Source organism: Meles meles, chromosome 19 (genome assembly GCF_922984935.1).
Source record: "Meles meles chromosome 19, mMelMel3.1 paternal haplotype, whole genome shotgun sequence".
Lineage (NCBI taxonomy): Eukaryota > Metazoa > Chordata > Mammalia > Carnivora > Mustelidae > Meles > Meles meles.
Window position 1 is genome coordinate 26,269,510 of NC_060084.1, and position 121,896 is coordinate 26,391,405.

The 121,896-nt window shown below is 54.3% G+C and overlaps 5 protein-coding genes across 12 annotated transcripts in view; 2 read left to right on the top strand and 3 right to left on the bottom strand.

Moving 5' to 3' along the window:
- MMP15 (matrix metallopeptidase 15) overlaps nucleotides 1-7,643 on the bottom strand; it is a 20,442-nt gene extending 12,799 nt beyond the window's left edge. Inside the window, exon 1 of the mRNA XM_045988078.1 lies at nucleotides 7,475-7,643. Coding sequence (XP_045844034.1) covers nucleotides 7,475-7,636 — 162 coding nt within the window. The 5' untranslated portion in view covers nucleotides 7,637-7,643. The remainder of the gene's footprint in view (nucleotides 1-7,474) is intronic.
- Nucleotides 7,644-20,105: 12,462 nt separating this feature from the next.
- Nucleotides 20,106-34,870, bottom strand: USB1 (U6 snRNA biogenesis phosphodiesterase 1). Of its 4 annotated transcripts, none has more exons than XM_045987692.1 (7): nucleotides 34,690-34,870; nucleotides 33,627-33,793; nucleotides 31,058-31,241; nucleotides 25,084-25,137; nucleotides 23,602-23,707; nucleotides 22,248-22,491; nucleotides 20,106-21,208 (listed from the first exon to the last, which is right to left on the bottom strand). In XM_045987692.1, exons 1-7 carry the CDS (start codon nucleotides 34,797-34,799, stop codon nucleotides 21,195-21,197), a joined length of 879 nt encoding a protein of 292 aa, XP_045843648.1. In that variant the 5' UTR covers nucleotides 34,800-34,870; the 3' UTR covers nucleotides 20,106-21,194. The 4 variants fall into 4 exon arrangements, with proteins under 4 accessions (XP_045843648.1, XP_045843650.1, XP_045843652.1 ...); XM_045987695.1 differs by having other exon boundaries at nucleotides 20,107-21,208; nucleotides 22,248-22,331; nucleotides 34,690-34,868; XM_045987694.1 differs by lacking the exon at nucleotides 25,084-25,137.
- A 78-nt stretch (nucleotides 34,871-34,948) lies between these two features.
- ZNF319 (zinc finger protein 319) lies at nucleotides 34,949-45,755 on the top strand. 4 transcript variants are annotated; one of them, XM_045987691.1, is made up of 3 exons: nucleotides 34,949-35,377; nucleotides 36,673-36,792; nucleotides 38,046-45,755. In XM_045987691.1, exon 3 carries the CDS (start codon nucleotides 38,298-38,300, stop codon nucleotides 40,077-40,079), a length of 1,782 nt encoding a protein of 593 aa, XP_045843647.1. In that variant the 5' UTR covers nucleotides 34,949-35,377; nucleotides 36,673-36,792; nucleotides 38,046-38,297; the 3' UTR covers nucleotides 40,080-45,755. The 4 variants fall into 4 exon arrangements, with proteins under 4 accessions (XP_045843647.1, XP_045843646.1, XP_045843645.1 ...); XM_045987689.1 differs by lacking the exon at nucleotides 34,949-35,377 and adding an exon at nucleotides 35,392-35,875; XM_045987690.1 differs by lacking the exon at nucleotides 36,673-36,792.
- Nucleotides 45,756-48,211: 2,456 nt separating this feature from the next.
- Nucleotides 48,212-55,120, bottom strand: LOC123931042 (testis, prostate and placenta expressed). Of its 2 annotated transcripts, none has more exons than XM_045987698.1 (7): nucleotides 54,898-55,120; nucleotides 51,126-51,187; nucleotides 50,684-50,858; nucleotides 50,228-50,289; nucleotides 49,940-50,004; nucleotides 49,316-49,348; nucleotides 48,212-48,242 (listed from the first exon to the last, which is right to left on the bottom strand). In XM_045987698.1, the coding sequence occupies exons 1-7, from the start codon at nucleotides 55,118-55,120 to the stop codon at nucleotides 48,212-48,214; spliced, it is 651 nt and encodes a 216-aa protein (XP_045843654.1). The 2 variants fall into 2 exon arrangements, with proteins under 2 accessions (XP_045843654.1, XP_045843653.1); XM_045987697.1 differs by having other exon boundaries at nucleotides 49,940-50,077; nucleotides 50,214-50,289.
- Nucleotides 49,886-121,071, top strand: CNGB1 (cyclic nucleotide gated channel subunit beta 1). Its single transcript, XM_045987699.1, has 32 exons — nucleotides 49,886-49,905; nucleotides 60,541-60,713; nucleotides 62,313-62,370; nucleotides 62,666-62,738; nucleotides 63,545-63,665; nucleotides 63,755-63,797; nucleotides 63,996-64,032; nucleotides 65,900-65,975; nucleotides 66,258-66,297; nucleotides 66,666-66,846; nucleotides 67,672-67,747; nucleotides 69,224-69,260; nucleotides 74,727-74,889; nucleotides 81,161-81,248; nucleotides 81,904-81,943; nucleotides 87,296-87,464; nucleotides 90,208-90,315; nucleotides 92,618-92,775; nucleotides 93,836-93,991; nucleotides 95,612-95,820; nucleotides 96,858-96,908; nucleotides 97,174-97,260; nucleotides 98,825-98,889; nucleotides 99,745-99,867; nucleotides 104,348-104,489; nucleotides 105,202-105,361; nucleotides 107,299-107,396; nucleotides 107,496-107,579; nucleotides 111,090-111,208; nucleotides 111,466-111,612; nucleotides 117,953-118,172; nucleotides 120,754-121,071. The coding sequence occupies exons 2-32, from the start codon at nucleotides 60,549-60,551 to the stop codon at nucleotides 121,030-121,032; spliced, it is 3,573 nt and encodes a 1,190-aa protein (XP_045843655.1). The 5' UTR covers nucleotides 49,886-49,905; nucleotides 60,541-60,548; the 3' UTR covers nucleotides 121,033-121,071.
- The last annotated feature ends 825 nt before the right edge of the window (nucleotides 121,072-121,896 follow it).

Consider the following 121,896-nt stretch of genomic DNA (forward strand, 5'->3'; position numbering starts at 1 on the left):
ACAGCCCAGTCAGGAAGCAGCAAAAGTAGGGGGAGCTACTCTCTGAGAGCCACTGTTCCTGGGAGGCAGGGAAGGTTCTGAAGAGATCTCCAGGGACCATGCAGACAGACCCCGCCTACCTGGGTTCTTCTAGCCATTTCTTTCCTGGGCCGCCATCCCATAAGTATGTATAGATGTGGGGCCCCTGGTGGCTCAATAGGTTAAGTGGCTGCCTTCAGCTCAGGTCATGATCTCAGGGGCTCCTTGCTCAATGGGAAGTCTGTTTCCTCCCTCTCCCTCTCCCCCTGCCCCCCATACTTTCTCTCTCTCTCAAATAATAAAATCTTTAAAAAAAAAAGTATGTTAGGGGCACCTGGGTGGCTCAGTGGGTTAAAGCCTCTGCCTTCAGCTCAGGTCATGATCCCAGGGTCCTAGGATGGAGCACCGCATTGGGCTCTCTGCTCGGCAGGGAGCCTGCTTCCCCTCCTCCCCGGCCACTTGTGATCTCTGGCTGTCAAATAAATAAATAAAATCTTAAAAAAAAAAAAAAAAGTATGTAGAGCTTCTTCAGGTGAGCGGCTAGCCCCAGTAAGGGAATGTGGGGCCATCAGGAGTCTGAGGCCAGATTCCTGGCCCCCTTGCCCCTAGGAGAGGCCATAAGCATAGCAGCAGGCTGAGAACCTGCCATGGGCCAGGCAGTTGACTCTAGTCATCCCATTCAATGCTCACAAGGACCCCATTCCCACTGTACAGCTAATGAGGTTCAGAAGGGCGAGTGGCTCACCCAGGGTCACACTGCTGTCTGGCTAGAACTGGAGCCCACAGGCAGTATTACTGGCCCGGGCCGCTTGCGAAGCCGCACCAGCCTCTGGCCCAGCCCTGCACTGGGGGAGGGCAGCTAACCCTCCCCACACGCCACCTCTCCAGCAGGGTCTGGGCGCAGGGCCATGTCGGCAGGGCTGCCCCCCAGAACTGCTGAAGACAATGCCAAGGCAGGCCTACGGGGAGGGTATGTCTGAGAAGGAGCCGCGGATCAATACTGTGCATTAAGTGGGGGTGGGGTGGGGGGAGGGGGAGCGGCCCGAGGCAGCCACAGCCAGCTCCCCGGGCTCCCTGGGCCTCAGATTGCCTGGCCCCGCCCACGGCCTTATCGGACCCTGAGCGATAAGCAGGATCTCCGGGAGGCTCTGCTGCGGTCATCCCAGCTCTCTCTGCAGTCCAAGCAGACCCTGCCAGCCCGGCATAAACGGCATCTTGTCAGGGCTGCGGGTGACGGACCGAACCTTGGGTGGTGTGAGCTCCTCATCGTGCTCATTCCCCTTATTCCGTATCTGGGTCTGTGGGCTCCTGGGAGCAGGCCAATGCCTCGCCTGGCTCTGCACTCCCTGTCTGGGCAGGCACAGAGCCAGCTCGGAGAGAGATTTGTGGTCCTGGGCCGCCACAGTCCCTGCAGACGCCGGGCATGCACCCTGGGCACCCCCCCCCCCCGGGGGGAGCTGAGCCTAGAGCCCAGAGCCCATGCACCAGCTAGGTGACCCAACCCAGCCCTAGACTCATCCAGCCTCAGTCTGGAGAAGACATCAGGGCCTTCGAATCCAGCTCCCTCGCTGAAGCTTCTATGGACCATGGTGGGGCCCAGGACCCTTCCAGCCTGCATCCCTGCAGAGATGGGGTGCCCACTGCCCCCAATGTAGCCCATTCTGACTTTGGGCATCAGTAACTATTGGAAAGCTGCTCCTCAGGCTGAGCGGAAAATCTGCCTCCCGGGGACACCCACCCCTGGGTCCTGACTGCTTGTCCATGTTAACAGGCCTCTGAGCGATGGAGGGGGCTGATTCAGCTTGAGTTCCTTCCTTGCAAAGAAGAGTCAATATTATCACTCCCTTCCCGACAGCAGGGATGATAGCACAGATGACACGGACGCAAGGCCAGTGAGGAGAGGGGGCACCAAGCCAGGCCCCCTGTCCTTGGTGGATCCTTTACCTTTTGGAGGCAGCATGGTCCGTATTTTAGCAGTTCCTGAAGAACACACTTGCTTATTTGGGGCTCAAGCTGCCCTCCCCCACTACCTGAAAGATGCAGCTGGGGAAGGGGCTATGGGTGCGAGGGAGAATAGGAGGGTGGGGGATGCCCAGCCAGGAGAGCAGAAAGAAGGTGGTTGCCTGAATTCCTGGATTTCTTTACCCTGCCCCCTCCCAGCTGGCTCCTGCAGTCCTTAACCTGGAGGGAAGAACAGATGGGTCCTTTGGTCCTTCGGTCTGTCGGCCAGTGGGTGGGGTGAAAGTGTCCTGTTTGCCAGTGGTTTCCAGGGCTGGCTGAGAGCCAGGCCTTGGGGCCTCCAAGAGCCAAGTTAATCTGACAGCTGGACAGACAGATGAAGACCTGGGGGCCAGAAACTCTCCTGTAGGTGTTACTGGTGTCCGTAGGGCTGCTTGTGGGTCAAAGCCTGGGTGGCTAGACGGGCCGGGGGATGGCCCAGGGCAGCTCTGGCCCCACCTCTACAACCTCCTTCCCACCTGGCTCCAGCCCCGCGGGGTCCCCCCAGGACGGCCCCTTGCACCCTTTGCCCAGCACACAACAGCAGATGCCACCTGTGCTCACTGTCACTGTGTTTGGCCACCATTTTGCAAGTGCTTCCTGGGTACCCAGTGCCATGCTCCTAAATGCTCCACGTGAAGCTGGGCTCTCACCCCAGCCCCCGGGGTGGCCACCAGTCCTGGGAGGACAAGGTAGTTCTCAGAGCTAAGGGCCAGCCCTGGAAAGCTGCTTCACACCTGGTCTCCCGGTGCTGGCAGTTCGACCATCAGGGCAGTAGGATGGGAAGCATCTCCACAGGCTGGGTGACGGCTGGCCCCCGGGTCTTCATCTGTCTGTCCAGCTGTCAGACTGACTTTGAGTTTGAGTTCGCTCATTTCCTGCTGTTCCCACGAGGGGCATGGGAGCTGGTAAGAGGCACCCTTCTTTGTGTCTGTGATCCAAGCTCAGCTTGTATGCCTGTGCTCTTCTTGCCGGGGATACAGCAATCTGGGCTACCTCCCCAAAGGGCCCAGTCCACCGCCCCTGGTCTCCAGGCACCCCCTGGAACCGGTGTCCTTCTGGGGAGCAGCCTCATGGGAGCCCTGACTCAGGGGGATCCTCCTGCTAGAAGGCACCTATGGGTGCCACAGGCTCAGAGTTCTATCGCCTGCACAGCCCCAGGTCCTCACACTCATCTGTGGGGTCCTCCCAGGACCCTGTGTGGTGCAGGGCACCCGAGCAGACGGCCCCCGACCCCTCCCTGCTTCTGCGGCCCCAGAGACAACATCCCCAAATCTGAAAGCAGAGCTGGCCACATCAGCCTTGGGATGATACAGAAGATGCCAAATGTCCTAATCTGTCTGGGCTGCAGTGACAAAAATACCATGAACCGGGCAGCTGGTAGCATGCACTGCTCACAGCTCTGGAGGCCTGCTGTCCAAGAGGAGGGCACCAGCCCAGCTGGGTTCTGGGGAGGGCTCTCCCCTGGGGTGTGGACTGCCTACTTCTTGCTGGACCCTCACATGGGAGAAGGGGCAAGGGAGCTTTCTCGGGCAGCTTTTTATAAGGGCACTAATCTCCTTCAAGAGGGCTCCACCCTCATGGCCCAATCGCCTCTCAAAGCCCTCCCTCCTTATACCATCGCTTTGGGAGTCAGGTTTCAACCTGTACACTTGGGGGAGTATGCCAACATTCAGTCTAGAGCACCATCTATAAACCGAGCTGGGGGGCCGTGGTGACCACAGCAACCCGCACAGCTGGCCTCAGGCAGAAGCCAAAATCTCAGCTGGGCAGAGGGGACGATGGCAGGGAGCATCTGGTCAAGGCACAAAGGGGCCAGAACCAAGTGCTGGCCAGGGCGCGTCTCTCCCAGGGTTGCATGTTGCCATTCTGAGTTGGCCTCAGAGAGGACAGGCTGTGAGAGCTGGGGTTCTGGAGAAGGTCTCCTGGGGGGGATCTGGCTGTGTTTCTCGGCTGTTTCTTCTGCTCCGTGGGCTGGGACAAAGGAAGGCATTTTTGTCCAGGGGTCAGAATAAGCAGGTCAGGCAGATACGCTGTTCAGACAAGCACGGGCTGGGCTGTTCTCTGCACAGAGGCAGCAGACCAACTGGACCCCGGGGCGGCCCCAGCACTGGGACCCAGCAGAGGACTGAGGGTGAAGGGCAGGGCCCAGTGGGACACCAGGTCCCTGGCCATGTCAATCAGCCCAATTTTCTCAGGGTTTTGAAAGAGACTGTGGAAAGGAGTGGTCTGTGAGTAGTTAAGAGAAGAGACTGAAAAGTGGAGACAGGAGGGAGAAGACGAAACTTCTGCAGGTTCCTGATGACAGGGCCTTCACCTGAACCCCTTTTACTTGAGGGGGGACACAGGAAACCTCTGCACCTTCTGTTCCACATTTAAGAAAGGGCACTAAAAGGGAAGCACCCATGGGGGCCCCGAGGGGCCAGCATGGAAGTGTGAGCAGAGACTGGAACACAGGAAGCCTGGGGCTTCGGCTTGCCAGTCAGATCTGAAGGTCACAATCAGAATTCAGGTTGGCCTGCGCCCCTCTTTTTGCTCATTCTGCTCAGCCACCACCTAGGGGCAAGGAAGATGTGCAGGAGTCTCAACCTCGGCACACCTGGGTGTGCCCATATTTAGCAGTGGTGGTACCACACCTGTGAACTCTGGCAGCTGAGTCACCTCCACGGGGCAGGGCTAAGAGCCTCGAGCTGTGACTAAAAGGGGCGGGGGGAGACCAGAGACTCTCCAGTGAACACAGAAGGCACATGAGCAGGCTAGGTGCTGCAGCCAGATACAGAAACTCCCAGACGGGGAGCCGAGGGTGGGGGCTGGACTCTGAGGGCAGGGAGACCAGGAGCTGTCGCTGGCCCCTCAGTCCCGCAGGGCATGGGTCTGATATCCCAGGGAGCCAGTGGGGCAGGGCAGAGTAGCTCAGTGGCAGCGCCCCCAAGGAAGATAGCCATCTCCAGGCTGGGGCCTGACAGGTGACAGGTGGCAGGTGGCAGCCAGCTCCTAGCACACGCTGGGTTTCCTGGTTCCTTAGTCTGGTGAAACTGCTGCTGGGAGTGGGAGAGGGAAGGAAGAGGGGCTGGCCTGGGTTCAGTTGTCAGACTGCTCAGAGAAGGTGCCAGCCATGGCCTGACCTAAAGTCTGGAGCTATGAGAGTTCTGGGGTAAGAGCCAGCCCCAGAAGTCTCTGATACTGGTCCTCAGCTAGCATGGGCCTGGGGACAGTTCTCCCATGGCCTCCTGGCAAATGGGCTGGTTGCTGAAGCGGTTTGACTTTTTAGGCCCAAATCTGGACAGACTCGACAGACTTCAAAGAACAGCCTGTACTCCAAAGCCAAGTGTAGTTGCTGGGACAGCCCATCTGTCTCTACCTTGGCTTCCAACATCAAATATCAAGGGTCCTTCTACCATCCAGAGTCTTTTCCAGCAATGCCCCAACCCAGGTTTGCCCCCAGGAGACAGCCTACAGGCCAGTCACAAATTTCTAGCCAGAGCCACCATAGACGTAGGGCTCTGGTCTGTGGGTACTCAGGGCTAACAGTGCAGGCCCTGGGCTATGGGTACTCCCTCAGCTGGGAGAGGAGGGGGCTGATGGAGGAGCAGAAACAAAGGAAAGAGAGTAAAGCCCTTCCAGCCACAGGCCTCAGCACCACAGTTCCTAGCCATCCAGGATGTCAGTTCACAGGCATGGCCACCCAGTTCCAAATTGACCCATAACTCCTTCCTGTGAAAAGATGCCATTCTTTCTTTTTTTAACGATTTTATTTATTTGAGAGAGAGAGGAGAGAGACAGAGAACATGAGAGGAAGAAACGACTCTCTGCTCAGCTAGGAGCCTGATGAGGACTCCATTCTGGGACTCCAGATCATCACCTGAGCCGAAGGCCGTCGCTTAACTAACTGAGTCACCTAGGTGCCCCCAGAGATGCTGTTCTGAAATAGACTGTAAACTCCTCAAGGGTGGTCTCTGACTTGGGTCAGAGACTTGGGTCCTCCACTCCAGAGTAGCTGGTAAGCCCATTAAGCACTCTCTACCCAGTAACTGGATGGGAGCCCCACCAGCAGGAACTCCCTATAAGCCCCTGCCTGACCACCTGTGTGAAATGGGCGGGGGTCGGGGAGCTGGACAGGGCATGGGTTGGGCTTCCTCTACACCTCCAGCTAAGGCTGGGCACCCCCGAAGCTTTCCCTGGTCAGGCCAGGGAGGCAGGGCAAAGCAGGTGGGGAACTGGCTGGGAGGTGTAACTTGAGCCGGGAGGAATTCCCTGCCCTTCCTCCATGCTTTTATTAAAGTAGGGCGGGGAAGGGCAGGCTTCCATCGGAAAGATCTCCCAGGCTGCGGGGGGAGGTGGGGAAGCCGCCAGGGGGCTGGGAGGGAGCACCGGCCTGCTGCAAATAGAAGGCGCTCAGGCCCTCAGCCCGGGCTGTGGGAGGCTCCAGGCGGGCCCAAGGGCACCGAGGCCAGAGCTTACCCGGGTCGGCACAGAGGCGTTTCTCCTCCCACCTCCTCACTCCTGCCCAGTGCACCCCTCTCCTATTCCCTGGCAGGGAGTCGGGTCTTAGAACTCTGGACAGCAGGGACCCAGCTCTTGCTGGGGCGACGGAGCTGGTGTCCTCACTGTCCGTGCTCCGGAGGACGGCGCGGGGCGACCCTGTGGAGCCGACGTGTGGTGGTGGGGATTCTGGCTGGACCCCACTCTATGGCCAGGAGGCCGCGCCTGGTCGCTCGCGGGACCGATCCGGAGACGGGGCTCGGGAGGGACGTCAGGCGGGCTCCAGATAAAAGCACGTTCGGAGTCTGCCCTCTCCAACCCAGGCCTCGGCGTAGAGGCTCTAGTGGAAGGAAGCGCCGGGGGGAGGGAGACAGGGTCTCTCTTGGACCCACCTGGCCATGGGGCGGCTTCCACGCGAGAGCCCAAGGAAGTCGCCCAAGCGCCCCCGCAAGCCGAGACTACTGTCTCGGAGGTTCACACCCCTTCCCCCCTCCCGGCCCGCCGCACTCCCGGCTCGCTGTCACCCAGACCAGAGGCTACTGAGGCGGGAGCGCTGCCCGCTCCGCCCGTGGGCCCCCAGGGCAGCCCCCTCCCCACTCGCAGGGAACGTCACGCGCGCCCGCAGGACTCTCGAGGAATCAGCCGCGCGGGGAGAGGGAAGGAGGGGAGCGAGGGCTGGGGGCAGCAGAAGCGACTCCCGGGACCCGGGCTGGGGCGGATCAGTGCCCGGGGCAGGGCCGTAGAGGTAGAGTAGGTGCGAGTCCTACACTCTCCAGGATTTGGGGTGAGGTGCGCTGCAGCGGGCGAGCTGGGGAGGGGCAGCTAGCTTGGCCCCATTCTTCCCCGCCCCCCCTTCTCTCGGACCCGGGCTCGTCTCCGCGCCCTCCACCCCTCGCCCCAGGTCGCGGGCGTGGCTCCCTCCCGCAAGTCCCCAAGCCCCCAGCCCGCCGCGGAGGGGCCGGGCAGGGGTCCTTACCTCGGCGTTGACTTCTGCGTCCTCCGCCGCCGCGCCGCGGCCCAGGAAGCCCAGAAGCACCAGGAGCAGCGGCAGCAGTCGCGGCCGCGCCGCCGCCTCCCGGCCGCCGAGGACACTGACCGCCCAGCCCGGCCGTCCGGGCGCGCTCCGGTCGCTGCCCATGCTCTCGGCGCCTCGCCTTGCCGGGCGCGCTGCACGCAGGGCTCACCCGCTGGCCGGCGCCGGGGCCCCGCACGCGGCTCGGAAACTTGCGACGCTCCCTGGCTCCCCGCCCGGCGGGCGCGCGGCAGACCTCTCGGTCCTTGTCCCCTCCGGAGACGCTTAGGTCCCCTCAGCAAATTCCCACGCCCGAGGAGAAGCCGGTAGGGCAGGTCCGGGAGCGAGGGGCCGGCCCGCGGGGGAGGTGGCCGGCCGGAGCCGCCGGCCGCGGGGTCCCGCAGCCTCGGCGCCCGGGGCCCGGCTCCCGAAAGCTAGCGCAACTCCTGAGCCTTTGTCTGGCTCAGCGCTCCGGCCGCCCGGTCCCGCGGCGCCCCCTGCGCGCCCAGCTCCTTCTGTCCATGCCCCGGGCCGGGTGCTGCCCAGAGCGCGCGCCTCCCGCCCGGGGACTCTGCTCGCCCCGCGCCCGCCCGGGCCCGGGTCCCGGCGCAGTCCCGGGAGGAGGCGCAGGGAGCCAGTCGGAGCGAGTGAGCGAGCCAGGGAGCCGGCGCCCGACGTCCCCGGCGAGTTCGGCGCAGCTCTGGGCGCTCCCAGCCCTCCTCCTCGCGCGCTGCTCTTAAAGGGCCAGTGCTCACTCTGTGCGCGGGCCCGGGCGGGGGCCGGGGGCGGTACCTCGGCGGGAGGGCTACTCGGTAGCAGGTGCCGGCGGTGGAGTCCGACCGGGCGGCCCTTCACTCTTTCCAGAAGGAGGGAATCCTTCCCAGCCCGCCCCTGTCACTCCCACGGTGCTTGTGGAGAACAGGTTTGACACCCCCCCCCGCCCCGCTTCCTAGCAACCCCCTAGAGAGAGGGAGGGAGCAAGGAGGAAGAAAGACTCTTCATTCTCCCACCTGGCGGGTGTGTAGGGATACTAAGGCAACGGAGGGCAGTAAGGGGGGGGGGGGGGGCGAGGGCAGAGAGACCCAAGTGCCCTGTCGGGGGGGAAAAAAAAGCATAAAAATCTAGCGACTTGTTGGCCCCTGGGGCCTTTTCAAAAGCCTCAGGATGCCACTGGTCCTTGAGTGACCCTCGGTTGCGTTTGCAAGAGCACAGGTTTCAGAGGGAGGCAGTTGGACTTCTCACCTCTTACCTGCCGCCTCCATGTCTTTATGTGGAATGTGGGGCAAAGGGCTGCTGAGGGTTGGGTATGCTTCTGCTGTCTCCACACTTTAGCTGTCCAAGCAGAGCACACTGCTTCATGCAAGTAAAACACGGCACTTCCACAAGGTGATGGGCCAGTGGGCAAAACTTCCACAGAGCTGAGCTGAAAGTGCGAGAGTTAATCCTACTGCAGGAGCAGGCCATTTGTGTGGATGCAGAGGGCCTGGGGTGGCCTGAGGCCTCCGTCCAAAGTCCACAGAGACTGTGAATCCAGACCCAGAGCAGTTCTGGCCAGCACAGACTGGCCCCAGGGTCATGAGGTGAAGACCCCATGGGTGGCGCAGGAGGGTGGAGACCATCCCTCTCCTCTGCTACTTTCCAGTACTGGGAATGGGAATTTTCCTACCTGAGGGTGAGTTTCTCTAGAGTAAACCCTGGGGTTGCCCAGCCTGCCTCACCTGCCGGAAATGGGCAGAGAGCCCGCTGAGCTTGGAAATGGCCTGTTGAGAGACCTGGCAGGTAAGGAGAAAGAGCACTGTGAAAGAAAACAGAAGTTAAATTGCTTACGATAGATTTTATTAAAAAAACTATTGCAGTAGGGGAAGACAGATTCCGGTATAGAACTGGACCCAATTCCAAATATGACCCGAACAGGGGGGATTTATAGCCAATAAGCAAGTGGAGTGGGAGGTTAGAAGGGTGTTGGGGAAGTTTCTGGCTAAAGATATCACCTGGTGTGTGTGTGGGTGGGGGGTTGTTGTAGGGATGCCTAGCGTGATAAGATCTCAGGCTGGGAAATTTTGAATAAACTGATTTAGCAGGATTCTTGCTAAACTGGATTCTAGAAGGAAGTACACAGAAGGGCCTCCTTGGGGAGAAGGTTTTGGGGGATCCTGACTAAAGTTTGGTCAAGCAAAGAATCTTTGTCAGTCTCCCCCCCTTGCTCAAGTGAAGAAAAGAAATTCTTCTTTCCTCTGAACAACATAAGTCCATTTCTTAGGTGGTTGCCTTTTAATCATTTAGAACCTTGGTGACGGTAGATAATGGCTGCTCAGTACGAGACACAGACCTTTAATGAGAGGAAGACCTTGAGACGGAATCAATATGTGTACCCAACTTCACAGACCTTCAGAGATCTACCAAGGAAGGACCTGTTGTCCTTCCTTGGCAGTGTGCGTTAGAATGGCCGTGAAACATTTCTTCCTTCACCTCTTGAACCTTCCTGGTTATGGCAAAGGTGTCCGGTAGACTGTTGGGGTTGAAGATGCACTCGTTACTTCCGACCACTGGGCAAGTGCCCTCCTTCTGTAACCAGGGTCATATGGAGAATGGCTAGCTGGGTTTCTTGTAGTTGGCCAGTCACTGATTCAAGACCCACAGTGGTATTACCCAGGGACAAGGTGAATGGCTTTGGCAATGAATAGATGATTGATTCTGTTGTGGAATCTAACTTTTTGAGCCAGGTGATAAATTCCTAGGGTTGGTACCTAAAAAGGTGGCAAACTCCCCCCCACCCCCCGCAAAGTCAAGAGGTCCTGGATGGAACACAGGCCCAGTTTTGTGGCTGTTTTTCCTACCTCACCTTCCCAGGAACAGAGAACACCTATATGAGGATCTGGGATGTCGTTCTTTTCTTTCTTTCTTTTTTACTTTTTTATTTTTTTAAAGTTAATTTTTTTTTAATTTTTAATTTTTTTATTAACATATAATGTATTATTAGCCCCAGGGGTACAGGTCTGTGAATTGCCAGGTTTACACATTTCACAGCACTCACCTTCCCCAATGTCCATAACCCCACCACCCTCTCCCTACCCGCCTCCCCCCGGCAACCCTCAGTTTTTGTGAAAATAAGAGTCTCTTATGGTTTGTCTCCCTCCCAATCCCATCTTGTTTCATTTATTCTTTTCCTACTCCCCAAGCCCCCCACGTTGCCTCTTAACTTCCTCATAACAGGGAGATCATATGATAATTGTCTTTCTCTGACTGATTTATTTCGCTAAGCATAATACCCTTTAGTTCCATCCACATCTTCGCAAGTGGCAAGATTTCATTTCTTTTGGTGGCTGCATAGTATTCCATTGTATATATATACCACAACTTCTTTATCCATTCATCTGTTGATGGACATCTAGGTTCTTTCATAGTTTGGCTATTGTGGACATTGCCGCTATAAACATTCGGGTGCACGTGCCCCTTTGGATCACTACGTTTGTGTCTTTAGGGTAAATGCCCATTAGTGCAATTGCTGGGTGGTAGGGTAGCTCTATTTTCAACTTTTTGAGGAACCTCCATGCTGTTTTCCAGAGTGTTTGCACCAGCTTGCATTCCCACCAACAGTGTAGGAGGGTTCCCCTTTCTCCGCATCCTCGCCAGCATCTGTCATTTCCTGACTTGTTAATTTTAGCCATTCTGACTGGTGTGAGGTGATATCTCATTGTGGTTTTGATTTGATACCTCTTGTTCTTATAGCGAGAGCGAGGTGACCCTGAGGGAGGGCATGGTTGTTTTAGAGAGAAATTTATGAATGCAAGAAGATTATAGGAAATAGAGTAAGATAAAGAGATTTGGGGGGCACCTGTGTGGCTCAGTGGGTTAAGCCTCTGCCTTCGGCTCAGGTCATGATCTCAGGGTCCTGGGATCGAGGCCCACATCGGGATTTCTGCTCACAGGAAGCCTGCTTTCCCCTCTCTCTCTGCCTGCCTCTCTGCCTACTTGTGATCTCTCTCTGTCAAATAAATAAATAAAACCTTAAAAAAAAAAAAAAGGAATTCTTCAAAAAAAAGAGAGAGATTTGGTAAGTTTGATAGGTAGCAAGGTCCAGTTGGCAAGGAACAGCCAAGAAGCATGGGTTCCCCAAAGTCAGAACCATCAGGAATTAGCCAGGGGTCATAGAAATAACCATCTGGTGGCTGAGGATAAGCAGAGAATGCTAATTTTGAGGAGAGGGGAAAGCTGTGTCTGGAGGTGGTTTCTGTTTGGTTGGGCTGGGTCTGAGAAAGGAGCTAGGAGGTGCGGTGAGGACATTTCCATTCCCATGAGAGATCTCCAGGGAACCCTGTAGTGGCCTGGGGCTTTTATGCTGGATTTAGTGCTAGTTAGGGAAGTGTAACGATAAATGTTCATTCTCAGAAGAGGGCCTGTGGTAAAATCACAAAGGAAAAGACGAGACCCTTGTGAGGATGGACCGGAATGGGTGCAGGGTTTTCTTTTTAAATTTTTTTTTTCTTTTTTACAGAGAGAGAGAGAGAGAGATCACAAGTAGGCAGAGCAGCAGCCAGAGAGGGGAGGAAGCAGGCTCCCCGCCAAGCAGAGAGCCCGATACGGGGCTCGATCCCAGGACCCCGAGATCATGACCTGAGCTGAAGGCAGAGGCTTAACCCACTGAGCCATCCAGGTGCCCCGGGTGCAGGGTTTTCTTGCAGGCCTAATCACCTGGGTTAAAACGGTGGAGGGCAAGCTGCTTCCCTTCCTTGCTGTACCTTTATGGTTTTTCCAGGCTTGTGTTTCTGGCCATCGAGGCCAGGGGCAACCAACCGTTTGGTCCAAGTAAAAGCGGAAATGACTGTTCGTGTACTATACCCTGCATTTTGTCCTTTTCCGTGTGAGCCGGAAAATAAACCACACAAGGTGACTCAAGAGATGAACTTGGGGACTGTGGAGCCGCCATCTCGGTGTTTCCAAAGTCCATCCAAGTGGCTTAAATACACAGCTTTCCCTATCCAGTTCTTTCTAAGTCTGAAGCTACCGTTTGGGCCGTGTGGATTTCTTTTATGATTGCCTGAGGAGCCGTCCTAAAATAGTGCTCTCTCAAGGAAAGTGAATAATCCCGCTGGGGGTCTAGGCCTTGAAAGCAGGATGCAAGGGCACAGTCCCAAGGCTTGGAACCTGCTTGGATTTTTTGGGGTGGGCAGGGAGCAGCCTGCTGATGCAGCGTACTTATCAGTCCATCTGTTTCTTTAGGTCGCGTCTGAATTTTTCGTGCCGTGTCCCTTTTTTTTTTTTAATGTTTATTTATTTATTTGACAGAGAGAGAGATCACAAGTAGGCAGAGAGGCAGGCAGAGAGAGAGGAGGAAGCAGGCTCCCCGCTGATCAGAGAGCCTGATGTGGGGCTCGATCCCAGGACCCTGGGATCATGACCTGAGCCAAAGGCAGAGGCTTTAACCCACTGAGCCACCCAGGCGCCCCTCCCTTGGTTTTTACCATAGTCATCTACTGGGATAATACAGGTGCCTCTAGGGGTCTATTTTTAACTGGGGGACACGGGCCGCTGTCGAGAATCCTCTCTGTTTTACGTACCCAAATCACGTTCTACCCCAAAGGCATAGCAGCTATCAGTATATATGTTAACCTTTATTCCTTCTGCTCTTAATGCAAGCCCAAGTAAAAGCAATTAACTCAGCAATGGGGGCTGATTTGACATTTGACAGGGCTCAGTATTCTAGAGGTTTACATTGATCAGTGATGGCATTTCCAGCCTGGAAAGGTCCATCCTCCTTAAGGAGGTAGAAGCCATTGAAATGAAGAGTGAGGTCAGTGTGTGTGGGGGAGGGGTGGAGGGATGGGGGCTTCTGAGGAATCTAGCCTAGGACAGGGTCATGGTCTAGTGTTAAGGACACAGTCGTGGGGCATCCCATTAGTGGCTGAGGGAAGTTAGGTGGCAGGGTTTGGACAGTGATGCAAGGCGATGTGAGAGGGAGAGAGTAAGATTTCATGAGCGATAAGTCAGGAGGCAGAAAAGTACTATGTGTTTCCATCAAGCAGGAGGAACATGTATGTCGAGCAGATGACCTAATGCTAAATCAAAGGCCGCTGGGACAAGTTTGGTGGTTCTAGCCCTTAAGGTTTTCAAAGCATCTTGGATAGGCGTCCCCAGACTCCTGAGTGTGGGACTGCCTCCTCAGTCATGACACTAAGGGGTGAGGCAGTCGGAGAGAATGTAGGTTTAGCTACATCCTGCAGATCCTCCAAGATCCCAAATGCCTATTGGTTGTTACCTTCTTTCAGGGAGAGGAAAATGTCAAATAGGGGAGCCTTGGTCTGTGAAGACAGTTTTATGTACAAGCCAGAGTACCATGACCCAGATATCAGACTCACGGGGGCTTAGCTGAATTTTGTCCCTGGGCGCTTGGTGGCCCTTTCTTGCTAAAGCCTTAGGAAGGTAGTTGGTGTCCAAGAGAGGTTGTCATGACTGTCAGAACACAGAAGGAGGTCATCTACGTATTGGATTAACGCAGAGTCTCCTGGGAATTTTAAGTCCCTCAAACTGGCATTTAGGGTGTGCGGGGAGTGCGTTGTAGGAGCCTGCTGATGGATCTCCCAGGGGAGGAGAACGCATACAGGGACTCCTTAGGAAGGGGAATTCTGCACAAGATGGAACACAAATCGGGGACTGGGAAGTACTGGGGGGTTGGAAGAAGTGGCAGAGGGAATAGCATTAGGATTAGGTGCCAAGGCCAATCTGGATTTAACAATTTGATTGACAGCTTCTCAGATCTGGGGCTGATGTTTTTGCCCACTTGGTATTTTTAATGGCCAAAATGGGAGTATTGCATGGATTATAAGTGGGGATTAGAAGTTTTTTGTCTAATAAGCCTTGAATTATTGGGTGGGGACCCCTACAGAGCTTCTGGCTTTAATGATCCTGAGGAATCCTGGGGAGGGGCATGGAGATTTATTCCTATCTTTAGGGGTTCTGTATCTATTTATATCCATAAAGAAGAGGCAATCTTGTCTCATAGTTGATTTAAATATTCAGGGAGGAACTTGTTAGGTGAAGTGGGCAGAGGACCCCAAGGAAGTCAGACGGAGCCTTAGGGGCGGTAGACATGGAGGGGAGGCGTCAGGGACCGATAGAAGGAGATTTACTAGGGCAAAATGAACTTTTATCTCTTACTCATGAGAAGATGCCTTCCGAACAGGCTTCGGGGTTGGCAGAACTGGCAAGGAAGTGATGCCAAGCTTCAGGAGGTCCCATGGAAATGTTAAGGGGTGGAGACAGAGGCAGGCAGATAAGAGGTAAATTATGAAAACTCCCCTTGGGTAAAGTTCGGTGACTCGAGGAAGCAGGGCAGGAAACAAGCTGTGGCTAAGGGTAGGACACATTGCCCCGGAGTCAGTGAGAAACGTGGTGGGGTGCCCTTGAACGTGTAGGGTTATTTCCCCTTGTGAGTTTGGTGGCCGTTGAGAGCACTGGACATCTACTTCTTAGGGGGAGAGTCAAGAATTTTCTGGTGAGGACGGGACTCAGGTTTTTTCCGTCCTCTGGAGGCCTGGCATTCCCAGGCCCAACATCCTTCTTTTTTACAATTTCAGCAAGTGTCTTGATCAATGGAAGATGGTGATTTTGGAATTTGCCGTAGATGAAAACTCTCAGGTTCTCCTAGTTGTTTTAATTGCCGTGTCGTCAGCTAGCATTCTGTATTCCCAGTGGTTCTGAAATACCATCTTCCCAACGCTGGGCTAATGGCTGGTGCTTACACATGTCTGCATTTTGCCAGAAATATTATTTCTCTGGAATGTGTCAGGGACCTCTGGTCTGAGACCAGAGCTTGGGGCCAAAGCTTGTGGCCAGAGCTGCGGCTGTTTGCAAGGCCAGTTCCAGCCCAGAGAGTTTCTGCCTATTGTTAATTGATGGTGATCGTTAGGCACATTTCATCTTCGTTTATAATTTTGAGTACATGACCAATCAATTTTGGTGAGAGAGACCTAAAGAATGGCTTCTAGTCTTTCTTTTTCTTTTCTTTTTTCTTCCCTCATTTTCTAATGGGAGTTAGAGGTAGTCTGATACCCTTGATGACCTTCAGGTATGGTGCTTTGACCTTTCCAAACCGAACAGAGGCACCCCCAAGGCCAAACCATAGGTGGAGAAATTGATCTAAATCAGGGAATCTGGAGAGCATGCTCCCAGAACAAGCCTAAAGTAGCCAATAAACCTTTTCCATTTCTTCCAGGAGTCAGGAAAGTCCTCAATGGTGGCATGTTAATTCTGACCGAGACCAAGGTTTGAATGGCGTCTCTTCTGTCAAGCATGGCTTAAGAATGGGTAGGGGTCACACCCTGAGCTTCATCTGCAGGAAACGGGGGTCTGGTGCACCTTCCAGGTGCAGGAAGTGGAGGGGCTGGGCGTGTGTTGGTGAAGGACATTTTGGGAGAGAGGGATGGGTATGAGGAAAACTGGGAGGCTGTGAAGGGTTCTAGAGGGTTTACTGAATCAGAACAGATACTCAGAAGACATTGTTTAAGTACTTCTATAGTTTGAATGAGGTTTGAATCATTTAGTTACTTTTTGGCTTCTTCAGACCAAGTGAACAAAGCAGAGCATTGTGCATCAGAGAATTTTGTTTCTTTTGCCCTAAGGCTCCCCTTAGGTGGACTAATTTGGGCATCTCCAAAGAGTCCCCCAGAGGGCCCACTGTAAAGAGTTTCTGGTGAAGTTTTGCTAATGAGAAAGAAAGTGGACAGCATTTGGCTCTAGAAGGATAGAGTCAGCAGGAGTTTTGAGGGGATCTTTCAGTAGGTTGAAAAGCTCCCGTGTTCTTGACTAACGGCACCATTACTCTTAGGAGCAGAAATATCTGGGACTCTAACCCAGCCTCTGTTCCTTACAGAGACGGGCCTCCTAGGATCAAAAAAGCCTAGGACTCATCTGGCCTCTGTTGACCCAGGATCTAACACAGCTTCTTACAAACAGCTGCTTGCTTGGGACTCTGACCCAGCTTCCAGAGAATACTCAGAATCCTAAGAATCCAAATCCTCTCCCTGTTTCAGGGGACATTTATTCAAAGCAATGGGCTCCGGAGTCAGATTCATCTTAGGATACCCAAGCTAGCAAACAGAGTGGAGACAGAGGGTCTGTCTAGGTGCACACCGTGAAGCCTGGTTGTCACGTCTCTGAGTCTGGGGGTGGTTCTGGTTCACATCTGGGTCACCGCACTAAAAACTGTTAAGGAGAAACAGAGTCAGAAGTTAAAGCAGAGAGGATAGATTTTACTGGAAAAAACTCTCCCAATAGGGAAAGAGACTCCCTTTTGGGCCATTAAAAATACCAAGTGGGCAGGTGAAGACCTGGGCTCAATTCCCGAAACAACCAGAACAAGGACGAGTTTATAGCCAAGGGGCCGGGTTGGGGGTGGGGGGTGGGGGGCATTGGTGGATGGGAGATCACTACAAGGAGCCGGTGAGTCTGGAGTGGGCTCTGGCTGAGGCAGGCGGTATCACCTGGGGATAGTGGGGATGGGGAGTATGATCGGATTATCAGGGATGGGGATTTCTTGCTAAACTGATTTAGCTGGTTTCTTGCCAAACTGGATTCTGTAGCAGCAAGTACACAGATGGGCCTTATTTCTTCAGGGAAAAGGTTGGGACAATTTTATCCATTTCCACTACCTTTTCTGTGGGACCCCTCATTTGGGAAATGGATTTCTAAATGTTTTTAAAAATGAAAGTATAGTTGGCAACAAGGCGTTCTATTACCTTCCAGTGTACAACATGGCGATCGAACAATTCTATACCTACACTGTGCTCACCGTGATCAGTGGGGTGGGCTTCTAAATTTTTCACTCTGAAATGTATAGTGGGTGTCAGAAATGGACAGCAGGCTTTTCTTGGTTTAACGGAACGCATTGCAATCTTTCACGATATTTATCGCCAATTGGTCAATTTACAAAGAAGGATTTGAGGGGCGTCTGCCTGGCTTAGTCAGTAGAGCTTGGGACTCAGGGTTGATAGTTCAAGCTCCACTCTATAGAGATTACTTAAAAAGAAAGAAAAATCTTGAAAAAATAAAAAAATAAATTAAAAAAACGTTTGAGTTTAAGAGGTTTTTAGTTGGGGCGCCTGGGTGGCTCAGTGGGTTAAGCCGCTGCCTTCGGCTCAGGTCATGATCTCAGGGTCCTGGGATCGAGCCCCGCATCAGACTCTCTGCTCTGCAGGGAGCCTGCTTCCTCCTCTCTCTCTCTCTGCCTGCCTCTCTGCCTACTTGTGATCTCTCTCTGTGTGTCAAATAAATAAATAAAATCTTTAAAAAAAAAAAAAAAAAAGAGGTTTTTAGTTAAGAGAGGGACCCAGGAACAGTGAGTAATACTCTTACAGGCCTGTGGTCAGCATGGTAATTATTTTCTCTCTGTTGGAGGTTCCTCTCCTGGGGTAAATCCTACTTAAAGAGGAGGCATCCCTTGTGACCCGACCTTGAAGCCCCCAGTGTTTGGGTTCTGGCCCCTGCAGGGTCTAAGGTGGGTTTGTACACCCGTCTGTCATGCGGGCCTGTGGCTCTGCAGGGTCTGGCCAATACCCAAGGCCTGAGGGGACTGGCAGGACAGCCACCGTGGGCCTAGCCTTCTGTTACCCAGCGTTAAACCTTCCCCACATTTCACTAATACCCTTTCATCTAGAGCCTCCCCCCACCCCGCCCCTCTTGTTTTCTTGGAGCCTTTTTGGATCAAAGCGCCCAGCTTCACTGTGAGCCCCTGAGGGGTAGTGAGGGGTTGTGCAAACAGGTGGGGATTAGAAGCCAGGCCTGGGGTGGGGGCGGGGGTCTGCCTCAGCACTGATTTACTGGGCGATCTGGAGCAAGTTGTTTCCCCTCTTTGGGTTTGTCTCTTCACTGGTAGAAGGAGGGTTCTGGTTCAGGTGGTGGCTGAGGTCCCCGTAAAAGCCACATGCTGTGGGTCAGAACCAGGCCCTGGACCCCCACCCCCATTCTTGGCTGCCACCACTCCTCCCCCCACTTGGCCTCTCAAGCTCCCGGTACCAAGACAAGGCATAAACAAACAAGCCAAGGTAATTTCCCTCTTCCTTGGAAACAAAGCTGGGGTGGTCTGGAGAGGCCTGTGGAGAGAGCCAAGAGTGCCAAGTGGAAAGGGGCCAAGGCGGCCTCGAAGATCACTTCCCTGCCCTGCAGGGAACATCTGAGGACACCCAGGCCAGATGTGTTGATTTTGCGCTCTCTTTGGTGTGAGAAAATCCCCATCAGGAGCATCTCCCTCTTCCGAGCCAAGCCTGCCAAGGGGTGGACCCCAGGCTGTGCTGGTCTCATCGTCTGCCTTGGGATCACATCTCCTCTTATGGAAGAGCCCCAGCTGCTTCTGCACTGTCAGCCGAGAGGCTGGGGAGCCGACGGCTGGGCTCTGCGGCACACTCAGTGTTTGGGCTCCTGCCAAGCCCCTGCCGCCCAGCCTCCTGCAGCCCGCCTGCCCTCCTCCCCCCTCAGCGACTCTCTGGCTTCCTTCCTCTATCGCCACCTGCCATTCCCCACTGAAGAGCCCTTTCTCGATCTTGGCCCATTTCTTCAAGTTGCCGCTCTGTAATTCCATCTGGGCCACATCCTCCCCTGGGACTGGCATGGCCAGCCCTCCTGGGTTTGTTCATGGTGGGGCTGCCCTCCTGGGGAGAGCCAGTGGTCCTGATGAGGAAAATCTGGGCCTACAGAGGCTGGCTTCCACGCTGAGGTTAGAACCTGCCGGAAATCGGAAATCAGGATGTTGCTTGCACTTCCCAGTGTGAGAGGTGCAGAGCTGGGGATGGGAATTCTTCTCCCAGTGCTCTGGCTGCCCCCTGGCTGTGAGCATCAGACACAGAGCTGGTGGCCCTGTAAGTGCCCGCTGCACAGGACATTTGCTGTATTCCTTGCAGGCCCGGAAGGAGGCCGGGCTTCCTCTCCCTTTCCAGCGTGACCTCAAAATCCATAAGAACCGACTGCCCGGTTGGAGTTGAATCAGCAGATCAGTGCAGTGGAGTTGGGGAACCAGGCACAGAAAGTGAGTTTCCATATCTTTGGGCCGGGATTGGAGCTTGCCTCAAAGAGCCCAGAGGTGCGGTAGGCAGTGAGAGCTGGCGTGGCAGATCCCCTTTCCCCAGGCGTGGGGTGAGGAGGGGAGAACAGGCTTGACTGGGAGCCCCGGGGCAGGATTGAGGTCAGAGCAGAACAGAGATAAGGGATTTCAGCTGTTCTTCTGCACAAGTGGAATACCCATTCCTCCCCCCTTTACTTTTTGGGGCGGGTTATCAGGAGGACAGAGGAGATGGTTCTAGAAAGGGCTCTGAACGTGTTGTAGCAGTACATGTTGTAGCAGCGTCAGGTCTGAATGTCTGTGCTTACACTGATGAGGAGTTGGGGATCCCCCCCCCCAGCCACAGGCCCTGCCCTGGCCACATGTGGTCTGTGCCACTTGTCTGGGGTGCAGGCCTGGCAGGTTGGGTGACCCCCTGTGACTATCAATTTACTGAGGCATCATCAGTGCCTCCTCTCACGGCCACTCCGAAGCCATAACGGGGACTCCCAAGAGTACCCCTGACACTGAGTGGCATGCTGGAGAAGGTGCAGGCAGAGGACAGTCATCTTGTCACCTAGGTGAACAACAGAAGCAGTCCCAAACAAAACCCAAAATTGAAACTGTAATTTTTATTGGAACATAATTGAAAACCATAACATAAAAATATCTCTCATCACCAGAGATACAGATGACAACTGGAGAGGGCTGGTCTTTTGCTCTGGTGAACGCCTGATGGAAAATAAAAGGCCTGGACAACCCCTGGCCTTTCCTTGGAGCCCCCCTCAGAATGCCCATGGCAGGCGGCTGGAGGCAGTGGAGAGAGAACTGGGGGAAGGCCTTGCCCCTCCGCCTCTTTGGGAAAGCTGAGGAGAAGCCAGAGGTCACAGAGCGTTGGAGGGCTGGCTTACAGCCGCCATAGCCAGGCCAAAATGAAACATCTGGCACCTGGCTGGGGGCGAGTGGGAGGTAGGAGGTGGGGGGTGGGGAACTGAGGCAGAAGCACAAATCAGTGCTCTGCACCTTGGCCCTGAGATGGCCTCCGCTGGCACCGGACGGGGAGACCAAAAATAAATAAAACCGACGTACTTCAGGGAGGGAGGGTGATGGACCCATTAAAACACGGTATGTCCAGCGTGAGTGGAGAAGAGCCGGGGGAACACTCATGAAGGCCAGTGGCCTCCAAATGCAAACAGCCGATGGGGGCAGGGTGTGGGGTAGGGGCCATTTATTGGAGGGGCTACAATGGGGTTGCTGGCTGAGTCTGGGTGGGCTCGCCATGACCCTGACTTTCTTTTTTGTCTGGCAAGTCTACAGGCCACAGATCTAGAACTAGGAAGCCCAGGCTGCCCTCTACTGGTGATTCCTGACAATGACCACACATAGCAGGGCCGGACGGGCACCCATACCAGCTGGGAGCAAACAAGACCCCAGGAACCACCAGCAGTGACTGCGCTCCAGACCAGGCCTCCCTCTGGGAGGCTGGGAGCCTCTCCAAGTCTTGGAGCAGGCTTCTCCATCTCTGCCTGGCCCGCAGAGGGGCCTGGGATGAGGGTCTCTGGTGCTCACTTCAAAGGCATGGAGAAGAACTTGTTCCCAGACTTGCAGCGGACCTGCTCGGTATGCACACGCAGCACCATCTCGGGGTCTTCAAACTCATCCACAATGTTCTTCCACCGGGAGACGAGAAAGGACAGTCGCATTAGGGGAATCAGGGACCCAGAGGGCACTGTGAACAAGATCAGCCTACTAAAATCCTTAAGGGGGTAGGCACTGCGGAGGAAGGCTGAGGGCCGCACAGTCTCCACGCTTAGGAGTCTTGTCTCATCAGCTCTGCAGTCTGGGGATGTGGGTCCTATCATCCCAACTTTGCAGAGGAGGAAGTGGACGCTCAGAACCCGATAAAGCTGGAAGGGGGATGGGGTCTGCGGGAGCCTGAAATCAGGACTCTTTACCCCATGGCCTGACTAGGCCAAGAGCAGAAGTGGCTCTATCCTCCGGCACACACTTTGTCTGGCTTGCAGCATGTTAAAAAAAATTTCACATTAGTGCCAACATTTGAAAATGAAAGATCGCACGTAAAAGTCTGAATTTCTCGTCTCCCTTGAAAAACAGAAGTGCTAGCGAGACGGTCCACATTCCTGCATGGCAGCATCCCCCACTCTCCTCTCCCAACGGTGGAGGAGTCCCAGCTCCTCCGAGGGCCCTGATGGGAAGGAGAAATGTCTCACCTACTTAGCAGAACAAGAGGGTTACCAGGGTGGGCGCGCCTCACACCTGGCACGGTTCCCTCATTTCCAACACCTGCCGGTCCCTGCTGGGCACCGGAGTCTTAGACCTCTGGGCAAGGGGCTAGGACTTCAGGAGAGGCCTACAACATTCCCTCAGATCAGTGGTGGAGGACAGTGCTTCTCAAATTTTAACGTGCATGCAAGTCCCTAGAGATCTTGTTAAAATGCAATTCTGATTTCTTAGGTCTGCGTTTAGGTCTGCATTGGGGCCAGAGTCTGGATGGCTAATAGGCTCCAGGGGGCTGCAGCCAAGGGACTGCCGTCTGAGTAGCAAGGTGAGGTGATAGGGGTCTCCTCCCCCAGATTCTGGTTTGCACACATAATCCTCAGGGCCTGTCGCCAACCCTCCCACTCCCCAACACAGGGCCCATCACTCCTGGTACTGGGCGCCCTCTGTGCTCCCGCACTGTGAACACACCTGTAGTTCCTGCAGACACCGCCCTTCTAGCTGGAGACGCGCATCCCCCACACACCAGGCCAGACTGACGTGGAATGAAGGGTCCTGTGGAGGAACAGCAGGGAGGCAGGAGGTCGCCTGGATGCCTTGGCAGGTGCAGATGTGACAGGAGCTCTGTGACCATTGTCACGGTATCCTTGCCGGAGTCCTGGCCTGCTCCATGAGGGTCTAGACCCTCAGTGCCGACAGTATTGTTCCCAAGTACCTTCCACAGATGAAAGAGCTCTGGGTTGGCCCCAGCTGTGGACTGAATTGTGTCCGAGACCTCTCCCCGCCCCACCTGCCAGATGCCTATGTTGAAGCCTCGACTTCCAATGCAATGATATTTGGAGATGGGGCTGCTGGGAGACAATTAGGTTCAGAGGAGCTTATCAAAGGGGGTCCGTCGTGATGGGATTTGTGCCTGTATGAGAGATGGGAGGAAGCTGGCTTCCTCTTTTTCTACCATGTGAGGACACAGCAAGAAGACTGCTATCCACAAGTCAGGAAGGGAGTTAGCACCAGAAGCGGACCACGACGGCACCTTGATTTTGGACTTCTAGGCTCCAGAATTGTGAGAAAACAAATTTCTGCTGTTTAAAGCACTCCATCTAGGGTATGTTGTTACGGTGGGCTCAGCTGACTAAGACAGTCCTGCTTCCAGAGGCTTTCCCTTAACAGTCATTAAATCTGGGACATGAACGAGAACGCAGGCTCCAACTCTGTTTTCTGATCTAGAACATTTCAATAGATGACATACTTTCTAAGATGAAGTGAACAAAAACCAAAATGTCTAAAATTATGAGTAATAATCTCCACTGAAATTCATACTTCTATGCCTCAGCAAGATTTTAAAAGAATACATCAAGCAAAACCAAGGGCTCTTGAAGGACCCAATACTCAGTTTGGAGTCAAATACCCCTGGAGGGCATGGGGCACCCTGGGTGAGGTGCAGAAAGGTGGGGGAAGCCACCACTCTTCCTGGGGTGTTAATTTCACTAAAAAAAAAAAATCTGGGAAAACTACTATTTCTTAAAAAAGAAACATGAACACGGATCCATATGGAGCAGAATGGGTAAATCTTGTGTACACCGAAGATGAAACAAGAGATTTCTGTGAAGCGTCGGACTTCCGACGGGCCGCACCTGAGTACGCCCCTGGCTCCTCTACTCCCCGCTGTCCCGGAAGCCTGTGCCCTCTGAAGTCTGGCATTTGGGACGCTTCACGGGGGCAGGTTCTGGAGGGCTGTTCAGTTTGCCTCTAACAAGGGCTCCTTTGAGGATGGTTTGTTTCCACTTTTAGGCGGGCCAGTGGAGAGGAAGAGGCTGTTTATTACCTGGTAGAAAGTGGTGAGGTCAAATTCCTCCATGACTCTGTCTACCTCCGAGACCAGGTCCAGGAACTGGGGGTGCCCAGAGGTGACCTCAAGTCCGACAAAGGTCCTGGGGGAGGGCAAAAGTGGAGATAACGTGGGCATGAGATGCAGCCCCTGAGAACACAAACCATCCACACTGGGGGCAGGGAAGGCGACAGGAAGCAGTCAGGTCAGGGCTGGCGGTTCTCCCTCCTCCCCTTTAGGGTGCCTCGCTTGCCCCTGCTCTGAGCTGGCTCTTTCCTCTGTCCCTAAACCTTCCTTCCCCAGTTCTAACCACAGATCTCTCCTCCTTCCTAGAGGCTCATGACCCTTGAGGAACTCCTTCATCTGCCCCGCCATGTGTCTATAGCCCCTCACATCACTCCCGAGTCTGTACTGTTTCTCAGGGATGAGGTTCCTGGGCACCGGCTCCCCTCCCCTCAGCTCTCAGACATGCTGCCTCATCTTTAAAACCCCATCTTTAAAAACCCTCCCGTGAGCCCACATCTTCAGCCAGACACCCTCCCGGTCTCAGTGAAACTTATTAGATGACTTGCCTACTGTCACTCTCTCTAATCCCTCACCTCCTAGTTTCAACCCACTCCACCACTTCTGGAACATGCTGGGCTCATTGGTGCCTCACAACTGCCCAGTGACGGACGTATCAAGGGCAGGCGTGTGACGGCATGGAAATCAGAGGTCACGGAGGTGACAGTATGAGCTAAACGTTCAACTGGGGATGGAGCTGGGCAGGGGCCCATGTTTTTTTCCAGAGGCAGGCTTTTGTTCACTTCACCAGGATATTTTTCTCTACCTCTGCTCCCCTCCCCTCCACGTTCCTCTGGTTATTTTTCTTTTCTTTTTTTTTTTTTTTAAAGATTTTATTTTATTTATTTGACAGATAGAGATCACAAGTAGGCAGAGAGGCAAGCAGAGGGAGAGAGAGGAGGAAGCAGGCTCCCTGCCGAGCAGAGAGCCTGATGCGGGACTCGATCCCAGGACCCTGAGATCATGACCTGAGCCGAAGGCAGAGGCTTTAACCCACTGAGCCACCCAGGCGCCCCCTCTGGTTATTTTTCTTAATGAAAGGTTCAGATTTAGGAACAGCTGCTTTTGTGGTCATAGAGTTGGTTAAAACACAAACAAAGAGGGTGCCCGGGTGGCTCAGTCATTAAGCGTCTGTCTGCCTTCAGCTCTGGTCATGATCCCAGGGCCCTGGGATCGAGGCCCACATCGGGCTCCCTGTTTGACGAAGCCTGCTTCTCCGTCTCCCACTCCTTCTGCTTCTGTTCCCTCTCTTGCTTTATCTCTCTCTCTGTCAAATAAATAAATAAAATCTTTAAAAGAAAAAAAAACCACAAACAAAGAAAAAACTGGGACAGACAAGGCCAGAAGCAAAGCATCCTTTGAATCTTACTCCGAAGAATCTTGTAGAAAGAACTGGTGGCCGACAGGGAGACCCACCTGGTTTTCTCTTGATTGGTATAAATCTTTACCCGGTTGGCAGTAAAGAAGAATCTGGAATTTAGAAGAGGAAAGACCACGTTTCAGGAAGAATAATAAGAAAAAAAATCCAAAAAGTTTGTATCAAAAAGGAGGACTTTGAAAATACCGTTAACTCACTGTACCCTTCATTTTGTTATCCTATTATACAGGTGGTATAACTGAACCCTAAAATGTTAGAGCTGGACAAGGCCTTACATCATCACCCAGCTGAAGTAACACATAACTTCATTCAGATGCTGGCGAAAGTGTTATTAATAGCAGTTCATCCAAATGAACAATGAGACTATTTCAGTTTTACTGATGGGAACTGAGAAAGTCTTATTCATCAGAGAGGTGATAAGAGATGAACATTTCCCATGTGCCAGGGGCTGAGCTGAGCGCTCTTCAGGCATGAGCTGAGGGAGTCCTCACGCGACTCCGTGACGCAGGCGCTGTAACTCTGCCCGTTCCACAGACGCAGAAACTGCGGTCAGGTAAAGTTGAATTTGGTGAGCCATAATCTTAACCTCAGTCTGTCTGATTCCAAAGCCCTTGCTCTCACCTATAATGTTTTAACGAGGGGAAGTGGGTCTCTGTTGGTGTGCAAATGGGGCAGAAACACCTGCCCACCCACATACCCACCCATCCCTCAGCTCAGTTACACGGGGCCCATCGCGTTCAGCCAGTAAGTCCTTTCATTCTGGCTGGTTCCCTCTGTATCTCTGAGACACTAGATCTTAGGCGGGCCCCCTGTGGACCAACCTGGCAAATCCCACTACAGGAAATGATCACTGACCGCCTCCAGGCCAAGGTTCCATGTGACGGAACACAACAACCCAGCATGCTGGGCAGACTCTCACAACCTGTCCAGGGCTCAGACTCAGTCAACTTTTGGCCTCCCCATCAGCCTTCAGCTTCCTAATGCACCTCTTCTGGGGAAAATGGAAGGGGCGACAGAACCAGCAGGAGCTTGGTTTAAGCATCAGGTTTACCCAGAGCTCAGCAAGGGACTTGACAAACATCCTGAAGTGGACGCTTGAGGTTTGTGCCCAACTGTGAGGGTTAATGTTATGTGTCAAGTTGACTACCCAGAAGGATGACCAAAGGGCTGGTAAAGCATGAAATCTGGGTGTGTCTGTGAGGATGTTTCTGGAAAAGATTACCATTTGAATTGGTGAAAGGAATAAAGCAAATGGCCCTCCCCAGTGTGGGAGGGCATCCCTCAATCCACTGAGGGCCTGGACAGAACAAAAAGCCGGAGGAAGGGCAAACTGGCGCTCCTATGCTCTCTGAGTGGAGACATTCATCTCCCGCCCTCGGACACTGGACATTGATTTTCCTGGTTCTTAGGCTTTTAAGCTCTATCAGGACTTATACCATCAGTCATCTCCTACCCTCAGTGCTTCCCTCACCCCCACGCCTGATTCTCAGGCATTTGGACTCAAGGCTGAATGATACCACTGGCTTTCCTGGTTCCCCAGCTTGCGGATGGCAGACTATAGGATTTCTCGACTTTCCTAACTACGTGAGCCAATTCCTATAATAAATTTCTCTGTATCTCTATCTCTGTCTCTATCTCTATCCTATTGGTTCTGTTCTCTAGAGAGCCCTAACACAGATTTCGGTACCAACAGTGGTTCTAAACCAGGATTTTAAGGTTGAGTTTTCTGAATTGGTTCTGAGGCTTCCGGAATTGGCTCTCTAATCTGATTAGATTCAAAGACACTACTGACTATTTCTAGTAGTAAATCGAGTGCTGGTAGTCCACGTGGGAACCGATTATAGAGACGTGTACAATATCTGCGCCGCATCATCCTAGGCAACCATCTATTAGAAGGAGCTAAGTGACTGTATGATACTTTCTAACAGTTTGGTGGAAACTACAGAATCTAATGACATTGGTTGTTTGCTCCTAATGTGGCCAAAGTGCTAAAAGAAAAAGGTGAGCTTAGGGATTCGAATTCTGCACTCAGGCAGCATCAAGGACCTAGGAACCTCTAGGTGTGCCCTAATAGGAAGACCCTCCTGTCCCATAGCCTCAGGGCTGTAACTGCAGAAAAATCAAAGGGGAACCGCATGCTGTGATTGGCTGAATTATACCAGTTGAACTCCCAGCTGTGCTCACTGCTACCGTTCAAGTGAGAGCACTGCCTGGGAAAGACGGGGGATCCTTTGGAAGGGGCATGTGTGGGAAGCACTGAGCCCCTAAATTCTTACGAGCTTTCCTTCCCAGTGGAAGTGGCCCCCAACAACAGTGGTTTGGGCCTTGCCACCTCCATCTGTGGGGACTCGGCGGGCGCTGAGGGTTACCCTGCAGGAGGACGGCGAGGCTCCTCAGGACCCACTCCTGCTACCCCTTTGTTTCTATTTTTTTTTTAAAGCTATTTTATTTTAATGTTTTTTTTTTTAAAGATTTTATTTATTTATTTGACAGAGAGAGAGAGAGAGAGAGAGAACACTGGAGCAGAAGGGAGGGGCAGGGAGGGAGAGGGAGAGGGAGAAGGAGAAGCAGACTCCCAGCTGAGCAGGAAATGCGACTCGGGGCTCAATCCCAGGACCCTGGGATCATGACCTGGGCTGAAGGCAGACCCTTAACCGAGCTACCCAGGCGCCCCTTCCGCCCCCCCACTTTGCTTCTAGACCTATAACTAAAGTCCTGGCAGTCCCCTAAAGGTGAGGTACAAAGCGGGACTCATGAGATGTGCCATACTTCAAAGTACTACCCGAGTATTCTGATCTACATGAGCAGAAATCCAGGGAACGTGTGTGGGTATTAAATGTGTGGGATAATGGTGCAAGCCTCATAGAGTTGGCTCAGGCCGATTTCCTGATGCGGGCTCATGAAGCAGAGATCCTGCGTGAATGCCGCAGCTCGGGGGGTGGGAAAGGATCTCACAGTTTGCTGGGTTAGTTGCCTGAAACGTGGACCAAGGGGTGGCTCCAGTGAGGGAGCTGGAGACACCCAAGCTGAAAGGTGGGTGTAGTTGCCATGGAAGGCAGTGGAGCCTCAGGCAGGCCTAGGGTACTGGCTAATTGTTGTGGTGCTCCGAGAAGTGAGCTAGACAGGAAGCCTGCGAAAAGTCTTACTTCATCTGTATAAGCAGAAACAGCATAGGCCGCAGAGTGAACAGTCTAATCCGATCATAAAAGGAAAGTCATGGACCCTCAATTTTCAGACTTGAGCCAGTTTATGGACCTAAGACCCCTTGAATGATGGGGAGGGCCGGTCCCTTTGAGGAAGGACCCTGGTACACTACTAAAATTTTATAGTTCATTTTTTCCCTAGCCTTCTCAAAAGGGACCTATGGCCTTTTGCCAGGGTAACTGTGCATTAGAGAAAAGGAAATAATCAGGCCTTCTGGGAACTACCAGATAAGGCCGTGAACTAATTCCAGGAGACCAAAACATCACTGTGGCCCTCTAGTCAGAGTGGGGGCTCACGGAGGCCAAGTGACCTATGGAATTTCAGCTCAGGCCTGTCTCGGTGGGCCCCCAAACCCACCCTGTGGTTATTCCTGCAGTTCTGAAAGCATAATTGGAATACACACTCAGCGGCTGGCAGAATCCCCACATCTGTTCCCTGACCTGTGGAGCGAAGGTGATTATGGTAGGGGAGCCACCTGGAAGCTACCAGAACTGCCTCAGCCTCGGAAAGTAGTGAATCAGAAGCAATACTCCATCTCTGGAGGGATCGCAGAGATCAGTGTCACCACTAAGGACTTCAAAGACGGGGGGAGGGGATTCCCACATCTCCACTCCACTCTCCTCTCTGGCCTGTGCAGAAGCCAGACGATCTCAAAGAACGACAGTGGGTTAGAATAAGCTTAACCAAGTTCATGACATTGATGATGACACTATTGATTGGGCCTAATGAGTGGCAAGTAGCCATTAAGACGCTAACCAACCCCTCTTGTCCCAGGAAACTTGCACTGGAAGGCTGTTCTCCCATTTTTTGCTGGCGGAGGGGTCTCTACCCCGCTGCCCCGGGGGTACACACCTGCCCCAGGCCTGGCCAGTCAGAACACAGCATTCCCTCAGTTGTAGCAACAGAATCAAAGGTGTGCTACCCACTCTTGGCCAGAGGCTCAACCAGACAAACTTGAAGAGGCCACCTAGCCTGGCTTTCTCCAGGACACAGGGGTGGAAACACCATGTGCTAGCAAGGAGAGCCAGCCCAGTGACCTAGGTGCTATTCTCTGGTCCCACAGGCAGCAAGAGGATAAGCGACATCTGGGCTCCCCAGGGACCAGTAATTCTAGCAATGGCCTGTTGGCAAAGTTTCCAGAGGCCCCAGTAAGGGACTTGTCCAGGTAAAGGACCACTGCGTGCAGAGGAGCCCAGCGCCATGGCTTCCTGCCACAGGTTTCGTTCTCACACGGTCCTCGCAGCCCAGATGCATGCAGTGTGGTGATAAAGTCCTTTTTGCCAAAGTCATGTGGCCCCAGACCCAGCTGACATTCCACCTCTACCGAGAGAACAGAGCTGAAAGCAGGTAACGGGAACAGCCTCACGTAGAAGGGGACAGGGTTCTGCTAGCTGAACTCACAGATGGAGAGCCCGTTAGCCAAGTCAGACCCATCAAAGTCATTCCTGACTTTTGCTGAAGCTCTTAAAAAAGTGGGCTGGCTTCCCAGACTGGTAGGCTGGCAGCCCCAAGTTGCCCGAGGCCTCTTTGCCTTTGTGAGGAGGAAGCCCACACAGAGAGGGGCAGAGCTAAGAGATGGTGACAGCCAGGTGCCGTCTTCTGGTCACCCCAGTCCACTCACACATGAAGCCAGCGTGACTTCTGAACTTTTTAGTTATACCAGCCTATGAACTCCCCCTCAGTTTAAGCCACTTTGGGTTGGATTTCTGGTATCTGTGACCAGTATGTCCTGACTAACAGACATATTGCTCCGTCAGTTTGGTAGTGATGATAAAAAAATGGGGGTGGGGGAGTGGGGAGGAACTGAATGAGGTGGAGAGAGAAGTTTTAGTCCTAATTCTCTGGCTAACTGAACTGGAACGAATCCTTTCCTCCTCTGGCCCTCAGAAAGGGCTGAAGCAAATAGGCAGTTCCCTACCTGGGTGGAGTTCGTCTATGGAATTCCTAGGCCTGAGGCCTCCACACTGGGAGAGTGGGGCTTTCGCTAGAAGACTTCAGTTTTTCTCCTACACATCTCCACGTCCAAGCTTTCAAGTAACACCTCATCTGAAGCAAGGGCTCTGCAAAGAAAACCACCAACTGGATGGCTTCTTGGGCTCCTTCTGGAACCAACACTCAGAGGATCCCTCTCTCCTCCTGCTCAGTCATTCAACAAACATCCATTTGATGCCTATAGTCAGCAGAGCACCTGGAGCAGAAACATGGGGAATGCAGAAAGAAGGGGCGCTCCTGGGCCTGCGGGAGCGTGGCTCCGCAGGGGACAAGGACCAGATAGGCATAAAATGAGCACGAGGGTATAAGCTGCCCCAGTAAGAGATGATCCCAAGGAATGGGGAACTCTGGGGGAGATGCCAAATTGGAGAGCCTCTGGGAAGGAGCAGGGCTTTGATATGGCCAAGTACAGGAGGAAGGCACTCTGGAAGGAAGAAGAAATATGCAAAGTTGAGGAAGGAAAAGTTTGAGGCTGGCCAAACAAGCCAGAGGCGGGGTCCAGGTCCCATCCTTCCCCGAGCACCATGCCAAGGCCTACACAACCTCATTTCACTCTCATAGGTCCCCTTGGAGGTGGCTACCACCGATCCCATGACCTGCGCACAGGTAAGGATGCGAGGCTTCCAGAGCTTCTGTGGCCTGTCCAAAGTCACCCAAGGCAGGGTATGTGGCAGGCGGCTCCAGATGTTCAGTGTTCAACCTTCAGGTCTGGCCTGCTGGCTAGGGTAGTACGCCCCACATCTACACCCCCACAGTAGCTTAGGACAGGAAGAGGAGCTGAGGGGAGGAGAAGCAGAGGAAGCACCAGGCACTCACCGCTGGAAGGAGGCCAGGCGGTCCTTCAGAGCCTGCACGAAGGGAACGATCCAATGATGCCGCAGCACCACGCTCTGGGACAGGCTGACGTGGAATGCCTCCATCCGGACTAGCCGGGGGACATATGTCTGGGCATGGGCCAGCAACATGTCCAGCAGATCCAGGAAGTCCTCCCTCGTTTCATCTGGAGGCAAGAGTGGATAGGGCGGGCCATTCTCTTAGCCAGGGCCGTGTGGCTGAAGGAAGAATTCCAGAAGGCAGAGAAAGGCCTTGTTACTCTGGACTTTGGGGGAAAATTACTTTGAAAGCAGCCTAGATCTATGGATTTTAATATGGTTTTTGTGGTTATAGAAGTAACACACATATGCTCTATGAAAGAGTTCAAGTAAAAAAAGGAAATATGCAAAGGAGAAAGCAGGGCCTCCTGAAATCCTATCACCTAGAGCAGCAGTCTCCAAACTGTTTTGATCACCTGGGCCATTAGGAAACAAACTCACACGCATCCCTGCAATAAACGTGTATTTATTTATGTTACAAATGTGCATGTTACAAAATTATGTCCACTGTAAAATGTACACTGTCGAGAATGGAAATTTTTATTTATTTATTTAAAGTTTATTTATTTTTTGGCTATCTCCATACCCAACGTGGGGCTTGAACTCATGCCCCCAAGATCAAGTCGTATGCTCTTCCGACTGAGCGAGCCAGGCGCCCCGAAAACAGAAACTTTAAAAAGATGAGATAAAAGGAGATATATAAAGAAGTTCTAATACTTTTCTTCCAGATGGGTCATCTTGACCTCTCCCCAGGGGGCATACACCCCACTTTCAAGACCACTACCCTAGAGATCAAGACTGTCGGAGTTGGATGCCTTTCTTCCCAGCCTCTTCTCAGTGTTTATCCTAGTGTACACATTTTATTTGTTGAAAAGATGAGAGTGTACCATTCAAACTGTTCTTCCACTGGCTTTCTTTTTTTTTTTTTTAAATTTATTTATTTGACAGACAGAGATCACAAGCAGGCAGAGAAACAGGCAGAGAGAGGAGGAAGCAGGCTCCCTGCTGAGCAGAGAGCCCGACACGGGGCTCGATCCCAGGACCCTGGGATCATGACCCGAGCCGAAGGCAGAGGCTTTAACCCACTGAGCCACCCAGGCGCCCCCAAACTGTTCTTCCACTGGCTTTCTTCATGTAACACTACAGGGTGGCTAGTCTTCCTTTCAGTGCAGCGGGCAAGCTCATGGTCACTGGTCCACAGTAATCCATAATCACGAACAACACTTCCTTTATCAGTCCCTATTAGACGTTGAATCTCCTGATAAATATTCAGAATGCTCCTAAATTTTCACAAAGACAAAGAACACGACAACGACCACCACTGAATGTTCACATATTCTTCTTCTTCTTTCTTAACCAAATATGGGCCTGGAGCTACATGGGTAAATGCTCACACCCCGTGTGTTAGTCAATTTATCCCAACGCTCTGGTGAGCAGGCAGTGTAGAGACTCATTCTTCTGTGGATGGGGAAATGGAGGTTCTAAGAGTTGACCTGATTAACACAAAATACTAAGGGCCACCACCTACTCTGTGTATTGTGTTAAGAGCCTGACATAAATAGGGCGCCTGGGTGGCTCAGTCGTTAAGCGGCTGCCTTCGGCTCAGGTCATGATCCCAGGGTCCGGGGATCGAAGCCCAAATAGGGCTCCCTGCTCAATGGGAAGCCTGCTTCTCCCTCTCCTGCTCCCCCTGCTTGTGTTCTCCCTCTCTCTGTGTCTCTGTCAAATAAATAAATAAAATCTTAAAAAAAAAAAAAAAAAGAGCCTGACATAAACAATCTGATTTAATCTTCACAAAAGTCCCAGGAGATACAGATTTCTATAATCCCCATTTTAGAGATAAAGACACTGAGGCTCTGGGAAGTCCAGTAACTTACTAAAGGGTGCCAAGCCTGGGCATTATTTGCCTGCCAATCACTCATGTAGGCTGGTGGTGGTGGGAGGGGGGACCTGCCCAGCACACCCAGGGGTCTCTTAGAAATAAACTGCCAGCTACAGCCGCACTCCGGGTTGGCCTTGACACTCTGCCCTAGACCCTCCCTTGGTCACCTCCTCTGAGTGGGAAAACATTATTCCCAGAATTAAAAAAAAAAAAAATTTAGGCAATGAACTCGAAACTGAAAACAAGTTTACAGAAAAACTCCCCAATTTTCTCTGCTAAGTCCATCTCTTTCGTATCATCCTACCATTCCTGTCAGAGGTTTCTGGCTTGTTCCTCCTGGTTAGGGCCAGCTTCCTCCCATCAAGAGGTACCTGTCAGGGGTGCCTGGGTGGCTCAGTGGGTTAAAGCCTCTGCCTTCGGCTCAAGTCATGATCCCAGGGTCCTGTGATCAAGCCCCACATCGCATCGGGCTCTCTGCTCAGCAGGGAGCCTGCTTCCTGGCCGCCCCCCCCACACCTGCTTGTGATCTCTGTCGGTCAAATAAATAAATAAAATCTTTAAATTTAAAAAAAAAAAAAAAAGAAAGAGGCACCTGTCAGTCTCAGCCTCTCGCCCTTTAGACGTTACTCACATGGCACATAGACGTGGGTGGCCCAGTTGCCCCGCTCATGGGGGAAGGTGCGCACCCGGCCTCCATGTTTTTCCTGGTCGTCCTCAGGCTCTCCCTCAGTGTCTAGGAACATGTGCAGCACACTGTCGGGTACCGGCAACCTCTGGCTGGGAAGAGGGCTCTGGGAACTGCAAGAGAGAAAAAGGAAATGAGCACACTTAGCCTCCTGGCATTCTCTACCTCTGTAGCTACAACAAAAGTTGTAACCCCTATCCAGGGTGACTGTATGCATCCATTTCCCACCATGTGCTGCAGGCAGCTTCTAGATAACCACAAAACTCTTTCCCCAGTACTGTCTCATTGGGGTCTCCCAACAGCCCTGGGAGTCTGACTTTAGCTGGGGGCCTGGTTCCCACGGGAGACTACTGGGCAGGCAGCACAGTGTGGTTCAGAGGTCACATTCCCTAGGTAGACAACCCTGAATTGGAGTAGCGCTTCCTAGCTTTGGGATCTTGGGCAAGTCATGTGCACTGTGTGGGCCTCAGTTTCCTCATCTGTAAAGTGTACCCCGACCTAATAGAGCTATTGCGAGATAAACAGAGATGCCACTGCTTGAAAGGCACTCTTAAAAGCACCAGGCGTGGCACTTGAGAACAGAAGCTCCACGAAGTCAGACTTCGACCGTTTCGTTCACTGCGGAGTGTCCCAGCCCGAGCCTGGCGCAGAGCGGGTGCTCCATGAGTATTTACTGGATGAATGGAAACACTCTCCAAATGCGGAAACAGACCTAGGATGATGCTGTGGGTGCGCGCCAGGAGATTCCGGCGGCACCAGGAGATCCCGGCGGCCAGCGCTGGAGGCTGGACCCGAGCCCACGTTTCCTGCCTCCTCACCTTGGCCTAGCCAGGTGGGGGCACTCTGGGGCTATGTCCAGGGCTGTCCTCCGGACCCTCCTTTCCCGCTGTGCCCCTCTTCTTTCCCTGGCGAGCCGCCCCGCATCATCACCGTTTTGCCCCCAGACGCTCGGGTCCCGTCGAGGTGTCGCGCGAACCAGTACTCTCCCCAGAAAGATCTCGCTCCTTACCGCCGGCAGCCTCCAGCTCCGGGTCGCGCCTGGGCCCCGGCCGCGGCCTCGGCTTCATCCTCATCCTCCGAGCCGCTGCTGCTGTAGCCCACCAGGGGCGCCGCACTCATCGGGCCTTCACTACAACAGGCCGTACCCGCGAGCGATCGCACCCGGAATTCAGCTGCGCCGGAAGTACCCTCCCGTGGGCGGAGCCAGGGGAAGCACCTCCTCGGGGTGGGGCCTGGAGGGGCGGGGCCCCGCAGGACTCCGGCGGGACTCTACCACTCAGACCACGCCGCCTGCCAGCTCGCAGCACCTTGACGGCAACCTGGAGCCTCCCGGAACCTCACACCTAGCATCTGTGTGCCCATTTCACAGATCGCTCTGGGCCTTGACCTCTCTGCCCGCTCCTCTGTCAGCAGCCATCCGCGACCAGACCTCCTTGCCACGGACGGTCGCTGGATCAGCGGTCAGCGCCCTAGACTCAGCGGAGATCACTGCCCTCGAGGCCCAGACGGGATCAGAGGTCCGGGACACCCCTCCTCAAGCCGGTCCAGGGTCCGAGCTTCGGGGGCCCGTCTCCTAAGAGCAAGCTGAGCAGTCAGAGGCGGGTCAGTTCCAGAAGATCAGAGGGTCTAGGAGGCCCCTCTCAAGAGCGGGCGTCGGGCCGCGGGCCGGGCGCGCCTCCTCCCCTAAGGCCGAGCAGGTTGGTGGGAAGCGGGGCGCCCTCCCTGGGTCAGCTGAGGCGTGCAGGCCAGGCAACTAGAGAGCCACCCCGCACGCCCCACTGTCCGACCCGGCCCGGCCGCGGGGTCCCCGGCAGGGGGCGGCCTCGCTCCGTGCCGCCCGCTCCTCCTGCAGCCGCCGCCGCCCCAGCTGCCGCTCCTCCCCCGGCCCCGCCTCCCTGGCCCCCGCGCCGCCCGCCTGTCCGCCGGTCTCTGCAAGGCCGTCGGTCCGTCCGCCCGCCCTCCCGGCGCTCCTCCGCCCTGGCCCCGCTATTCCGGCCACGCACGTCGCTTCCTCGGTTCCGGCCGCCGCTAGCCCGTTCCCCGCCCCCAGGCCGGCCGCCGCCGCTACTCGAGGCCGGGGATTGGCAGTGCGCGTAGGCCGCGCCGCCGCCGCTGGAGCCGGAATAAAGGGGCGGCCGAGAGAGCAGCCGGTCGCCACTCGCCCCGCGCCTGACCCCGCGGGCGGCCTGGAGCAGGTGAGCGGCGGGGCGCTCGGGGCTGCGTCTGGGGGCCACTCCCGTGCCCGCCGCACCCCTTCCCCAGCCGGCCCTCCCGCCACCACCACCTCCCCCTCTCCACCTCCGGCCCGACCCGGCGGCCTCCTGAGCTCTGGGGCGGCCCAGGCCAGCCAGGGCGCGTAGCTCCTAACCGGGCCCAGCCTGCGGCCCTGGGGCCTTCCTCGGGCCCAATCGCCTGGGGGGGCCGGTTCCTCTGGCCGGTAGCGGCCTGGCCATTCCTGGTGAGGGCTGACAGGAGGCAGCCCAGCTGGGCCGACTGGCATTGCCGGCAGGGAGGTGATCTCCTTTCATTCGGTTTCCCAGGGAGGAGGAAGGGCTGGCGTGGGGCGCAGGTGGGGGCCTCCCTTTGCCCCCCCTTATCCTAGTCTCTCCTCTTTGCGGCACGATCAGAAAGGCCTCCGGGCTGCACCCCTGGAAAGGGCAGGGGTGGGCAGCTGAGCTGGGGGCCCGGGATCCGGAACCCTGGTTCTGGCAGCCATTCATGCTGAAGGGAAAAAAAAATCATCTGGTTTGGCACATCCGGACCTAGACTGAACTCAGGGTAGCCCCTCTTCCCTCTTTCCTGGGGAGGCTTCCTACCTTCTTGCTCATGCAACCTGCTGCGTCCACCCCTAGCGGGGCTCCTTTCCTTCTTTCCTTCCTGGAAGATGCTGTGGGTGACAGTTTTTGGTCTGACTCTTAGGTTTCTTGGGCAGAACAGTTAGAGGCAGGGCTGGCCTGTGAAGGCATCCCCTTTTTTCTCCTTTTTCCTTCAGGAGAAAACTTAGAAACTTTTCGATGTTTGAGGCAGAGAAGCTGGAAACCTGAAAGTCGGTTGCATGTAATTCTAAAAGTTCCTCCCTCTCGCTGTCATTACCTTCTGCTGCCACAAAGTGGTGAGTTAGAGATTTGCCTGGGATGGGTGGTCTTTACCTTCCATTGATTACCCAAAATGTTAGAGACTTGGAGCAAGGGAAGGCAGTCGTCTCTGAAAGGTTGTCTTTTCCAGGTTGTCCTGGGAAGAGGAGAAATGCTCTGTGCTTAGCATGTTTCTTTCCACATTGCCAAGGGAAACTTCTGATTGCCTACTTTTTCCTGCAGGCCTGGCCACTGTGATTTGGAGGATTTAGGAGTTTTGGGTGCTCTGGGAGATAACTAGAGCAGGGATGTTCTGCTGTGGAGACCTCCAGGCTGTGGGTCTGTGGACCAATCATTGTTACATTGGCTCAGGTCTTGGCAAGGCCATCCTAACGGTGGTGTGGACAAAGAATAGGCACATGGTCAGTGGTCAGGATGGAGGGCCTGGGGGATAGTTGAGAGGGATGTGGGTCAGCCCCTCACAAAATACTTTTTTTTTTTTTTTTTAAAGCTTTATTTGACAGAGAGAGAGAGACAGTGAGAGGGAACGCAAGCAGGGAGGGTGGGAGAGGGAAAAAGCAGGCCTCCTGCTGAGCAGGGAGCCCAATGCTGGGCTTGATCCCAGGGTCCTGGGATCACGACCTGAGCCACCCGGGCACCCCACAAAATAAGTCTTTTGAGATGGTCCTCAGTTCCTCTAGTTGTTTTAAATATTGGCTTCCTGAGGCCATTTGCCATCGGGGCTTCAGGTTTAGAAGGCCTGGTTCTCCGTCCCAGCCGGCTATTACCCTGAGCAGGGATATCCTGGGTTGAGATTCAGGGCAGCCAGGGGAAAGGAGTTGGAAGGCCTCGGGATGTCCTCCACCAGTGCCTCTCTGCTTTTCTCTAATAACATATTGGGCTTCCAAGTAAGAATTTTATTTGCAAAAAAAGTTAAGTTGCTGAAATTGGTTTGGACGTCATGGCCCTCCCTCTTCCTTTGGAGCATGAGCAGAATTTATGACTTCTTGGTATTAGGGGCAGATCATCCCAGACCCTTATCTGTGAGACAGCTGACTAAAGAGGGCTGGTGGGAGGCTGGGGAGGCAGGAAGCTCTCTTTGCTGGAGGGGCTGAGCCTTCAGCAAAACTTCTTTGGTCCTGTGTGAAGAGAGCGGGTCTTCCAGCCCCGAACTCCACTTTCTTCCCTGATGTGGCCACAGTGTTGGCGAGTGCAGGCAGAATGGGGAGAGGGGTCCAGGGACCAGCTGTGTATCTCTCCGTGAAGCTCACGGTTTTTCTTTTCCCTCCAGAACCAGTCATCGGGGAAGGCAGAGCCCCTCCGGCCTCGAGGGCACCCTGCTTCGGAGAGCCACGCCAGCCTGTAGGCAGAGCCTTGTGGTCCGCCTAGGTTAATGCCTCGGGCTGTCTGACCAGTCCCTCTTCTGTGCCTTGTCTGAGGTTTTGGTCCATACCTAATCCTGGGCAGCTTCTCCCTGGGCTGGATCGCCTTAAGCGGGAAACTGAAGCCATTACTCTCCAAACCCTGTTTCATCTTCCCAAGCATGTCGGAGAGCTGGCAGCAGCCCCCGCAGACACAGCCGCAGCAGCCGCAGCCACCGCAGCCTCAGCACCACGCAGAGCCCCCGACGGCCCTGGCTGAGCACACCCTGCCCCCAGGCTCGGCGGAGAACCCCCTGGGCTGTGCCGTCTACGGCATCCTCCTGCAGCCAGATCCGGGCCTCCAGCCACCGCAGCACGCGCCCCTGCAGGCGGCCAGCGAGCCGGGCCCCAAGTGCGGTGTGTGTGGCCACGACCTGGCGCACCTGTCCAGCCCGCACGAGCACCAGTGTCTGGCGGGCCACGACCGCTCCTTCCAATGCACACAGTGTCTCAAGATCTTCCACCAGGCCACAGACCTGCTGGAACACCAGTGTGTGCAGGCCGAACAGAAGCCTTTCGTCTGCGGCGTCTGCAAGATGGGCTTCTCGCTGCTCACGTCGCTGGCGCAGCACCACAGCGCGCACAGCGGCACGAGCGGCCTGGTGAAGTGTTCCATCTGCGAGAAGACCTACAAGCCAGCGGAGGCGGCAGAACCCGCGGCTGCCGCCGCCGCTGCCACCCCCCTGCCCCCAGCCCCCGCGCCACCGCCGCCACCGCCGCCGCCCGCCGTGGCCCCTGGCGAGCAGGCCGACAAGCCCTACAGCTGCCCCATCTGCCAGAAGCCCTTCAAGCACCTGTCAGAGCTGTCGCGGCACGAGCGCATCCACACGGGCGAGAAGCCGTACAAGTGCACGCTGTGTGACAAGAGCTTCAGCCAGTCGTCGCACCTGGTGCACCACAAGCGCACGCACAGCTCGGAGCGGCCGTACAAGTGCGCCGTGTGCGAGAAGACCTTCAAGCACCGCTCGCATCTGGTGCGCCACATGTACGCGCACTCGGGCGAGCACCACCTGTTCCGCTGCAACGTGTGCGAGCTGCACTTTAAGGAGTCCTCCGAGCTGCTGCAGCACCCGTGCACGCCGAGCGGGGAGCGGCCGTTCCGCTGCGGCGAGTGCCAGAAGGCCTTCAAGCGGCCGTCGGACCTGCGGCAGCACGAGCGCACGCACAGCGCAGAGCGGCCCTTCAAGTGTGACCTGTGCCCCATGGGCTTCAAGCAGCAGTACGCGCTCATGCGCCACCGGCGCACGCACAAGGCTGAGGAGCCGTTTAAGTGCGGCCTGTGCGAGAAGGGCTTCGGGCAGCCCAGCCACCTGCTCTACCACCAGCACGTGCACACCCTTGAGACCCTCTTCAAGTGCCCCGTGTGCCAGAAGGGCTTCGACCAGTCGGCGGAGCTGCTGCGGCACAAGTGCCTGCCGGGCGCGGCCGAGCGGCCCTTTAAGTGCCCCGTGTGTAGCAAGGCCTACAAGCGCGCGTCCGCCCTGCAGAAGCACCAGCTGGCGCACTGCTCGGCCGCGGAGAAGCCGCTGCGCTGCACCCTGTGCGAGCGCCGCTTCTTCTCGTCCTCTGAGTTCGTGCAGCACCGCTGCGACCCGGCCCGTGAGAAGCCGCTCAAGTGCCCGGACTGCGAGAAGCGCTTCAAGTACGCCTCCGACCTGCAACGGCACCGACGGGTGCACACGGGTGAGAAGCCCTACAAGTGCCCCAACTGTGACAAGGCCTTCAAGCAGCGCGAGCATCTCAACAAGCACCAGGGGGTGCACGCCCGCGAGCAGCAGTTCAAGTGCGTGTGGTGCGGTGAGCGTTTCCTGGACGTGGCCCTGCTGCAGGAGCACAGCGCCCAGCACAGTGCTGCCGCCGCGGCTGCCGAGGGCGCCTACCAGGTGGCTGCCTGCCTGCCCTGAGTGCTGCCCAAATGCGCGCCTCCAAGCGCCCCCAATGGCCCCTGTCCCGCACTCTACCCGCCGTGCCCTCCGCAGCTGCAGGGTATGGGCAGAGGCGGGGTGGGGGTGCCCAGCCCTCCTGGTACCCGCCTGGAGGTAGGGTGTGGGGAGCCAGTTTGCTGTGGCTGGTCCTGATCCCACAAACCTCTTTCCCATTACAGGATTCCCTTACTTGAGAGCCATCAGCCTCCCTTATCTCTGGGGGCCTGGAACCAGGCTGGAAGTCAAGTGGACTGTCTCAATCCACCCTAAGGAGGGATTGGTGCCAGCCCCACATCCCCAAACTTTTCAGCCTAATTAGAAACCAGATGGGGTAGGAAAGAGGTCGTGGTCAGGCCTAGAAGAAGGGCTAGATCCCGTATGTGGGCTGGATATAGGGCTGCTGTCCTCCAAGTCACTATTTGAGGGAGCAGGCCGGCTTCGTGATGTAGTCCTGGGGACCAGGAAGGGCAGACGGTGAGCTTGAGCCGCAGGCCTCTCCATCTGCTCCAGCTAGGGGCCGGTGTGGCCTCCCAGGTTCTGACAGGGAGACAGACGGGAGGGCTGCACATCTGTGACCTGGGTGGGCCTGGAGAGAATCAGCCCCACCAGAAGGGAGGAGGCAGAGAAGTTCTCCCGTGACACACTCAGCCAGGGACGGTGCGGTCCACAGGGAGAGGAGGAAAGGCAGCTTTCATACTGAAGGCTGCTCCTGCTGTACAGAAAGCGCCCCTCCTACCTTTGCAGCATGGTTCCAAGCTCTGGGGAGTGTGTTTTTGGCCTGACAGAACTACTGATGTGAAAGAAGGGGATTGTTAGACCTCCTTGGTGCCTGGGAGGAAACAGGGCCAAGTCCATGATCTTACCAGTGGACGGAAACAAGTGCCCTCCCCCTTGAATGTGTGAACCAAAGTGTCAAGGGCGGCCCCAAACAGGTTGCCCCAGCTCTGCTTCTGGGCTAAGACCAGGCCTGGGCACCCAGGGTGGGGAAGGTAAAAGGACTCCGACTCCACAGTGCTCTCCCAGCCCCTGGGAATGCTCCCCATCAGTCTGGCTCCTGGCCTGGACCCTGGGGATCTTGCGCTACCAAGGTGCCCTGGACATTATCCACTGACTTCCAAGGCCAGAGAGTCTCTCTGGGGTCCTCCTGGGGTCTCTATAGGTCTCTGCCTGCCCATGGGGGCTCATGGAGTCAGGGGTGCCCAGAGCAATAGGAAGCAGGCCAAGGAAGGAGTTGTTAAGGGAGCCAGTAGGTGCCTGGAGTTGACTGAGATTGCTGGCCGGTGGGGGGATGGGGGGCGCCTTGGGAAGCCCAAAGGACCTTTATTATCAAAATGATTCTTCTGAACCCAGCTGTGCCCCTGCCCCGCCCTCTTCCAGCCCTCCTTGGGTGTGGGTCTTGAAAGACTTTAATCAGTGCTCGCACCAAGGGCCAAGAGGAGCAGGGAGGCCCGCCTTGTCTCGTTCTCACCTTGAGAAGGCTGAACAGCCCACATCCGCCTCCTCTCTGGGACTGAGCTCCCTTCCTGTGCCTGCAAAGAGGGGAGGGTCCTTCCCCTCGGTGCTGGCTCTCAGTCACAATGCCTCAAAAGACATGGAACCCAGGCCAACAACAGGCCCAACTGCTAATTTTTCCCTTTCCTTTTGCTTTCTAAAAGCAGTTGTTATACTGTTCATAACATTGTATAGTTTAATTTCATGTCATTTTGGATCTTATATAAAAATGTGAAAATTTGGATTTTTAAAAAGAATGACTCCATTTTAGATAGCCCCTTTTGATGTTAATATATAGTGAGTCCAATGTATGCTTTAGAAGTAAAGACATTGACCATCACAGACCAAAGCACTGCTCATTCTGGTCATTCTTCCCCTGGGAGTGACGGGGCATGGAGAGAGAGACAGAGGGGTACAGGAGCGGGCAGCCTCCTGCCCTGCTGGAGGTCTAACTGCACCCCAGTGGAGGGAGCCAGGCTGGGAGGGACGGGCAGCTTGTGGATGGGGAGAAGGCAGGAGCCTGGCATGGTAAAGCCTGAATGGTGGCTCTGCCCCTGCGGGAAACCAGGGCTTGCTCAGCGCAGTGGTGGCCCCAGCCAGGAGCCCTGACCCAGAGGACTGCCTGCTCTTGCTCCACTCTGCCGTGGCCATCCATCTGCATGTCCAGCTAGCCGCCTCCCTTCTCCACCTTCCAACGCGCCTTTCTTCCGTTCCCTGCCCCAGGCCCCCAGTGGGCCAGCTGTGACTCGGGCTCCTTCCATTCTCAAAGGCAGGGGTGGAGATAGCGGGAGAGGGAGAAACAGCCTACCCAGGCCGGGGGAGGGTGGTCAGCCCCTTACTCTAGAGGTGGGGGTAGGGAGGGTAGTAAGTCAAGAGGATGAGGAGCTGCCCATGCCATGGGGGGCTTCAAAACTGGGTGCAGAAGGCTAGTAGAAAGGCCAAGGTAGACCCTAGAGGTGACACACCCACACTCCCCTACTCTCTCTGTGTGTGCCCATACTTGCGAGGACCTCCCTTGAGGAGCCATGCGGTCCCTTCCTGCAGGCGTCCACTTGTCAGCCGGAGGACACCCAGCACCCCTTGTGTCTAGCCAGGCTTCAATCCTGCCTTCCTTGCTAGCCGCGTGGCCTTAGACAAAACCCACCTACCTTGAAGAGACTTCTGGAAAGCACTAGTATGTGCTTTTTAGCTTCAGGTTGCCCTTCCTGAATGGACGATGGTCTTCTTTGTGTGCCTGGGGCAGGAGGAGCCCTGGTGGGGCAGGGCTGAGCTCACAAGGAGCCTACAGTGACTTTCTCCCGCTCTGTCTCCATCCTCTCTTCTTCAAAGCTCCCACCTGGCCCTCAGCCCTGCACTCCAGTCTGCGCCCAAACCAGGGCAGTGAATGGAGCCTGGGAGCCTGGGTGTTCAGGTTCAAGTCCTAGCCTTTTGATAAAAAGTGACCCCAGGCACCTGTTATCTGCCCCTCTTGGGGCCTCAGTTCCCCATCTGAAGCAGAGGTCTTGACCCTGATCTCTAAGGGTCCTTAGAGACCTGACACTCTGATTCTGGGAAGGTGACAGGATGAACCTGTGTCTCCTTTTCCTCTCCCTCCCTCTCCTGGCCTCCAGCCTGCGGTCTCCCTGTCTCAGCCTGGCTTCAGCTGTAAGCTGCAGGAATGGTGCAGACCGGCTTGAGCAGGTGTCCGCTGCAGCTGATCACCGCCCACCCACAGGCCCCGAAGCCCCCACAACGTCCTGCATCCCACGGTGGATGTGAGTCTCCCTCTTGTAGAGCCGAGCATTTTCATGAGGGGACTTCGGACACTGTGGTGCAGGGTGTAAACTAATACCACCTCCTTTGGTCTCTAGGGCATCATGCACTTTGCCCCGACCACTGACAGCATAGGGAGAAGGTGGGACCTTGGAGTGAGCACTGACATCAGGATGACCACCGATGGGGCGGAGCAAGAGGGAGAGGTGGGCAGAAACCTCCCACTTGGCAGTTTGCAACTCTAGGGTGAGAGCACAGTGAAATGGCTTATGTGGAGGGTAGGGCATATGGTGGCCACTCAGGAGAGCAGAACAGTTGGAAGTCAGAGGCCAGAGGGGTTGCTCTAACTCTTCCCTCTAATGTCGGGGCTCTCTTAACCCCCACCCTGACACCCCATTCATAACCCCCATCCCTCCACCTGCTGGCCAGAGCCTCCTACCATCTCCGGGAGATGGGCTGGGCAGACCTGAGTAGTCCCTTCCGGCTGACCAAAGCCACGCATTGGTGATGGAGGCGGCCTGGAATTGTGGGGGCTGGCCTGGTAGGGAACAGACAGGGGATGGGTCAGTCCTGGGCTCTGCACCTCCCAGGCCTGGGGCTCTGGTTCCAACCCACTCTTTGTGGCCCAGGAAACTGGGCACAATGGCTGGCCCTGGTGCTGGGGCCCAGTGCTGGCTCCCAGTCCGACCAGGGGTTAGGAAAGCTGCTCACCAGCTGGCAGAGGGGGCGGCCAGCCCTCTGGTGGGCCCTCGACTCTTTGAGGGGTTAAAGCCGCCAGGCTCTGTCTCCCCATCTGCGCAGAGGCCTCCTCAGATGCCTTTGTGGAAGTTTTCTGTGTGTCCCCAGTCCTCTATCCTGACCTCCCACCTCTCTCCCTCCTTCCCTCCTCCAGAGCAGGCCTCAGACAGGCCCATGGGCTGTTCCAGTCTTGGACATTGGCCTGGGGCCTCCTAGGCTGCGCCTGGCTGGGCTGTGATAAGTCCACATCCCATCCTCAAAGGTGGACAGGGTGGGGGGGGGGGGAGGTATTTCTTTGTTCTTTGAAGGTCATGCCTCCAGGAAAAGCCATGGCCCTATTGATTGTCACAAATCTACAAAGATTCTAGGCCCAGGATGCCCAGTTCTCCTCGGGGTCCTGAGAAAGAGGTCAACAGGAGGGGTGGGAATAGGGGGCGCCCGCGGGGTCTCCCTCTTCCCTGTGTGTGTCTCCTCAACTAGGTCTGCATTCCTGCCTTTGTTCATCCCCGAGCTGCTGCTGCAGGGGCACACAGCTAAGACTTCAGAGGAGAGAGGTTTGAGAATTTCACGTATCAAAAGGTAGGGTCAGAAATGTCAAAGCTTCAGATTTTTAGCACAAAAGATTAAGCGTGAGTCCTCCCTGACCCTCCCCTCACCCCTGCTCCATCCCCGTTGCCAGCCCCAGGCCCTGGGTGAGGATGTGTTTCTGTGTTACTTTGTCATGAACACAACCATTGCTTTGTAGTAGTTGTTTCATTTAGCCCGATCTGTGTGTGGTTCCTAGGTGGCCCCAGGCCCCATTCTTGAGCCTCCCTGTTCACTCAGAGAGATAAAAGAAGCCTCCAAGTGCAGTGTTTCCTTAGAACCAACTGTGGGCCCAGGGCTAGGAGTGGTTCTATTGTATCAGGGAAGACTGGTGGGGAGAAGGGAGCACTTGAAAGAGGCCTGCCTTCCGAGAAATGGTGGGACTTGGGTAGGAAGAGATGGGGAAGGGATTTCCGGTGAGGGGAAGGCTTTGAACAAAGGCGAGGAGGCAGGCAAGAGTCTGGGTGTTCAGAACAGCAAGGAGGCTGGTGGGGAGTTTGGTGTAGGTAATGCATTGAGCCCCAGGGCAAGGGACATGGATGGGAGTCCTGGCCAGGAAGACCTGCGGGTGAGGCCATGGAGGCTGGACTGTCCCCAAGGTAGTGGCCGTAAGAAGGCTTTCTAAGGTGATCTATTTATGATGAGTAAGGAGTCCCCTGAGGCCGAAGGGACTTCGAGGCCAGGAGACAGTGACCCAGACTAGGTGGGAGTGGGGCTTCTTCCCATCTCTTGGCCTCTGGGTGGGATTATCAGATGTCCCTGCCTCCAAGAAGCCCCCTTGGGTTTCCTCCCCGCTCTTGGCTTGTATTTCTTTCATAGCAGGAAGGCAGTGGAATGTGGTGGCTGCAAGCTCAAGGGTCAGGTAGGCAGGCTTCGGTTCCCAGCTCTGCCAATCACCAGCAGTGTGACCTTGGGCCAGGCACTTAACCTCCCTGAGTCCATTTCATCACCTATAAACTGGGTCTAAAATTACCCAGCTCATGGTGTCTGCGAAGTGTTTAATACATTGTCTTGCACTTAAAAAATAGAAAGTGTTAGGGTGCCTGGCTGCCTCAGCCAGAAGAGCATGTGAGTCTTGATCTTGGTTGGGGTCCTGAGTTCGAGCCCCATGTTGGGCATAGAGATTAATTAAAAATAAATAAATTAATTTTAAAAAGTATATCTTGAGTCAGGCTTGTTAATGCTCAACTACTCCGCATTTCCTTTATTCTTGGGCACCCATTTTTAGGTCTGTGGAATCAGGATTCAGTGTACAATCGGTGAGCAAGGACCTAATTACATTGCTGCTGTGGGTTACCATTTACCGTGTCTTGGACTTGAGGAACATGGTCTAGGTGTGCCCACATTCTCACCTTCTGCTTTCCAGTTCAAATCAACTGGGCCTGCCTTCCTCCTCCTGGACTGGAAACATCTCCCAGGCAGGGATGGCATCTGGTCTGTGTCCTTCCTGTACCCAGCATGGGTCCGGGTAAGTCTCAAATGTCTGCAGGGCCAAACTCCCAGAGGGCTTTGCCCATTCATTTAGCATCAAGGAAGCAGGGCCAGGACCACCCCCCCCCCCGCCCCCCGCCCATGCACCTGCTTCCATCTGGTACACTGGCTGTCCCCAGTCCCACAAAGGCCAGGACTCTGGCATCCCTGCTGTGATGGGGGTCTTGGGCAAATCTTTCTCTTCTCTGAGCTGTCATGTTGGAGGAGGCACTCAGGTTTGCAGAATGTGGCTCTGACATCCCCAAGAGGTTCTGCCAGGGGCTTCCTGAGGTTCAGGCCAGGGGGACTGCTTGCTGGGTTTGGAGGGAAGAGTTTCTTTCCTCATGAAATGGCAGGAGGATGAGTACCTTCTCGAAAGGCCCCCAGGGAGGAAGGGGCTCTGTTGTTTACCACTCCCCGTGCTCCTGCTCCTCCCCATGCACTCTGTTGTCAGCAAATCCCACACTTGAGGACAGAGAGACAGATGCCATGGCCCCTCACCTCAGCATGAGGAGAGTAACCATCACCACCATCCTGAAAAGAAATTAAAATCAGCCTAGGGCAGGCTCTGTCCACATTATCAGACAATAATGACGCAGCTCATCTCCTTGTTTCTTACCCAAGTTTGAACAAAAGACCGCCCATTCTGGGAAATGATTTATTCCACGATATTGAGCGCAGACTGTTGTGAACACTGTGTCAAGTGTTGGGACTTGCTTTGAGTCCTGAGTTCTGGATGCGGCTGAAGTGAACTCCTTCCTGATCTGGGCCTCGGTTTTCCTATCTGGGGTACAGGATAGCATTTGTTCTGGTCACTTTTCAGAGTAGTTGTGGGGGATGAGGCGTGGAGGAGATAATGAGTGACATGGCAATGGGTTCTGACCAGTGTAACATAGGGTCCAGAAATAAGAGGCTGGTATTATTCGTTAAATTCCTTCCACCTGAGACCCGGCTTGCGTGTAATAGGTGCTCAGTAATTTTTAGTGGAAGAAGATGGGGAGAATGTAAGTCAAGGGTTTCCTAACCTTTGTGGGCACTGACTCTCCCAAGAATCAGATGAAAACAAGGAGCCTCTCCATGGGAAAATGTATATGTGGGGGGACATGCAGTTTTGCTTGTGCTTTCAGAAGGTTCAAGGATCCCTGAGGCCCCAGATCCTAGCAGCAGGGGTCTTATTCAAATAGTCTTAGAGCTTGGTGTCTATTTACCCAGATTGGGATCTGTTCTTGCAAACTGCCCACAAGTGGGATGCGAGTGGGGTATCTGGAAGGTCTGCGAGCTATGCATTGGTCCTGACTCTCCCTAGTCACACCAGAAACATGCTTCCTTAGCTTTTGAGCGGGGTTATTCCATATCTGGCCCAGGACAGCCCATGACTCTCCCCAGGATGTCATGCCTTCCTTTCTGTAGTTTGGTGGACAGATCTGAGGGCTAGTCCTGAAGCTATATGGATAGAGTAGGTGACTCTTGCTCCACACCTGGAGGCTGCCTCTAGCCCCCAGAGCCTGCTGGGCCCGGGGAAGCCCCCTAGAGTATACAGGTATGGGGAAAGCTTCTGAGAGCTGTATGTAAGATCCCCGTTCAAACCTCCTTTTGTCTCTTTGGGGCCCAAGTTCAAGGTCTGAGGTGGAGGGGGCTCCGTTGTGGGGCTGCAATCAGGGGGCAGGGGCACAGGGAAAACCCAATTCCCAGACTCCCAGGCTGCCTCTACACCTCACTCCCTGCTGAGCCTTGGGGTTTAGACCCCCCCAACTCTTTATTTGTGGTCATAAGATATTTTTCTCCAGTCCCCCACCAGTCCTCCAGGAGTTGGCGGGGCAGGTAAAGGAAAGACAGTGTCTTCTGAGGTTCTGAGCCCTCTCCCGGTCCCTGCAACATGTGTGCACTCACACACACACACACATACACACACACACACACACACACACACACAGGCCTGGTTTGTTACTATTGGGTTTATTTCCACTCAGGCTGAACATTAAGGGAGGTGGTGGTACCACGAAACACCCTGTGTCCAGCTGGAGAACCGGAGTGGCACAGCCCAGCAGCCTGGGGCTCGGCTTCCTTTTCACAGATTAATGCCAGGGGGTCAGGTAGTTGACACGACTGTGGAGAGAAACAGAGTGAGGCAGAGATCTCCAGGGTGTCCTGGGGAAAACCAAGCCATCCTTCTGCAGGCCTGCCCCACAAACCCCTCTTGCTATCCTCAAGGCTTTGAAAACACAACTTCTATCCTGTCTATGGCTCTGGAGCCTTCAATGGCTCCCTAGTTCCTTTCGTTTATATATTTTCAGAGACTCTGCTTGACTTTCAAGCCACCCCCTCTTCCAGTTCATTTCATCTTTGTTTCTCGTTGATTCCCCAGTCCTGCACTGCTTTGCTCATTTTTCAAGCATTTAGTGTACCGACCCTGGCAGGCTTTATAATGTAGGAAAATAGCAGGAAGAATTCCCCTGTGTGTGCACAGGGCAGGTGAGAGAAGGCAAACCTTCCCTTGATAATTATAGTACAATAGGTTCTGGCCTATCAGATAGGGATGCAGCTGTGGTGACCAGCCCGAGGAGGTTTGAGCTGGAGAGGAGAGGCAGAGGGTCAGGGAAGAAGACTTCAAGGAGGATGGGACACCTAGGCTGGGCTTTCAAGGGTGAGGAGGAATTTTCCAGGCAGAGAAGGAAGGATTGCCTAGGCCCTGAAACAGCACCAGTAAAGCTGTGGTTTGGTTGTGCTGGTGATTTTGGGGGACACCCTGGAGTGTGGTAGTGCTGCTATGGAGGGAAGGGGGATATGGCCAAATGATGTTTGAATACCATGCACCTTGCACCTTCCCGCTGGAACACGAGCCTCAGCCCTTCCTACCTATCTGCGTCCCCCATCCCAGAAGGCAGACTCTCTGTTCTCTCCATCGGTCCCTGCTCGCCTCCCTGGTGAGCTTTCCTCCTTTTGGCCTAGTCTGAGCCAAATCGGGTGGGACATGCACTCTGCTCCCCACACCCCCCCCCATCTCCTAGTAGGCTGCACTTTTGCCTGGGGTGGATCTGTCTGGAGGGAAGCAGCTCGCCCCCCCGGATATCACTCAGGAGGTACCGATCCCTTGGTGCCAGGCGGGGTGGTGAGGGGTCTGAGAGTCGCCTGAGCCCAGAGTGGCCGGGTGTGGAGCAGGAGCAGGGTCATTCCCCTACCTGTAGATTGAACCGAAGCGTCGGAAAGCATTCCTGCGAAAAAGGGATGAGGAAGGTGACCCCAAGGTGGGGAAGGTCAACCCTCTCTGGGAACCTCACTCCCATCTCGGGAGCCACCATCCCACCAGAAGGATGACATTCCATCCTGGTCCCACCTAAGGCCTCCCCTCGGAAAGGTGGGGCTGTCAGGGACTGGAGGACAGGACCCTTTGTTTGATTAAACATCTATTCATTCTGAAACGTCAATTTCCTTGTGATGTACTGGAACCCAGCAGTTCTCCCGGGACTCACACTTTCTTTTCTTTTCTTTCTTTCTTTTTTTTTTTTTTTTTATTAAGGATTTTGTTTATTGACAGAGAGAGATCACAGGCAGGCAGAGAGAGACACAGGCAGAGAGAGAGGGGGAAGCAGGCTCCCTGCTGAGCGGAAAGCTCAATGCAGGGCTCTATCCCAGAACACTGAGATCATGACCTGAGCGGAAGGTAGAGGCGTAACCCAACGAGCCACCCAGACGCCCCGGACTCACACTTTCAAGAGTCACTAAAGGTGCTCCGAGGAAAGCGACCAAGACCCCATCCTCCCTCTTCCAGGTATGGGGCCCCGGAGGCCTGTGGCGTCACTTACAAGGAGTCGAAAGGCAGGGGTTTCTGTCCATAGCGGTCCAGGCTGGGGTTCTGGTTGAGACAGTACTGGTCCGGGCCAGAGGAATGGGGGGTCCGTGAGCCAAGGGGGACACTGACCCCTTCCCCCGCCCCCCCACAGCTCGTTCTGCCAGAGATCTTGTCCCTGGGGACTGGGAAACCCTGCTCTGGACGTCCTTTCCCCTCACCTCACCCCACCCCCACCCCGTATTAGTCAATTCCCCCGGACCGGCTGGTCCCCAGGGACAGGTCAACGCGCAGCCCTCCTTACCCGCCAATTCTGGGTCACCTCCGGCTTCAAGTACCGCACGGCGTATCCACTGAAACTCTCAACTGTGGAGAGACCACCCTTTTCCAGTCCCCAGCCCGCCCCGAACAAGCCCCGCCCCTGCTGTTACCTGAGCCCCGCCCCTGGATCCAACACGCGCACACCTGTTGGGTGAGCGGGTCCCGCCTCTAGACCCCGCTCGCCGAGTCCCAGAGCCCACCCCGTGCTCAGCCTCCTCCCCAATGGCTCCCTCCGGCCGAGATCTGGCCGGTGCCCCATCCCCAAGAAGAGCCCCACCTCTTTTTCCCTTAGCCCTTTCGGTCCTGCCCGCTCTAAGTGCCCCAGAAGCTTCTCAGCTTCCCCGCCGTCTTTGCCCCAGCCCGCCCGACGCCCTCTGCCTGCACTTGGTGCTCCGGGCCTCTCCCACCCTGGGGCATCCTCCGCGCCAGGTAGACTGACCCCTCTTGCTCGGGCAGGGCAGCTTGAACTCGCCGGCCGAGGATACGAAGCGGGACCAGTCCTCAATGGCGCGCGTGAAGCAGGGCCAGTCGACCCGCTTGATGCCCGGCACGATGGGTACCAGCTTTCCCTCGCGGCACCTGTTGCAGAGTCTCTGGCCGGTCGCCGTGACGTCCTGCCAGGGTGATGGGAATCAGGACCGCAGTGGTAGATGCAGAAGCCTAGGGTTCCCAACCAGACCATCGCATAGCAGGGGGCTGACAACTTGACTCCTCCCACCCAGGTTCCTGCTGAGAGCCTGAAGCCCCTTACAGGACATCGGAAGGGGGCAGGGACCCAAGCAGGCAGGTGAAGAACCCCAGGGACTTGGGGCTGGGCGCAGGCAGGACCTTCACACCCTCTCCCCTGAGCCAACCCAGGGCCAGATGTAAAGGACACTCACCAAGCACTGCAGGGGTTTGTTGGGGACACCCAAAAGTGTGAAGTAGGCATTGTCAAAGTCATCTGAAGAAGAGAGAGAGAGGCAGAAGAGATGTCTCCCCTACTCAGGAGACTTTTGGTCCACACCGCTTTAAAAGTTCCTGGAAATATGTGATGACTTAAAAAAACCCAAGATAAAATAGATTTTTTTTACTTTTACAGCAGGATAAACTTTAAGTAGATCAAAGATTTCAATGTAAGAAAAATGAAACCATAAAAGTACTAGAGGGAATCATGTAAGTTCCTTTGTAACCTTGGGGCGATGAAGGCCAGACCAGCTCATTCACAGTCTGGTAGCCGAAAAGGGAAGACTGATGACTTTGACTACATAAAAGCAAACTTCTGCTTGGCAAAACTGACAGGAGTCAAAGGGCAAATGGGAAAAAAATATTTCCACTTATTTTAGATGAGGTGCAATTTCCTTAATGAGTTCCTAGAAATCAAGACGAGAAAAGGAGAATGAGCGAGCCATATGCATAGGTAATTCACACACAAACACAAGGAATGCAGAGGGTCCCTAAAACATATGAAAAGACACTCAGCCACGTTCACAATAAGATGAATGCATATTCAAACTACATTAAGATGCCAATAGTTGCCTATCAGATTGGAAACTGTCCAAAAGTTAGTGCGGTTTTTGGAAGCAGGGCCGTTGCCATAACATTGCCAGAGGGGGTATAAATTGATTCCAGCCTATGGAAAGCAATTGGCATTATCTCCCAGAAGTATAAATACATATACCTTCAGACTCTCCAGTCCTACTTCTGGGAATTTTTCCCATATGACAGGTGTACAGCCGGGAAAGAGGTGGGCATTTCAGCATTACTGGTAGCAGAGAATGACAGAGAAGCTCAAAGGTCTGTCATTAGAAAGGACTCATTAAATACACTCTGATACATCCTCACTAGGAAGCTACTTAAAAGAGAGGAAATTCTCCATACGAAACCTCCAAGGTGCACAAGGGTATATGCTGTAGGCTACCTTTTGCTTTATCGCCTAAAACAGGTGATTGGAGGCAGAGAAGAATATATTCAGGTCACCACCGTGACCAAGTCATCACACGTCACATCACGATAGCGGGATAATAACATTATGAATCTCCCGCTCAAGTATTAGAGCAAACGTGGCATCCATCCCCTGTGCAAGATTCTGGCCAGCAACATGTTACCTGGCTAACCAAGAAACTACATCTAGTTTCTAGTTTGCAGAAAACAATTAAGGTAAACAACGTCGTAAGGAAATGATCACTCAGAATCACAACGTGGGACTGTCCACAACCTAACTATTTTGAACTCTAAAAAGCTGATAATAGGGGAAAATGCAAAGTGGGAGGACAATTTCAGACTAAAACAAGACACAGAGCAACCAGCTGGGATGCACAATCCTAGACTGCAGTCTGGTTCTGGGAGGATGTTAGAGCTATGAGATATCTTTACGGATCACTTGGGACATTTCTTTCTTTCTTTCTTTCTTTTTTTTTTTTTAAGATTTTTATTTATTTGACAGAGAGATAGAGCACAAGCAAGCAGAGCAGCAGGCAGAGGGGGAGAGAGAAGCAGGCTCACAATTGAGCAGGGAGACTGATGTGGGGCTCGATCCCAGGATCATGGAATCATGACCTGAGCCAAAGGTGGAGGCTTAACTACTGAGCCACCCCGGCACCCCATGGGACATTTCAATATGGACTGAAGAGTAGGTGCTATGGAACTATTGTTCACTTTCCTAGATGTGATCATGGTATTGTATCATATAGGAGGTTTAGGAGGTTATTGTCCCTGGGAACTGCTTGCTGTAGTGTGTATGAGCGTGTGAGTGTATGTGTGTATGTGTGTGTGTGTGTGTGTGTGTGTGTTAGAGAGAGAATAATCAGACGTGGTAATGGATTAGCTGGAGCAGGTGGAAGGCACAGGTGTCCATAATATATCCTTTCAACTTCTATGTTTGAATATCTTCACAACAAAAAGTTGGGGAGTAAAGAATGTATGTTTGTATGTGCATTAGTAAACAGTGGAAGGATACGTTGGAAACTGGCAGGTTACCTGTAAGTCAGCAGAGGGTGGGGAGATGTTAAGATGTACATTGGTATAGCATTTTGAATTTTGAACCCGTGACTCTATTGCTTTTATTACATAAGGCATATGCCTGCAGTAACATACATATCTAAATCAAGAGCTTTCTCTAAAGATCTAGATTCCTGGCTTCCAAGAGAACCCAGGAAACTGGAAGAAGCGTGCTGAGCCTTCCCACGCCGCAGTTAGCTGGGGCCCCATGGCTGGAGGCTCCCCCTTAGAGGACCAGGTGTGGGGGCTCCACTTTACCTGTCATCACTCTCCCTCCGCACTGCTTCCCCACCCACCTCCAGCATTTCCCATCTAGGCCCTTTAGGGCTCTGTGTGGGACCTCTGGAGATCTCCATTCCGTCCCTGACACCCTTACCCTACTTGTCACCCAAGCTGGAACCTGGGTCTCGTTCCATACTTCCCACTCTTGCCCCTCACCCACACCGGCACCAAATCCTGTTCTTTCATCTCCTAAATACCTTCCCAAACCCTCTCTAGTGGCCAAAACACAGTTACTCCTTCCTGAAGACAGTGGTCCCTCCCACTCCCTGCCACATACCCCCCAGCTCCCATTCACCTCTGGTCCTTCTGAGCCATCCTCCATCCCCTCCACCGCCCCAGGATGCACAGACCTCTTTTCTGCTTCAAGTCTTCAGAGGGTCCCCTTTGCCTCCAAAGCTCCTGATCTTAGCAGCAGTGTCCTTGTCCCCAGCCCCAGCTCCTGCCCCAGACTTGTCCTTTAGCCCAGCCAAACCCCTTGAGCTCCCCCAACACCTGGGGCAGTTTTTCCCCTGCAGCCCCCTGTGCATGCATGCTGTCCCCTCTGTTTCCCTCCCTCTGGGGCAGCATCAGGCACAAGCTAAGAGCTTAATACATGTGCTGAAATGAAGGTGCATTCATTCATTCATTCATTCACAGATACCCTCACCTCCACATCCAAGCTTTTCAATGGATGAAGGGCTATTCCTTGGGTGCATTCAGCCTTTTCAGCCCAAAGATTCTCCTGTCCACACTCTCAAATGTGAGGAGGGTCTTTCTCTTCCTTTTCCGCATGGAAAGCAGACGGGACAGAAGCTGTCACTTTACGATCACTCCTACTACCCCGACGGCTGACTTCTGCACACTTCCCTCTCCGTGAGTAACCACCGATATCGATACCTTAATCTTGAGCACATACTCTGGCCTCCGCACGACTCTAAGTGCTTCTCTTAGCTCGTCATTTATTTACATAAATTCAATTAATTGACATAGAGTGTATTCTTAGTTTCTGAGGTAGAGTTCGGTGATTCGTTGGTTGTAGGTAACACCCAGTGCTCATCCCATCCCGTGCCCTCCTTCATGCCCGTCACCTGGTGACGCCATCCCTCTACCCCCTTCTCCTCCAGCCCCCCTCAGTTGGTTTCCTATGACTAAGGGTCTCTTACAGTTTGTTTCCTTCTCTGATTTCATCTCATTTTCTTTTTCCCTCCCTTCCCTGATTCTCCCAGCTGGTTTTAATCTCACCATAATAAGAGGCAGGACCTGTTATCCCATTTTCCGGATAAGGAAGCAGAGGCTGAGACCTGGGCGGGTGCGCCCGGCCCCTCCAGCTCTCCTGGAATCCACGCCCCCCACCCCCCACCAGACCCAGGCCCAGGGAGGGCCAAGTGGCCAGCAGCAGCCGGGTGGCCCGACCTCTGCGGCAGTAGGTGGAGCACCGACAGTGCTCGTCGGAAAGGCAGGCCTTGACCGAGTCCATGTCCATGCGGCGCAGGCTGGGCAGGGCCGGGTGGTAGAGCTGCTGCTTCACGCCGGCCAGCGCGTTGCGCCGCCGCTCCACCGGCAGCAGGATGGCGGGGGACGCGTACACGTGCGTGGAGCCGTCGTCCCAGGGCACCAGGTCGATGATGCGCGCCATGGCTGGGGAGCAGAGACACCCCGACCCAACACAGTTCTATGGAGTGACACGACCTTGGCGGCTGCCGATTTCTCTACTCACCCAACACTCCTCCCCAGGGTTGGGGGCTCCCATGCGGAGTCAGGGACATTCAGACTCACCGCCCCCCCTCCCCCCGCCCCGCACGCACGCATGATGTGCTAAGGGCTCTGACAGGTCAGGACAGGGTGTGCGGGGCCGGGAACGGTCTAAAAGCAGACGCATGGGAGTCTATTCTTAAATCGTGATCAGGAAGCAGCCCCGGCAAGTGGGTTCAGAATTTAGCTCCTTTTGCCTCTGGGTAGCTAATTATGGACTTCTGGCCTTAGCGAAAGTATCTGGCATTTACTCAAAATTCTACAGGGAGACATAGGATAGTTTTAAATAAGGGGCAAGGCATGAGAGATATGAAGTAGGAAAGCATTCCCGGTTGCTCCGTCCCTCCCTTTAAAGAGTGGCTATTCCCACGGCTTGTCGGTCATTGAAACTTGAGTGAGAATTTGTGGAGTCGGCTTGCTTTCTGCCTGACCCAGTTGGAGCGGGAGGGGGAGGTGAGTGATAGGTGAGCAGGAGAAGCCGGGACCTTGGATGGTGGAGGAGCAGGGAGAGGGCAAGGGGACTGGCCCTAGGGAAGCTGTCTCAGGGGGTGGACCTTCCCAGGGAGGGCAGTGAAGTGGGGCAGGGAGAAGAGGGGGCAAAGGACTCCTTGCTCCTGGACCCCCCGATGGCAGTTACCTGGTCTGCAGGCACACAGGCCTGTGAGGCTTTCCTGCTCTCCTGACCACTCAGTGGGGAGAAGAGGCAGGGAGATGCGCTGGCCCCAGTGCCTTATACAGTAGGAGAATAAAGGAACATTCTGCAGAGAGACAACGCCCATTGCTGCTTGATTGTGAGGGCGCCCACTCCTCGGCAACACTGTCGGTTCTGAGGAGGGGAGCCAGCTACCCGGGGTGTTGCTTACTGGCTCCCGCTTTCGGATTTCCTGAAAGGTCTTCCAGGCCTTAGAACAAACCAGGCATGTTGAGAAATGTCAGATGGGAAGCGGGACCCCCTGGAGGTGGCCTTGCCAGGGCGAGCCAGGATCTGCTGTGTGATCCTGGGCTAGTCGCTGTCTCTCTCTGGGCCCCAAGGTTCTACGCTGGGCAAGACCCTAGGACCTGCCTTGTTAGGCGACCAAGAGAAGAGGGCGCTGCCCTGCCCCCCGGCCCTTGGGTCTCCAGGGGTGGCGATTAGCAGTGCCCAGTAGCCAGGGTCAGCAGCATAAAGGGATCAGGGAGAGTGGTGGCCTCAGCAGGGGTAGGGATTAGCAGGTGATATTCTAGCCCTGGCCCCCTGCGGGCCTGCAGCCTCCCTCCCTCCTTTCCAGGAAAGAGAGGTCACAAGTGGCTAAGCCCAGCACCCGAAAGCCCCGGTGCCTGCCCACCACCCTGGTACCAGCCATTGTCGGTGGGCCCACCAGGTGGGGAGACCTGGGGAGAGTCTAATGCCTTTGCCTGTATTCGCGTATGTTCCACAGGCCCCCGCCCAGGTGCGGAGACTGCTGGGTCCTGGCAGATGCCTCCTGGAAGGGTCATGTGGGGTCTGGCTCCCTCGTGGCTCCACCTTCAGGGTTCCCCACCTCCCCACCCCGCAGGCAGCGTCCCCGAGTCCCACCCCTTAGAGAAAACTCTCACACAGTCGCCTCTACGCACCACCCCACCCCTGATTGGTTGTTAATTTTTTTAAAGTTATAAAATACAACGAAAGGCAGCAAGTGCGTAAATATATAACGTTAACTAATAATTTATGAAGCGAGAGCCCACGTTCTATTATTCAGGCCAAGACAACAGGTACTATTTTGCAAAAACAGATGAGCAGCTTCTTGAAACACGGCACATAAAATGACCACAGAACGCAGCAATTTTACACTGAGAAATCTTCCCAAGCATTTGGAAAATACAGATGACCACACAGAAGCTGGCATGCAAGTATTCACAGCAGCATGATTTCAGATAGCCGAGGGGTGAGAACAGTCCAAGTGTCTGTTCCTACACTGTGGTATATCCCCACCAAGGAATATTTAGGAATTTAAAAGAAATGAAGTCCTAATTCATGGTACCACATGGGTGATTCTCAAAAACACGCTAAATGAAAGAAACCAGACACAACAACACTCCAGGTGTTGTACGAGACATTTATAGAAAATGTCCAGGAGAGGCCCATTTGGGGGGACGGGAAGCAGATCGGTGGCTGCTCAGACCTGTGGCTGAGGATGGGGGTGACTCCCATCCGGCATGAAGGATCTCATCGGAGCGATGGCAAGGTTCTAAGTCTGGGTGGTGCAAATTGCCTCGCTCAGTCTATTTCTTACAAATGGGCGAATTTTATGGCATAGAAATGATACTTCAGTAAGTTGTTTTAAAAAATGGATTCCAGGGGCATCTGGGGGGCTCCGTCAGTTAAGTTTCTGCCTTTGGCTCAGGTCATAATCCTGGGGTCCTGGAATTGAGCCCCACATCGGGCTCCCTGCTCGGCGGGGAGCCTGCTTCTCCCTCTCCCAGTCCCCCTGCTTGTGTTCCCTCTCTTGCTGTCTCTCTCTGTCAAATAAATAAGTAAAATCTTAAAAAAAAATAAAATATCGATGTCAGCTAAAGCAAGCAAGAAACAGGCACGGCCCTGCCAGCCCCTAGAAGCTTCCCCAGCCCAACCTTCCGCAGAGGTAACCTCTCTCTGGCTCTAAAACATCACTACTTTTCTCGGTCGCTTTACATCTGTGTTTGCAGCTGTAGGCAAGACAGGCTAATTTTGCCCATTCTGAGCTTCATCTATACGGCTCATCGGCGTGTTTTGAGTGTGGCTTCTTTCCCTCCGTATATACGCACATGCGGGTCTTCCCAGCTGGCGTATGGCCAAAATTTGTTCATTTCCCTTACCCTAGAGCGCCAGCTCCCCCCCAGGCACATCTGACTGCCCATTCCCTAGGGTCTCTGCTACCTCCAGGTTGCTCAGCTCTGGGAGGAGGGCACAGGCCAAGCCTCAGTCATGCAGGGCCCGGTGGGATAATTGCTCCTCCCCTGGCACCTCACTCCCTCACACGGGGACACAAAGCTGTTATTGTCCTGTTGACCACAGTGTGCCTTGGCCGAGGTGTGTGGTACACTGGGTCCCCTGGCAATCTGTGGTGCCCCAACCAGGGCCACTTGGGGCTCTTTCCCTGGGGCCTGGATCCCTGCTGGCCCCTGGAGGGTTGCCGCTGGCTGCCTGGCTGTCCAGCTCCTGTCTTCCACCACCACCTCCCCACCTCTGTTGGGCACCTACTAATCCTTTGCACACGGCCCACTGCTGCCTAATCCGCCCTGTGTCTGAGAGACCAGAGGCAAGTGGTGGGGAGAAGGCGATTCCTGGCTGGTGGTCAGCATCTGAGCGGGTAAGTTAGGATGGGGTCGTGGCTCAGAGGGACCTCTGGTGGGACCCCCATGCTCTCCTCCTAGCAAGGCATTTAGAAGAAGGCAAGTCTGGGAACCTGGAGCTTCCTCAAGGCAGCTTGTGACATGCAGGTTCCAGGTCCCACAGAGTTGAGAGGAGCCTAGGAATCTTTGCTGTCACCAGCTTCCCAGAAGATCCTGAAAGGCTGGTGGTCCCAGTGCCATAGTTACCCTGGACTCTCAGCTCCCCTTTCCCACCTCTGCCTCCCTATCATTGTGGAATGCACAGGGACGTGCAGACATGTTCATGAGGGAGGAAATGACTGGGTCTGGGGGAAGGAGAAAAGTTGGGAGTGGGGAAGGTTTCCCTGGTCATTTCCAGAAGGTTCGGAAAACCAGAAGTGCTGCCAACTGGGAAAGGGTCTGTGGGAATGGCCTGCAGGGGTAGACGTGGGACATCTGGAGGCCCACAGACCTGAATGTGACTCAGCTTGGCTGCGTACCAGCTGTGTGGTGTTGCTCAAGACTACCGATCCCTCTGTGCCTCTGTTTCCTTAGCTATAAAGTGGTAGCAATCACCTTCCTGAGGCTGCTGGCAGCTGGGAAGAATGAGGTCAATGTGATCTGGGGTGGAGGACACTTAGCTCCGTTTGGGCTCACGGGGTTGCCTGGGGCTGTGGCACCCGCATCCTAAACACATGATCTTGGGCTCTCCCCACCTGGGAAATCCCTGTGTCTGCACCTCCACCCAGCAAGGGAATGGAAGACCGAAGGGGTCCACATCTGGCTCAGGTTCCCATTTTTGGACGTGGAGTCAGGCCTCTGTTTTCCTACCTGGAGCTCTGCCCCTCACCACAGCCTCTCCCACGAGAGCTGGGCGGCTGAGGCCGGAGCTGGGACAGAAGTCAGGGCTGTGAGTAGAAGGGCAGGGAGCGTGGCTGGGTGCTGTGGGGAGCTGGGCACTGGGGCAGGAATCCTGGGCCCTGAGCCTGTCCTTTTCAGTGTGGGGCTAGGGTCCCTGGCAGAGGAGGGACAGAGAAGCACTCTGTCATGTGGGGCATCGCCTCAGAAGGGCCTTTTGAGGGTGGGAGTTCCCACATACGAACCTGTGTGGCGCCCCCTGGGCCAGGCCAGCCCACAAGGATTTAGCTGTAAGGACGGAGGCCCCCCCCATCCCCAGAAGGGAAAGGATGCCAGAGACTGGAACCAAATAAGGTAGGACAGTGCATCTTGAGAAGGGAATTTGTCGCCTAAACATTTTTACATCATGAAGATAGGTTCACGTTTATGCTAAAATATTTTCCATTCGTATGCAATTCATAATGTATTTTTAAAAATTTATACTGGGATCATGCTGAATATGATATTCTACAATTGGTGTTTTTGCTTGACACCAAATATGAGTCTCAGTCAACATTTATTAAGCTCCCAGTGTATGTCCGTCACACTTGTATCTGTTTATTTTTTCCTCACAATCTTCTCCACAAGATAGGTTCTGTAACATGCCCATTTGATAGACAAGCACACTGAGGCACAGAGAGTTTAATTAATTTGGTCATGACTGGAGTCCAGAGCATGTACATCTTTCCGTATTAGTTCAAACAGAGCCACTTTTTTTTAACGGCTCCATAATATTCCGTTATTGGATGTATTGTAGTTTATTTAATACGTGTCTCTCTTATAGATGAACATTCAGGTATTTTCCAATAACCAGGGTCCTACTCATGAATACTTGGATTTTTTTTTTTCATCTTTTGCTCTAACACTCTGGTGACCAACCTGTTTATACACATGTTTCTGGCTTGAGTATTTTTCTTTTCTTTCCTTTTTTTTTTTGCCTGAGTATTTCTATCAGGTGAGTACCTGGAGGTATAATTTGTGGAAATGTTTTGAAAGATGAATGAGAGAAAGAAAAATGTGTGACCCACAAGAGTGGTGCTAAGTGGTGGGAGCCATGGTTGGCACTGTGGGGGGGCCTAAGGACCCTGTCTCCTGCAGGTGTCAGGATGTTGAGCTGGGTCCAGAGGGTGCTGCCTCAGCCCCCAGCGACCCCTCAGAAGACCAAGACGGAGGAAGAGGAGGGGGCAGAACCAGAGCCAGGGGTGGAGCCGGAACCAGGGCCAGAGCCTGAAACAGCCCCAAGGGAAGCTGAGCAAGAGGTCGAATCCTCGGTGAGACATGGAGGTTGAGCAAGGGCTGCTAGGCTCGAGGCTCAGGGGATCCCCACCATGGGTCAGCCGCCCTGCAGGGACCTGCCCTGGGTAGTGCAGGGCACGTTCAGGAAACAGTGACTACCCTGGGATAGGGTTTGTGCACATAGTATTCCCATGTACATATGTGTACACACATGTGCGTGCCCTGTTTCCTTAATGGTGTACCTGCACATGCATAAGCATTAGCAAACCGCGTGCACGCAAACATGTACATATTTGTGTGCATGTGTGCACATAATACACATACATGTACACACGCGCACACACATGCATAGGTGTTCCTGTAGTTGCATGTGCACGTGGGGCAGGCTGTAAGCGTGTGTGTATGCAAACGTTTCTGGGTCCGTGAATGTATTCCTGTGTTTGCACACATGTCTGTATCTGTGCATGTGTGTGTGTACAGGCAGGTTTATATGTATCCGCATGTCTGTGCATGTACAGATTTTGTACACCTGTGCATGCCTGTTCACATATGCGTGATCAGAGGCAGAACTTTGTGTGTGCAGGTGTACACGCATATGCATGTTCGTCTATATGTGTTTGTGTTAATACACACGTGAAAGGATGTGCTCATGAAGACATGTCTGTGTCAGTGCATGTGTGTATATAAGCCCACGTCTATGTGACTGAGCATATGTATATGTACTTGTGTATACACACAAATATCTGTTTCAGTGTGTATATGCAAATGTCTGTGTGTGCACATGAGCACACTTGTGTGTCTGTGTCTGATACTTGCAGATATCTGCACATGTGTACTCCCGCATGCCTGCACGCATATATATGAATATGTTTGCATGTGCCTGTTTGCACACACCTGTGGGGTGAGGAATGCATGCACATGCGAGTGCAAATGCACGTGTGCAGACACATGCACGTGCGGGCAGATACACTTGTTTTTGTCTCTGTTCATGTGTGTCTACACCCTCTCTGTGTTACTGCCTGTATACACGCATGTGCTCATGTACGCATGCCTCTGCACGTATGTGGAGATTTACGGGAGCTCATACATTTACACGTCACGGTGAGCACGCCCGTGTCAGCGTCTCTGCGTGCGCGCTCATGTTCATTCGTACATGCGAGTGCGCGCGCGCAGCCGTAGGTGCAGCCGCCAGGGAAGTGAATGAGAGGCTTTGGCAGGTGCTGAATGCCTCCGGGAGGTTGGGGTGGGGTAGTGGTGGGAAGGAGGAAGAGAGCTCTGGCCGTGGACTAGATGTGGGGGGTCCGCTCAGCTCCCCCCCCCCCCGTCAGTTTGTGCCAGTCCTCCTCCCTGTGCGGCCACTGGAGTGAGAAGGTTTCCTGAGCGATGTGGAAGGCCCCGGGGGCTACCCTGATGGGGTGGGCGGTGAGGGCCCCACCTGGGATGGAGGCCTCTTGGGGTTGTGGGAAGGGAGTGTCCCAAGCTGAAGCTGCCAGGATTTACTGGGAGGATTGTGAGAATAGAGCGGCTTGGTCCTGTGGGGTGAGGAGGTCCCTTGAAGGTGGGTCAGGGGCTGCCCCAGTCTGAACCAGGCTGGTCTCACTGAGGGCTTACATGGTCCTGTCTGAACCTTCCAGCCACCTGAGGAGCCTTTGGGAGTGGAGGAATTGGCTGTAGCTGACCCAGGCCCTGAGGGTGAGTGCTGGAAGCCCGGGTGGGTGGGTGGGACAGCGGGGAGGAGTGTGTTCCCCCTCTGGACCTTGCCGCATCCACAGGCTGGCGGGCCCATTTCACAGACTAAGCAACTGAGGCTCAGAGAAGTTGAGGGCTGGGCTGCTGGGGACCTTATAGCTGAGCTGAGCTGGAAGCCTGGCCTTCTGACTCCCTTGGGGCTCTCCCCTTTCCCCTGCCTCTGCCTTGACTTTGCTAGCAGGGTAGAAATGGACCACTCTGAAGCTCCAGATCTAAAGTATGAGGGACTCTTTTCCAGACATCCAGGAGGCTGCCTCTACTTCGCCTACATCCCTCCAGGCCCAGGTCACTGTGGTTCCTGAAGTGAACAGGTACCACACCGCCCTTCCTTCTCCTGGAGGCCAGCCCCTCACTGCCCCCCCCCCCCAAATTAGGGAGCCACTTGGGGGTGGGGGCCAGCCTTGCTCTCAGGTCTCTAGTCGTTCACAGGCAACTGCCCAGAAAATCCTGGAAACTGGCTGAAGGGAGCCTCAGGCAGAGGGCAGGGAGCTCCTGGGCCAGGTAGACAGTGGGACCAAGAGAAACAGTGAGAAGGGGCCAGAGTGTCCTCAGTGCTTGGGGGAAATACAGATCCCAGTGCAGCCAGAGCTTCCCGCTTTTCCTAGCTGAGCCAGAAATCCAGACTTTTAGATGATATCTCCAAGTTGGCTCATTTTAGACCATTAGCGCTTATCCAAGTGAGCCTACCTGTGGGGGGCTAGCCTCAGGCAGTGAGTCTGTGACCCTCCTGTTGAGGCTATCCAGCCTCAGCCACAGGAAGCACCCCACAGGAAGCCCTCAACCCTTCTGGAGCGCAGGATGTGTGCCAGGTATAGGAGGGGACCCCTTGGAGCCAGGGTTAGGGGCAAAGCGGGATGACAGAACTTGGCTGCTTTGTACCCAGCATCTCATAGGGGTGGGCTCAGGTTGGCCCCGGACATACCTGGCCTCGCCAAGGTGCAGTGTCCCCTATTTTCCAAACTGGACACAAGACTCGGGGAAGGTGGCATATCTGAAGCCTCAGAGTGGGGATAGGCGTTTGGGATTCAAACTGAGTTCTCTAAGACACTGTGGAGGGCCCCTCGGACCAGGGAGGGGCTGCGGGCCTGGCGGGTAGGTCTATATCTTTGTCTCTCAGCAGTTCCAGCAGCTCTGTGCTGAGCTGGCTCAAGAAGGGCATGGAGAAGGTTGTCCCACAGCCAGTCCCCAGTGGCGGGCCTGCCCAGAGCGCTGCTGCTGGTCCAGAGGGTCCTGCTCAGGTACTTCTGGGGCCGGGAGCTGAGGTGGGCGGGGTGGGAGACCATTGCATCTGGGCTCTCTGTCCTCATCTGTCCATCTGTCCTAGCAGGCAGGAGCCCAGACATCCGGGCAGTGCAGCACTAGGGGCTCAGGTAAGGCCAGGAGGCAGGATGGCTCTTCAGGGATGGGACTAGGGGAGCCTGGTGTGGGCCGTGCCCCTGCAGAAAGCCCACAGGTGGGGGACTCTCAGCAGACTGGCCCCAGATTTGAGCCTGGGTTTGAGTGAGGCTGACCAGAGAAGGGGGTCTGAGTGGGCCTCTTGCGGCTGACCACCTTCCTCTCTTCTGCAGATGGACTCGTGGAGGCCCCTGGGGCCCAGGACACCAGGTGAGTCCCCATCCCTGAGCACTGGTTTGGGAGCCCCTGAGCCTCATGTGTAACGTGTGAAGTGGGAGGAGCAGTGTGGGCAGAGCTGAGGGTCTTGGGTTCAGAAGCAGGGCCCACTACCACCTCAGTGTGTGATGTTGGACTTGCCTCTCATCTCTTCTGGACCTCCCTTTTTTCATCCATAAAATGGAGCCAAAGGGCCCTGTGTTCCCCTGTGTTTGTTGTCCTGATTTCTGGGAGATCCCCAGGTGAAGGGCCCTGGGGAGGAGGCAAGGATGGGTTCTCATAGATGGGCTGGTGTACATGGGTGTCGTGTGGAGCCCAAGGGCAAGGCTGGGGCCGCTGTGGGGGACACAGAGTTACCCAGGTTGGCCTCACAGCTGGCAATAGCTTCGGACTTCTCAGACTTGACCAAGGTGGGCAGCTGGCTGTCTTGTCAAGGACAACGGCCGGCTGGGTGAGGGCTATGTCAAACAGGGGAGTCCACACCCTTCTCTTTGCGGGTCCCTACTCAGCTCCTGTTGCCGGTGCCTTGGAGGAGTTCAGGCCCAGTGTGACCAGACCCTCTAATTTTTCAAGAGAAGCTAGAAATTTAGGTTTTTGTGTAATCCTTAATTTTTAGCTGTTGCCATCTAATCGAAACTTTTTTGGGACCCCGTGGACCTCCCAAATAAGCCTGAAGCCTCCAGTTTGCAACCTCTGCTGGAAACCCAGAGTCAGACATTCATCCTTATTCACCCCGTTCATTCATTCATTCCTCCCCTTATTCATTTGTTAGACTGTTGGCTTCTTGAGGGCAGAGGTTTTTGTCTTGTCGCTGTTGACACCCCATCCCCCTGCACCCAGCACTGTGCCTGCCATAAGGAGGGGACTCAGCACAGAGAGGATGAATGAATGAACATACTCCATTAATTTACTCTTTGTTCTAATTCACAGTCTATTTCTTTTTGTCTCCTGGAAGCTGCCCAGCTCAGGGGTCCCCAGGGCTACTCTGCTGACTCACAAGACCAATAAAGCCATTTAGGACGAAGGCCCCTACAGGGCTTGCCAGCTTTCTTTTGGGCCCAACCTGGGGGGATGCGTTCCCCTGGGAACAGGGAGCGTCCCTCCTTCCCAGATGGAGGGGCTGCCCCACGGAGGCCAGATAGATCTGGGACTCATTTGCCTCAGGACCAGCTATGTAATTTGTGGGGCCCAGTGCAAAATTAAAAGGCAGGATTCCTTTAAAAAATTAATAAGGGCTTGGGGCGCCTGGGTGGCACAGTCGGTTGAGCGTCGGACTCTTGGTTTCGGCTCAGGTCATGATCTCTGGGTGGTGGGATCAAGCCCTGTGTCAGGCTCCGCACTCGGAGGGGAGTCTGCTTGAGATTCTCTCTCCTGCCTCTGGCTCTCATGCTTCTGGACTCGCTCTCACTCTCTCTAAGATAAATAAATAAATAAATATTTTAAAGAACTTAAGTTTAAGATCGAGTTTAAGGTGGTGACAAACCAGGCCCTTCTAAGTATCGGGCCCTGTGTGGCTGCGCTGCTCCCGGACGGGGGAGCCAGACCTACCTGTGCCAGGCACAGGGAATTGCCAGCCCGCCCCCATGCTGCATTCAGGTTCCCAGGCAGCCCTTATTCCTCACCTGCTGCCCAGGTGGCCAGGGCTGGGCCTGTTGTTCCGGGCCTGGTCCAGGCACGGGTCAGAATTTGAGGCTGGTGGAAGTTCCCCCCTTAACCTAGGCCCTTCCAGAGGATCCAGTAGAGGGTCTCCATTGTGCACAGTAGGACCAGAGGTGAGGAAGGCTGGTGGAAGCCTGGGACTCCAACAGACATTCAGGTCCATGTGATTAGGCTGTTCCACTGACCTCTGGCCCCTTTGCAGGTCTGGACCCTGGCTGCTCAGGTGGCTTGAGCAGAATCTGGAGAAAGTGTTGCCTCAGCCCCCCAAAACCTCCAAGGTAAGTCAATGAAAAGGGGGAGCAGGCAGATGACCACCTGGGAGGGTTTCTGGGGCTCCAGGATGGACCCAGCAGGCTGTCTTCATCCCTGGGACACATAGAGGGGGTATTCTCCTCCCTGGAGGGTTCTGGATGGAAAGGAGTGACTGCAAAAGAGCAAGGGGGGTTCATAGGGAAGGATGGAGCCCCTTACCCCACCTGCCCTAGGCACAGCTGGCCGGCGTGGGGGGAATGCACAGGGCTTGCTTCGTTCTATGCCCCCACTCCCTGTTTCTGCTCTAGGACTGGAGAGATGAGCCTGAAGATGCTGCCTTGGGCCCAGGTACAGGGAGGGGATCTGGGAAGGGCTACCCAGCACGGTCACAGGCTGGGCTGGGGTGCTGCTGGGGCCTGAGGGATCCTGGGGGAGGACCTTAGCCGTCACCCAGGCTCACCAGGAGTGGACTGCTGTGGGGGGCCTCGGGCCTCGGAACCTCTCCCCAGTCCAGGCTGGGAAGCCAGTGGTGTGGGACGTTCTTGTGAGTTCTCAGACAAGTCCCTTGAGCTTTCTGAGTCTCTGTTCCATGTCCGTTGGGTGAGGGGGTAGTTGGAGTGGGCCCAAGGGACTCCCTACTCAGTCATGTTGGGGCCTCGAATCTGACCCCCAGTACCCATGAGGGGTCACATGGAGCCCTGCCTTGTCCTCTTTAGATTCTTGTTCTCCCCACTGCGTAGAGAACCCAGACCCGACCTTGGATGAGCCCATGCTGCAGGCCCCGGAGGGCCCCTGCATGCCCACGGCAGGCCCCCCGGAGCCTAAGGAGGAGCTGACCTCAGAGCCCCAGCCCAGCTCCCAGGCTTCCTCCCTGCCGTCCCCCAGCGACCCTGCCAGGTGAGCCCCCCAAATGCTGCACCTTTCCTGGGGAGCAGGACCAGTACGTTGCCCCAGACCCACACCCAACACTTCACCAAACTAGTTTTTTAAATTAAACATATGCCCCTGGGGGAAAATTTAAAGGGATTTCCAGCAGTCTTTCCCAGGGCAGCCCTGTCCACCACTATCACCCAATAAGTTCTGCATGCACACACAAGCGGGCGGGGGGGGGGGTCCATTTCTCCTTTAGCTGAAAACACATACCAGACAACAGCAAAATCTATAGATTGCCCCACGTGTTGCTTCTTTCACCCGAAAGTGTCTCTTAGAGGCGGTTTTGTGCATGTGGGCCTGCTTCGCTCTTTCAGCAGCTGCCGAGTGCCCTGTCATCTAGCTACACCAGCTTCGCTCTAGCCATTTGCCAGCCATTTAGGTTTGTTTCCACTCTTGCTGCATTCGGTGGCCTTGTACAAGCATCACGTGGCTCACGTGCAAGTCCATCTGTAGGTCAGTCCAAGGAACTGGAGCTGCTGATCCTAGGCTGCATGCCTTAAAAATCGGGACAGGTGTGGCCAAATGCTCCCACCCTGGGGGCAGGGAAGAGGCCGGCTTGCACCTCTAGGAGGGGTGGGAGGCTGCTGGGCTGCCTGCCAGGTTCTGAGCAGTCCCAGAGGCTGGCCTAGGGACGCCAGGGCAGAGGGCTACGGTCTTTGGGGCTGGACACCTGGGTTCTGATCTGCCTTCCCTTGGGCTCGCTGTCTGTCATGGGGGGGACCTGGCTCTGGTCTCAGTTTCTCCATGAGCCCCGCGGCTTAGACATGGTCTGTTCTCTCCCACATGCAGGTTGATGGCTTGGCTCCTGCACAGGCTGGAGAGGGCCTTGCCGCAGCCCACGCTCCACGGGAAGGCCAGGGAGCAGGTCTGTGTGGGGCAGGCAGGGTGGGGCGGGCGGAGCGGGGCCTCGGTCAGGAAGGCCTCTTGGGAGCTCAGATGGATGGTCTGGGGGGCATAGAAGGAAGAAGGGAGCCTGTCATGGGAGTGCAGCCCAGGCAATCTGCCCATCTGCTTGGCTCACATTTCTTCCACACACACTCTGGGGCAGCTTGGCAATAGGGCTGAGAAGTGCTGGCCCAGCCTTGCTAGGGGTTACAGTCAGTGGAGGGAGCAGAGAGGATGCTGGGTGCAGAGGAGGAGCCTCCCAGGAGCATGAAGGAAGGCTTCCTGGTGGGGCTGGCTTGCAAGCTGAGAGCTGAGGTGGGAGTAGGATGGGGGTGGGTAAAAGTGAGGAGGGGGAGTGTAGGAAGAGCCCTCAAGCAAAGATCAGCATATGCAAAGGGCTAGAGACAGGAGAGGCCTAGAATGTTCTGGAAAGAAGTGGGGCTTGCAGGAAACCAGAGGGCCCTCTGTGCATTTCTGAGAAGCTAGGACTCTTACTTGGGTAGGTGGGGGAGCACCTCTTCCTTTCCTTCTCCAAGAACCTGGCACCTGGGGGTGCCTGGCTGGCTCAGTTGGTTTAGCAGCCAGCTCTTGATTTCAGCTGGGGTCCTGTTCTCAGAATCATGGGATTGAGCCTCACTTCCCCCCTCTGAGCTCAGCAGGGAGTCTGCTTCAGATTCTTTCTCTCCCTCTCCCTCTGCCCCTCCTCCTCTTTCGTTCCCTCTGCTCATGCTTTCTCTCTCTAAATAAATAAATAAAATCTTTAAAAAAATAATAAAAAAGAATCTGGCACCTGGCCTTCTCCCTTGGGGACAATTGTATATCTTGAGAGCAGCAGCAGCACCTGAAACTGGAAGGCGGGAGTCCTGGGTTCCAGTCCTGGCTGCAGCAGGAGGTGGATGAGAAGCCTCAGGGCCCCCTTCCCTACAGGCTCTGTGTCCATGTGGCCTCTGTGGGGGGCAAAGGAGACACAGCTTTGGAGGTTTCCAAAAGAAAAAAAGGGTCCTGGTAGAACACTGTGTCCACGAAGATGCCCTCACAGAGAGCAGGGTCCCCGGAGGATGGGGCTGGGGCAGGGGAAGGTGGGGTGCTGGTGGGGAGAGGCCTCTCCTGCAGACAGAGCTTTGAGACAGCTCCCCCGGGAAGGCTGGGAGGAGGTTTTCCCCACACAGAGAGCGGAAGGTAATCAGGCATTTCAGGCAGGGGGCCCAGCCTGAGCAGAGGAGCTGGGTGTGGGAGACCAAGAGGTGATCCAGGGAGGGGAGAGCCTGGAGCAGGGAGCAAGCGCAGAGGCAGGAGGGGAGAAGCAGGCAAGAGGAGCTGGGAGGAACTGGACCTTCTGTGGGTGTCTTGGTAGGGGATAAGGAAAACCCTCTTGCTTCTGTCTGTGCCGGGAGGGGTGTTGGGGGCAGGGAGGCTGCTGAGGAGACATGACATTTCCCCCTTTCTCCCCATGCAGGAGCCTGATGCCCCTGGGACATGTGACGTGCAGCCAAGTAAGTGACATCTTAGTGGGTCCTAATGGGCGTCCCTGGGAGGGTATCTCAGTCTGAGTGCACAGTGGGCTGGTACCTGGCCAGGCCTAGACTTGCTTTGGGGGTTCAGGGCCCCTGACCTGGAGCTGAGAGAGCCCTTGCCCTGCAGACCTTCTCTCAGGTCAGCCTGGCCCAGAGCCAGATTGTGGCTGGAGGCCCCTCTGAGGGGCTGGGGAGAGACATGCTGGGGAACCTGGCTTGCCTTCCAGTTTCTATGCAGAGAAAACTGTTCTGAGGCCAAGTTGGATGGATCCCCTTCCTCTGGGAACACCCAGAGAGTGCCCCCCACTGCTTCCCTGGGCCAGTGGGTGGGGCTGAGCAGATTCCCCGGGTGAGGGGAGAGGGGCCAGGCATGGGGTTTCCCAGGGGAAGCTAGGTCCTGTAAACTCCAGCTCTCTTGAGCCAGGAGGGTTCCCCTCATCTATGGGTGGGGTGGGGAGCTGTGTGCTGCCCTTTATCCCAGACCTGCACTTGTATCGGGGGACGGATGGAGGCCAGGAGGGGAAGGCTAGGATCCAAACTCTGTCCTTCCTTCATTTCCTGGCCTCAGGAAGAGCATGTGGGCCATAGGGCCTGTATTTATTCACAAAGGTCACAGAGGGCCTGCCCTGTGCCAGGCCTGGGATACAGTCTAGAGGTGAGCAAAGCAGAATTCAGGACCTGTAGGTAGAGCACTGCTCCACCCTGGATAGGGGCCCTTGGAGCACGGGCCTTGGGTGTCCTCCGGCTGTCCACCCCAGCTCCACTAGGCTGATGGTGGTCTTTACGAGCCTGCTGAGGGTCCCCATTGCCTGGAGTACAGATGGGCCAGCGACTGCTGAGCTGGGGTCTGGCCGAGGGACCACAGGAAGAAATGGGATTTGTATGATGCTAAAGATGTGTGAGGGGCAAGCCTCAGTGCAGGGTTTGCCTGGTCTCATGGATATCCTGCAGAGAATAGTGAGCCCCATATGCCTGTTGGGGCCGGCAGAGGCCCAGGGATGTGCCTGAGGGCAGAGAGCAGGTTGTCACGGAGTGGTGACTAGCATCCACGTGGCCTGGTAATGGTTGTCGAAGCTAAAGGAACAGAAAACATTCCCTGGAGCAGAGACCCCAGAGAGCTCTGAAGATGGAAGCCCTGGCTCCTCTTCTCCCCCTCTCTGCTCCCCTGGAAGGAGGAAGGACACTCAGCCAGCTGTGGACAGGGCCACCCCGCAAGCCCGGAGTGTGTGGGGCGTGGGTGGATGCGGGGACCCCAGGGCCAGGAAGCGGGTGTATGAGCTCCCCAGGGCTGCCTGAGCAAAGGACCACAAACTGGGTGCCTTCAGATGGCAGAAATGAGTTCTCTGTCTGCCCGGGATCCCGAGGCCCAAATTCAGAGTGTTGGCAGGGTTGGTTCCTCCCTCTGCACTGGGAAGAAATCATCCCATACCTCTCTCCTGGCTTCGGTGGCTGCGGGCAATGCTCAGAGTCCTGTAGATTTCCTGCCTTTTCCTCTGTGTCTTGTCCAGTCTCCTCTCCTTTCTCTTGGAAAGGCCCCAGTCATGGATGTCAGGCCCACCTAAAATCTGGGCTGAGCTCATTTTGAGATCCTTAACTGATGACGTCTGCAAAGACCCTGTTTCTAAACGAGCTCACCTTCACAGGTTACAGGGATTATGACTGAGTATATGCTTTTGGGGGGAACAATGTTTAACCCACGCTATGGGGTGAGCCCAAGGAGCTGGGGGATGAGTGTCCTCCCCGCTGCTGGGTCTGCCCCTAGCCTCTCTGCCCATTCACTCACTCACGTACCTGCTCGTTCATTCCCTCCGCCTGCCCACCCAGCCACCCACCCCCTCTGTCTTGTTTCAGGCGTAGCAGCAACGGGGGGCCTCTGAAACAAGAGAGAAGGGATCCTGGGAGCGCGCGGATGGACAAGCGGAAGGATGGATGGAAGGAAAGAAGGGTGCCCCGAAGACCTGCAGGGGAGGGGAAGAGGTGGCTGTGGACCCTGCACCCTGCTTGAACAATGACGCCCCCCTGCCGCTCCCCACATTCCCAGGCAGGGCGAGGGCAGCCAGTCCCAGAGCCACCTCTCTGAGATTAAGGCCGGCCCCTTGCCACAGAAGCAAGGAGAAGGGCGGCCAAGGGCAGCTGGCTAGAAAGCAGGAGGACTTCCCACCAGAAGGCTGTGGGAAAGGCCGTGCAGGACTCTCTTTGAGGGGTCCCCTGCACAGCCTTCAGCATAGGGCCGGCCACCCAGCTCGTGCCCCCATGGGACATAGTTTTTCCCAGAAGAGGATCCCCTTAGGTTTGGCTGTGTTCTCTCCCTCAAAGAGTTGGGGTCCCCCAGTGGACAGTGACACATGCCTTCACTGACATTAAAAAACATACATTGACACATCAAAGCTGTGACTGCATGATGTCCTTGCTTCAGGTGAACCTAATACGAGCGCTCAGGTTCAGAAGACGTGTGGGTTCATGTGGCCTGTGGTATCAGGGGAGCAGGAAAGAGGAGTTTGCTGGGGATCCCGAGCCAGTTGCTTTGGGCCCCAACTGGTTCACAGATGTCTGTGTTTGGGGCATGGAATGATTGTCAATATTAGAATTAGTTGCCAGCCTCTAAAAAGGAGGTAGCATTGCAGAGGAAACGTCTGGCTTCTCAAAAATGGGGACTGTCTGGCTGTAATGGACCCGCACTGTGCTCGTGGGGACCGTCTGAGCAGCAGCTGTCTCCCAAAGACAGGAAACACGTTCCCCCTCACCCACATACACTGTCTCCCAGGCCTTGGACTTGGAGACCCCTCACGTCCCAACCCTGTGGCGAGGGGAGGGCAATGCGGGGCAGGGAATAAAGTGAGCGAATGCCTGGAGATGGGAGAGGGAGAGAGGTGAGTGCTTCCGTGAATCTTGAGTTCTTAGTTCAGAAGGTAAAGCTAGAAAAGCTGGGGCCTGATTTTAGGGGACTAGACTGTAGGCAGTGGGGAGCCACTGAAGGTGATTGAGCAGGGGAGTGACTTCACAAAGACTACTCTGAGGCTGAGCAAGCACTGGAGGTCGAGGAAGCAAAGACTCTTGAATTTCGGGCCACACCCGAAGCATTGAGGACCCTGGCCTGCTGGAGAGGGTGAGCCAGGGCTCAGGCTTTGCCAGCAACTTGGGGTCTACGGGGGGCCTTGGCCTGGAATCCATGCCCCCACCCTCCCTGTTTGCTGGTCCTGGAAACAGGAGCTCCTTCCCCAGATGCACCTGAGGACTTCACTGCTGGACTCAGAACCCCATTCAGTTGCCCCGAGGGACATCTGAGTCTGGCAGGGATGATGCTGGCCAGGAGCTGGTGTGCCAGTGAGGCACCCCAGGGGCAAAGTTTCAGCCCCAGATGGAGCAGGGCTTTCTGTGCGAGCTTGAGCACCCACAGTGCCTCAGTGGCCCTATCTGTGACCCCAGGGTGGGGCCCTGGAAAAGCTAGGAGAGATGTGAATTGGATGCCTACAGAGAGGGTCTCGGAACCCCGGCTCTGGGTCAGTGTGGCAGAGTACGCTGTCCTGGCCCGCCTGCCCAGTGCCTTGGTCATGGTCCTCTTCGCAGAGCCACAGAGTCTTTGGCTATAACATGGGGACAGTATAAGGCATGGGTCACAGGCCTGGCACAGCCATGGAAGGAGGAAAAGCTTGTAAAATGCTTACTCACTAAAGAGCACCTGAAAAGAAAGGGTTGAAAAAGAAAGCAAGGCTGTCAACAAAGATCACACCAACTCTACAAAACACCAAATATGGGCTCATCCAGTGCCTGTTATGGAGAGCCCCCCCCCCCCATGCCAGGGAGACACTCCTGGGGCATGTTTATCTCCTGGGATAGCACCCCAGGGAATCGGGAGTCAGGAGACCTGGCAATGCCTCTGACATCCTGTGTGGCCTTGGCCAAGTCGCTCAGGCTCTCTGAGCTGGCTCTGTGGTTTAGAAAATGGCGAGCGTATTATTCTTCCCATGCAGAGGGGCTGTGAAAGCTAATGATCCCATGGGCCAGAGGTTGTCCTGTCCCCTGGGTGCCCCCGGCTGTGTCAGGTGGGGCCTTGCACCCCAAGTGGCTGCTGAGGGTAGAGATGCTGCCCCGTGACTGGACAATGTTCTAGAATGACATGTATGATGTGTCCCACCACTGGATTCGGGCCATGCTTGGAAGACCCTCTCTGGTCAGACCCCAGGGGTGTTTGTAGGGCCGGAGGAGCTAGGACCGGGGTGGAAAAGGCTGGCTGGTTCAGGATGCATGGCTGGTTGGCGGCGGGGGGAGGCTTCCTTGGAGGGCAGGCTGATCCTTCCTCTGTGAGGCAGGATAATGTCTGTACTTGGGAGCTAGAGGCAGAAGCAAAAGGGGCAGCTCTCAGAAAGCAGACAGCCCTGCACCAGGCACATGGGATGCACCCTGTAAAGGAAGGTTTTAACCTGGGTCTCAGTTTGTTCATCTGTAAATGGGGAATAATATAAAAGAGGGAAAAAATTGGGAAGTAACAATTATTCCCACCTCAAAATGTTGGTGTGAGGACTCATTGAGTTAATCTGTGTGTATCACTAAGTACAGGGCCAGGCACATAGTAAGTGCTCAATAAATGTAGCTGGTATTATGTTATTTTTCTTCTACACTGTGAGCAATAATTTCCAGTCACAAGATGTGAGACCAACTTCCATTTAAAGTCACTGTTCATAATTTCATGCTTGGTTCTAGGGCCAGCCAAGACCTGGAGATTTTGGGAACACCTGGGATCCAGGCAATCTCCCTTCTTCCCCCCATCCTTGCTCTTGCTTGTTGGGCTTAGGTTCCTGATGAGACTACCCTATGCCCACTTCTGCCAGGCTCACAGCCCCACACTGTTTGCCTTGTCAGAGACCCGGGTACATGGAGAAATAGTGAAAATGACCAATTCCAATTTGAAGATGGGACCTTCACTACCAGAAAGTCAATCCCCTTGGAAGCTGGAGCTTTTAGGCCCAGAAGGGAAAGACTTCTGGAAGCAGATGCTGAGGTTAGGAGCATGAGTATGCCGTCACCAGTGGACGGCATCTAGAGAACAGGCAGGGGGCAAGCTCTCTCTGCATTCTTCGGGACAGTCCAGGCCACCATGCACTTGCAGCCTGGAACTTTCATATCACCCGTGAGGCCATGGTTCTGCTTTAGCACAAACTTCCAAGAAGGAGGCCCAAGGGGACACAAGGCTAACTGTAATCGAAGCTCTATATCAAGAGGAAAAGGATGGGGAAGACGACTGGAAGGAGACAGTATAAATATTCGTGAGCTTCAACCCGGCGCCTTAGCACTGATCTGGTTGCTGAGGTTCCCCGCATAATGGTGCTGTTCCTGCTGCTTGCCAGAGAGCTGGCTCATGGTGTGATGGCCGAGGCCCCCCCATGTGGCCCCTGGGACTCAGGGACCCAAGCCCACTCTCCCCCACCCACCCTCTGTCCCCTGCAGTCTGCATCCTCCCTGGAGGCCAAGAGGAGCCCGATCTCGTCCTAGAAGAGGTTGACCCTCACTGGGAGGAGCACGAACATCAGGAGGGCGGCAGTGACCTGCAGAGCTCAGAGGCGGTTCCATCTGATGAAGAGGAGAACGAAGCCGTGGAGGAGATGCCCAGGTGGGAGCCAGAAAAAGCCCCAGAAAAAAGTGATTGTTGGGGAAGATAACAGGCATGTGGTAGGGAATCCCAAAGGTACCAAACGGCTTACAGAACAGGAATCAAACCTGCTTCCACTCCCCTTCGCTGCACCTCCCTCTGTTTGTTCTGGTCTTTCCACCTTCCATGCCCAGAAAGATCATCCACGGTTGTTTTTACAACTGCGTAGTATTCCACCGTGTGAATGTGCCGTAATTGGACTAAACTGCCCACCACAGACATTTATGATTCTGAAATTGTGTTATTATAAATAATTGTGCAACAAACACTCTGGCACAGATGTCCTTACACAGGCACGTGAGCAGGTGTCCAGGACAAATTTCTGGAAGGGGGGCTATGGGGTCATGGGGCATGGGAACGTGTGACCGTGGTAATGATTGCCACTTGCCCTCCATAGGGACAGCATGATCTTTGTTCCCACCAGCGATCTTGGTGATAGCCTCTCGAGCTGGGAGGTCTCAGGTCCTCAGGCCCATTGTAAAGATGGGGAAAGTGAGGCTCAGAGAGGCTCAGGGGCTGATCTAGGGATGACACTAGGACAGCAGGGGCTGGGTCTGGTCCCTCGTGTCATGAAGAGGCTGCTCACGTGGGGTTCCTCAGGTCAAGTCTTGGGTGAGAAGTTCAGCTCTGGTTTCGGGGGTCGCAGGACGTCTTCCTGAAAATGGAGACAGGAGGGAGATGGGGAGAGCTACAGGTGGCCTCACTTCCTACTTTTGACCTCAACTCAGGGAGCTGCCCCAGATTCAAGAGGAAAGAGAAGATGAGGAGGAGGATGGAGAGGAAGAGGAAGAAGAGGAGGAGGAGCCCGAGTAAGGCGCTCGTGTGTTCTTTGTTTTCTCCGCAAAGGTGACCCAGGGAGGGTTACAGTGGGGGTAGTGGGACTTCTGGTTGGGACTAGGGGGAGCGCCTCCGTTCGTTCTGTGCTGTGTGCTGCTGGGCACTGAGCAGAGAGGCTGGGGAAGCTGGCGGTCTCCCACTGTGCTCACAATGACCCGGAATTCCTATGGCCCACCACTTCACAGCCTCCCACACACCTGTACCCACACCCACAACACACACACACACTCTAGAACGCAGCCTCCGTTGGGGTGGGGGATTTTGTCTGTTGTGCTCACTCCCACGTCCCTAGATCCTTGGCGCCAAATGAGTGTTGGCTGAATGCATGGATGGAGGAGCAAAGGGGCCCATGCAAGGGGCTCACAGCCCCTGTCATAGAAACAAAGCGTTGGGCTGCGTCCCCCTCCACCCCGCCCACAATGGTCCCATGGGTGCCTCGGACCCCGCGAAGGCCACCCTGGATTCTGTCCTCCTGGAGTGGTTGATTCTCTGCTCTCATCCATAAAGATTACACCTGAACACACAGAGAAATCAGTCATAATAATGCTTCAAGAATGGCGATCAGAAACCACTAAAAGTTTAATCATCAAACCTGCTGAGAGACTAGATCTTAATTATTCCAACAACTAAAAAGCAATGATCATTATATCACCCAGTAGAGGTGCTAATTGTCATCACGGTGGCAATCACATTATAATCTACAAACGAGTCAGATCAACATGCTGCTCATCTAAAATTTGTATAGTGTTCTGTGTCAAATATATTTCAGTAATAATACAAATAGACCACTAAGATGGAGAAGATTTTTCCCAATGTGGGATGGACAGAAGGACAGATGGAAAGGGGACAGATGGGGAGATGGAGAGTGGGTAGCTGGACCTGATGGTGGGATTGTGGGTGAGAGTTTGGAGATGTAAAGTCAGGAGTCTGGCCGCATAGACGGAACTGGAAACCACAGGGCTGGAGGAGATGTTGGGGGAGCCGGTGTGGAGAGAGGAGAGGCCCAAAGGTACCAAAGAGGGGAGTGGGAGACAAGAAGAGCATAGAACCTGGGGGTTTCGAAGAGAGCCTCAAAAGCAGCCCACATGTCTGGGGACAGTGACAGTGCAGCTGGTGGACATGGGGGGGTGGTGTTTCAGAGGCAGGGGACCAGGTTGTGAAGGCCTTGGACTTGCTCTCCCAGGAGCAATAGGGAGCCACTGAAGGTTTGTGAGCAGGGGAGTGGCATGATCTGGCAGCTGCACCGTGGAGAGACTGAGGCAGGGAGAGCCGTGTGGAGGCTGTTATCATGAGACAGGCCAGACTGATTTAACTTGTCTCTTGCATTATTCCCTGTCCCCGTCACTGGGCTCTCTGTGGTGTCCCCTGACCCACACCCTTCCTCCCTGGCCTGAGACGTGGGCTCTGCTCCTCCTGGCAGAGTGATCTGGGCAAGTTCACACCGCACAGAGCATCTGCCTCTGCATCCATGGAATGGAGACACACACAGCCCCGGCAGAGTGGTGACAGGGCCAGCTGTGTAGCAGGCGTATTAGCGTCTGGCCTGCAGTGGGCGCCCCATTAAATGTCGTTGATGTTCTCCACTGAGGGTCCCTTCCAGTCCCAGGCAGGAAATTGTTACACTGTGAAACCAACACAGGACTTCCAGGCTGGAGGCCTGCTCAGTGGCTTCTGGTTTTAGTCCACCTATCCCTCGTTCACATATAATTTTTTCATCCTTGCCAGGAGGTTACACACCTACTTGCTTGCCTCCAATGATAGGGAGCTCACAACCTCTTGAGGACTGTCCATCCCATCCTTATACACCTCTGACTTATGAAATTATTTCCTCCACAAAAATAAGCATGTTTCCCTGTGGTTTCTGTGACACAGTCCGGTTTCTGCCCTCTGGGTCCCCTGGAGCCAGGCTGCTCTCCCTGACAGGTGACACCGAATCTCTGGATGAAGACTTAGGTGCAGCCCAGCCTTGTTAGAGCAGCCCCATCTGCCACCTGCTTTCCGCCTCAGCGGCCAGCAAGTCAGTGTGCTCACACACACACACGCAGCAAGCACACGTGTTCTCAGTGCACAGTATACACGGACACACACACATATCTGCACTCTATGGACACACAAATTCACACAAACCGGCACACGCTGGGTTGTGCGCAGGTATGCACACAGTTACACCCACACGACGCCTGCACACACAACTCACACTTGCACACGCAGGCACACTGCTACACACTCACACGTGACCACCCTACGCCCTGCACGCATGCTTGTGCATGCAAGCACATGTATGTAGCTACCCACAAATGCTCCAGACACGCACGTATCCACACAAATGTCTATCCAAAGTTTCCAACTCCAGGAACTTTTGGGCCCCGGGGCCCTAGGTTGGGACAAGGGCATCAGCCTGGAGAGTGAGTGATGTCCGGGCCAGGGCCAGAGGGCGTGGGGCATGGGCAGAGGGACTGGGCTGTCCCTGGCTGAGGGAGGATGCTCTGGGCTGGCTTCGTGGAGGCACAGGGGTTACTGATGACGTGCACGGGCCCTGGTAACAGGCAGACGGTCGCCTAGCGACCTGGTTTCTGCCAGCAACAGCTCGGCTTTTCCTAGCAACCGCAGCCTTTCGGTCCCCACCTGGCCTCCCTGGGGGCATTTCTGCAGAGTTCCCTGCACATCCCCTCAATTTGATTAGAAGCAGGAAGGATCAGTGGCTTATCGGCAACCCGAGCCACACTGGCTCCAGAGCTGGCCTGGCAGGCTTGGGGCTGGGCCGGGGCTCTCCCAGTCGTCTCCCTGTGTGCCCCCGACCCGGGGCTTGGGATGCATGCCACCGCCCCCAGCTGACCTCCTGCACCATGGGCGTTCTTGTTGGCAAAGGCGGCGAGACCCAAGTAGGTGGCTGCTTCTTCCTAAGGGCTCCCCTTCTTTCTATCAGGGTGGGGGTGCCTGGTGAGGAGTGTGCCGAGGACCCTTGCTTTGGGCTGTCACCTGCCAGGTGACTTGGGGGACAAGGAGCAGATAGCCAACTCTCGGCTACTCCCTGCACCTTCAACTCAGATGGCCGGCTGTGGGGGTCACCCGGGGGTGCCCACCTCAGCCAGTCTTTCTGATCCTCCCCTGGGATTGGGGAGGTTTCTAGAAGTGGGTTCTCTGTGGCTTCTGGGCCAGGCAAGAGGGGGCCTCGGTCACATTGCTGACCAGGGGTAACATGCCGTTGGGTACATGGCGCCCCAGGCAGCCCCGGAGGTGCCGACAGGCCCACAGTAAGGCTTGTTAGATGTTTGTGCAAGATGTTTCCCAGTCCACGTGGGTGATTCCTAACCCCGCAGATGCTGCCTCCTTTACTATTAGTAATAATAATGACGAGAAGGATCATGACAACGGTGGCCATTTGCGTAATGCTTGGTGTCCATGCCAGACTCTGGGCACTGATTATTCATCCCGTTTCACAGACGAGAGAACTGGGTCTCGGCCACGGTCCCCTCCACGTCCAGGGTGCGCTGCCAGCAAGCACAGAGCTGGGAGCAAAACCAACACTCGATGCCCCACGAGAAGAAAGTTGCTTTTCAGTGTTGAGAGATGGAGGATCAAGAATGACACCAGACCTGGGAAGTCTTTTTTGACCTTTTCATGAGATTCTCACTGGCCCTTTTGACCTCCCTCAGAGAAATCAGGCTGGACAGGCTGAGCAGTCCTGCAAATTTGACAGATGGGCAAACAGAGGCAGCCTGAGGGCTTCCTGGTGTTGTGCTCAGGGCCATTCAGCGATTTCCTGGCCTCATTCTAGAATGAGCAAGACCCCAGGCTGTGGATGTTCATGTCCTTGGCCTTTGTGCTTCGAGGACGGGGAAGGGCATGATTCCCATCTCGCGTCTAGGGGTCTTCAAGCACATTTTAATTTCTTTTAACGTCAGACCCGAAAATGAACTTTCAAAGGAAGAGGTTATATATAGTATTGAATCGTATATAAATGCAGTCACAAAACATAATTTTTGTTTTTAAGAACGAAGGGGCCCAAGAAGGCTAAACTGCTCAGGCAGAGTCATCATGTGCCCTTGCTTTTGAGACTTGAATCTCTTGAAGACAATCTGTTTCTTCCTGGGCAGGGTGGGGAGTATGACCCTGATAGCTGAGGCCCCTTACATGGGAAATAGCTACGTGTCGATGAAGGGAAATGAAGAGAGCTGGGTGCCGGGATATTCAGGACACTTGCCTCACTCCTCTGTCCCATGGAGCCGTGTAGACCCTCAGAGGCAGGCAGCCAAGTATTGTGTACATGCTCATGTTTCATCCAGGCTTGCCTTGTGCCAGCCGTGTGACTGTGGATGGTCCATCTGTGCCTTTAGTCGCTGAGCTGGAATGGGACCCGTCATAGCCCCGGGCTCTCAGGGTGGTCTGGGTGAGGATGGGGACCACTGTGACCATGTGATCGCCAACTGAGTCCCTCTCCCAGGCCTCTAGCTCCAAACTGACTGGGGCTGCCATTCTGTCCCTACCTCCTCACCCACCTTGGGAGGGCTGAAGGTTGGTGCTCTGGGTAGGAGTTGGTGAATCTGGGTTTTCTGGATGGTGGACACAGCAGACTCCCTCCATGAGCCCTCACTGACAGGTCTGTGGGGCAGGTGGGCAACCAGGAACTAGGATCCAGTTCTAATTATGGAAGTCCCATTGGCCCCTGGATCTGAGTCACCATTTTTAACCCACAGGCCACACACAGGCTTCAGAGGGCCCAATTTAACCTTAGAGGGGCTCTTTTGTTTATCTACGTATTGCTAGGAGTCTATTAACTTGGATTAATTTCTAACATCTAAAGATTGGAGATTCCACCTTTAAAGGTGGAGTTCAGGCTCTTCTCAAAAATCAGATCTTCCAAGTCAAGTGGGGTTCCCGACTCAGATCTGTGTGGTGTCAGACAATCTGCTGTGTGACTTTGGCCAGCTCAGATCACCTCTCTGGGCCTCACTTTTCATGTACTACCCGCCCTGCCTGCATCACCAGCGTCACCTAGAGGCTCGCAGAGGGGAGATGCTGGGAGTACATTTTGAACACTATTCAATACGGTTTGTTCCCACCCCGCAGAGGACAATCCCTCAAGCCATCCATCATGCTTTTCTTTGCACACGCTGATCCCCATTCCTGGATACCTTTCCTCGCCTATTCCTCACTGTGAACTCATTGTCCCTAAGGTCTAGCCCAGAGGCCACCTCCTCTGGACAGCCTTCCTTCCTAGGCACAGCAGGGTTCTGCCTGTCCCATTTGGGGAGCCTCATGAGGGTGAGGACCTATTCTTGGCCATCTTTGTGCACCAGCTCCCAACAGAGGGGCTGGCTCCCGGCAGGCAGGGCTCAGGAAATGTCTAACCCCCCTAACACTAGCCCTTTCCTCCTCCCCCTTGGGGTCACAGTGTCCTGCTGGATAGCTGTCTGGTGGCGCAGGCTGGTGAGGATCCAAGTGGAGTAGACGGGATCCAGCCCCAGAAGGCCTCGCAGCAGGTACAGAGCAGCACCAGGCCTGGGACCCGACTACTTCTGGGGCCTGGCTGGACTTTGTCTACTTTGTTTACAGAGGGATTTTCAGCTGGTGAGATGCCCCCTGGACAAAGGGGATCAGATCGGTGGGTACTGCAGGGCCTGGCTTATACCAGGAGTCAGGTGGGGTCAGGGAGGGCCTGGGGTGACACGGCCATGGGTGGGGAGCAGCTGGTCCCGTAGGCCAGTCCTCACATGACTGTGTGACCCTGGACACATCACCTCCCCACTCTGGGCCTATGAAATGGGGCTGAAAACCCCTCCCCAGGGAGTCCCACGGAGTCGTCCACTGTGTAGGGCAGCGCCCAGGTGGAGGGGTGCTGTGGCGGTTGCTTGGTCCCCACATACACAGAGCTGCATGGGAACACCCCCTGCTCTGTGCCAAGTCCAGGTGCAGGGGCCCAGGGCTTCTGGGTACCCTCCCCTCTACACGGTGGGGGCCATCTCCTGGGTGCTCCAGCAGCTGGAGGGGCAGGGCCTGACCAATCCGGCAGGGCAAGGAGTTGAATAGGGGCCCAGGAGACCTCTTGAAGACAGATCTCCCAGCCCGATTTGGGCTGGCCTGGGGCAAGGAGGGGCCTTGAAGGTCCAGCTTTTGTTTCCACTTTCCTGTCCGCAGGAGCTGCCAAAGGAAGAGGCCGTGACTGTCAGTCCAGAAGGTAGGGTTGTGCTGGGGGTGGGGGGCGGGGCACAGCACTTTGACAGATGGTACTTTCAGGCTGGGGGCAGCCTGGGGACAAGGGCACTCACCCCCCTCCCTCCATCTCTACTGTCCCCACACCCCTGCACCTGTCTCATCCTCAGGCAAAACCCATCCTCTGTGTCTTGGGGCCACATTATCAGAGCTTGGTGATGTATTTCAAAGGCCCCAGGGGAATTGCAGGTGGCTCTCGGGATGCCAGCACGCCCGTGGAAAGGCAGCCCTTCCTGCCCCCCACCCGCACTCACTGGGAACGCGGCCCTCTGGGCTACCATCTAGAGAGAGTTTGGATGAAACAGAGCATCTCTGAGTGAAAATCAGGATCCAAGCTTGCAAAGGGCCCGTCCTGGACCCCGTGTCTTTTTTGTTTTTTTTAAGATTTTATTTATTTATTTGACAGAGAGAGATCACAAGTAGGCAGAGAGGAAGGCAGAGAGAGAGAGGAGGAAGCAGGCTCCCAGCTAAACAGAAAGCCCGATGCGGGGCTGGATCCCAGGACTCTGGGACCATGATCTGAGCCGAAGGGAGAGGCTTTAACCCACTGAGACACCCAGGTGCCCCTGGACCCCGTGTCTTGATGAGCTTTTCCTTCCTGGGCAGATCCCCAGGCTGAACCCAGCACAGGCACTTTGCTCTTACTTGCCACTCCCACTCCTGAACCTGAGAACTCCAGTCTTGGTGTGGCAGAGTCTCGGGGAGCCAGGCTGGGGAGCCCCAGACAGACGGACATGGAGCCCTGGCCTTGTGAGACTCCATGCTTCTCAAGCCACCCTGGGAGGCAGACAGACCATTTCACAGATGAGAAAACTAAGGTTCTGAGTGGGCAGGAAGTGGCTGAGCACTCAAGGCCACAGACATGCACTTCACTCTGGGTTCCTCCCTCTGCCTGCTGGGGGACCTGGAGCCAGGCTGTGTGACCTCTCTTAATTGTGGCTCCCAAATCAAGAAAGACAGGGCAATAGTAGTACCTGCCTTTCTAGTAGGTCATAGGGCAGTTGGTCAGAGTGGCAGGGGGAGAATGTGTTGAAGGTACCCGAAGCTGCGTGGCACCGAGGCAGGAGGCCATAATGGGGACCAGCCAGCCGGCAACTGACACAGGACCGGACGTAGGTGTCCTGACCCCGGGTGTCCCAAGTTTGCTCCCCAGCTGATCTTTGAAAAGCTGCTTCTTCTTCTTCTTCTTCTTCTTCTTCTTCTTCTTCTTCTTCTTCTTCTTCTTCTTCTTCTTCTTCTTCTTCTTCTTCTTCTTCTTCTCCTTCTCCTTCTCCTTCTCCTTCTCCTTCTCCTTCCTCTTCTCCTTCCTCTTCTCCTTCTTCTTCCTCTTCTTCTTCTTCTTCTTCTTCTTCTTCTTCTTTTAATTTTATTCATTTATTTGTCAGAAAGAGAGAGAGCACAAGCAGGGGGAGAGGCAGGCAGAGGGAGACGCAGACTCCAGGGAGCCCCATGCTGGACTTGATCCTAGATCATGACCTGAGCCGAAGGCAGACGCTTAACAACTGAGCCACCCAGGCGTCCCCGATTCTAACTTTTTCTGTCTGAGGTGGGAAATGCTACATGTGGTTGGTTAACAGAGAAGCTCAAGAAGGTGGGGGGGCTCCAATGCTGTACCTTGGAGCTGCCGAGTAGACCAGTCAACGTGACTTGGTGACGCATTCAGTGTTCACTCCAGGGACACAAACGGTGTTCGGGCGTTAGGGGCAGCTGCTGCAAGCACAGGTGGGCACCAGGAGGGTCCAAGTTGGCGCTGGCAGGGAGGAGGCTCCCTTCCCCCCGCCGCCTCCCCCAACCCTGTGTTCCTGGTTGCAGTCCCCAGGGTCCCACACCTGCCTGAGCCCCACTGGCCCCAGCACCATGGCTCAGCCAGGCCAGGACGTGGAGCTGAGTCGCCTGGTCCAGGACCAGCCGCCCGGCCAGGTGGCCCCAGGGCTTGCTCCCCCAACCCTGGCAGAGCACCTCCCCAATGTGCCCAGCTACCGCCCCTCAATCACCCGCATCCCCGTCCTCATCGCCCGGAGGACGGCCTTGTCCAACTCCAACTTCGCCAAGGAGACCAGGAATTCCGTCCGTCGCCTAGGTAGTGTGATCTCGTGCACCCAGCATGCTCGCACCTGTGCTGTGGGCTCCTGCATGGCTTGGGCTGTTCCTTGCATGGGTGCCATGGTCCAGGGATGGGATTACCAGTTGAACTAGAAAACCACCCCCTCTTCCTCTGTTGATTAATGCCTTTATCTTGCTTCATGGTGACTTAAGGGGTATTAGTCCACTTATCTCTGTACCTAAAATCCCATAATTAGCAATTAATTTCTTTGGGTTAAACATTGCATTCTACAGATCATCATTTTTTATAGGTAGTCAATCACACCCTAGTTTAAATAAATTACTAAGATAGCTAGGCTAAGAGATCTGGGTGGAGAAAGAGAATAAATTGAGGGCAATGGAGCAGAAGTGGAACGTGGGGACCCATTTCAGACAGAATCCTACCGATCCTGAGGATTTTCTGGGACTTGGACTTTCTGAGGATTGTCGATATCATTTCGCCCCCGTCCCAGCAAACCCCATTTTAGGAAAGGAGAGGCCCCTGGGTGGCTGCAGGCCAACTAGGAGGGGAGGCGTCCTCAGGGGCCAGTGAAGAAGGGCAAGTCTGGATCCTGGTAGCCCTGGGCTCCCGCTGCTTGCTTTGGGATGACAAGAGGACTCAGGGACAGCAGGGTGCTTCTGGCCTAACCCCTATCACCTTCTGCTTTAACTTAAGCCAGACCTGCCCTCTTTCCCTTTTCATTTGTTTATTTTGGGGGGATAGTGTGCAAGGTGCCTGTGAGGTCAGTAGACAGGCAGAATCGGACATTTCGTGAGTAGAGACCCACTGCTGTCTTCTCCCCCTGGCTTGCAATAGGCACAGAACAAGGGCGATCGGCCCCACCATAAGGGTTGACGCCCCCAGGCTGGGTCTTCTGGGCAAGCCCTAGATCAACTCACTCCTGAGTGTCCCCTAATTTCGACCTCCCCCACAGATCCCTTCTGAATTTTTGCTATATTCTGTACCAGTTCTACTTTGATTGGCTTGCCATTTTTCTTTCAGTGGAATCATTTTTAAAATTTAATTAAGTGTATTCAATCAGGAACCTTTACTATACTATTCCAGTGGGCAACCAGCATTGCTTGCCGCAAGTAGAGGACATAAATAGAAATAACCGCAAACGAACTGAAAACCGAGTCATGCGGAGAATTTCAGCAAAGGGCGATGGCCTGTGGAAGGCTCCCAGGGGAGACCTGCCCTCTTCGCCACAAAGGTGTTTAAGGCTGAGGAACACGGGGCTGAGACTTTGTGCGTTTAGGAGCTAGAGAGGACTGAAATGGGAGGAATGTTCTCATTCCACGTTTCCTTTGTCGTGTCTGTGCCATCCGAAGTCACCTTGTGTCCGACCTGGTCCCTGGGAGCCTCCCCACTTGGGGAAACAGTCCCACTGCGGGGTTGGGACCATGGGCTGATGCAGCCATGGTGGTATGGCCCGCGATGGGGTGAGATGCTGCGGGTACGGCATGGCAGCCCGTAGGAAGGGCGCTATCCCCGTGTCCAGGATGCTGCTGGGCCGGGAGCAAGCTTTTGTCCAAACGGAGACCTCTGCGTGAGCGGGTCACTAGCCTCAGGATGAAGGAAGAGGATAAATTTTAGAGCCGGGCTGCCTGGGTCCAAATCTTGGTTCCTTCCCCGCTCTGTGCTCCAGTTTACCCACAAGATGGGACGGCAGTAACAGTGCTCTTCCAGAAGGGCCCGGAAAGAGGAAAGAATTAATCTGTATAAAGCACTAAGAGTTTAGTGAAACGGATGGCAGGAACGTAGGAAGGGCTTTACAGTAAATATGAGTCTTCTCTCAACCAATTTCATCATGCCGTGTTATTCTATTTTTCATAATATAATTTTCATTCTATAAACATGAAATACCGGGCTTAGGGGTTTTCCTCCATTCCTGGGGGCGACAGAGGTCTCAGAGTCTTGCTCAGGGTGAGGCAGGGTGGGGGAGGACCTGCCCCCTCCCAGGCGCCCCAGGACGGCCTTACGGAGGCTCCTGGGGCTATGCGGGGGGCAGTGTGGGGTGCTGAGCATTTTGGGCAGTCCCCCCACCCCGGCCCGGCCCGGGAAGCTGGTTGAGGTCCCTGGTGCCTCACGCTCTCTCCTGCTTTCCACAGTCTGGGGAAATCTCTTGTTAGTCTGGCAACACCTCTTCCTTAAACGTTTAGAAACTTCTCTATTCCTGCTCGTCCTCTTCCTCTGAGGGCTTAAGGCTTAGTAGAGCAAATGCCAAAAGGTCTTGCTCAGCTTCCCTCCTAAGCCACATTCCACAAAGTGCTGGCTTTTCCCCATGGCGGCCATTTAAAAAGAAAGTCGAGTCTCCAAGGGCTTCAGAATGCTCCCTCTCCTCATTCTGAGTACAATGGGCCTGGCTCTCAGTGAGTGGTCCCCTCCAGGTATGGCCGAGAGAGGGGGCCCGTCTCTGCCCCTCAGCATCCTCTGAGCTTTGCCTCAGGCAGGCCTGTCCCTCCCCAGGGTGGGTGATAAAGACTGAGGCAGGGGCCACCCCCAGACTTGCAAGGGAGGACCCTGTCCTGGGACGCGGGACCCAGCACCAGGCCTCTCAGAGGTCAGGAGAGGAGTTGGGCTGATGAATTTCAGGGGGTCCTGGCACGTCCAGAAACAAGGAGGTACCGAAACACATTCCCAAACAAGGGTGACGCATAATCCAAGGACAGGCTGTTATCCTTGATTGCGAGGAACTGCCCAATGTCTCCATTTGAGGCCCTTCAAGAATGTGAGGCCGTGTGCCTTTGTGACCCCCACTTTGGGATGGGGAAACTGAGGCCCAGAGAGGGGAAGCACTGAGGCTGTGCTAGGCCAGGCCCTCAGACTTTGACTCTCTCAGCCTCCCCTTGCCCTCTCTGGGTGCTGCCCCTCCCACCCCCCACCACTCCTGCCAAACCCCAGGTCCTTGAGCCTTCCCTAGGCCCTGGGAAACCAGAACTTGGGAGAGCTGGACTCCAGACCGAGATCCAGAGCTTCTGTGGCCTTGAAGGTGTCATGGCTTCGTTTGCAGCTCCTGGGCTGGTGTCTGGGGTGGCCAAGGGCCTCAGAGGCCCCCAGGATCTGCTTTCTTGCACCCCCTGCATGGAGCTCTCCGGTGGGCCCCACCAGGAGGGGAGGCTCTTGGTGGCCCCTTCAAACATGCTTTCTGTGGCTTTATTCAGAACAGAGCAAAGCCCTTGGGGCCTGGTTTCTCTCTCTCTCTCTGACTGTCCTCTCTTCCCTCTCTCCAAGTGCCGGCTACAAAGGAGCTCCCGGAAGTGCAGGTGGAAGATGCCGACGCGGCCCACCATCCCCTCATCGTGGAGAACCCGCCCACACCCGAGCTGCCGCCACCTTTTCCCGACAAATCCGACACCCTCGACACCCTCGCAGTCCCAGGATCCACCGCAGGGGCCGAAAGGTCAGCTTTTAGGCTTCTCTTGGGCTTTTCAAGGCACCGTGCCCTCTGTCCATTTGCCAGAAGGGGAGACTGAGGCCAGAGTGGGGAAAGAAGCTGGCCCAAGGTCACTCAGTGACTTGGTGTCAGAACTGGGACTATGGCCCCACTTCCTGGTCCTCAACCCTGGTTTAGGACCCTATAAAAAGTTCTCCAAGGAAGTCCCGTCCCAAGTACTGTCAGCTGTAAGATAGAAGGTGGGTAATAAATGTGACGAGGCTAATTTCCACCCCCTTGTTTTACTTTAAAATAAGGGAATGGAGATACCAAAGAAACACCAGAAAAATAAGCATCCCTTGTTCCATTACACTACTTTGTCTATGGGCTCATGGTTTTGTGTGCTTTTAACTGGAGCGGTGACTTGGATCACATTTCATTTGAGATCACATTTCATCTGACCTTCCCCAGCTCTGTGTGCCAGAATGAACTTCACAAATCCCTTCTTGTTGGACACTGTCCATAGTGGAGCTATGGACATCTTTTGGGCTTCTTTCTGTCCTTGGGCTCCTTTCTCAAAAGTGGGAATCTTGGTCAAGGTTGTGCACATTTTTATGCTTCTTGATAGAAATTTGTTGCATGGTTGGAGTTGGTTTTGAACACCCTGAGCCAGGTAACAGAGAGTTCTTGTATACAGCTATAGGCAAACTGTGAAGTGCAGTTTAATGCTTTGTGAGTGGCTGAATTTAAGCTGCAGGGGAGCTTCCAGTGCTTCTCCTGTGGTGGTTGCACTGATAGATAGTTCATTTTTCTTGATTAATCATTGCTCTCATCCATGGGTCCTTGAGGACTCTCTCAGCCATCGTAAAAGGCCTGCTGTAACAGAGACAGCTAGATGTGGCCAACTGAGGGCTCTATGATTTTAATGTGAAGAAAAGAGTCATAATCTCATCTAGCCTTGGAACACAACTCACTGTCCCATTAATTCTTTTGTTTCTTTCATTGAACTATGGAGAACACAGCAGAAACAAACAAACAAACAAAAAGACAGAGCTAATATTGTTACAGACATCTGGCCTACCTCTCTCTGTTTTCTTTTTATAGGCTACGGTGGGGGTGGATATCTGGGCCCAGAGAGGGGAGTAGACTCCTTTGGGGATAGAATCTAAGCCCTCTGCCTTCTGTTTATGGGCTGGGCGTATGAGGCTCCTCTTGTTCTTATCATTCACTCATTCATTCATTCATAAACATTTATTGAGCATCTTTATGTGTCAGGCTCTCTCTGGGTGCTGGGGGATGCATCACGGAGAAGCCTGACAGGGGCCTACTGTCCCAGAGCTGATGTTCTGGTGGGACTGAGATAGACAATGAACAAGGAATTAAATAAACAAACAAGACTGTCCTAGAGAGCTCTAAGTTGAACCTGACTTTGAGAAATCAGGGGAACCTCTACCCGAGTCTTTGCCTGAGCTTGACCCCGAGAGGGGAGAATTTGTTCGGATACCTGACTTGGGAAGCCTATAGGACTGCCTTTGGTCAGGGGTGGAATGAGCATTGTGGGTAACTGATAGGCACCAAAAAGCCATGGAAATCACAGACCCTGATGGAGGGGTACATGGGTTGGGCCCTGCCTCATAGCTTAAAGCCTTGGTTTGAGGTGACTCCCATCTTACCACTTACCGATGTGATGCTTGAGGCAAGCCCGTGAGCACTCCTAGTCCTCTGTGTTCCTACTGTAAGATGGGGAGAGACACACCACCTGTTACGAGATTGCTGGAAGAATTCAGTGAGCTAACTCGTGCAAGGTGCTCAGCACAGGGCTGCACGCGAAGCAGGGCTGTGGGAGCCTGGGTGCTGATGGAGTTCCACACTCTGGCATCTCAGGCAGCATGTGCCCTCCTGGCTCAGGAGAAGGCACCAGGCTAGGTGCAAGAGGACCGAGTTTGGGTCCCACTTATGCAAATTCTGGCCTTGGTGTTCGCGGGTGGGAATTTTAACTAGAGTGTGAAGGAGGTGAATCCGTGGGTGCTGCCATTCTTGGTGAGCTGGCAGAAGGCCGTAGGATAGTTTCAGAGCCTCCTGGAATAAAGGCAAAGGCTGCACATCCCTCCATCTGTATCCCTCAGGAAGCCTCTGAGATCCTGAGTCGTGATGGTTGAGCATGGGAAGAGTGACAGGTAAAAAGAGTGCCAGACACCACCAGCTGGGACTCCGGTGGCTCCGGATTCAGAGTCCTGTGGAAGACGTGGACTGAATGACAGGGGACCCCGAGGAGGATTTGCTCTTCCTTCCTCAGACAGGGAGCCTGGAGGGGGTGTGCTGGGAGGGGAAAGCAGAAGAACATTTAAGCTGAGGCCCCACTGAGTCCTGAGTGTCTCACTGAGTTGAGTAGATCTGGTCCCATTTTAGAGATGGGGAAACTGAGATGGTTCAGAGAGTTTAAGTCACTTGCCAAGGTCACACACTAGTAGGAAGCAGGACTGGGATGCAAAATCCGGTTTGCCTGATACCAAGTCAATGTTGTTACTTTTACACTAGGACATTGAACAGATGTGGAGACTGAGGTCCAGAGGGCGACTGTGTCCCTCCCCTCTCTCTTTTTTTCTCCATGAAGGCAAGTGAGGACCCTTTGGTGGCACCAACACCCCCGGCCCCATTCCTCCCCTGCCCAGGGTTCAGCCCTGGGTGATCTGCAGTCGTCAAGATTGGCTCCCTTCCCCCTGTGGCTCCTGCCCTCGCTGAAGGCCCCTCCCTGTCTGTGTCCTTGCAGGAAGACGCTGCCCTCCCAAGATGATGACGTTGAAGAACTCAAGGCACTGTCACCAGCTGAATCACCCATGGTCGCCTGGTTGGACCCGTCAAGCCCACAGGGCACTGAGTGAGTGGGGACTACTCCCAGGGTTTCAGAGGGTGGTTGGAAGTCTGGGTGGGGATGAGCAGACAAGGAGAGAGTGTTGGGTTGGTGGGGGAGAGCATGGACATTTCTAGAACCTTCTGCCACTTTGCCAACGGCTTCTGAGCAGTAAGACAGAGCTGGGTCTCCTGTCCAGGCTGCTTCTGGATGGCTTAGAGGTTCTGTACCATCTGTAGAATGCACAGAAGCTTTGTTGTAAAGGAGAGAGAGGCTCCCAGTCCCTAAGCCAAGGTTGGGTCCTGGCTCTAAACCCCTGAGAAGGTCAGCAGGGGGAGCAAGGACCACAAGGATCTCCAGGGGTCTGAACCCAGGGAGCTTGTTAAAAATACAGATTCCCGGGGGGCCTGGGTGTCTCAGTGGGTTAAAGACTCTGCCTTCGGCTCAGGTCATGATCTCAGGGTCCTGGGATCGAGCCCCGCATTGGGCTCCTTGTTCAGCAGAGAGCCTGCTTCCCCCCTCCCTCCGCCCCCACCTGCCTCTCTGCCTACTTGTGATCTCTGCCTGTCAAATAAATAATAAAATAAAATCTTAAAAAAAAATACAGATTCCCAGCTCCCAGCCCAGACCCACTGGATCAGAAGCTCAGACAGTGGGCCCTGGGGGACTGACGTCTTTACAATCTCCAGCTGATTCTGATTATAAGCTGGTCTGTGGGACAGTGTTTAGAGGCCACAGTGAGGGCACTGGGACCTGTGTCTCTGACATCTAACTATTCCAAGGGCTGGGCCAACAGAAGGTGTTTTCTGGAAGAGTCTGGGATGCCTGGCTGATGGTGAATCCCCCGGCCCCAGGCTCTGGCCTGGGACCCCCCATCCTATTCCAAGCCTCAGCTCCTAGGGGGGCCACAGGAGGCACTGGGATTTCCTGCCAGCCTGCCCCACCCCCCATAATTTTGTGCAGTTTGTTTTAGGGAGCTGTGGAAAGTTCAGAAAAGTTAAAAGAGAAAGAAAAAAAATCCAAACCTCACCCATAGTTCACTGGTCCATGTGAGTATACAGTGCAATTCCATCTTATGCAGTAGGGTAAGGACAGGGTCAGAGTTGAGTACCAGAAAACAGGGCAGGAATCAGTTCTAATAATAAAAATTACCCTTGAAGCCTCTTAAGGAGTTTAGCGTGGGGACCCATACAGTAACGAGGTGGGCTCGGCTTCTATAACAATTAGACCCCACAGATGCAGTGGCTTAAGCAACACAACGTCTCATTTATCATAATCATGTCACCAGACACCTGTTTCAGGTCAGTGGCGGGTTCTGCTCCAGGCAGTCATTTAGGGACCCTGTTGGCAGCAGTTGTACCGCCTGTGTGTGGCTTCTGAGACCCTGCGGGTCAGCCCTAGATGGAGAGAATGCCAGACAGGGGGCCCAGAGATGCACACAGCAAGTCTGCTCACGTTCTTCTGGGGGAGCCCGCCCGGCCACCCTCATGGGGAGTCTGCGTCCCAGCGACCACTCCCCACGGGCGCGAGCGGATGTGGGCAAGCAGTTTGTGTCTCTGCATACCTGTGTGCCCTTTTTTGTTGGGGTCCCCATGCTGCTGGTCCCCAGCTGCCTCGTCAGGTGAGCACCCAGGGACAGGGGGCTTGAGTACCGGTGCCCCCATGTCAGAAAACAGATAGATGTGAAAACACTAGGATTGCACGCAACTCAGCATGATGGTCAGAGGGACGCCACTCAGAGGACAGCTGATTTGCGGCCTGCCTCAGCCCACCCAGAGTGCTTGCCCCAGGCTGACCGGCGCCTCGGGCAGACTCACATTCATTCTCTCTTCCCTCTCTCTGTCCATCTGTCTCTCTTGCTGCAAGTACAGACAGTTTAAATTCCTAGAAGTTAAAAGGATATGGAAAGGATCTGCACTGTTTTTTTCCATCAACTCTTTCCTGAGCCAAAAGCATAGCCCTGTCCCCTCTTTGATCTGTCCCAGACGCCAATCTCCTGGGAACCCCAAACTGGGGCTAACCGTCCTGACCCGAGTTGCAAGAGTTTCCCCCTAAATCGCAAGTGGGATCAAAGTTTTCTCAGAACCGCCCATCGGAATCAGATCCTGTGTGGCACATTCTCTAAAAGCTGGGCACCCAGGTGTGAGCCTCAGACTGAATTTCCTCCTAGGAGCTATTAAAGTGGGTTTGATGTTTCTGGTGGCAGAAGGAAACTGGGGCAGTTTTTGCCTCCTTTGGGCCGGGTGGGATACAGAGGCTGCTCGGCTGTTGCCCGGGGGCATGGGGGTCCCTTCCCATCCAGCCCGCTCAGCATCAGGTGTGTCCACAGTGGCCAGGATCGCGCAGCCTCGGCGGCCAGCCAGAACAGCGCCATCATCAACGACCGGCTCCAGGAGCTGGTGAAGCTTTTCAAGGAGCGGACAGAGAAGGTGAAGGAGAAGCTCATCGACCCTGACGTCACCTCCGATGAGGAGAGCCCTAAGCCCTGTAAGCCCAGAGCTGGGATAGTTCAACCTCCCAGAAATGGGTCCCCTAGAGCCCCTTGTAAGCTCATGGTGAGGGTACCCCCAAGGAAATGGTCAGGGTGCTCCCCACTGTCTGGATTTTTGGGTCCTATATGTACAGTTTTAGCTATGGAACCAGGGGAGGGAAGAAGGTCAAAGTTGTGACCGATGATCCAATCGGATTTGCCTCCCCCAACCCCCCGCACAGGGCAAGTACTTCCTCCTCAACCCTTCTGGCCCTTTCCCACTGGCAGGCAGGTGGTCCAGCCTGGGTGGGATCTCATGGCCCGTCCCATTATACACAGATGCTGTTCACCCCCCACTTTTCTTTTCAGTCTTATTTTTTGGAGGCCTCATTTGCAATAGTCTCATGGAGCTTCCTGAAAGTTTCGTGCTTTCCAGATTCCAGGAGGAAATGAGAGAAGTGCTCTCTTGTCAGGGAGGTTTTCCAGGTCTTTCCAAACGAGGACTGTACCTTCAAGCTCAGGGCGCTAACAACAAACCTAGCAGGGCCTGGATCTACAGTCCTAAAGCTAGAAACATGGTCATATTGAACCTACAGAAGTCAATGACTAGGTCACCAACGCCATCACCTTCAATGCACAGGGAGGCTGTGGTCTCCTTCAGTGTCTCATTTCAGAGATGAAGGAGTTCAGTTTCCTGCTCTGAAAAACCCAGAGCATGGTTTCCCTGGTTTCTGGCTCTCGGGGGTGGGAGTCTGGGGTACGAAACACCCCCAGGCCTCCAAAGAGAACCAAGGGGGTCCAAACACAGACGCACAAACAGACTTCTGAAAACGCCTAACTTGCCCAGAAACACTTCATTCTGGGCGGTCCCTGAGAAGCAGCTTCAGCCTGGCAGCTGGTAAGAGTATCCGGCCGGGTGCCGTGGGCTTTGCTGTGGACAGCACCCTGGCTTCCGCATGCAGAGCTGACAGCAGGGGACGGGGGGCCGCCAGGGTCCCCGCGGCTCCAGGTCCAGAGTCTGTGGTTGGTTGCCCTCTTTCTGTAGCCTCTCAGATGGTCCCCCATGTCCTCCTGCAGCCCCAGCCAAGAAAGCCCCGGAGCTGGCCCCGGAAGAGAAGGCGGCCGAGGCTGGGCAGTCCGAGGAGGAGCACTATTGCGACATGCTCTGCTGCAAGTTCAAGCGCCGCCCCTGGAAGTCCTACCGGTTTCCGCAGAGCATCGACCCGCTGACCAGTGAGTCCTGGGTTGGGACCGGGCCAGCCACTGCATGCTGTGTGAGGGCAGGGGCCCCAGCGAGGGGAGCCGGGGGTGGGTGGGTGGGGGCTGGAGAGCGAGGGAGCGCCAGAAGCAAACAGGCAAAGCCCCTGAATAGGAACCTACCATCACCCTCACCTACAGAGAAGGAAACCGAGGCACGACTAGTTAGTGGCAGACCAGGAGCCCTACCCTGACTCTTGCCCTAGTCTGCCTTCTACTCTGCTCTCGAGGGCTCCTTCTTGGAGCTGCTGCTCTGAGCAGAGAAGGGCAGAGATTCTTCTGACATCTAAAGTGAATTCCCCTCACTTTGCTTTTATTTAGCCCATGTTCTCTTCCTCGGCAATGACAGCCCTTCCTATGGGCACAGCACTTTACAGATTACGAAGCTCCCAGCCTTTCTTAGCTGACCTCTCCTTGTGCCTTCCCTGGGGAGCAGGGCAGGTACCAGAAAGAGACGTTCCTGTGGTCACACAAGAAGTCCTGGGAGGACAGGATGCCAATCCTGGTATCCATTGGGTCTCTAAAATGACCACGTGACCCATGACTTCCATTCATGCACCCACCCACCTGTCTGTGCCCATCTTCCAGGCATTCTTTACTGTTGTGTATTTACTAAAGCAGGAAATGCATTTTTGGAAATATTTCAATGAGAATGAGAGCGAATGTGTTTCTATTTAGCTGCCTATTATCTAATACACCCCCATCCCCCTGCTGAGTACTCTGGTTTATTAGGGCCTGGCAGTGATTTATTTTTAAATCAGAGATAGTTTTACATACATACACAGGCACACGCACACACGCAGGCACACAGGCAGACGCACACACACAGGCAAACAGGCACACGCACACACACAGGCGCACAGGCAGACGCACACACACAGGCGCACAGGCAGACGCATACACACAGGCAAACAGGCACACGCACACACACAGGCACACGCACACACACAGGCAAACAGGTGCACAGGTACATGCACACAGGCGCACAGGCAAACAGGAGCACAGGCAGATGCACACACACAGGCACACAGGCACACGCACACACACAGGCACACAGGTGCACAGGTACACGCACACACACAGGCGCACAGGCACACGCACACACACAGGCACACAGGCACACGCACACACACAGGCGCACAGGCACACACACAGGCAAACAAGAGCACAGGCACACGCACACACAGACACACAGGTGCACAGGTACATGCACACAGGCGCACAGGCACACGCACACACAGGTAAACTGGAGCGCAGGCAGACGCACACACACAGGCACACAGGCACACGCACACACACAGGCAAACAGGAGCACAGGCAGACGCACACACACAGGCACACGCACACACACAGACACACAGGTGCACAGGTACATGCACACACACAGGCGCACAGGCGCACGCACACAGGCACGCAGGCAGACGCACACACCCACAGGCACGCAGGTGCACACACACACGTGCCTACCCTACTTACAGAAGTGCCACATCTAGGAATAGACTCGTGGAAGGAAGGACGCCCTCCCCTGATGCTCCTGCGAGGAGCCCTCCTCCGACCGACGTTCTAGAACAGTCCCGCCTCCTGGCTCCCCCGCAGACCTGATGTACATCCTGTGGCTGTTCTTCGTGGTGCTGGCCTGGAACTGGAACTGCTGGCTGATTCCCGTGCGCTGGGCCTTTCCCTACCAGACGCCGGACAATGTCCACCTGTGGCTGCTGATGGACTATGTGTGCGACCTCGTCTACCTCCTGGACATCATTGTGTTCCAGATGCGTCTGCAGTTTGTCAGAGGAGGGGACATCATTGTGAGGCCCCGGCAGAGAGAGGGCGCGGCGCGGCCGGGGTGGCCAGGGCCGGGGGGGGGGTGGGCGGGTGGGGCGGGGCGGTGCAGCAGGGCCTTCCGGAGCCCGACCTAGGCTGCTGCTGTGATAGACGAGACGAATGAACAAGGTCTCGGGGACGTGCACCCATGCGTGTTCAAATTACACACACCAAACCCTGCTCATGGGTGAAGGGGCTCCTGGACCAGGTGGACCTAAAGATGGAAAGCGGGCCAGGGAACGACCTTCCGACCGACTTGGTTCAAATCCCAGCTCTACCACTGATAGCTCTGCAGCCTCCCTCTGAGCCTCGGTTTTGTCATCTGTAAAGTGGGGGGACTCATTGTTCCCACCTCGTAGCGTTGCAGGGAGGGGGGATTGAGATGATGTCCGCAGAGCCCTTCAGCATGGCGAGCAACATTTCCTGGGGGTCCTGCAAAGAACACACTGCCTGGACCAGTGTGAGATCCTGGGCCCTGGTCAAGCCCCACTCCCCGGGGAGGAAACTGAGTCCTCATTTTGACTTGGCGAAGGCGGAGGGCCCAGTCCCTGTATCTCTGTGCAGGTCACTTTCCCGAATGTCACCCTGGTTGGGGGCTGCTCCTCTGTGTGCAGGCGGGCACTTGTTGTGTCTCTAGAACAATTTAGAGGAAACAGAATTCCCTGGGCAGCCTCTTCCCCTGGCCTGATGAGAGCAGCAGCCGTTTCCTCGGAAAACCAGGTTACAAAGGGTCCGGTTAAGACCCATGTGCTAGGAGAAGGACCCTAATATTGACTCTCCAGCTAGGAAGTCAAATCTATCTGGGTGACCTTGGACCACTTCCCGCTCTCTGGGAGATCTACCCTCCCCCCTTGCAGACCTGTGGACCCTAAGGCTTTCTCTCCCCAAAGCTCAGCTGCCCCCCCGGAGACTGTTGCTCTGATAGGAAGGTGGAAACTCTGCAGGGATGTCCAGGCGGCTCCCCTAGGGTCAGGAATGAAGCTCGCAGGCCATTTCACAGGCAGCATTCCATTTCTTTCAGACCGACAAGAAGGAGATGCGCAATAACTACCTGAAATCTCGTCGCTTTAAGGTGTGTGCCAAGGGTACAAGCTTCCGCCGCGCCTTGAAGGGAGGTGTGGCTGGAGACTCTGGGTGCTTTGGGGCCAATGCGATGTGATTCCCACCAGAATCCCACTGCTAGGCACAGGGAGGTTTGTGGGTACAAGGCTCTCTGCCCCTCTGGGTGCAATCCGACCTCACCCTTCCGCCCAAGGTAGAGACCCTGTCACTCCCCCACCCCCCAACCCCCTGGGGCTGCCTGTTTTATACACTGCGGTGTCCCACGGGGATTTCAGATGGACATGCTCTGCCTCCTGCCCTTGGACTTGCTCTACCTGAAGTTTGGTGTGAATCCCCTCCTGCGCTTGCCCCGCTGTTTGAAGGTAGGCTTCCCGTCCCAGGCCTTCAGCTTTCCTGTGCTCTGCACTAGCATCATGATGTCCCCCCTGAGCAGCACTGGGGAGTGGGGCCGGGAAGGGGTGTCAGGGTGGCCCCAGAGGGGATGGGAAATTCCCTGAAAGTGTTAGAGCTTCTTTACTGTGCTGTGTGTTAGGGATTTGCTCCAGAAGCTTAATTAAGCACATAGTCTTCAACCCTATGAGTGTTGTTAGTACCAGCATTTGACCAGAGAGGTTAAGTAACTTGCCCTAGGTCACACAGGTCAGAGGGAATGGAGTCGGATTTGAACCTAGGCAGTATGCCTCCACTGTCTGTGCCTTCAGTCATTACAGAAACACAAGAGAGGGACTCCTGCTTTATGATGGTCTGCGTCTCAAAGATGGGAACACTTAGGCTTGAAAACCTTGGGTGACTTGCCCAAGGTTGCAGGAGCCAGGAAGTACCCAGGATAGATTTGGACGTGCAGCCTAATACCTGTCTCATTGTTCGTTGCTGCTCGGCGTCATGACAGTCGTCCCTCCGGCCACTGGGGCAGAGCCAGTGTCCCAGTGAAAGTGACACAGTATAAAGGAGAGACCAGGCAGTGGTCCGTTTAGTGTGGCCAGGGTTGACAGCCAGTTGGAGCTCTTGGAATCCCCCAAGTGGGATTTCCTGGCAGACCAACTGTGGATCCACAAGCCAAGTTTTACCCCCCCACCCCGCCCATAGCGATGGGATTCATATCTGGTGTTTAACATGACTTGGGACAAAACTTGGAGCCTCAGGGGAGAGAGAGCCAAGCCCACGGCCCCCTGCATCCCATGTAAACTCTGGAGGGACTTGAGAAGGACCCCTGAAGGATGACCAGCCCATGGCTCAGGGAATATCCCCCACGGTCGTTCTCCAATGTCCACAACACGTGTGCTGTGTGGCCAGTTTGAGTATGCTCTGGGATCGAATCCTGCCTCTGCCACTTAGCAGCTGTGTGCTTGGGCAGCTGCCTCTGCGTCACGAAGTGCCAGTGTCCTCTCTGTAAAAGGAGAATGGTACCACGTACCTCACATGTAAATTAGCAAGAAAGTGATGAATAGAAAGTGCGGCCGTCGAAGGTGCTCAGTAAAGAAGAGAAGCTACTATCACGCTTTTATTATAAAAACATGCCTTTGAAGGATCTAAGTAAGGGGCGGTAGGGATGCTGTTTCTTTATCAGATGGTTTCCTTCATAAGCAAATGTTGCAAACAGGGTTCTTAGCCTGAGAAGCATCACCCCGAAAATGTCATGATAGGCTTCGGGAGGTTTCTGGGAGCCCCCCACACATATGCAAACGGTGAGAACAGGACTAGACATAGTTTCTAGGGGGAAGAGGGGTCACGGTTTCCCACGGATTGATAAAGGGAGTTTCTGGCCCCCACCCCTCAGAGGGCTCCGGACCTCTGATGCTGGACGCTCACTGTCCAGCCTCCTCTGGGGGGCGCTGCAGAAGGAGCCCTCCGTGCTGGGGGCCAGGGGAGGCTAACGCCGCACGCCACGGGTGGTGGGCCGTCCTGATGCTTTGCTCTTCCTCCCAGTACATGGCCTTCTTCGAGTTTAACAGCCGCCTGGAAGCCATCCTCAGCAAAGCCTATGTTTACAGGTGAGACACGCATATGCACGCACACACGCACACGAGCGCACACGCAACACAGGCTGTTTGCGGCAACATCAGCACTAGGCATTCTCTACTCATATTTCTTCCCCTTTTAAGCTCCTCTGGCCCCATGGGCCCCAGTGCTACCGGAAGCCAGGCCTCTTCCTGGCCCTTCTCTGAAGGGATGTTTGTTTTTCTAGAGAGCCAGGAATGTCCCATTTCCCCCAATTGTGAGGAGGGCACACAGAAGTTCGTGTGCACGGCTCCCCGCTATTTCCATGGAGCCAGGCATCATTTTGATCTCAGCTCGGGGAACTGGGCCCCTCAATCCTGCTCGATCACAGTGGGCGTGATTGTAAGGACAGTGGGCCCTCTCTCAATGTTGGAGAGGGGCACAAGCCCAGCTGGGCCACGTGCAGGGGCAGAGCTTCTCCACGTCACTCAGGACGTGGTCCTTCTCTGCACACGTCTGTCCCTTCCTGCCCCCTCCAAGGCTACAGCTCCCGATGTCCTCTGCTGTCCTTCACACCCCCAGAACTATGGGCACATGGAGCTCAGGGCCATCCCAGGCCCTGGCCTTGACAACTTGCCATTCACACGCCACCATCCCTAGCTGGCAAAGCCTCCAGCAAGCATGTGGTTGACACAGTCCATCCAGCCGGATGTCCATCCTGCCAGGTGTCTGCCAGGTGTCCATCCTGCCAGGCAGTGGGGCCAGACTGTGACATTCCATCGGGGCATGACCCAGGCACGTGTCGGGGGTGGGTAAAGGTGGGTTTGTTCCCTGCAGTCCCTCCCTTGGGGTGAGAGATCACGGCCACCTGCTCTGCCGCTGTGTTCATGCATGTCCTTCCTCTGCAGAGTGATCAGGACCACGGCTTACCTGCTCTATAGCCTGCACGTGAACTCTTGTCTGTATTACTGGGCATCAGCCTATCAGGGCATCGGATCCACTCACTGGGTTTACGATGGAGTGGGAAACGGGTGAGCCACCATCTTCTTCCTGGGGCTACAATTCACTGAGGGTTCCAGAAAAAGGTCCCATTGCTGCCCCATTGCTGAGGCTGTCGTAGTCCCAAGGAGCCACTGACATGAGGAAGTTTGAGGACCACGTCTCTGTGTCCTCACTGAGCTAACATTTCCTGAGCACCTGCCATGTGCCAGGCAGAGGGGGGCACAAACAGGAACAGGACTTGCTAGAAAGGTCCTTTCAGCCTCCTAAAGCCTAGGAGAGTTGGCAAATTCGCCTCCCACGTGCATCTACTCCTTTATCCCGTGGACAAGGCCAAGTGGGAAGGAGGCCAGAGCACACCTCTCAACATAGCTGCCCAGGCATCGCTAGCCCTGCGGGAGCTGGCGAACAAGGTGAACCCTCCTTGCCAGTCCAGAGAGCTGCCGCACGTGTGGGACATGCTCATGTAGTGACGATGATAATGGTACTACTACAATCATAGCAGCGAGCACTTGGAGCCGAGAACGCTTATTCTGCACCAGCCCTGCTTTAAGTACTGCACACGGTGACTCACTTAGTCCTTCCAGCCATCACTCGAGATGGGCGCTATCAGCATTCCCATCTTACAGAGGGGGTAGCAGATGGGAAGTCACTCTCCAAGGTCACATAGTTAGCTCATAATTTCCAGAGCTGGGATTTGAACCTGGGGCAGCGTGGTTGCATTCTCAGCCAGTGTACCATCTGCCTGGGGCTGGAGAGGCATGGGCATGGGACCGTCAATTCCAAAAAGTCACGTTTGATTTTGGCCTTGGTCGGTGGAGAGAAGGGGCAGAGGAGCTCTGGGGGAGGGAGCAGCTGGAAGAGAGGTGCAGAGTTGCAAAATGGTGTCATCGTTAAGGCTCCGGGAGCTATCTTGTGTGGTGGCGGGGACTGACCAATCCAGCGGCCGCTGGCCACAGGGCGCCACCAAGTCCTCAAAAGTCACCATGACTGAGATGGGAAATACACACAGGTTCAGAAGATATGAAGAAACATGTCAACTGCCTTGTTGCTCATGCCTAAAATATCGGTTACATGTTGAAATGATATTAACATTGATATTTTGGGTCGCTAAAAAAATTACCGAAATTAACTTCACCTGTTTCTTTTGCTTTTGCGAAAATGTAACAACTGGAAGATTTTAAGTTACGTAGGTGGGTCACATCGTAGTTTTACAGGATAGCATGGTTCTAGGCAATGGGGAGCCAGTGTGGGGTTCTTTTCTGCTGTTCTTTGTTTCATATCTATTTATCCTGATTATTGAAGAAGGATCAGGAACATTCCTCACTACATTTCTTTCTTCTAAGATGCAGTTCCTTCTATGACACAATATTGAGTCAATGTAGCTTTTTGGAAAAAAAGAGAAATATTACAGTAAATGGACACATAGGTTGTAAGATCCATCCCAACTTTAGAAATGTGAAAATGTAGAAAAATATGTCACCCACAGAGATCTAGAATAACATAATATTGTGCATATTTGCCCATCATTAATTTTTTTAAAACCACAGTACTGATATCCTCCCCATGGAGAGAGGCCAGTGTTTATTTAATTATGCCCTGGTCCCCGGGCACTGGAGGGTCTCCACTTCCTTAGTCTGACACGTGACGCTGCAGTGAACATCTTTGTATCTGAATCTTTGTCCTCTTGCCTGATCGTTTCCTCAGGGTAAATTCCCCAAGGGGGATTGCCGGGCCAAGAATAAGAACATTTTTAAGATTAAAAAAATTATTATTATTATATTTAATACACTATTTTTTTAGAGCAGTTCCAGATTTCCAGAAGAGTTGGTAGGAAAGTACAGGGCGTTCCCGTAGGCGGCCATATTTTTCAATGTCGGATGGATATGGAAAGATAGCCCGTCTCCCCTCTCACTTCTTGCCTCCACACCTTGGAAGCAGGAAGATGACAGGACCCAGGGGGATCTCAGAACGGTGACTCTGCTGGTGATGGTTGAGGAGAGGATGGACTCGAGGGACAGGGGTGAAGCCGAGGAACCAGTTAGAGACAAAGGTTTTGTGTGGTCTGGGGGAGGGAGGGCAGTGCGGGAAGGGAGGCAGAAGTACCTGGGTCCAGGTCAGGGGTGTGAGCCTGGAGAGGGAGGGCATAGGCTTAAGAGACAGGAGTCCAGGGAAGAACAGAAGGTGTTCATTAAAACTCGCTCTGTGACCTTGGCTGAGGCTATTCCCCTTTCTGGGACTCAGTTTCCCTTCTCCAGCCTGAGCATAGTAGTACATTCAGATTTCTTGTGAGGAATGATAAACTCACGTGTGTAACATGTCTGGGTCATGCCTGGACAAGAGTCAGTGATGAGCTGTGATCATTCTTATGGGGAAACCAGCATACCGGGAGAGGATCCAGAGTTGTACAGTGGTCCCGCCACCACCCTCCTGGAAATTGGAGCTAAATTTTGAGGACAGGCTGGCTTCCCTAAGTAGAAGGTAGCTAGCTTTCCTTAGATTCTCAAAGGGGTTTATGCCTCAGGAAGCTGAGAACCCAAGTCCCAGGACTGGGCCTGGCACCCCCATCATGGGCAAGCCTGGGATCGAAGGGGAAGCAGGGAAGGGAGGATAGAGGAGAGCTTTTGGGGACTTCCTTCTGCCAACCTTGGAAGGGGCATGCTGTCTTGGCAGTCCTACTCTTCTCCAGATGAAATCCTACAGGGAAGCCCCAGTATCTGCAAAAAAGCACAAAGAGTGAAGGATCCCTCCTGAAGTCCAATATCACGGGTAATAATCATTTTCAAAATAGTGACCATCTGTTGAGAGTCCGCTCTGGCCCAGGGGCTTGAGGACCCAAGTTCTCACATATCTGGGTCCTGTTCTGCTTCTGCCTGGCTTGGAGCGGGCAGGGGTCCCCACAGACCCAGTAGCATTGAAGACAAGAAAACTTCAGGGAGGCCCCTAAGACCCGCCATGCCAATAGAAGATTCCTCAATCAGAAAGAGTTTGGGGGGTGGTCCAGGAGCACCCGCTCAGCTCAGTCCCAGCTTACGGCTGCTTTGCACGCCCTCTGGTGGCCAGGAACAGTATGACGGGGGGCTTCATGGGGGAGCCGCGTGTTGTCCGGAAATTTCTATGCACCAGGTGGTGAATGGGGTCCAGGGTGGCGCAGCGGCCAGCTCCAGGCCTCCCAGCTAGCGGTCAGAGGCAGAGCCCCCCTCCAACATAACTCGCCAACAAGCTCGGGGCTTCCCCCTCCCAGTGTTCTTGGCACGATTTCTTGCCTGTCTGCACTAGATGGTGAGCTTCTTAAGGACACTGGTGAGTCTGTTGTTCCTTAACCGCAGGCATGTGGCAGGTACCAGTGACAGAGAAGGCTGAGAGCCCCTCATGTCCCAGGCATCTTTTGCTACCTCGTTTTGTCCTCAAGACCACCCTGTGGTCCTACTGCCATGTCCACTGTAGGAGAAAGAAGTCGAGGCTTGCTGAGATTAGTGATTTGTCCTCATTAGGCGGCTGGGAAGTGGCAGAACTGGGTCTGAGCCCAGGCAGTCCCGTCCAGAGCCCGTGTTCTAACTGACTCTGCAGAACTAGCTGGTGAACGGAGCCCGGGGGAGGACCCGCTTGGGGTCATTCCCCAGACTGGGTGATTTGCCAGTGGATGATGGTCTTGATTTTGGAGCTGAGCAGGGACCTCAAAAAATGTGGGTATATCAGGACACTGGGGTCAGGGCAGGCTCTGGACACCACCTGTGTGCCCAGATAGGAAGACAGGAAGGAACAGGAAACCCAGCTGGGATGATCCTGTCCTTGAGCCCTGCTGACCTCACCCACTGCTGACCCCTGGGAGGGCCAAGCCTGAAGGTGTGAACAGATGTATGAGGGACTCTTATTCCTCTGTGATAATGAGATAAGCTCAGGGCATCTCCCACGCCTATACCTCCCTTCCCTGATTCGTGTGCCCATGGAGAGGCGTTACCAACTGTGAATGATGGCTGAGAGGCAGATGACAGCCTGAATTCTAATCCCAGCTCTGGACCTGGCCCACTCGTGACTGTGAGTGTTTCCTTTGCCTCCTGGGGCCTCAGTTTCCCCATCTGGAAAAGAGATGGACAGGGGAGAGGGTCAGAAAACATGGCCCTTGAGATATCTTCCAAGTTAGACATTGCTTTCTCTTTCTGGGAACCAACATGCCAGGATGGCAAAGGAAAGGTAGTGGAAATTGAAATAATATCAAGGGAGTCCAGGCATCAGAAGTCAGAAGACCCTGGTCTACCCACCTGCCAAGTCTTTCTAGCAGTCTCCTGGAGCCTCAGTTTCCCCATATGTAAACAGAGGAGACAACATGCCTCTGTATCTGTGCACGTGCTCTGCACACCGTGTGCCCTGTGGCTATTAGGCTCTTTTCCTTGCACGTAGAAATAAAGGGTTTTCTTTTCTGCATACTGCCCATCCGTCAGAACCAAGCCACCCAGACTCAGCAAAAGGGGGCCTTTGCTGACCGAGGTCCCCTTCCTCTTCTCTCTCTAGTTACATTCGCTGTTACTACTGGGCTGTGAAGACCCTCATCACCATTGGCGGGCTGCCTGACCCCAAAACGCTCTTTGAAATCGTCTTCCAGGGCCTGAACTATTTCACGGGTGTCTTCGCTTTCTCTGTGATGATCGGACAGGTAGCTGGCATGCCACCCACCTGCCTGCAGGGCCCCTCTCCCTCCCCCTGCTGTCCGAAATGTCACCAGCTGTGGTCATTTCTTTTGGACTAAGTCCAGGAGAGACCTCAGGACTGGACTCAGGAGCCTAGAGCTCTGGGACCTGCTGGGTGAAGGGGATGGGGTGGAGGTCTGGGTCCCATTCTTCTCTACGCTGGCTTCCTCTGGAAAGGTCGGTCCCTTTGGGATATCTTTGGAGAGCTAGGCTGAAAGGCTTTCTGCAAAGGCTGGGGACCGGGGGTGCTCCCCTGGAGAGAAACCCCTGAGGGTGTCTAATGAGCAGGGGTGCATCTCCTATTCTAATCATTGCCTGAAGCCACAGTCCCATGGCCTCAGAATCCAGTCCTGTCACAAGCAGTACACAAGGTTCGCATTTCCTCCAGTGAGGTCGAAGTGGCCTCTGGCACCGAGGGGCCAGGTCAGACCACAATCAGCCCGGCCCAGCGAGGCATTTCCTCGTAGCGGGTGCTGTTCTCGGAAGCCTCACCCCGCCCTTCCCATGTCCACACCGGGGGCAGAATTTCTCCCGTCGGCAGCCTCCTCTGTGTGCGGACATGGGTCCCCTCTCTCCTGGGCCCTTCCTCGTGCACCCCCAGTTGAGTAGATACACGCGCTCACAACGCATGGGCCCAAAGCCCCACTCTGCCCCTTGATGCTTCCTCCTTGCGCCTAGATGAGAGACGTGGTGGGGGCCGCCACCGCCGGGCAGACGTACTACCGCAGCTGCATGGACAGCACTGTGAAGTACATGAACTTCTACAAGATCCCCAGGTCCGTGCAGAACCGGGTCAAGACCTGGTACGAGTACACCTGGCAGTCCCAAGGCATGCTGGGTAAGACAGGTGCCCCAGCGGCCACCAGCTATCACCTGCCCACTCCTCCCTGACCCCCTCCCTCCTCCTACGAGTTTTCCCCTGGTCCTGCCTCTAACCCGTGTCCCTGAGGTCCTGAGCACTGGTGCCTCTTGGCTGTGGCCCCAACGTATTCAAGTGAGGGGGACCCAGGGAAGCCCATGAGGTGCCCCAAGCTAGGCCATCAGGAGACCCCTGAAGACTTGAGAGCCTTGTCTTCTGGATGTCCTGCCTGCCCTCCCTTCTCTTCCCCTGCCTTGCAATGCATCCCTATCAGAGATGGAAGTACAGCTGAAATCAGGACAGAAGGAAGATCCCCTCTCCTCTCTTTCCATAGACATACATACACATACACATATATATTTAAAGATTCTGTTTACTTATTAGAGAGTGGGGGAGAGATCGATCATGAGCAGGGAGGAAGGGTAGAAGAGAAGCAGACACCCCACTGAGCAGGGAGCCCAATGTGGGACTCGATCCCAGGACCCTGGGATCATGACCTGAGCTGAAGACAGACACTTAACCGACTGAGCCACCCAGGTGCCCCTACACATATACTTTTTGTAAACTTGATGTTATGGTTTGCTTCTGAAATTCTTTGGCTGCAACAGTGCATATAACTCCCCACTGTTTCCCCTTTTTTGGCAATGATGGGGTGTACTCAGTAATTCCTGGGAAGTGGGAGAATCTGACCTGTGTACTGTTTTCAGGGGTCGACCGTTTTCCTGAATTGGAAATGGATCGCTTAATGAAATGTGAATATGCTACTTCTGTGTTAATTAAGTCACAATTTTTCTCCCAGTTTCTCCCTCTCTCTTTTTATCTTTGGGAGCTAGTAATTTTGTTTTCGGAGCTTAGACATCATTCTGGAGGCTACTGAGGAGCTGGTGGGCTATTGGCACTGTCTTAGGGTCCCTCAATGCACTCAGCTTATTCAAGGGCCCCCCTGCTTCCACGGGCTTCCCTCTGGTCTCAAAGAAGCCACACGTGAGCTCCAAGGTCTCCCGAGCCGAGAGTGGACAGTGAGCAGGCAAGGCAGCCTTAGTGTCCCTGGCTGGTGCGCTCACTCTGTACAAAGCATGGTTCCCTCCATCGCATCATTCCATTCCAGGGACAGCCCTGTGACATCTAAATCATTGCCCCCTTCTCCAGGGGCCCATATGAAGGACCAGAGTGGGTTTCCAGCTGTCCAGGTCGTGTAGATCCGCACTCGAACCCATGAATGATTGTGGTGCAGTGGGAGGGACATCAGGATTAGGTCAAGTTAGTTCTTTTCCCGTCCCTAGTACAGGCATTCATTCCATGCCAGGCTCTCTGCTGGGCACTCAGCCCTCATCATGGGCAAAGCAGACTGGGACAGGCCCTGGAGCCCCACGGCCCCAGGTGGGATGCGGACTCCATTCTCCACCCCGCCCCGCCCCTGCCTGGTGGTTTCTTTTACGGTTTCCGTAAACTGGGCATGGTGGTAGTGGGCACCTGTCGGGTTGTTGGGAGGATTTAATACAACCATCTTTGTAAAGCACTCTGTAAAAAAGAGTGTTCAATGTACTCTAGCTCTTGCTAACGTCCTCAGAGTGTGAGAAGCGCAGGTTAGCAGGAGCAAACCGTTGCAATAAGGGGTGTGGTCAGCGCTACCACCGGGAGACAGCTGAACCTAATAGTTGGTGTGGGGATCTTGAGGGAAGGCTTCCTGGAGGAGGTGACATTTAGTAAGGGGTTCTAAAGAAGCAGTAGAAGTTAACTAAGGAAGTACACGGCGGTGTTCCCCCCAGAGGGAAAAAAGCCCAGAGAGGGACTCTTCCAATACAGTGTGGCTCTGGGTGGCAGAGGAATGGTGTGGCCCCATGTGTGCATGTGTGGGGGCGGGGGGGGGGGCGTGCGGGATGTGCCTCTGAATGTTGCCAGCGTCTCCTTTGCAGACGAGTCCGAACTGATGGTGCAGCTTCCAGACAAGATGCGTTTGGACCTTGCCATTGACGTGAACTATAACATCGTCAGCAAAGTGGCTCTCTTCCAGGTAGTGCCCACCCAGCACCCCTGTCCCCGGGGTTCTGGGGAGCCCCAAGACCCCATCCTCCTCTAAACGGGCATTCTTTCCCCCTCCTCTTGGGGACAGGGCTGTGACCGACAGCTGATCTTTGACATGCTGAAGAGGCTCCGTTCTGTCGTCTACCTGCCCAACGACTACGTGTGCAAGAAGGTGGGTGGCCCCAGACAGCTGCAAGGCCAGCTGAGATTCCCAGCACACCCGCCGGCGCTGAGCTGGGCTAAAGGGGGTGCCTCTGAAGGCCAGGAGAGTCGGCAAGCCCAGGGAGAGTGGAATTGCTGGGGAGGGAGAGGGGCCGTAGCACCTGTGAGCTGTGCCCAGGCCTCCTGGCTTGTTTGGCCCGAGGAGACTTTGTCAGGCCCCAGGCGGGCACTGAGCTCCAGTGCGCCTCAGACCTTGTTCTCTTGACACAGGACCAGGGGAGCCAGGACGAGGAACCCCACTTTCCAGAACAGGAAAGTGAGGAACCTCGCGAGAGGTAGGGCTCCGACTCTGCCGATGGAACAGCTTTCAGGGTCTTGGTCTTCCCATCAGGAAAAGGGTGGAGGGAGGCCTGGGATAGGTCACAGGCTGCAAACCGAGGGCCTTCTCATAGGAGCAGCCCATACAGTGTTTCGTGGTTTTTTAGGTGTTCTTTTTTTTTTTTTTTTTTTAGATTTTTTAATTTATTTGACAGAGAGAGATCGCAAGTAGGCAGAGAGGCAGGCAGAGAGAGAGGAGGAAGCAGGCTTCCTGCTGAGCAGAGAGCCCGATGCAGGACTCGATCCCAGCACCCTGGGATCATGACTTGAGCTGAAGGCAGAGGCTTTAACCCACTGAGCCACCCAGGTGCCCCAGGTGTTCTTTTTTCCTAATCTTAAAACAAAATGTTGAATTTGTCCCCAACCTTTACAAATTTGAAGGTTTCACATAAAAATCCAGATTTCTAGCTAAAAACAGAGCCCCATTTTCCCAAATAGCAAGAATCAACTGGGTGGAGAAGGGGTTGCCCCCAAAGAGGATGGCACCCTCCCTCCCGATGCCACAGGCCCCACCTTTCCCTGCTGCCCCATACCAGGCTCTCTTCACTCCTTCAGCCGCCCATCTGGTCCTGGAAAATATTTGCACTTGAACCTAGGGATACCCAGTGTCAAGGCCTTTTCTGCTCCCATTCCCCACTCAAGGTGAGACCAGCGCCCTTTGGGGAGTGAGTGGTTAGGGCGGAAGGGCACGAACTTGGAATTCAGTCCCCTTGTTACAGGGCTGTAAAGGCTGGGTGTGTGTGCAGAGGTGAAAATAATGCCCACGCGACCCCTGTGAGACTCAGCTAACTTCAGCCCAAGAAGGCCCAATCTCCAAGTTGTACGCTGTATAGCAGTGAAGTTTCTGGAAGCAGAGAGCCTGGAGAAATGGGGAAGCAGTCCTACAGATGGTTGAAAACTTAAAGCTGCAGCCCTAGAGGCCAAGAGAGGCTTGAGAGCAATAGAGTGATTTGTCTGACACAGGCTCCTTCCTAGCTGTGCCGCCTTGGGGCAGTGGCTTACCCTCTCTGAGTCTCTTCTCGTGGATGAAGTAAGGATGTTGCTGGTATTCCCTCCCAGGGGGCGGTGTGTGAAGGTTGAATCAGCTGTACCTACAGAGCTAGGTGCCGTGGCTGCTGTAACTATCCTTGGGGGTAATGTAGAACTTGCTGGCAAATGAGAAAGGCTGAACAAGGTGGAGGGGATTGGCAGAGGGACCTTGAAGTGAACACTTGATAAGCAAGTGTGAATGGTGCCCCCTGCTGTCCAGTTTTGCCATGTGATGATCTCGCTGAATCACCCCTGGGACACCACGCACCCCCCCACACACACACCTGCCGCCCGCCCCAGGGCTGGTTAGTGAGGCGAGGGGGAGCTCTGTAGACCCTTCAGCCCCGTGTCAAATTAGACACAGAAACAGGGACATGAGGCTTTCTTCCTGTTTGTTAAGGCTCCCGTGCCTGTGTGAGAAGCCCAGGAAACATTTGTTGAATGAATCCCAAGTGTCATCAGTTGACCTATCCTTGCTGTCTCTCCTCTTAAACATGTCAGGTGTGATGGACAGGGAGAGGGGTATTGTGAGGGCGTGAGGATTAGAAGGTGCGTGACAGACTGGGTATTTCTTTTTTTTTTTTTAATTTTAAGAGATTTTATTTGAGATAGAGCGAGAGAGAGCATGAGCAGGGGGCAGAGGGGAAGGGAGGAGCACACGCCCTGCTGAGCAGGGAGTGCGACGTGTAGCCCCATCCCAGGACCCTGGGATCGAGACCTGAGCTGAAGGCAGACGCTTAAGCGACTGAGCCACCCAGGCGCCCAGCCTGCGTATTTCTGATTGCAGTCCAAAGAAAGCCATTCAAACAGGCACGCATCCATTCATTTGCTCTAACTTGGGATCAAGACCATTGCCTTAGTCTGCTACAGCTGCTCTATAACGAAGGACCAGAGACTGGGCAGCTTAAGCAACAGAAATGCATTGTGTCTCAGTTCTGGAGGCTGGAAGTCCAAGACCAAGGTGCCAGTGGGATTGGCTCCTTCTTGGGGCTGTGAGGGAGGGATCTGTTCCTCTCTCCTTGGCATATAGATAGCTGTCCTCTCCTTGTGTACTTTATTTTTTTAAAAAGATTTTATTTATTTTATTTGACAGACAGAGATCACAAGCAGGCAGAGAGGCAGGCAGAGAGGGAGAGGAGGAAGCAGGCTCCCTGCCAAGCAAAGAGCCCAATGCAGGGCTCGATCCCAGCACCCTGAAATCATGACCTGAGCCGAAGGCAGAGGCTTTAACCCACTGAGCCACCCAGGCGCCCCTCCCTGTGTAACTTTACATCATCACCTCGGTATGCCCGTCTTTTTGTCCAAATATCCCCTTAATAGGGACACCAGTCACATTGGTTTAGGGGCCCACTCACCTCCAATATGACCTCATCTCAACTTAACAAATGAAATCTGCAATGACCCTATCTCCAAAGAAGGTCGCATTCTGAGCATCTGGGGGTGAGGACTTCACCATATGGATTTGGGAGGGACACCATTCAACCCACAACACCCATGAGGTCTGAAACCAGACTGGGCCCCAATCCCCACTCTCCCAGGGCCTAGCTTTGCGACCTCGGGCAAAGGGTTCCTACCCCAGAGCTGTGGAGGACTAAGCAGGCCCAGCACTTAGAGCACTGTCTCGCTCAGAAAAATGTCGCACGAGAGCTGGACTTCGTGACCGATGTCGTTATCACTGCTGTTTCAGCTAGCAAATGCTTACCGAGCTCCTAAGGTGACACGTCCTAGGCACAGGTGTCAATGTATTGTATGAACCACTGCTAATTTTTCCATGTCTCCAGCCCTCCATTGGCGTGTATAACTGGGAATTTGTAGAATACCATTACACCTGCACCTTCTCACTAACCTAGCACTTTCCTCTCCATCACACCACTAACTCCCCCACGGAATCTCATCAGGCAGGCCAGAGGTGGCCACTCTCCCCAATCCACTGATGAGGAGACTGAGGCCCCAGAGGGGAAGCGAGTGGCCTCGCTCCACACACCACGTCAGTGGTGGGCTGGACGCCACCCCAGGTTCCTCTGCTCTGCACCAGCGGCCTCCAGGCCCAGCCCTGCCAGCCTTCTGGTCACTTCCGATGATGACAGAGGGGCTTAGCACTTCTCTGTTTCAGGGGGAGATTGGTCGAGAGATGTACATCATCCAGGCGGGACAGGTGCAGGTCCTGGGTGGCCCCGATGGGAAGGCCGTGCTGGTGACACTGAAGGCTGGATCCGTGTTTGGAGAAATAAGGTCAGCGGGGAGCTGGGGTGAGATGGGCGGACCTGGGCCCAAGCTGTGGGGGTGGTAGCCAAGGGGGGGACCTTATCCTCAGGTACCCTTTGGTGGGTCTGAGGAAGCTGTGCGTGGATGCTGACATATGGGAGTGGGCCCCAGCTCTCGGGTGTGTGGGGCCGCCACTGTGCTCTGGGCAATGGGAAGAAAGGGACATTTTAGCGGGATCCCAACCCCAGCCTACCAGGTCTCACCTCCTCCCTTCTCTGCCCCAGCTTGCTGGCTGTTGGGGGCGGGAATCGGCGCACGGCCAATGTGGTCGCCCACGGGTTTACCAACCTCTTCATTCTGGACAAGAAGGACCTGAATGAAATTTTGGTGCATTATCCTGAGTCTCAGAAGTTACTCCGGAAGAAAGCCAGGTACGTTTTTTTTATTAAAAAAAAAAATCCACATATATGTCAGTGCACATTTCTTGAGGACTAAACCTTGATCTTACCTACCATAGTACCTTATCCCAATCAGGAAATTTGGAATTGAAATGATGCTACTACCTCATCCTCAATCCATTTCAGATTTGGCCAGTTGTCCCAATCATGCCTTTATGGCCTTTTCTGTCCTCTTTTCTGTTCCTGGATCCAGTGTGGGTTTCCCCAGTTTCATCACATAGCCTCGTATCTTCAGTCTCCTTGGATCTGGGATGGCCCCTCAGCCTTTTTCCGTCTTTGGTGACTTGGACTTCTTTGAAGAGGACAGGACTGTTATTTTGGGGGATGTCCCTTTGCTTAGGGTTAGCTGATGTTCTGATGTTTTCTCATGATTATCTTCAGGTTCTGCATGGGGGAAGGAATGTCTGAGAAGTGATGTTGTGGGGCACCTGGCTGGCTCCCTTGGTAGGGCATGCGACTCTTGATCTCAAGGTTGTGAGTTCAAGCCCCACATTGGGCATGGAGCCTACTTTAAAAAAAAAAAAGGTGATGTTGTATTCTTCTTAGTGCAGCGTATCGAGAGGCACCAGCTGCTGGTTTCTCCCAGTATTGATGATTTTCCCTTTGATCACTTGGTTAAGGTTTCTGCACTCTAGAGTTAACATTTTTCTCTTTGTAATTAATAAGTAATTAGTGGGGAGTCAGTCTGAGGCTATCTAGACCTCCTCTTTCCCATCAAGTAAGCCTTCACGCGCTACATTCAGCATCCACTGAGAGCTCCTTGCTAAATCAGCGATTGCCATCATGGTTGCAGAATGGTGATTTTTCTGATTCCATCATGCCTTCTACATTTGTTAGGAGCCTTCTACTGTGAGGAAGAGCTTTCTCTTCTTTCCATTTCTTTGTTTATTCATTTATCTATATCAATGTGAATTTGTTTTGTTCTGTAAATATCCTGTTACAATCACTCTTTTGGCGCTCAAATTGTTCCAGATTTGGCCAGGAGGCCCCTCTTCAGCCTGGCCCTTGTGACTCCTTGTTATGTCTCCGAAATATTTTAGCTCTTCCTTGCTTACAAGCACAGTGAGATGCTCCAGGCTCAACTTATGACTTTTTCTGCCACATCCCTGGAAATGGCCATTTCTCCAAGGAGTCTTGATTCCTTGCACGTGGGAATGGTTTTTAGAAACCACCATCTGTGCGCTATGTGTGCTCATGGCTTCTAGGCTCCCAAGTGGACAGAGCTGGGAAACACGCCCACATGCCCACCGATATATATACAATTGCAAATCTACATATACACACGCATCTAAGTCTGTGTATATATCAACATGCCTTTGTCCGTCTGTATCTCTGTCTGTATCCATCTAACAATTTCAGTCCAACACCACAGAGTTCTTTCTAATCTTCTCCTTTTCCATATTTTGTAAATTCCTTCTCCATCTCTGAGAAATTTGACTCTTTACCCTCATCACGTTCACTCATTTATTCAGTCCTATAATACAAAGAAATTTTAGAATTGCTATCCCAGAGCCCTGGGGTGATGGGAAAGCTTTCCCAGCAGAATTTAATATTTGGGGCTGTTCTTCTTGTCGTTAGCCTAAGTACCTATGAGGTAAGTGTTATGTTCAGAGTTATTTGGATTTGTTTTCTTTTGCCTCCCTTAAGGATGCTTGTTCATTTGAAATCTACCCAGGCTCATGTGTTTCGGTTTGCACTCTCTTCTTTTATGATTCCTCCTGCCCCGATCCTTGTTGATTTATTGTTGTTTTGAATATGTCAGGCATTTGCAGGGTACCACAAGTCATAATGCAACAGAATGGTGTGCATGGAGATGTCCCAGCTCCCCCGACTTGCTGTGCCCAGTCCTACAGGAGCCCAGTCTCATTAGTTTCTGCTGCTTCCTTGGTGTGCTTCCTTTTGCAAAAATAGGCAGATGGGTGGATATTTTATTTTTCCCGTCTTACACAAAACATAGCATACTATAGATTTTCTTTTAAACTTTGCTTTTTTTTCACATGACAACTGATCCCGGAAAACATTCTCTCTCAGTCCATAGACCCATCAGTTTCCTCATTCCTCTGACAGTTGCAGAGCATTCCTATGAATGGGCAGTTAAAGTTCCAATATTTTGCAATTATAAACAGCATCACAGTGAATAACCTTGTGCCTCTATATTTTGTACTGCTGAAGAGTGAGTAACTTTTTATTTTTTATTTATTTAAAAAATATTTTATTTATTTACTTGGAAGACAGAGATCACAAGTAGGCAGAGAGGCAGGCAGAGAGAGAAGGGGAAAGCAGGCTCCCCATGAAGCAGAGAGCCTGATGCAGGGCTTGATCCCAGGACCCTGAGATCATGACCTGAGCCAAAGGCAGAGGCTTAACCCATTAAGCCACCCAGGCGCCCCTGGATGAAGCCTTTTAAATCTACATATCTGGTTTTTCCTCCATTGCCTTTTACCCCATATTCCTATTTTCTACCTCATCCTATGAAATGACACAAAAAATAAACTACACAGAGAGAGGTCATGATAAAGGGCACAAACTTACCAACATCCACTCATAGCTCATAATCATTTACTGAGTACATAGTTCTGAGCCCCGGGGACACAGCAGGGACCAAATAAAGTTGCCTTTCTAGGAGGGGAGGCCGACCATAGCGAAATGAATGATTCTGTGATGTGTCAGCTATGAGGAAACAGAAAGCCACGCCGAGGAGACAGAGGTGAGGAAGGGAGTTCCTTGAGATAGGTTGCTCAGGAAAAGCCATTCTGAGGAAGTGGAATTTCAGTGGAGACCTGCACAGAATCAAAGAGTGAGCAGGACTGCTTGCAGGGAAAAGCATTCCAGCCAGAGGGAACAGCAGCTGGAAAGGCCCTGCGGAGGAGCGTCCTCAGTGTGTATGGGCAGACCAGCCAGAAAATAAGCATAGCTTGACGCGGGGTGGGAGAAGTCAAGGGGATGAGAGTGGGTAGGTCTTAGAGGTGAAGCCCTGCAGTGGCTTCGAGTCTTGGTCTGAGGGAAATGGCAGCTTTGTAGGGTTTTACACAGACTGGTGACTTGATGTGACTTAGGTTTTCACAGGACCCCTTTGGCAAGCCCAGGTGAGAGGATGCTGTGTCGAGGTTAGAGCATAATACACACAGGATGCTGGGGGTCCCCTGAGGAAGGAAGCTGCCCCGTAACTCAACTTACCAGTTTGCTCTTAAGGAAGCTATGGGGCCCCTCCAAAGGCTGGTCTGTCTGACCTCCTCCCACCAAATCTGCCCACTACCCGTGACTCTCCCGAGGAGCAGGGAAGCACAGTCAATCCTCATGACTCACATATTTGTGATTCTGTATCTGCAATTCACCTGCTCACTGAAATGTGTTCGGAACCCCCAAATCAGCGCTCGTGGGCAGCCCCCATCATTCGCGAATGTGCGTAGAGAGAGCAGTGAGAGATTTGAGTTGCCCTAAGTGCACGCGTTCCCAGCAGAAGTTGACCAAGGGGATGCTCTGCTTGACTGTTTCAACCCAGAAGCATCCGAACACCGGTCAGCAAGTCTTTCCGTGGGCTGTTCAGCGCCGCAGTGTCCATAGTTCTGTGATGGTCGTTGGCGATGTCGCCCCGAAGTGTGGTGCTGAGGGGCGTTCCCCAGGGCAGGGAGGCTGGGATGTCCCGGACGGAGAAGTCACGCGGGTTAGATAAGCTTCGCTCAGGCATGGCTCACAGAGCTGTGGGGCACGAGTTTGATGTTCATGAAACTGCAGGTTCAACCAGATGTCGTTAAACAGGAACACAAACAAGTATGGATCATATGCTGCAGCGTTGTCGAGAGGCTCACCGGAAACCTAACCCTATTTATCCACTGGAAGCTATGGTTTCGGTGTTCAGTAATGCAGCGTTTGCAGGGACTCCACCGAACGACCTCGAATACTGAGAATTCTACCGTTTCTGTCTGATAGCCTGCACTGTCCCACTGCCCCCGCCAGCCCTTCCTCCCCCCGCAAGAGGGCTCGGCCAGTCAGCTAGGATCCCGCAGAGGCTGCTGACCCATGTGCGGAGAGCTTGCCGCCCTGCGCTGGAGAAGGTGCCGAGAGAGGAGGAGCCACCGGGTCCTGCCGCACAGAGGCCCTGGGACCAGTCCTGTGGCCTGATTCATCAGAGAGCTGGGCTCCCTGGAGAGGCAGGCTTCAGGACAGAGGCAGGGGGTCGTGAGGAAGCTCTGCCCATCAAAGGAAAGACGCGGTCTGAGAACCCTAGGGCCTGGGAGGTCTGAGCTGGTGGAGCCATGTGTGGGATTCTGTCTCAGCTCCCTGCTCTACAGATGGGAGACCTAGGGCCCCAGAGATGGGGAGGGCTCAGCTCTCTGGCTTGGCTGCTCCAAGAGATGCGGCAAAAAGGTTTCACGCATGCCGCTTTCTCCAGGGGTGAATGTGCGATCCTGCTTATAGGAAAACACGTCATCTGAAAGTAAGGAGAAATTTTCCTGACTCTGGAAGCGTCCCAGAAGCCAGTGCAATGTTTCAAACGAGAGACGGCCATTAGCCCTCAGCAAAGGTCCCACAGAGAGTTCTTTTGTGTCATCTCTGAACCACGCTGAGCCTTCCCACAGACTGTCGTGCTGTGAATTATGGACTGAATCACACAGGTGGCGGTGCCAGGCATGAAGAGGCCTCGGATGAATTCTCCGAATTCTTGTGTTTGTGTTCTCCTGGGGGAGCCCCAGCCAGAAAACGCCAGTCTTGGCCAATTAATATCAATACGCACAATTTAAATCCATTGCCTCTGATTAGATAAGCAGCCAGCAACGGCCTCATTTTTAAACAAACAAGTTTGCCGGAGCCCTGATGAATGAATTTGCCAATTAGGAGTCTAGGCCTGCTAGATTGCAGACGAAATCCATTTGTTCTTGAGCCAAATCGTGCATCACCTATCTATAACGTGAAGAATTCCCTATCAAACGCTGGGGCTCTCTGTTCGATGAAGAGTCTATCCTTATTTACAGAGCAGGGTGGCATACTGCCTTTTAGATCTGAGGTTGTTTTTTTTTTTTTTTTAAGATTTTATTCATTTATGTGACAGAGGGAGAGATCACAAGTATGCAGAGAGGCAGGCAGAGAGGCGGGGTGGGGGGAGCAGGCTCCCTGCTGAATAGAGGGCCTCATGCCAGGCTCGATCCCAGGACCCCGAGACATGACCTGAGCCAAAGGCAGAGGCTTAACCCACTGAGCCACCCAGGTGCCCCTAGATCTGAGTTTTAATTCTGCCCCTGCCACTTCCTAGCTGTGTAACCTTGGGAAAATTACTTACCCCTTCTGGTCTTCCATATCTATTTGAAATGAGGGAGAAAAATAGGGGACTTCCTAAGAGGATTTTGTGGGATTTAAATGACAAAGTGTGTATCGATTATCCGTATCACACGTTCGTTAGCTTAAAACCATATATACATATTACCGCAGAGCTTCTGTGAGTCACAAGTCTGGGATGGCTTTGGTGGGTCCGTTCCAAGGCCATCATCAAGGTGCTGGCCAGAGCTGAGTCTCATCTCAAGTCTCGCCTGGGGAAGGACCTGCTTCCAAGGTCACCTGAATTCTGTTCCCTGTGGTAGTAGGACTGGAGGCCTCTGTTCCCAGCTAATTGTTGGCTGGCGGCTGTCCTTGGTTCTTGCCACGTGGACCTCCCCCAGACATGGGCCCTGGCTGAGCAAAGTCACGAAGGGAGAGTGTCCTTGCAAGACAGTGATCACCTTCCTCTGTGACATGTTCACAAAGGGGATGCCTCATCACCTTCGCTGTATTCTACTGGTCAAAAGCAAATCACCCATTCCCCTCGCCCTCGATGGGAGGGGATCACACAGAGACACAGACACCAGGACAGGGCACCCCCAGGGGCCACCAGAATACCTGTAAAGGACCCAGCCCAAGCCTGACACGTATAGACACTCAGTAAGTGTTGACAGAGGTGACAGCAAAGATGGTGACATGACCAAAAAGCCAAAGGAAGAGAAGAAAAGCTTTGGTCTTTTTTCATCTGGGCACCCTGTTTCTGAGTCCGTCTATTATAACATCATTCAGTATTTCTTGTGTGACCTCACAAAAGTGACTCAACCCCTCTGAGCCTCTGATCCCTCCTCTGTAACGTCCAGACCGTAAGACCCATGTCATTCCGGTCATTCCAATCATTCACTGATACCTGCATCAAGCAGTTAGCACTGGGCTTGCTCACAGACTCAGGGAGGACGACCCCCGCCCACCCCCCAGAGCTCCACCAGACAGCCCTCCACAGACATACCTTCCTCCTCTCCGGGGGCAAGCTTGTGACCGGGACGGCACTGCTCTCTTTCAGGCGCATGCTGAGAAACAACAACAAGCCCAAGGAACCCAAGAGCGTGCTCATCCTGCCACCCCGGGCAGGCACCCCCAAGCTCTTCAACGCCGCCCTTGCCGTAGCAGGAAAGATGGGTGGCAAGGGGGCCAAAGGCGGCAAGCTTGCCCACCTGAGGGCCCGGCTCAAAGAGCTGGCTGCGTTGGAGGCTGCGGCGAGGCAGCAACAGCTGCTGGAACAGGTAACATGGTGGGGAACCAGACACCATCTCAACTGGTCCAGAGCATGGACCATACCTTTCATTGTGGGGAATGTCCGTCCCCCCACCGCCCCCCTCCCCCCCTGGCTTCCTATCAGTCGGGATGCCTTAGGAAGCAAGTGACAGAAATGCAGGTCACTGTACCAGCTCACGTTAGCTTAAGGGAACAGCGAATTGATTGGGTCAAGTAGCGGAAAAGTTCAGGCAAGGCTGGATCCCCAAATCTCCGACATTGCCAGTGGGACTCGCTTTGCCATCCCATCATTGCTGCTTCCCTCGAGGATGGCTTCAGATCGCAAGAGCGCTACGATGGCTGGCGTCCTGGTTTAGCAACTCCCACGGAAAGCCCCTCTCGCCCCGTGATTCCAGCGAAAGTCCCAGGGCTCACTGTCATTGGATGGAATCGGGTCACGTGTCACTTCCTGAGCTACTCGCTGTGGTGCCCTGGGGGAGTCCAGGCTCCTGTGCCTTCCCCTGGGTTGAGGGGGGCCATCCCCCCGAGGGGAGTCCTGGTGCTGTTGTAGAGGTGGGAGCAGTGGGTGTGGGCAGGGAATGTCTCTCCCCAGACGGCAGTGATGTTCTCATATTTAATATTTGTGTCGGTGACAATTTAAGAGGTTTAAAGAGAAAAAACCCTGCCGACAGGCACAATGCCGACTTGTCCCCGCCCTCAGAAATCTGAAGGGAATTTTAAAATTAGTTCTGGGACTCTTTTCTGTGACTAATGCCAAAAATGCCAATTAGAATGATTGCACTAATTATGACTATTCACGACTGTCCTTTAGGGAGGCTGCTGGGAAGGGGGGCGGTGGGTAGGCAGGAGCTCAGTGGCAGGGAGCGTGCAGCGGTCTACATGACAGAATTCAAAGGAGCCCAGGGGACTCAGTCTCAATCGAGGCTCCGGTCAGAGTCCAGGAGACCCGTCTGGAGATCATTTGACATCTAGAGTCTGGGAGGTGACATCAAAGCTATGCAGGGTTCCAAGATATTCTCAAGATGCAGACACCCTTGGCCCCTGATGGAGGACACACAGTATTGTCTGGCTCACCAAGTGCCAGGGTCATGGTCGAGCCAGCAAGCTGGGGTCGTTCGTGCCGGTGCTGCGTGGGGATGAGTGGACATGAACTCCAAGACTGCTATTAGTACGGTGAAAGGCTTTATCCGGGCTCGTTGCTCCGGAGTATTTATTAGCTTTTCACCCAGGCAGCTTGGAGAGGTGCATTAAATTTGCATGAGAATTCTAATAAAAGGCAATTTTAGAACAATCAGGGCAGAATGGCAGAGGAGCTCTGAAATAACAATCCAAAGACATGGGTCTGATGCCCAGCTCTGTCGCCGCCAGCTCAGTGCCCTGAGGAAGCTCCTCACGCTCCCTGAGACCAGATCACCTATGCTTGCCACAGGGATGAAGCAGGATAGCTTGGAGAGCTTTTGAAAAGCCTTTTGAACATGGCAAACCACCCGACAACCTGCCCATGGTTCTTCTGGTTCCATTCATAGCAGAAAGCTTCTGGAAGTCCCGTAACAGGCACCATCCCTCCCTGGGAGGGCGTTGTCAGAGTTGAGGACGAGCAGGAGAAGGCGGAACAGGTGCACCCGAACATGCAGGAACAAGGAAGCAGAGGGAGGGACATGTCCCCAGAGCTGCCTTGGGTTCTCCTAGGAGTGGGGTTCCCCACCCTACTTCCCTTCCTTCATCACTCTGTGATCTGAGTAAACCCCAAGGGGTTTTTCTTCTTCAGGAGCATGCTGACTGTTCTCATTTTAAATTCACTACCACTATCTCAAGTAGGTGTTGGGTAGCTGGGGACCATTCAGGTCTCCTCTGTGGGCCTCTCTCTTCTCTTTATGTCCAGGTAGAGGTGGGTCACACAGGGCAGGGAAGGCCATGGGTATCCACGAAGGCTTGGATTTTTACTGATATACAGACTATGGCCAGTGTCCCCAGGAACCCCGAAGGCTGGAGGCTGGAAGTCCTCATCAAGTCTCCAAACATGGGGGCTCAGCCCAGCCAAATGCCAGTGGTAGCCTGCCCATTCTCCTGGGGCATGGGGGTGGGGGTCTCCACCTCTGAGACCTTCCAGAAAGGGCGTCATCTCAGCCTTTCTCTTGTTTGCTTAGAAATGTTCTCATTCACCCAGGAGCATCCAGCCCTCGTCACCGGGGTGGACAGGGCAGCCAGGGGGACTGGGCTTAGCTTTGCAAAGTCCTCCCTGGCTCCCCCTCCTGGTCACAGCCTCTCTTTTCTCCATAGCTCAGGAGTGGGCTTGAACCTGCAACATCACTCTGGCTTCTAGCCCTGCCAATCAACAGAGACCAAAAATATCCACTAAATCCAACCGGGGCTTTTAATCCCTAAGTCTCCCCATAATATATTCTGTTTCTACCAAATAATCCTGGTCCCGCTCCGACCCCCCCACTTCCCATCCATTAGATTGCACCCCTGAGCGCTCCGCCATCCTCCTCCTTGGGGGTCCGAGAAGGGGAACGGGAAGGTGTTCAAGACCCCTCCAAGAACTCTCAGGCGTTCTGCTCCTCACCAATCGCCCTTTCCGGATTTCAGGCCAAGAACTCGCAAGACGCTGCGGGAGAGGCGGACCCGGCCGCCCCGGAGCAGCCAGCACCGCCGCAGCCGCCGCAGCCGCCGGAGCCCCCGGAGCAACCAGAGCCTCCAGCCCCGCACTCTCCGCCACCCGCCTCCCCTGGGAGGCCCGAGGAAGGCGGGGAGGCGGAGGCCGGGCCCTCAGAGCCCTCCGTGCGGATCCGCGTGAGCCCGGGCCCGGATCCCGAAGAGCAGACCCTGTCGGTGGAGATCCCGGAAGAGAAGAAGGAGGGCGAGTGAGGCGGCCCCCAGCGCGCCGCTCCCGGCCCGGCAGGTGCAGGCGCGCCCTCCCCGCGCCCCAGGCGGGTCCCCAGCCCCGCGCCCGGCTTGCGCAGGCCCAGCTTCCCCAGGCACAGTAGAGGCTGTCGTACCTGCCCCGGCCTCGGCTTGTGCCACGGCTCGTCTTGAAGTCCACAAATGTAGTGTTCGTGTCCCTAAGTTCCCTCACCTGAGAACCCTGCCTCTCCCGACTATGGTTTTTAAGAACAAAATTCTTTTCCTGTTTTAAAAGTTGATAGAGCAGAGAACGGGGCTCCAGGACCTGGGAAGCTCCGTTGGCGGCTACAGGGTTGTTATGGAATGTTCGAATGTCATCTCCCACATTTCAAGGATAGAAAACCTGTGGGCAGATGGGGCGCCTGGCTCGCTCAGCCCCATGGGGCATCCGACTCTTGATTTCAGGGTCCTGAGTGCAAGCCCCACGTTGGGTGTAGACATTACTTCTTTAAAAACCTTGACAGCAGAAAGGGCGGGTATGATATTCTTTGGACTCAATGGGAATCCCGGCTCACCTGACCTGATGGTCCATCCCGGGCAGTCACGTTAGGGACCTTGTGCTCATTAGGGAGGTTAGTGCGGATCTTCCCCAGGCTGTGTTCAGTTCCCAGTCCGATGCCAGTATCTCAGAACAGATAAAATGCCAGTGGGCTTACCAGCAGTGGGCTGGGAGCGATTCAGAGAACCTGCCAGTCTGCCAAGTCTGGTCTGCAGGGGATCATGCTTGCTTGCTTTTGACACCCTTGCTACAACGTGGTGGCAGCAGTTTCCATTAATCCCAGGAGACAGAAACCACAGCTGACATCACTGACATTCCTGAACTCTCTC

Bases quoted from the DNA above. Each gene is read 5' to 3' on its own strand.
- ZNF319 (XM_045987691.1), top strand. From the start codon at position 38,298: ATGTCGGAGAGCTGGCAGCAGCCCCCGCAGACACAGCCGCAGCAGCCG.
- LOC123931042 (XM_045987697.1), bottom strand. From the start codon at position 55,120: ATGGCGCGCATCATCGACCTGGTGCCCTGGGACGACGGCTCCACGCAC. The intron at 50,859-51,125 runs GTGAGTGTCCTT...TCACCCTGGCAG, and splicing joins ACAAACCCCTGCAGTGCTTG to GACGTCACGGCGACCGGCCA. The intron at 50,290-50,683 runs GTCAGTCTACCT...GTCTCTCCACAG, and splicing joins GCCCTGCCCGAGCAAGAGGG to TTGAGAGTTTCAGTGGATAC.
- CNGB1 (XM_045987699.1), top strand. From the start codon at position 60,549: ATGTTGAGCTGGGTCCAGAGGGTGCTGCCTCAGCCCCCAGCGACCCCT. The intron at 60,714-62,312 runs GTGAGACATGGA...TGAACCTTCCAG, and splicing joins AGCAAGAGGTCGAATCCTCG to CCACCTGAGGAGCCTTTGGG. The intron at 63,798-63,995 runs GTAAGGCCAGGA...TCTCTTCTGCAG, and splicing joins GTGCAGCACTAGGGGCTCAG to ATGGACTCGTGGAGGCCCCT.
- USB1 (XM_045987692.1), bottom strand. From the start codon at position 34,799: ATGAGTGCGGCGCCCCTGGTGGGCTACAGCAGCAGCGGCTCGGAGGAT. The intron at 33,794-34,689 runs GTAAGGAGCGAG...TCTCTCTTGCAG, and splicing joins GGAGCTGGAGGCTGCCGGCG to TTCCCAGAGCCCTCTTCCCA. The intron at 22,492-23,601 runs GTAATAAACAGC...CATCTGTGGAAG, and splicing joins ACCTCACCACTTTCTACCAG to GTACTTGGGAACAATACTGT.